The sequence below is a fragment of the Oncorhynchus clarkii genome, chromosome 29 (genome assembly GCF_045791955.1).
Source record: "Oncorhynchus clarkii lewisi isolate Uvic-CL-2024 chromosome 29, UVic_Ocla_1.0, whole genome shotgun sequence".
Taxonomy (NCBI): domain Eukaryota; kingdom Metazoa; phylum Chordata; class Actinopteri; order Salmoniformes; family Salmonidae; genus Oncorhynchus; species Oncorhynchus clarkii.
The window spans coordinates 1,281,190-1,414,686 of NC_092175.1; the positions used below are offsets into that span (position 1 = coordinate 1,281,190).

General features: G+C 42.4%; 2 protein-coding genes across 2 annotated transcripts in view; one reads left to right on the plus strand and one right to left on the minus strand.

Moving 5' to 3' along the window:
• The window catches only part of LOC139388136 (mitogen-activated protein kinase kinase kinase 1-like), a 157,385-nt gene extending 150,197 nt beyond the window's left edge, over positions 1–7,188 (minus strand). The window contains exon 1 of the mRNA XM_071134719.1: positions 6,698–7,188. Within this exon, the coding sequence (XP_070990820.1) occupies positions 6,698–7,188 (491 nt within the window). The remainder of the gene's footprint in view (positions 1–6,697) is intronic.
• A 47,303-nt stretch (positions 7,189–54,491) lies between these two features.
• Positions 54,492–108,837, plus strand: LOC139388805 (interleukin-6 receptor subunit beta-like). The gene is made up of 16 exons (XM_071135737.1): positions 54,492–54,750; positions 64,416–64,490; positions 64,791–65,084; positions 75,421–75,562; positions 75,748–75,902; positions 76,018–76,172; positions 76,585–76,744; positions 76,931–77,013; positions 81,946–82,183; positions 88,681–88,881; positions 89,072–89,173; positions 90,460–90,603; positions 90,844–90,984; positions 96,668–96,764; positions 97,040–97,121; positions 105,795–108,837. The coding sequence occupies exons 1-16, from the start codon at positions 54,723–54,725 to the stop codon at positions 106,428–106,430; spliced, it is 2,733 nt and encodes a 910-aa protein (XP_070991838.1). The 5' UTR covers positions 54,492–54,722; the 3' UTR covers positions 106,431–108,837.
• The last annotated feature ends 24,660 nt before the right edge of the window (positions 108,838–133,497 follow it).

A 133,497-nucleotide genomic window follows, 5' to 3' on the forward strand; every position in this document is an offset into this window, starting at 1 on the left:
ACAGTTACAGAAGTCAACAAATGAGAGTGCCTGGGGACACACAGGGCCTGGGTTAACCTCTACATTACCAGAGGAACAGAGGAGGAGGAGGATGAGGGTACGGTTAAAGGCTATAAGAACTGGTCGTCTAGTGTGTTGGGAACAGAGAATAAAAAGTGCAGATTTCTGGGAGTGGTAGGATAGATTCAGGGCATAATGTAAAGACAAGGGTATGGTAGGGTGCGAGTACAGTGGAGTACAGTGGAGGTAAACCTAGGCATTGAGTGAAGATGAGAGAGGTTGCATTTCTGGAAGCACCAGTTAAGCTAGGTGAGGTCTCTGCGTGTGTGGGGGGTGGGACAAAAGAGCTATCTAAGGCATGTTGAGCGGGACTAGGGGCTCCGCAGTAAAATAAAACAATGAGAGCTAACCGAAACAACAGTATACAAGGCATATTGACATTAGAGATAGGCATAAAGCAATCACAGGTGTTGATTGGGAGAGCTAAAACAGAAAGGGGTAAGACAACAACGGATAAACAGCTAAGACAATGGGCAGGGAGGGTCAGTTAGCTACACACAGGGCCTGAGTTCGAAGCTGGGGCCGACAGATAAACAAAATGAAGTACCGTGTTAATGAACAGCCCAGCAGGCATCAGCTGTGTAGCCAAGTGATCATAGGGTCCAATGAGCAGCAATAGATGAAACAGGGAGCTGTTCGTTAGTCGTTACTACGCTAGGCAAGCGGGAGACACAGCATTCAGAAAGCTAGCGGGCCGGAGCAAGCAGATGGGTCTTCACTGACATCCATGACACAGAGATTCTGGTTGAGAGCACATCAGCAGAATGTCAGCAGACCGGGTCGTGATGGAGGGTCAATTGAAGTGGACTGTTAGAGGCGCATGACCAGAAAGCTAGCTACAGTTTGTTTTCCTCCTGTATTGAACACAGACCATCCCGTCTTCAATTTTATCGATTATTTACGTTAAAAAAATACCTAACGTTGTATTACAAAAGTAGTTTGGAATGTTTAGGCAAAGTTTACAGGTAACTTTTTAGTTATTTTGTAGTCACGTTGCGCAAGTTAGAACCAATGTTTTTCTCGATCAAACGCCAAATAAATGGACATATTGGATATATATCGACGGGATTAAATCGAACAGAAGGACCATTTGTGATGTTTATGGGACATATTGGAGTGCCAACAAAAGAAGCTCATCAAAGGTAAGGCATGAATTATATTTTTATTCCTGCTTTTCTCTCTTTGTTTACGGAGGTGCTATCCTCAGATAATAGCATCGTTTGCTTTAGCCGAAAAGCCTTTTTGAAATTTGACATGTTGGCTGGATTCACAACAAGTGCAGCTTTAATTTGCTATCTTGCATGTGTGATTTAATGAAAGTTAGATTTTTATAGTAATTTATTTGAATTTGGCGCTCTGCATTTTCCCTGGCTTTTGGCCAGGTCCCACATATCCCAGAGAGGTTAACACTTTTTTGGTTACTCCATGATTCCATATGTGTTATTTCATAGTTCTGATGTCTTCAGTATTATTTTACAATGTAGAAAATAGTTTTAAAAAATTAAGAAAAACCCTTGAATGAGTAGGTGTTCTAAAACTTTTGAACAGAGTATAAAAATAGGGTCTACCTTTTTTGTTGTAATGCATTCGATCTTCAGCAGAACTGAGGCCTAACCTCCACAACATTTCATGACTTTGGAACATCTAGAGCTTTGAATAATCAATGGCCTTGTCCATGCTCCTTGACTTACAGCACAGGTTAATGAAAGAAGGGAACCTATTCATGAATTTTAAAAACAAGAAAAAAGACAATGAATATCCATTTGAGCATGGTGAAGTTATGAATTACACTTTGATGGTGTACCAATACACCCAGTCACTACAAATATACAGGCGTCTTTCCTAACTCAGTTCGCTGAGAGGAAGGAAACAACTCAGGGATTTCACCATGAGGCCAATGGTGACTTTAAATCAGTTACAGACTTTAATAGTTGTGATAGGAGAAAACTGAGGTGGATCAACATTGTAGTTACTCCACAATACTAACCTAATTGACAGAGTGAAAAGAAGGGAACCTCTTATTAGAATGCAAAACATGAAATCTAAAGCAATAATGCAAAACATTTGACAAAACAATAAACTTTTTGTCCTGAATGTAAAGTGTTATGTTTATGTACAACACATTACTGAGTACCACTCTCTATATTTCCAAGCATAATGGTGACTGCATCATGTCATGGGTATGTTTCTACCGTCGTGGTCAAAAGTTTTGAGAATGACACAAATGTTAATTTCCACAAAGTTTGCTGCTTCAGTGTCTTTAGATATTTGTCAGATGTTACTGTGGAATACTGAAGTATAATTACAAGCATTTCATAAGTGTCAAAGGCTTTTATTGACAATTACATGAAGTTGATGCAAAGAGTCAATATTTGCAGTGTTGACCCTTCTTTTTCAAGACCTCTGTAATCCGCCCTGGCATGCTGTCAATTAACTTCTGGGCCACATCCTGACTGATGGCAGCCCATTCATGCATAATCAATGCTTGGAGTTGGTCAGAATTTGTGGGGTTTTATTGGTCCATCCGCCCAAGTATCCTGGCCATGGACTCAAAATATCGATGTTTTGTTCCCCGAGCCAGTTAGTTATCACTTTTGCCTTATGGCAAGGTGCTCCATCATGCTGGAAGAGGCACTGTTCGTCACCAAACTGTTCCTGGATGGTTGGGAGAAGTTGCTCTCGGAGGATGTGTTGGTACCATTCTTTATTCATGGCTGTGTTCTTAGGCAAAATTGTGAGTGAGCCCACTCCCTTGGCTGAGAAGCAACCCCACACATGAATGGTCTCAGGATGCTTTACTGTTGGCATGGCACAGGATTGATGGTAGCGCTCACCTTGTCTTCTCCGGACAAGCTTTTTTCCGGATGCCCCAAACAATCGGAAAGGGGATTCATCAGAGAAAATGACTTTACCCCAGTCCTCAGCAGTCCAATCCCTGTACCTTTTGCAGAATATCAGTCTGTCCCTGATGTTTTTCCTGGAGACAAGTGCTGCCCTTCTTGACACCAGGCCATCCTCCAGAAGTCTTCGCCTCACTGTGCGTACAGATGCACTCACACCTGCCTGCTGCCATTCCTGAGCAAGCTCTGTACTAGTGGTGCACCGATCCCGCAGCTGAATCAACTTTAGGAGATGGTCCTGGCACTTGCTGGACTTTCTTGGGTGCCCTGAAGCCTTCTTCACAACAATTGAACCGCTCTCCTTGAAGTTCTTGATGATCCGATAAATGGTTGATTTAGGTGCAATCTTACTGGCAGCAATATCCTTGCCTGTGAAGCCCTTTTTGTGCAAAGCAATGATGACGGCATGCATTTCCTTGCAGGTAACCATGGTTGACAGAGGAAGAACAATGATTCCAAGCACCACCCTCCTGTTGAAGCTTCCAGTCTGTTATTCGAACTCAATCAGCATGACAGAGTGATCTCCAGCCTTGTCCTCGTCAACACTCACACCTGTGTTAACAAGAGAATTACTGACATGATGTCAGCTGGTCCTTTTGTGACAGGACTCAAATGCAGTGGAAATGTTTTTGGGGGGATTCAGAGGGACTTTGCAATTAATTTGATCACTACTAAATATTACGAAGGTGATCTTCATATTTTGTACACTCACTGTAAATGCTATGCACAATTTCAACATTTTATTGAGTTACAGTTCATTTAAGGAAATCAGTCAATTGAAATGAATTCATTAGAACTGAATCTATGTATTTCACATGACTGGGCAAAGGCGCCAATCAGAATGAGTTTTTCCCCACAAAAGCGCTTTATTACAGACAGAAATACTCTTTGGTTTTATCAGCTGTCCAGGTGGCATATATCAGATAATTCTGCAGGTGAAGAAGTCAGATGTGGAGGTCCTGGGCTGGCGTGGTTACACACATAAATCATGCGGTTGTGAGGCCGGTTTGACGTACTGCCAAATTCTCAAAAAAATGACGTTGGAGGCGGCTTATGGTAGTGAAATTAACATTCAATTCTCTGGCAACAGAGAATGCCAATTGCACTCCTCAAAACTTGAGACATCTGCGGCATTGTGACAAAACAGCACATTTTAGAGTGGTCTTTTGTCCCCAGCACAAGGTGCACCTGTGTAATAACCATGCTGTTTAAGCAGCTTCTGGATATGCTACACCTGTCAGGTGGATGGATTATCTTGGCAAAAGGAGAAATTCTCACTAACAGGGATGTAAACAAATTTTTGCACAAAATTTGAGAAAAAGCTTTTTAGGGCACGTATGGAACATTTCTGGTATGTTTTATTTCTGCTCATGAAACATGGGACCAACACTTTACATGTTGCGATTATATTTTTGTATGTGTTGGGCTTTAAATGAGATTATTCTTTACAGAGTCAAGTATATTTGTCCTGGGCTCAATCTATGATTGATTGAGAGATTCAAGGAGCCACCAACGTTAAGTAAAGTAGTAGAAGCAAAGCATTGAATATTTACATTCATGCACTTCAAAATTAATAGTCTAATTTTGTACCAGAAGCATTTAACAGCTGTGCACTCCTTGGGCTGTTACAATCCAGGTGTGCAAAGCGCTTAAGAGACTTAGACAGAAAGACTCACAGATGTAATCACTACCAAAGGTGATTCTAACGTGTATTGACTCAGGGGTGTGAATACTTAGGTAAATGAGACATTTCTGTATTTCATTTTCATTTTTTTTTTGCTAAAATCAAAAAAAATATGTCTTTACTTCGTCATTATTGGGTATTATTATGTGTAGCAATGGGTGAGAAATGTCATCCATTTTGAATTCAGGCTGTAAACAACAAAAAGTAGAATAAGTAAAGGGTATTATTACTTTCTAGAGGCATTTGTCAAATGGCAGTAAAGCATCGGTCATCATATCACCAGAACAAGACCCTCGATATTTATTGGAAAGGAGCATCAAGCTCATCACAATGCACTTTCACCACCCTGTGAAGTTCATCGTAACTTATTTAATTTGTTGCCTAATAAACTGCATGGTTCCCGAGTTGTAGGGGGAGGACCACACACCATATCGTCGGGTGACTCCAAATTTACTTCGATATGATGTAAATGATGTCAATATTTGCACACAGAGGCGTTTCCACCACCATCACATAAATCATTTTACAGACAAAAAGATCCCACCTTGTCGAACGAACAAATGATCTGTCAGCATTAATAAAGTTGTAGCGAATCTTCCTGTTTCCATCACAGCTGCTGTTGTTTTTTTATACAGCATGACTTAACTCACATAAAAACTGTGGATGGAAACGTGGTTAGTGAAATGACCAACATTTCTGTATGCTGCTTACAATTATGAACGCTGTTGTGTTAATATGTAATAATACAGAAATGTCTAAATGTTCTGTATATTTCATTGTGTTGTTTCTAAAGGATCAGCGGAGAAAGGACTAAAGGTCAACCTGGAAACGATTGTGTCAGAAAAGGTTTAGGCCTCTGAGGTCCAGTAGTGGGTCTCGGTGAATGGGGTTCAGTTGTTTGTTGGAATTCTACATCTGTGCGGTGAGGGGAAACGCCACAATGGAATCCAGCTCTCTTTCCATCCATTTCTTTAGCTTTCAACATCCTATTCATATTTTATTATATGCACAGTTCCAAAAGCCAACGTCTCATGTTGCAACAAATTGTCGTCTCACAATCTTTCTTTTCTAAAAAGCTGTAATTCATCCAAGGCGACTCTTGTCTTTTCTCATGTGATTATGTTCAATGATCTATGCACTATATATCACTCATTAACCGAGGCTCTTCATTCTGTAAAGGTACACAGAATTTACATTTTCAGTGAGCCTAAGCACCTGCATGCCCTGTAAATTAACCGGGAACCATAACTGACACTAAGACGTTGATTGTTAAACACTACTCACAGAAATAAACACCTAGAAGCTGACTCATTTTTTATGAAAACCATTACAAAACAAGGAGTAAATTAGTAACATTATTATGACAGGTCACATTGTTTTTGAGAGATATATTGCAGTGTGTGTGTACATTTATTTGAATGGTATAACATTGCATAGCAAAGGATCAACAGTAGAATTGGAATACCGGCTTGAAGCACCTGACCTGCTATAAATCTGAGTTTGACATACATAAATTATTTCAATCCAAAATGTTTATAAATAAAACAATTGTATTTACATATTGTTTGCTTTTCACCGACGTTCTCAGTATAATGACATTTAAATATCTTACTCCCAGACAACCAATTGCTAGTGCAACCTAATGCTGCTATGGCACATCTGTAAATAGGCAGTGAAAAGTATCACTTTTTCCTTTATAGTTTACACAAAAAGTTATACTGGGTTAGAGACGGAGCATTTCAGACCTTAAATGATCCTGTCTTGGAATTGGGATATGCGTTTGAATAATTAGAATATATAAATAGCCTACATAAGAAGCATAATCATTATTAATTAATAATTTATAAACCAATAAAACGTTTACTGTCACGCTTTACAGTAAAGACGCACTTGAATTCAATAAATCGAAGTTAAGATGAGGAAATCTCACAAATCAATGTAAAATTGTGCAACAAATTACAAGCTGTTATGTCTGCAACTGACAGAATGCAACCAACAAAGTATTAATGATCATCAAAAATCCATGCACAAGAGCCAATCTTATAAACCTTACCTATTTTGTGTTGCGCTCACTTCTACTGAAGTTCGGGTAGCACCATTATCGGGACTGAGATGGTCGCTGCTGATTGGTAAATAAGTGTTCAATAATTCCTGAGCGTCTGTAGACAAACTAGTACTTGTTTTATCTGAGACACGGTGATCGGTTAGTGAGTTGCTCTGCTGAATGTAGTGAGTTTGCTCTAATAAAGTAGCCTGCACCGCACCAGGCGAGGACATAGACAAGTGCAGTTGCACTGATATCGGGACCGTCCCAGTCTCGGGAGACAGGAGCAGCGACTCAGGCTTATCCAGATCCACACTTCGGACTTTCAGTAGCTCTTTGCGTCTCCATTGCGAGGTTTCCCCGGCACTACTCTTCGCCTTACCGGGACAGCTTGGAAGACCAGGAGTGCTTGAGTTTCCCTGAGGACTACTTCCAACGTTTGTGCCGTTATTCGACTCATACATTCCCGACGACGAGGTCCGGCTCCCCGCCGTCGCCATTTCCTGTCCTGGAGTTGATCACTTATTAGGTTCTATGGAAGAGGGGAAGTAGGTAATTGGGGGAGGGTCAGGTGGGAGGAGCGATAGAACATTGACATTTCGCCTATGTAAAATGCGCATAAATTGGCGTATTTTGAGTAATTTTAGGCAATGACTGAATTTCATCTAAAAAGTTGATCTGTTTTTTTACATGCTCATAAATGGTTGGTGTCGCCACCTATGATTGGTTATTATTGATGTATGTTTACTGTTTTGGGTGGATAACTTTTTAGCTTAAATACATATTCATCCTTCCATCCTTGCAATGTAATTACTTAGGCCTACATGTAATCCAAATTTCTAACATAAATAAATGAAATATCCGACAACAATATAGCTAATATATTTATATAGATGTTACTGTGATGTTGTGTCCCATGTTAAAGCCTACAATTGGTCTTGTCTGTAATATTGTTCTCACCAAACAAATTCCAAATGTGTTAATTGTCTATTAAGTGTGAATAAAATGTTAGACATATTGTAGACTACACGTCAGTTATGTTGGGGGATTTCTACACTGGCCATTTTAGAAGCTTAATTTGTGTGTAGGAAACCGGCCCTTGACTGAGTAATTACCCCAGACACCAGTCGTGGGGTTAATACCAAGTGCATTTGACTGCTTGGTTGGCATATTTGTTTACCCGGTAACTTATGTGAACTGATGTACATGTATAATCTAATACTTTTCTTATTGTTTACCCAGTAACATACAGTGCTTTTGTAAAGTATTCAAAACTCTTGCATTGTTTTTGTAAATAAGGTATTTCTGTTTTTAAATGTCTGAAAAACAGTTTTTGCTTCGTCATTATGCAGGGTAAGGTTGTAACGTAATAAAATATGGAAAAAGTCAAGGGGTCTGAATACTTACCGAATGCACTGTATATAGTCGAATCCTTTTCTGTACAATGAGTGTTTTGTCCTTCATGTGATTAAATTGACATGCTTGACATTCTTACTGACAAAAGCAACATGCACATTGAGCATTAAAGAAATATACAATCAATTACCACACAGTAAGAATATTTAACCATTTAATCACATCTGTTACAATTCCATGTTGAACAATCACAAATAATAATGAGGAAGAGCATATCCAATATGCCGCAAAAAACTCCTACAGTATATGTTCACATTCTAGTAGCCTATGCACTCACCACCTGGTTATGTTTTGTATTTACAGCTGAAGTCGGAAGTTTACATACACCTTAGCCAAATACATTTGTCGTGTCTTTGGCATCATTAAACTGAAGTTTAGTCTTTATCACTACAAACATCTCTGAAACTGGAAACACTTATCTCCCTCACTAGCTTTAAGCACCAGCTGTCAGAGCAGCTCACAGATTACTGCACCTGTACATAACCCATCTATAATTTAGCCCAAACAACTCCCTCTTCCCCTACTGTATTTATTTATTTTTGCTCCTTTGCACCCCACCCCATTATTGACTGTGTTTGTTTTACTTCATGTGTAACTCTGGGTTGTTGTGTGTGTCGAACTGCTTTGCTTTATCTTGGCCAGGTGGCAATTGTAAATGAGAACTTGTTCTCAACTTTCCTACCTGGTGAAATAAAATAAAAAAATCTCTGTAATTAGTCTTTTTTTTTCTATCTATCTATCTATCTATCTATCTATCTATATATATATATATATATATATATATATATATATATACTGTATTAGAAAGATCTTGGGCTGGTATCTAATTTCCTTATCAGGATATTCATTCCTTGGGCCATGTTGATTAAGTTCAGTTTAGTGTAGGAAAAGCGGAATTTCGATAGCATCCACTTCATCGACAATAACAAAGGCGAATGCCATGTCTGCCATTGTCGGGTTTCCTAGAATTATCAGAAGTTATCCGAATTGCTGTCAGTGCATACAGTATGTACCTCCCCCAACTTTACCTGTCGACTTCCGTCTACAGTCGGCTCAGTTTGACTCTCAAACTCAAGCCCAATCAACCTACAGACTGGAACATCTCAACGATTATCAATGGAAACTAGATGCACCTGAGCTCAGAGCAAAGGGTCTGGATAGTTATGTAAATAAGGTATATATATATATATTTTGACTGAAGGCACGGTATATAACACTGTCCCCAACAAACCCACCACCCCTTCCCACTACTTTGACCCGAACAGTTCGTACACCAGGCAACATGGCCACTCCCAGTTCCTGAGGTTCAAGGACAAGGTAGCTGTTCTGGACAGAGCCAAGAGCTTGAGAGGAACCTATATCTTCCTTAACAAGGACGATCCTGAAGCTGTGCACCAGAAGAAAAAAGAACATCCCAGCCATGAAAGCTGCCACAGCGTGTGGGGACATTGTTTACATCATCTATGAAAGGCTAAATGTCCGACCTCCCTCCCAGAAGCCTGGAAGAGATGAGAGAGCCAAGCCTATGGGTTCATAGCTTCAACCCCGCTGCACACACACACACACACACACACACACACACACACACACACACACACACACACACACACACACACACACACACACACACACACAGATTAATGGAATATATATTTTTTTCTCTTGTTTTGTTTTCTCTTTTCCATATTATGTTTATCTTTAATAAGCTACACAGAAAATGGCTAAAAATAGCTCATATTAATATATGTAGCCTTAGAAATAAAGTTCATGAAATCAATAACTTGCTAACATCAGATAATGTTCATATGTTAGCCATTTCTAAGTCCCACTTAGATAATTCATTTGATGATACAAGGATATAACATTTATAGAAGAACTTTGTTCTAAAGCTGTATCCATACCCATTGGAGGCAGTGATCACAATACGGTGGCTATATCCAGGAAAGCCAAAGTTCCTACAGCTGGGTCTAAAATAGTGTATAAATCAAATCGAATGTTATTTGTCACATGCGCCTATAACAACAGTGAAATACTTACAAGCCCTGAACCAACAATACAGTTAAAAAAATACATTAAAAAAGTAAGAAATAAAAGTAAGAAATAATTAAAGAGCCACACTAAAAAAGCAATAGTGAGGCTATATACAATCGTGGCCAAAGGTTTTGAGAATTACTCAAATATTAATTTTCACAAAGTCTGCTGCCTCAGTTTGTATGATGGCAATTTGCATATACTCCAGAATGTTATGAAGAGTGATCAGAGGAATTGCAAATATTTGCAAAGTCCCTCTTTGCCATGCAAATGAACTGAACCACAAAAAAAAAATTCCTCTGCATTTCAGCCCTGCCACAAAAGGACCAGCTGACATCATGTCAGTGATTCTCTCATTAACACAGGTGTGAGTGTTGACGAGGTCAAGGCGATCACTCTATCATGCTGATTGAGTTCGAAATAACGGACTGGAAGCTTCAAAAGGAGGGTGGTGCTTGGATTCATGGTTCTTCCTACTGTCAACCATGGTTACCTGCAAGGAAACACATGCCATCATCATTGCTTTGCACAAAAATGGCTACACAGGCAAGGATATTGCTGCCAGTAAGATTGCACCTAAATCAACCATTTATCGGATCATCAAGAACTTCAAGGAGAGCGGTTCAATTGTTGTGAAGAAGGCTTCAGGGCACCCAAGTAAGTCCAGCAAGCGCCAGAACCGTCTTCTAAAGTCAGTGGCGTGCCGTGGGCCTGGGGCCTGGGCCTTCAGTGAGGTCCTACACAGTCCCACCCGAATTAATCCACCTCTTATTATCATCATTATGATGCCATGGCTCTGGACACTATACATTTAGACAGAAACGCAGTATAACCAGGCGTTGGATCGCACCCAAAGCAGTTTCACCATGATTCACTGAAAATAAAAGAAAGAAAACAAATCATTTGCAACATAGGCTATTTGCCATTTTATTATGTTAATATATAGGCTATTTAATATTAACAAAATAAAATGCGAAACATACATACACATTTAATAAAAAATAAAATGCATTGTATGCCTACTCACCAAAGACTGATTATTTGAACACAAAATCCATCCTCCTTTCTTTCTATAAGAAGACTTCCATGACTCTGTTGTACAGTCTATCTGTGCGTTTTAGTTCCACCAATAAGTCCTTTTTTATCGACATGGAGGCTAATGCTGAAAGCCGAGTCTGTCCAGTAGCATTTCTGGAATACGTTTTGATTCGCTTTATGGCCGAGAATGACCGCTCGACAGAAGCCGTGGACACAGGGAGAGTCACTGTCACACATGCCAATGTGTAAAGTTGCCCCATGTCCTCATTCAGATTTTTCTGCTTAAGGAAATCAAGGAGATCAGAGGGACGTTTCCCTTCAGGACGTTTCCCTTCAAAATTACAGTCAGTTCTGTTTTTAGCTTGGATAGGTCGAACAGTGTTCCGTGACTCTCTGTTATGCTGGAGAAGGCTGTTTGCGGGATTTTTTTCCGGTAGGTCTGAAAGTGCTGGGGGTCCAGGAGGGAGAGAAACATTCATTTTTCGTGGTCTTGAAATCTGTTTCGTATCTGGCAAAGAATGTTGTCCAGAATATTGCTGTGGAGTTGTTGGTAGTATGTGCGAGGGTCTCCTTGTGCTGGGTCTCTGCGTGCGCTGGGTGAACTTGAGATGCGCGCTGTGTCATCGTAGATTAGACTGAACCCGCGCCTCTCGCTCAATTGTAATAATAGGCATTCCCAGAAGTGCAGTTTGCAGTGCTTCTCAGAGCCTGTGAGCCATTGATAGCGCTCGTAGTTGGAACTTTGAAAGTGGCGAACGAGTGTTTAGGCCAGCAGAGAAGTCCTTGCTGGCCCTGATGGCCCACCACTGCCTAAAGTTGATTCAGCTGCGGGACCGGTGCACCACCAGTACAGAGCTTGCTCAGCAATGGCAGCAGGCAGGTGTGAGTGCATCTGCATGCTCAGTGAGGCAAAGACTTCTGGAGGATGGCCTGGTGTCAAGAAGGGAAGCAAAGAAGCCACTTCTCTCCAGGAAAAACATCAGGGACAGACTGATATTCGGCAAAAGGTACAGGGATTGGACTGCTGAGGACTGGGGTAAAGTCATTTCCTCTGATGAATCCCCTTTCCGATTGTTTGGGGCATCCGGAAAAAAGCTTGTCCGGAGAAGACAAAGTGAGCACTACCATCAGTCCTGTGTCATGCCAACAGTAAAGCATCCTGAGACTATTTATGTCTGGGGTTGCTTCTCAGCCAAGGGAGTTGGCTCACTCACAATTTTGCCTAAGAACACAGCCATGAATAAAGAATGGTACCAACACATCCTCCGAGAGCAACTTCTCCCAACCATCCAGGAACAGTTTGGTGACAAACAATGCCTCTTCCAGCATGATGGAGCACCTTGCCATAAGGCAAAAGTGATAACTAAGTGGCTCAGGGAACAAAACATCGATATTTTGGGTCCATGGCCAGGAAACTCCCCAGACCTTAATCCCATTGAGAACTTGTGGTCAATCCTCAAGAGGCGGGTGGACAAACAAAAACCCACACATTTTGACAAACTCTAAGCATTGATTAGGCAAGCATGGGCTGCCATCAGTCAGGATGTGACCCAGAAGTTAATTGACAGCATGCCAGGGCGGATTGCAGAGGTCTTGTAAAAGAAGGGTCACAATGCAAATACACTGAAGGAGCAAACTTTGTGGAAATTAATAATTGTGTCATTCTCAACACTTTTGGCCACAACTGTACATGGGGTACCGGTACAGAGTCAATGTGCGGGGGCACCAGTTAGTCAAGGTAATTGAGGTAACATGTGCATGTAGGTAGAGTTATTAAAGTGACTGCATAGATAACAGGGAAAAGCAGCAGCTTAGAGAGAGGGGGGGGGGCAATGCAAACAGTCTGGATAGCCATTTGATTAGATGTTCATGAGTCTTATGGCTTGGGTGTAGAAGTTTTTTTAGAAGCATCTTGGGCATATAGGGCCTTCCTCTAACTCTGCCTGGTACAGAGGTCCTGGATGGCAGGAACCTTGGCCCCAGTGATGTACTGGTCTGAGGTGGTCAGAGGCCAAACAGTTGCCATACCAGGCAGTGATGCAACCAGTCAGGATGCTCTCGATGGTGTAGCTGTAGACCCTTTTGAGGATCTGAGGACCTATGCCAAATCTTTTCAGTCTCCTGAGGGGGAATAGGTTTTTGTCATGCCCTCTTCACGACTGTCTTGGTGTGCTTGGACCATGTTAGTTTGTTGGTGATGTGGACACCAAGGAACTTTTAGATCTCAACCTGCTCCACTACAGCCCCGTAGATGAGAATGGGGGCGTGCTCGGTCCTCCATTTCCTGTAGTCCATAAACATCTCCTTTGTCTTGATCACGTTGAGGGAGAGGTTGTTGTCCTGGCATCACATGGCCAGGTATCTCACCTCCTCCCTATAGGCTGTCTTATCGTTGTCAGGCATACCACTGTTGTGTCATCGACAAACTTAATGATGGTGTTGGAGTCGTTTCGGGCCATGCAGTCATGCATGAAAAGGGAGTACAGGAGGAGACTGAGCATGCACCCTGCGGGGGCCCCATGTTGAGGATCAACGTGGCAGATGAGTTGTTACCTACCCTTACCAGCTGCGGAAGCCCGCCAGGAATCCAGGATCCAGTTGCAGAGGGAGGTGTGTTTGTCCCAGGGTCCTTAGCTTAGTGATGAGCTTTGAGGGCACTATGGTGTTGAACACTGAGCTGTAGTCAATGAATAGCATTCTCACATAGCTGTTTATTTTGTCCATGTGGGAAAGGGCAGTGTGGAGTGCAATAGAGATTGCATCATCTGTGGATCTTTTGGGGCGGTATGCAAACTGGAGTGGGTCTAGGGTTTCTTGGATAATGGTGTTGATGTGAGCCATGACCAGTCTTTCAAAGCACTTTAAGGCTACCGACGTGAGTGCTACGGAGCGGTAGTCATTTCGGCAGGTTACCTTCACTTTGTTGGGCACAGGGACTATGGTGGCCTGCTTGAAACATGTAGGTATTACAGACTCAGTAAGGGACAGGTTGAAAACGTCAGTAAAGACACTTGCCATTTGGTCAGCGCATGCTCAGAGTACACGTCCTGTGGCCTTGTGAATGTTGACTTGTTTAAAGGTCTTACTCACATTGGCTATGGAAAGCGTGATGACACAGTCGTCCGGAACAGCTGATGCTCTCATGCATGTTTTAGTGTTACCTGCCTCAAAGCACGCATAGAAGTAATTTAGCTCATCTGGTACGCTCATGTCACTGGGCAGCTCGTGACTATGCTTCCCATTGTAGTCTGTAATAGTTTGAAAGACCTGCCACATTCGACGAGCGTCGGAGCCGGTGTAGTACAATTCAATCTTATTACTGTATTGATGGTTCGTCGGAGGGCATAGCGGGATTTCTTATATAAACTTCCGGGTTAGAGTCCCGCTCCTTGAAAGCGGCAGCTCAACCCTTTAGCTCAATGCGGATGTTGCCATGGCTTCTGGTTGGGGTATATACGTACGGTCACTGTCGGGACGACGTCATCGATGCGCTCATTGATGAAGCCAGTGACTGATGTGTTGTACTCCTCAATGCCATAGGAAGAATCCCGGAACATATTCCAGTCTGTGCTAGCAAAACAGTCCTGTAGCTTAGCATCTACTTCATCTGACAATTTTTTTATTGACCGTGTCACTGGTGCTTCCTGCTTTAGTTTTTGCCTGTAAGCACTAATCAGGAGGGTAGAATTATGGTCAGATTTGCCAAATGGAGGGCGAGGGAGAGCTTCGTACGCGTCTCTGCGTGTGGAGTAAAGGTAGATTTGTTTTCCTTCTGGTTGCACATTTTACATGCTGGTAGAAATTAGGTAAAATGGATATAATTTTCCCTGCATTAAAGTCCCCTGCCAATATACATATATCAGCTCATTGAGTGCAGTCTTAGTGCCAGCATCGGTTTGTGGTAGTAAATAGACAAATACGAAGAATATAGACTAAAAATCTCTTGTTAAATAGTGTGGTCTACAGCTTATCATGATATACTCTACCTTCGGCTAGCAAAACCGTGAGACTTTCTTCGATTTTGTGCACCAGCTGTTGTTTACAAATATGCATAGACCGCCACCTCTGGTCTTACCAAAGGCTACTGTTCTATCCTGCCGAAAAAACCCTCCAGCTGTATGTTTTTCATGTCGTTGTTCAGCCACACCTCGGTGAAACATAAGATATCACAGTTTTTAATGTCCCGTTGGTAGGATTTACACTACCGTTCAAAGGTTTGGGGTGACTTAGAAATGTCCTTGTTTTTGAAATAAATTTCCATTAAAATAACATAAATTGATCAGAAATACAGTGTAGACATTGTTAATGTTGTAAATGACTATTGTAGATGAAAATGGCAGATTTTTTATGGAATTTCTTAATAGGCGTACAGAGGCCCATTATCAGCATCATCACTCCTGTGTTCGAATGGCACGTTGTGTTAGCTAATCCAAGTTTATTTTAAAAGGCTAATTGATCATTAGAAAACCCTTTTGCAATTATGTTAGCACAGCTGAAAACCTGATTAAAGAAGCAATAAAACTGGCCTTCACAAGACTAGTTGAGTATCTGGAGCATCAGCATTTGTGGGTTCGAATACAGGCTCAAAATGGGCAGAAACACTTGGCCAAGCACTTTCATCTGAAACTCTTCAGTCTATTCCTGTTCTGAGAAATGAAGGCTATTCCATTCAAGAAATTGCCAAGAAACTAAAGATCTCGTACAGCGCTGTGTACTACTCCCTTCACAGAGCACCGCAAACTGTCTCTAACCAGAATAGAAAGAGTGGGAGGGCCCGGTGCACAACTGAGCAAGAGGACAAGTACATTAGAGTGTCTAGTTTGAGAAACAGACGCCTCACAAGTATTCAACTGGCAGCTTCATAGTACCCGCAAAACACCAGTCTCAACGTCAACAGTGAAGAGACGACTCTGGGATGGGCAGACTTCCTCTGTCCAGTGTCTGTGTTATTTTTCCCATCTTAATCTTTTCTATTTATTGACCAGTCTGAGATATAGCTTTTTCTTTGCAACTCTGCCTAGAAGGCCAGCATCCCAGCGTCGCCTCTTCACTGTTGCCATTGAGACTGGTGGCATACCCTCTCATACCGCCCAAATTAGATTATTGGTTTTAACTTAACAGCCCTTCACTGACACAGAGGTAGGCTATTTAAAGAGTGCATGGTAGGTGGAGGAATTGACTTACAAATCGATGGATTTAGCAGCCTTTAGCCTAATTCCTTCTGTCAAACAGGTAGGCCTACCTCATCTTTCATAAAATAGGAAGAAATAGGCTCCAACACAATACCCTCTTTTTGTTCATAAAATTTCTAATTAAAGTTAAGACCATTTAAATGAATTATGCCTACTTGAATTTGCCTACTTTCAACACCATGAGCTGTCCATTTCCGATTGATTGTGCCGCTTTTGTTGCTTCAAGTTTTAGCACCACAATGTAAGTTATTTGAATCGAGTTAATTGTGAGGTCAATAAAATCAATTATAGTAGTATCAAACTATCAAAGTTGACCTTCAGTCCTCATCTTTGCGCTCTCCTTCTCAAACCGAACAGAACATTGGCTAAAGGCTAGTCCGCCTGCAAGATAGTAAATACTTTGGACTAGGCCGAATTCAAAAATAATTTTTGGAAGAAACCTTTCTTTGACCCTCCTCCTGAACTCTGACCGTAGCCCTACACAGCAGGTTAAGCAGCACACCAAAAAAACTTTTTGATCAGGAAGAGCAGAGCAGGCAGGGGCTCAGGGTTGGAATTTCCATTGCAGTGTGTAATGCAGCCCCGTTTTATTTAAATCCCAGCAGCTATCTTAGAAATGTAATTTTGCTCTGTGCTTCTCCCAGCATGCACTTCGTAGGCTATAGCTTATGGATCATTTGGTTAAAAGCACACTAAATATCCTATAGGTGCAATTGATATTGCGCACCCAGCGGAGAATCAGAGATAAGTGGCAGCATCGGGCACACATTGATAAATAGCCTAATAAGCAACTAATTCTTAAACACTGAGAAATATTGACTTTTCATCAATTACAAATGACATGAGACTCCCCTGGACTAAACACTCCCCTTAACTGAAATTTAAAAAGCATGACCATCCCCCATTTTCCTGCAGGTAACCATTCTGTACATTTTGATCTGTCCCTAATTGTTGCAATTGAGATCAGCTGTGTGGGTCAATTTAGTGCTTATTGATGGCTTAACGAGACATCAACTGGCGATAATCTAGTGCCGTCGATGGTTGCAATAGGCCCCTTGTTATTTAATTATATTCCAATAGGCTACATTCGGTAGGCTACCCGTTAGCCTATCCATTGTCACATAATGAAAGGTGTGAAAACTAATAATAGTCTACTATGTTTCCCTGGCTGATTTGATCTGATTTATGCCATATGTTGATTGACAGATGTAGGCCTATTGAAGAACAATAAACTGTACTCCAGTGTGGATGCTCATCCACGTTTTATAGTTAGGCTAGGTATAATTTGTCAATATACTGTGGTTGTGTTTTTTGGTGTGCAATGAAAGCCTGTATTGTGTGGCTTTAATATTTAATTTCATAAAGCTGTCAAGATTTTTATGCATTTAGGCCTGGACTACAGGAGAAAGAGGGAAGAGCACGCCCCCATCCACATCAACAGTGCTGTAGTGGAGTGGGTCGAGAGCTTCAAGTTCCTTGGCATCCACATCACTAAGGGCTTTACATGGTCCACACACACCCGCACAGATGTGAAGAGGGCACAACAGTGCCTCTTCCCCCTCAGGAGGCTGAAAAGATTTGGCATGAGCCCTCAAATCTTCAAAATGTTCTACAGCTGCACCATTGAGAGGATCTTGACTGGCTGCATCACTACTTGGTATGGCAAATGCCTGTAACGCGTATGCTAATAATCGGGAAGCAAGTACAATAAGTACATTTAATAAATAAACGAACATGGCACACAACAAGAAACATGAGTAGCGTACTGATATGAAACATATCAATAGAAACAATAACTCCTGAGGAAAGAACCAAAGGTAGTGACAGATATAGGGGAGGTCATCAGGAAGGTGATGTAGTCCAGTTGTCTCATTGGGTGCAGGTGTGTGTAACGATGGTGACAGGTGTGCGTAATAATGAGTAAACTGGCGACAACGAACACCAGAGAGGAGGAGCAGACGTGACACCGCCCTGGACTGCAAAGCGCTACATAGGTTGGTGCGGATGGCCCAGTACATCACAGGGGCCGAGCTCCCTGCCATCCAGGATCTCTATATCAAGTGGTGTCAGAGGAAGGACCTAAAAATTGCCAAAGACTTCAGCCACCCATGCCACAGACTGTTCACTCTGCTAAGGTCCGGGAAAACGGTACCGGAGCATCAGCTCTCAGACCGACGGGCTCTGAGACAGCTTTTAGCCCCAAGCCACAAGACCACTGAATAGCCATAATACTGCTAAATAGTTCATTAAATGGTGACAGAGACAATCTGCATTGACCTTATCTTGCACTGATTATATACACACTCAAGACTGTACACTGAGTTCACAAACATTAGGAACACCTTCCTAAAACTGAGCTGCACGCCCCCCTTTTGCCCTCAGAACGACTTCAATTCGTCAGGGCATGGACTCTACAAGGTGTCGAAAGCATTCCACAGTGGTGTTAAGTTGGATGGATGACCTTTGAGTGGTTGACCATTCTTGATACACACGGAAACTGTTGACTGTGAAATACCCAGCAGCGTTGAGACACAATCCATGTCTCAATTGTCTTAAGGCTTAAAAATCCTTCTTTAACCTGTCTCCTCCCCTTCATCTACACCAATTGAAGGTAACATCAATAAGGGATCATAGCTTTCACCTGGTCAGTCTGTCATGGAAAGAGCAAGTGTTCAGAAAGATAGAGGAAATATTTTGTACACTCTGTGTATACAATCACTGGTTCTTCCTTTAAAAGTTGTGTCATACTGCAGCCCAGCTTGCGGAGTGTCACAGAATTCTATAGAATGTTATTTATTAAGTGTCAGCCATTGTTGCCAGAATGGCGTAATATACCACAATCTGCCACCATCTACCACAAATGGTCGCGGCATAAACTAAAAACTTTTAAAGAAAGAACCACTGTACATACTCACTCATACACACTACGCTGACACTCTCACACAAAACCCACACATATTCATATACACTACAAACGCACACAAACAACACACATTGACACAACACACACACAGACGCACACACTTTCACACTCATCCTATGCTGTTGCCACTCCGTTCTTTATCATTACTTGTATTATTATCTATTATGAAAGGACTACGTTGTTCCGATTACAATACCAACCAGAGGGCGAACATACTGTTACTTGAAAGACACCGTAGAGATAGATAGAGGACTCGTTTTTTTATCTGTACCTTTATAGCGTCTGTGATAGCATGGGCAGCTCCACTGAGGCTCTCTCTATTTTGAAGTAGTCCATGTGCTCTACCCAGGACCTAAAAATGATACCTGTTGCACCACGTGGGCGCAAGCCCTTACATGAGCTATGCCTGGACGTGGATTCTACGCCTGGTAGGGAGCAGATGTAGGGTGTTAAATTGGGACTATTTTCTTTCATGATATGCACAGAAAATAATCTACATTTTCAATAGGATGTGAGTCTCGGGTTCATATTTCACAACCTCCGTGTGCTTTCGAGTTGCCTATATACACACACGAGTCAATAGCAAAATAATACACTTGATTTATGCTACATGCTAAATGTGCATTCTCAATATGTCTGATCAGATATTACGTATTTGCCCAGCCAGAGATCAAATGACCATATATACAGAAGGAGATTTGATTAAACAAAATTGATTGATTATCAGCCAATGACTTTTATTCGGGATATAGCCGAGGCTACTACGCAAGTGAAGAGCAAAATAATCCACCTGTTATACTAGGCTAGCTACATAACATGCTAGCAAAATGTTCTGATAACACTGTTAGACGAGCAAACTAGACAATCAATTATTTTCATGAAAACGAAATTGAGGCGAGTTAACATTTTCCAAGCCTAATTGTAACCAAATATCCAAACGGAGTTTCCGTGAAAACAAAAATCGGACATTAATTTATTTATCGAGACGAGTCCCCACGATAACGCTGTCCCAATCATAACAGTGCTGAAATTCTAGTTGACCACACTATTGCTTTAACGTATTTAAACGGCCGGATGACTTTGGGAGTTTCAGTGAGCAACAATATGATAAATACCTTCAAGGGTATTGCCTATTATTCCAATATGTTTGGAATTCAGTGATATTCAATCCCACAGTCATTATTGATTGATCCCCCGGTTGTGGTTAAGAAAGCCTGCATGCATAGTGGTGGGCTTTGCAAAGTGATGGGACATGCCTCACAAAGTTTAGAACTGCCAAATCTGAACGAAATCATAGACGTCTATGTTTCACAAGTTTGGACAGCACAGTACAGTGGAGTATAGAAAATAAAAAGTAGAGTAGAGTAGAGTAGAGTAAAGAAAAGTATATTAATGAAAGTTAGACTAGAGTACAGTACAGTACAATAAAGTAGAGTATAGTACAGTAGAATAGAGTGGAGTAGAGTATAGTACAGTAGTATAGAGTGGAGTAGAGTATAGTACAGTACAGTACAATAAAGTAGAGTATAGTACAGTAGTAGAGTATAGTACAGTAGAATAGAGTGGAGTAGAGTATAGTACAGTAGTATAGAGTGGAGTAGAGTATAGTACAGTAGTATAGAGTGGAGTAGAGTATAGTACAGTAGTATAGAGTGGAGTAGAGTATAGTACAGTAGTATAGAGTGGAGTAGAGTATAGTACAGTAGTATAGAGTGGAGTAGAGTATAGTACAGTAGAATAGAGTGGAGTAGAGTATAGTACAGTAGTATAGAGTGGAGTAGAGTATAGTACAGTAGTATAGAGTGGAGTAGAGTATAGTACAGTACAGTAAAGAAAAGTAGAGTATAGTACAGTAGTATAGAGTGGAGTAGAGTATAGTACAGTAGTATAGAGTGGAGTAGAGTATAGTACAGTAGTATAGAGTGGAGTAGAGTATAGTACAGTACAGTAAAGAAAAGTAGAGTATAGTACAGTAGTATAGAGTGGAGTAGAGTATAGTACAGTAGTATAGAGTGGAGTAGAGTATAGTACAGTACAATAAAGAAAAGTAGAGTATAGTACAGTAGTATAGAGTGGAGTAGAGTATAGTACAGTAGTATAGAGTGGAGTAGAGTATAGTACAGTAGTATAGAGTGGAGTAGAGTATAGTACAGTACAATAAAGAAAAGTAGAGTATAGTACAGTAGAATAGAGTGGAGTAGAGTATAGTACAGTAGTATAGAGTGGAGTAGAGTATAGTACAGTAGTATAGAGTGGAGTAGAGTATAGTACAGTAGTATAGAGTGGAGTAGAGTATAGTACAGTAGTATAGAGTGGAGTAGAGTATAGTACAGTAGAATAGAGTGGAGTAGAGTATAGTACAGTAGTATAGAGTGGAGTAGAGTATAGTACAGTAGTATAGAGTGGAGTAGAGTATAGTACAGTAGTATAGAGTGGAGTAGAGTATAGTACAGTAGTATAGAGTGGAGTAGAGTATAGTACAGTAGTATAGAGTGGAGTAGAGTATAGTACAGTAGTATAGAGTGGAGTAGAGTATAGTACAGTAGTATAGAGTGGAGTAGAGTATAGTACAGTACAGTAAAGAAAAGTAGAGTATAGTACAGTAGTATAGAGTGGAGTAGAGTATAGTACAGTAGTATAGAGTGGAGTAGAGTATAGTACAGTAGTATAGAGTGGAGTAGAGTATAGTACAGTAGTATAGAGTGGAGTAGAGTACAGTACAGTAGTATAGAGTGGAGTAGAGTATAGTACAGTAGTATAGAGTGGAGTAGAGTATAGTACAGTATGAATAGTCAGTGGAGTAGAGTATAGTACAGTGGTATAGAGTGGAGTAGAGTATAGTACAGTAGTATAGAGTGGAGTAGAGTACAGTACAGTACAATAAAGAAAAGTAGAGTATAGTACAGTAGAATAGAGTGGAGTAGAGTATAGTACAGTAGTATAGAGTGGAGTAGAGTATAGTACAGTAGTATAGAGTGGAGTAGAGTATAGTACAGTAGAATAGAGTGGAGTAGAGTATAGTACAGTAGTATAGAGTGGAGTAGAGTATAGTACAGTAGAATAGAGTGGAGTAGAGTATAGTACAGTAGTATAGAGTGGAGTAGAGTATAGTACAGTAGTATAGAGTGGAGTAGAGTATAGTACAGTAGTATAGAGTGGAGTAGAGTCAGTACATAGTGTAGTATAGAGTGGAGTAGAGTATAGTACAGTAGAATAGAGTGGAGTAGAGTATAGTACAGTAGTATAGAGTGGAGTAGAGTATAGTACAGTAGTATAGAGTGGAGTAGAGTATAGTACAGTAGTATAGAGTGGAGTAGAGTATAGTACAGTAGTATAGAGTGGAGTAGAGTATAGTACAGTAGTATAGAGTGGAGTAGAGTATAGTACAGTAGTATAGAGTGGAGTAGAGTATAGTACAGTAGTATAGAGTGGAGTAGAGTATAGTACAGTAGTATACAGTGGAGTAGAGTATAGTACAGTAGAATAGAGTGGAGTAGAGTATAGTACAGTAGTATAGAGTGGAGTAGAGTATAGTACAGTAGTATAGAGTGGAGTAGAGTATAGTACAGTAGAATAGAGTGGAGTAGAGTATAGTACAGTAGTATAGAGTGGAGTAGAGTATAGTACAGTAGTATAGAGTGGAGTAGAGTACAGTACAGTACAATAAAGAAAAGTAGAGTATAGTACAGTAGAATAGAGTGGAGTAGAGTATAGTACAGTAGTATAGAGTGGAGTAGAGTATAGTACAGTAGTATAGAGTGGAGTAGAGTATTTACAGTACAATAAAGGGGTAGAGTATAGTACAGTAGTATAGAGTGGAGTAGAGTATAGTACAGTAGTATAGAGTGGAGTAGAGTATAGTACAGTAGTATAGAGTGGAGTAGAGTATAGTACAGTAGTATAGAGTGGAGTAGAGTATAGTACAGTAGTATAGAGTGGAGTAGAGTATAGTACAGTAGTATAGAGTGGAGTAGAGTATAGTACAGTAGATAAAGAAAAGTAGAGTATAGTACAGTAGAATAGAGTGGAGTAGAGTATAGTACAGTAGTATAGAGTGGAGTAGAGTATAGTACAGTAGAATAGAGTGGAGTAGAGTATAGTACAGTAGTATAGAGTGGAGTAGAGTATAGTACAGTAGTATAGAGTGGAGTAGAGTATAGTACAGTAGTATAGAGTGGAGTATAGTATAGTACAGTAGTATAGAGTGGAGTAGAGTATAGTACAGTAGTATAGAGTGGAGTAGAGTATAGTACAGTAGTATAGAGTGGAGTAGAGTATAGTACAGTAGTATAGAGTGGAGTAGAGTATAGTACAGTAGTATAGAGTGGAGTAGAGTATAGTACAGTAGAATAGAGTGGAGTAGAGTATAGTACAGTAGAATAGAGTGGAGTAGAGTATAGTACAGTAGTATAGAGTGGAGTAGAGTATAGTACAGTAGTATAGAGTGGAGTAGAGTATAGTACAGTAGAATAGAGTGGAGTAGAGTATAGTACAGTAGTATAGAGTGGAGTAGAGTATAGTACAGTAGTATAGAGTGGAGTAGAGTACAGTACAGTACAATAAAGAAAAGTAGAGTATAGTACAGTAGAATAGAGTGGAGTAGAGTATAGTACAGTAGTATAGAGTGGAGTAGAGTATAGTACAGTAGTATAGAGTGGAGTAGAGTACAGTACAGTACAATAAAGAAAAGTAGAGTATAGTACAGTAGTATAGAGTGGAGTAGAGTATAGTACAGTAGTATAGAGTGGAGTAGAGTATAGTACAGTAGTATAGAGTGGAGTAGAGTATAGTACAGTACAGTAAAGAAAAGTAGAGTATAGTACAGTAGTATAGAGTGGAGTAGAGTATAGTACAGTAGTATAGAGTGGAGTAGAGTATAGTACAGTACAATAAAGAAAAGTAGAGTATAGTACAGTAGTATAGAGTGGAGTAGAGTATAGTACAGTAGTATAGAGTGGAGTAGAGTAGAGTACAGTACAGTACAATAAAGAAAAGTAGAGTATAGTACAGTAGAATAGAGTGGAGTAGAGTATAGTACAGTAGTATAGAGTGGAGTAGAGTATAGTACAGTAGTATAGAGTGGAGTAGAGTACAGTACAGTACAATAAAGAAAAGTAGAGTATAGTACAGTAGTATAGAGTGGAGTAGAGTATAGTACAGTAGTATAGAGTGGAGTAGAGTATAGTACAGTAGTATAGAGTGGAGTAGAGTATAGTACAGTACAGTAAAGAAAAGTAGAGTATAGTACAGTAGTATAGAGTGGAGTAGAGTATAGTACAGTAGTATAGAGTGGAGTAGAGTATAGTACAGTACAATAAAGAAAAGTAGAGTATAGTACAGTAGTATAGAGTGGAGTAGAGTATAGTACAGTAGTATAGAGTGGAGTAGAGTAGAGTACAGTACAGTACAATAAAGAAAAGTAGAGTATAGTACAGTAGAATAGAGTGGAGTAGAGTATAGTACAGTAGTATAGAGTGGAGTAGAGTATAGTACAGTAGTATAGAGTGGAGTAGAGTACAGTACAGTACAATAAAGAAAAGTAGAGTATAGTACAGTAGTATAGAGTGGAGTAGAGTATAGTACAGTAGTATAGAGTGGAGTAGAGTATAGTACAGTAGTATAGAGTGGAGTAGAGTATAGTACAGTACAGTAAAGAAAAGTAGAGTATAGTACAGTGGTATAGAGTGGAGTAGAGTATAGTACAGTAGTATAGAGTGGAGTAGAGTATAGTACAGTACAATAAAGAAAAGTAGAGTATAGTACAGTAGTATAGAGTGGAGTAGAGTATAGTACAGTAGTATAGAGTGGAGTAGAGTATAGTACAGTACAATAAAGAAAAGTAGAGTATAGTACAGTAGTATAGAGTGGAGTAGAGTATAGTACAGTAGTATAGAGTGGAGTAGAGTATAGTACAGTAGAATAGAGTGGAGTAGAGTATAGTACAGTAGTATAGAGTGGAGTAGAGTATAGTACAGTAGTATAGAGTGGAGTAGAGTATAGTACAGTAGTATAGAGTGGAGTAGAGTATAGTACAGTAGTATAGAGTGGAGTAGAGTATAGTACAGTACAATAAAGAAAAGTAGAGTATAGTACAGTAGTATAGAGTGGAGTAGAGTATAGTACAGTAGTATAGAGTGGAGTAGAGTATAGTACAGTAGTATAGAGTGGAGTAGAGTATAGTACAGTACAGTAAAGAAAAGTAGAGTATAGTACAGTAGTATAGAGTGGAGTAGAGTATAGTACAGTAGTATAGAGTGGAGTAGAGTATAGTACAGTAGTATAGAGTGGAGTAGAGTATAGTACAGTAGTATAGAGTGGAGTAGAGTATAGTACAGTAGTATAGAGTGGAGTAGAGTATAGTACAGTAGTATAGAGTGGAGTAGAGTATAGTACAGTAGTATAGAGTGGAGTAGAGTACAGTACAGTACAATAAAGAAAAGTAGAGTATAGTACAGTAGTATACATACTACATTTATTATCAGGAGTACAATTTATGTCAACAACAAAAAGTGATTTTCTTTTCGCTGTTGCATTTACCCATATGTATGGCTTGGGGTTATGAATAAGTTAATGTAATAATGGGAATAATTTATGTACAGTTCCAGTCAAAAGTTTGGACACACTGACTCATTCAAGGGTTTTCTATTATTGTCGAATAATAGTGAAGAGTCACAAAACTATGACATAACATATTTGGAATCATGTAGTCACCAAAAAAGTGTTAAACAAATTAAAATATGTTTTAGATTTTAGATTCTTCAAAGGAGCCACCCTTTGCCTTGATGACAGCTTTGCACACTCTTGGCATTCTATCAACCAGCTTCACCTGGAATGCTTTTCCAAAGGTCTTGAAGGAGTTCCAACATATGCTGAGAGATTGTTGGCTGATTTTTCTTCACTCTGCAGTGCAACTCATCCCAAACCATCTCAACTGGGTTGAGGTCAGGTGATTGTTTAAAAAAAATGTATTTCACATTTATTTAACCAGGTAAGCTAGTTGAGAACAAGTTATCATTTACAACTAAGACCTGGCCAAGATAAAGGAAAACAGTGCGACACAAACAACACAGAGTTACACATGGAATAAACAAGCGTACAGTAAATAACACAATAGAAAAAAAAGAAAGTCTATATACAGTGTGTGCAAATGGCGTGAGGAGGTAGGCAATAAATAGGCCATAGTGGCGAAGTAGTTACAATTTAGCAGATTAACTGAGAATAAATAAATGAGCAGATGATGTGCAAGTAGAGATACTGGTGTGCAAAAGAGCAGAAAAGTAAATAAAAACAATATAGGGATGAGGTAGGTAGATTGGGTGGGCTATTTACAGATAGACTATGTACAGCTGCAGGGATCGGTTAGCTGCTCAGATAGCTGATGGTTAAAGTTAGTGAGGGAAATATAAGTCTACAGCTTCAGCGATTTCTGCCATTCGTTCCAGTCACTGGCAGCAGAGAACCGGAAGGAAAGGCAGCCAAAGGAGGTGTTGGCTTTGGGGATGACCAGTGAGATATACCCGCTGGAGCGGGTGCTACGGGTGGGTGTTGTTATCATGACCAGTGAGCTAAGATAAGGCAGAGCTTTACCTAGCATAGAGTTATTGATGGCCTGGGTCTGGCGACGAATATGTAGCGAGGGCCAGTCAACTAGAGCATACAGGTCGCAGTGGTGGATGGTATAAGGGGCTTTGGTAACAAAACGGATGGCACAGTTTGGCGGTGTGAGTGAAGGAGGCTTTGTTGCGAAATAGAAAGCCAATTCTAGATTTGATTTTGGATTGGAGATGTTTAACTTCTTGGTGACTGGGGGGCAGTATTGAGTAGCTTGGATGAAAAAGGTGCAAAGAGTAAACTTCCTGCTACTCAGCCATAAAAGCTAGAATAAAATGTGTATATTTGGATAGAAAACACTGAAGTTTCTAAAACTTCCAGGAAGTGGGAAATCTGAGGTTGGTCGTTTATCAACTCATTCCCTGTTGAAGAAACAGTGGGATATTGGTCATGTTGCACTTCCTAAGGCTTCCACTTGATGGCAACAGTCTTTAGAACCTTGTTTGATGCTTCTACTGTGAAGTGGGGCCGAATGAGAGGGGATTTTGCCAGGTGTCTGGCAGATTGCCACGAGCTCCTGACGCGCGGTCGTGAGAAAGTTAGCTTGCGTTCCATTACTTTTCTACAGACAAAGGAATTCTCCGGTTGGAACATTATTAATTAAAGATTCATGTTAAAAACATCCTAAAGATTGATTCTACACTTAGTTTGACATGTTTCTACGACCTATAATATAACTTTTTGGACTTTTCGTCCAACCTTTCAGCTGGACTTGCACGCACGTTTGGATTGTTTACCAAACGCCCTAACAAAGGAAGGTATTTGGACATAAATTATGAACTTTATCAAACAAATAAAACATTTATTGTGGAACTGGGATTCCTGGGAGTGCATTCTGATGAAGATCATCAAAGGTAAGTGAATATTTATAATGCTATTTCTGACTAATGTTGACTACACAACATGGCGGATATCTCTTTGGCTGTTTTGGTCTCTGAGTGCCGTACTCAGATTATTGCATGGTGTAGTTTTTCCGTAAAGTTTTTTTGAAATCTGACACAGCGGTTGCATTAAGGAGAAGTTTATCTAAAGTTCCATGTACAATAGTTGTATCTTTACTACGCTAGCACGCGGGAGACACAGCGTTTAAAGTTAACAGGCCGGGGTAAGGAGAACCGTCTGCTCCGACATCCGGCAACGGCCGGTTGAGGGCAGAGCTGATGGAATTACGTCTGCGGACCAGTCGTGGTGGTACGACAGGGCGTCGTGTCGACAAAGGGTCCGGGCCAGATGGCGAAAGAGGTATTGTGGTTGTAGAAATTTTGTTTGTTAGCCGGGAGATGCGCCTGGCTCGCGGCTAACTGGTGATGGCTTCGGGGCAGGGGCATTAGCCACTATAGCCACTCGGTAGCAGCTAGCTGGCAGCGATGATCCGCAGCAAAGGTCCAGAGCTTATAGCAAGTATCCGGTGGAGTAGTGGATTCTAGCTGTGTCCGGGAGGCATCGGCTGGGTATCCAGGTTATCACAGAGCAGGCCGGGAGGTGGGCCTGGCTCAGGGCTAGCGTCAGGGCTGGGTCACTCGGTGGCAGCAAGCTAGCTGTGATGATCAGGAGTAATGGTCCAGGGTTTGCGGCAGGAATCTGGCGTTGTAGTGGAGAAAAACTGTCCGAGGCTTATCCAGGCTAAAAAAAAAACGGTTGGTGCCTGTGCAGAAGGTAAAGTCCGCTAGCAGTGTCTAACAATGACTAAATAGCTAGTAGCTAATTAGCTGGTTAGCTTCTGATGGCTAGCTCCTGATAGAGGTTCTGGCTATAAGGTCTAAAAAATAAAAATAGCGGATCCGTGTCACATTGAGTGAGGCGGGTTACCGGAAGGTATATTTAATAAAAAAATATAAAAAAAGAGATTGAAAATAAATTAAAATATACAAAAAAAGACAAAAAGTAAACGAGAGGACGACAAACCACATCTGCACTGCTACGCCATCTTGGATAATGATGTAGGCCAGGTCATCTGATGAAGCACTCCATCACCTTCTTGGTCAAATAGCCCTTATACAGCCTGGGGGTGTGTTGGGTCATTGTCCTGTTGAAAAACAAATTATAATCCCACTAAGAGCAAACCAGATGGGATGGCGTATCGCTGCAGAATGCTGTGGTAGCAATGCTGGTTAAGTGTGCCTTGAATTTTAAATAAATCACAGACAGTGTCACCAGCAAAATCACCCGCACACCATCACATGCTTCACAGTGGGAACCACACATGCGGAGATCATCAGTTCACCTACTTTACGTCTCACAAAGAGACAGTGGTTGGAACCCAACAAAAATCCCACCAGACTAAAGTCCATTGCTCGTGTTTCTTGGCCAAGCAAGTCTCTTCTTCTTATTGGTGTCATTTAGTAGTGGTTTCTTTGCAGCAATTCAACCATGAAGGCCTGATTCACACAGTCTCCTCTGAACAGTTGATGTTGAGATGTGTATGTTACTTTCAAGTTTCTTGAAATGTTCCACATGAAGACATGAAGGTCAGTCAAAGTAATGGACTGTTGTTTCTCTTTGCTTTTTTGAGCTGTTTTGCCATAATAAGGACTTGTAATAGGGATATCCTCTGTTTACCCCCCCCCCCCCTAACTTGTCACAACACAACTGATTGGCTCAAAAACATTAAGAAGGAAAGAAATTCCACAAATTAACTTTTAACAAGGCACACCTGTTCATTGAAATACATTCCAGGTCACGAAGCTGGGTGAGAGAATGCCAAGAGTGTGCAAAGCTGTCAAAGGCAAAGGGACACTACTTTGAAGAATCTCAAATATAAAATATATTTTGATTTGTTTAACACTTTTTTGGTTACTACGTGATTCCACGTGTTATTTCCTAGTTGTGATGTCTTCACTATTATTCTACAATGTAGAAAATAATACAAATAAAGAAAAACCCTGGAATAAATGTGTGTCCAAACTATTGACTGGTCCTGTTAGGTCCCCTTTGATTAAAGGGTTACCGCAAACTCTTACAAGTTTAAGAAGGCATCCAACACAATACTGCGTCTGTGATATGTGAGGGTGAAAAACAACAAGATTTGAAAACTGAAATGTTGCTTTGGGTGACTTAAAACCTGACAGAAACAGCTACACTTGTAAACAATTAATTCTAGAACTCAAACAACCAAGTCAATTCAGATATCAACCCAGAAAGATACAGAGAGGCCCACCCTAGTCGTTTATGGCAATTTTGGCTACTTTTACACAAGCCACTCCCTCTGACATTAGACCCCGCAAGAAAACAGGACAGTGTCTTAAAATCCAAGAGGGACAATAGACTTTTTGGGTTGTAAAATCAAAAATGCTTATTTGTTTTGGCAAATACTAGGTAAATAGCATCTGAAATAGGGTTATAAAATGAAGTGTTATGGAAAACTTCTCGAACTGATCCAAGTTTGGCTCAGCAGAGATGACTTGTGGGTTACCACAGATACAACAGAGAATCATAACTAGAATTATAATACAATAACCAAATGATACACTAGATAACAATGCCATCTGTGGTAGTACCCGGCACTGGGCTCAAGCTTTTAGTGTTAACATTTGGGATGATACTGGATTATGTTGGTGGTCTAGAGTTTTTTTCCCCCCTCAGTACTGTGATAAAAGACACGATGCGTGGTGTTTGATGGAGTAGTGGAGCACACAAGCTCAGCAGTTGAAGAGTTAAATGTTAAAATAATTATTGTGGTTGCTCTGCACAGAGACTTTAACATGAGGTGTTAACATGCTCAGAAATGTGTTACAACTGTCATCTCACAATGTGTGCGACAGGCACTCATGTTACGTGAGTTGGTTTGAGAAGCACTTCTATCTTAAGAGGGAAGATGAACATTCATGTTGTCTCCCATCTTGATCGCACCATGACTTTGTTTTGAAAAGTATGCCATGTGAACCTCCATTTGACGTTTGGGTGTGTTGGACAAATGGCAGACAAGCCAAAGCTTATGTGTGTTAGACAAAGAGGGCAAAGAAGCTGAAATGAGTGGCATTGTACTTGCCCTTACTGGCAGTCAGGAAAAGTGAAGAGCTTATATCGAGGAACACACACATCCAAATAACTTCATTTGCACATGTAGTTCATCACTGACACACGGCCGCAAGTGGATCATCAAGTAAGACAATAACCCTAAGCAATAATCAAAATCCACAAAGAAATTGTTAATTTGCCATAAAATCAACATTTTGCAATGGCCATCTCAGTCTCCGGACTTGAACCCCATTGAAAACCTGTATTTTGAATTGAAGAGGGCAGTCCATAAGAGCAGACGAAGGATATCAAGGATCTGCAAAGATGCTGTATTTTAAAATCTCTATGAAAGTGAAGTAATACAATAAGCTTTGTCTCCATCAAAACAATGAAATAACACATATGGAATCATGTAGTAACCAAAAAAAAGTGTTAAACAAATACAAATATATTTTAGACTTTAGATTCTTCAAAGTAGCCACTATTCGCCTTGACAGCTTTTGGTTACTACATGATTCCATATGTGTTATTTCATTGTTTTGATGTCTTTACTATTATCTACACTGTAAAAAAAAGTAAAAAGAAAGAAAAACCCTTAAATGAGTAGGTGTCCAAAATATAGAATATACTTGCAGTGAAGCCGCTCAACAACTACATCACATTAGTCATCTAACAGACTCCCATCCAGAGAGACACACAGAAGCAACCAGGGTCAACGCCCTGCTCAAGGGCACATCGACAGATCTCCCACAAAGTCAAAAACGGGGACCTGAACCAGCGATCCATCAGCCACCAACTCAACCGCCAGCCCTCCAAGATCCCCCACCCACAGTTCCCCAAGAGCTGCACCTCAACCATCCAAGACCCCCCCCCCCCCCCCCCCCCACAGTCCCTTCCTCAAGAAAATTGATAAATTATAATAATTTTAACAGATTATTCCAACCCCACCCCAACAATGCACCAACAACAAAGAGAAAAAAAGAGAAAGACAAAAGGAAAACAGAAAACAAAAATGCAAAAAACAACAAAGACATTCAAGGACAACAAAAATCATAACAGCAAGAGCAACTGAATATGTTTGAGTTAATATATGGCAGGTACTATTTACCTGTGTGTGTGTCCTTGTATGTGCACATGTGTGCATTTGAATGAGAGTGTGTGTTTATGCATGTGTACAAACACCTGCACGGCATCAGCCTCAGGCTGTAAGGTTCTGTATTTATTGTATTAGTCAACCTTGTGTTCTGTTTCGTTGTGTTCTTGAACGTAGCCCGGTTTCTTCGTGTTCTTGAACACTAGCCCTGTCTTTCAATTTTGTTCATTGATTTCACCTGTGTTAGTTACTCACCTGGTCTCATTAGCTTCTTATTTAGTTCAGTTCATTCTGTTTGTGCCTTTGTTCGTTTTGACTCTACTAAGCCTTTTCCAAGCTCGTTTGTGAGAACCAGTTAAAGCCTTCAGTCCTAGTTTTGATTCACCTGCCTGTTTGCCTATCTGTGTATGACCATTGACTGCCTGTGACCACGATTCCTGCCTTCTGAGAAGGCGAAATAAACACCTGCCGTGCTCTGCGCGTGAATCTACACCTTTTTCTCCCTGAGTATTCATTACACAGGCAAACCGCCATTAGCTGTAAGAAAAGACTTTCCTATATATTCCTATATATGCTATTTTTTATTCCTCTGCCAGCTTTGATCCTTTATATTGGGCATACAGACCAGTTCCCTACCTCCTCCTGCTGCCACCTGCCACCATTTTGGGGGTAATGCTGTAATCAATTGGTTGTACTCTTGGATTGAGCTGATCTTCCTGTACAATTCTGAGAACTCCATGAAAGAAATAACTCTACCATTCCAATTTACAATATAATTTAAGAACAAAATACCCTTTTCAAACATCTTTCCCATAAAGACAGGTATTTTATCAACGAGTACATTTGCATTCAGCCATAATATTTGTGTGTTCTATATTTTCAGGGGAAAGAAATTGTAGCCAGCTCTGCAATTTTTGTTTGAAAAAAAGTATAATTTTCAATGAATCAAAAATGAGACATGGCAATCGGTAACAAGGCCATTTTTTAAACAATGGATGAACCTTTCTTAGTAATCTACTTGTGAACCAATTAGGGTTCAAGTAAATAAGTGAAGCTTTTAAAGAGGTTTATTGCTTTTATATTTAATAATCTCAACCCACCTGTTATGGGGAGAGAGATTCGGACCAAAATGCAGCGTGGTATTCTTTATACATGTTTAATGACGATGAAAAAACGAACAACATTTTTAACAACTTTAATAAAGATAATGACGAACAAAAACAACAAACGTAACGTGAAAACCTAAACAGCCTATCTGGTGACAACAAACACAGAGACAGGGACAATCACCCACGAAACACTCAAAGAATATGGCTGCCTAAATATGGTTCCCAATCAGAGACAACGATAAACACCTGCCTCTGATTGAGAACCACTCCAGACAGCCATAGACTATGCTAGAAAACCCCACTAAGCCACAATCCCAATACGTACGAAAAACCCCAAGACAAAACGCACCACATAAAAAACCCATGTCACACCCTGGCCTGACCAAATTAATAAAGAAAATACTAAGACCAGGGCGTGACAGAACCCCCCCCCCCAAGGTGCGGACTCCCGGCCGCACACCTAAACCCATAGGGGAGGGTCCGGGTGGGCGTCTGTCCACGGTGGCGGCTCCGGCTCGGGACGTGGACCCCACTCCAACAAAGTCTTAGTCCCCTTGTAACGCGTCCTTTGATTGGTGACCCTCGCCGCCGAACTTGGCCTAGTAACCCTCACCAAGGACCCCACTGGACTGAGGGGCAGCTCGGGACTGAGGGGCAGCTCGGGACTGAGGGGCAGCTCAGTACCGAGGGGCAGCTCAGTACCGAGGGGCAGCTCAGTACCGAGGGGCAGCTCAGTACCGAGGGGCAGCTCAGTACCGAGAGGAAGCTCAGTACCGAGAGGAAGCTCAGTACCGAGAGGAAGCTCAGTACAGAGAGGAAGCTCAGGCAGGTAGTTGGCTCTGGCAGATCCTGGCTGGCTGGTGGTTGGCTCTGGCAGATCCTGGCTGACTGGCGGTTCCGGCAGATCCTGGCTGACTGGCGGTTCCGGCAGATCCTGGCTGACTGGCGGTTCCGGCAGATCCTGGCTGACTGGCGGTTCCGGCAGATCCTGGCTGACTGGCGGCTCCGGCTGCTCCATGCAGACTGGCAGCTCCGGCTGCTCCATGCAAACTGGCACCTCCGGCTGCTCCATGCAGACTGGCAGTTCCGGCTGCTCCATGCAGACTGGAAGCTCCGGCTGCTCCATGCAGACTGGCAGCTCCGGCTGCTCCATGCAGACTGGCAGCTCCTTGCAGACTGGCAGCTCTGGCAGCTCCTTGCAGACTGGCAGCTCTGGCAGCTCCTTGCAGACTGGCAGCTCTGGCAGCTCCTTGCAGACTGGCAGCTCTGGCAGCTCCTTGCAGACTGGCAGCTCTGTCAGCTCCATGCAGACTGGCAGCTCCATGCAGACTAGCAGCTCTGGCAGCTCCATGCAGACTAGCAGCTCTGGCTGCGCTGAACAGGCAGGAGACTCCGGCAGCGCTGGAGAGGAGGAAGGCTCTGGTAGGGCTAAACAGGCGGGAGACTCCGGCAGCGCTAAACAGGCGGGAGACTCCGGCAGCGCTGGAGAGGAGAAAGGCTCTGACAGCGCTGGACAGGCGGGAAACTCCGGCAGCGCTGGAGAGGAGAAAGGCACAGGAAGCCTGGTGCGGGGAGCTGCCACCGGAGGACTGGTGTGTGGAGGTGGCACAGGATGGACCGGACCGTGAAGGCGTACTGGAGAGCTTGAGAGCAGGGCTGGCACAGGACGTGCAAGGCTAGGGAGGTGCACAGGAGGCCTGGTGCGTGAGGCTGGCACAATCTTCACCAGCCGACTAACACGCACCTCAGGACGAGTATGGAGCGCTGACCCAGGTGCCATCAAATCCCCGACTCGCTTCGTCGGGTGAATTCCGTGCCTAAAGCACCAACACAGCAACTCCCTCCTCCAATTTCCCCAATAACTCCTTCACAGTCTCTGCTTCGCTCACCTCCAACACCGGCTCTGGTATCCTCCTTGGCACCTCACGATAAACAGGGGGAGTTGGCTCAGGTCTGACTCCTGATTCTGCCACACTCTCCCTGAGCCCCCCCCCAAATACATTTTTGGGGCTGACTCTCGCGCTTCCTTCCGCGCCGCCGTGCTTGTCTCTCCAACTCCATTCTCCTATAACCCTCTTCGCACTGCTCCAGCGAATCCCAGGCGGGCTCCGGCACTCTCCCTGGGTCGACCGCCCACCTGTCTATTTCCGCCCAAGTCGTATAATCCAACCTTTGTTGCTGCCGCTGCCTGTCACCACGCCGCTTGGGTGGGTGATTCTGTTATGGTTTTCTTGCGGTGAAGGAGAGTCGGACCAAAATGCAGCGTGGTATTCTTGATACATGTTTAATGACGATGAAAAAACGAACAATACAAAAACAACAAATGTAACGTGAAAACCTAACAGCCTCTCTGGTGACAACAAACACAGAGACAGGAACAATCACCCACCAAACACTCAAAGAATATGGCTGCCTAAATATGGTTCCCAATCAGAGACAACGATAATCACCTGCCTCTGATTGAGAACCACTCCAGACAGCCATAGACCATGCTAGAAAACCCCACTAAGCCACAATCCCAATACGTACGAAAAACCCCAAGACAAAACGCACCACATAAAAAACCCATGTCACACCCTGGCCTGACCAAATTAATAAAGAAAATACAAAATACTAAGACCAGGGCGTGACACCACCCCATTCATTTTATAGATAGGCATGCTAAAAATGTTTTGTCTGGTTTAGCGCCCCCGATAAAGCAAAATATATTTTGCTCTTATGATTTGAAAAAAAAAAAAAAATCAGGAGTAGGCAGTGCCATAAGTGAGTGAGTAAACAGGAGTTAATCAGGGCAATTTTTCCATAAATAGACAGGTATTTACCTCTCCATGGTTGCAGGATCTTGTCTATTTTTACAAGTTTTCTATTGACATTCATTGTGGAGAGCTCATTTATATATTTTGTGATATGAATACCAAGTGTCTGCTTCACCATCAGCCCATTTTATAGGTAAACTGCAGGGTAATGTAAAAGTTGCATTTTTTTTAAATCCAATATGTAATATTGTACACATCATAATTAGGTTTTAGTCCAGAGAGTCCAGAAAAGTGATTGAGATCTTCAATGAGACATTTCAGGGATCTAGCTTGCGGACTTAATATAAAACTTGAGTCATCGGCATACATGTGTAATGAACACGAGGGGAGACAGAGAGCTGGTTTCAAGCACAGGGTGTAGCATGGGGTTTATTGCAAAGGACTACAGGAGGAGGCAGGTAGGTGGGTCCAGGGGAAGGCAGAGGGTCATACACAGGGGGTCAAAAAGGGCAACAGTACAGGCAGGGAAAAGGCTAGTAACGTAGTCCGGGAGATCAGGCAATAGGTAACAGGAAATCTGATAGGCTAAAGTACAGGCAGGAAATAGACAAAAAGGCATCATTAGTGAGGCAGGCAAAAACTATCATACACCACAGGAGTAAATCATGGGAACAGAAAGATGTGTCACAACACAAACAATACCTCACAGTGATGGGGCGCAAAGAACTGAACTAAATAGTGTGTGATAATGACATACAGGTGTGCAAACAGGTGATTAGAATTCAGGTGATTGGGATCTGGAGAGTGAGCTGCGTTTAGGGGATCTAGGTGTTTGAGGGTGCGAGTCTGTGAAGCAGACGTTACAACATGGACACCTTTTAAGCCTTGGATTTCTAATCCTCTGTTGTTGTTAGTTGATCTGATTTTAATAGCTAGCATTTCAATGGCCATAACGAATAGATAGGGTGACAGCGGACACCCTTGTTTAACTCCTCTTGACAATCCAATACTCTCTGAGAAGTAGCCACTATTTACTATTTTACACCTGTGGTTGTTATACATTACTTTTAGCCATTTTTTAAGAGAATCACCAAATTTTTAAAAAATCCAGGCATTTATAAATAAAAGCCAGTCTTACTTTATCAAAGGCCTTTACAAAATCTGCTATACATACCAGGCCTGGCTTCTGAGATGTTTCATGATGTTCTAGTAGTTGTCGTATATTATCTCCAATGTATCAACCATGTAATAAAAAAACCTGTCTGATCAGGATGAACAATACCTGGTAAAACCCTTTTAATTCTGAGTGCTATGCATTTCGCTAGTATTTTTGCATCACAACACTGAAGTGGAAGAGGCCTCGAGTTCTTTAGATTGACTGGCTCTTTATATTTGCCATCTTGGTCTTGTTTTAATAATATTGAAATCAGATCTTCCTGCTGAGTACCTGACAGACTACCATTTCTGTAGAAGTAGTTAAAACAAGCTAGCAATGGAGCTTTGAGTATATAAAAAAAGGCTTGATATACATCTACTGGTATGCCAACCCTGGGGTTTTTCCAGACTGAAAGGATTTAATAGCCTCAAAAAGTTATTCCTCTGTAATTTGGCCTTCACACTGATCTTTCTGTACATTTGTTAATTTTCCATTTGTTTTATTGTTTGGAAATAATTCCTTACAATCGTCATTGAGTGGGTGAGGATGAAAAGGAAGAGAACATCTGCATAAAATATTTAGCTTCCTCGTGTAAAATATAATTCAGAGAATCATAGATGACTACGTCTTTAGTAACGAGTTTCTGCAAATTATTTTTGTTAGCGTTCCTGTATTGGAGATTCAGGAAGAATTTGGTGCATTTTTCTCCATATTCCATCCAGTTTGCTTTATTTTTGTAATATATTATATTAGATCGTTCTTGAATAAGTTAGTTATTTTTGTTTTTCCTCTAACTTATTTTGTATCTCTGTAGTATCGGTTTTATTGTCATCTACCTGTACTATTAGTTAATGTATTTCCCTTGTTAGTCTTGTCTCTTTAGCCAGAAACTCTTTTTATTATTGATTAATATTTAATTGAATGACCTCTGAAGGTACTTTTAAAGGTATCCCAAACAATAAGGGGACTTGCTGAAACTATAATATACTTTTAACTTCTTATGGGCAGGTGGGACGGTAGCATCACACCTGGCCAACATCCGGTGAAATTGCAGAGCGCGAAATTCAATCTACAGAATTATAAATATGTAACTTTCATAAAATCACAAGTGTAATACATAAAAATAAAGCTTAACTTCTTGTTAATTCAGCCGCTGTGTCAGATTTCAAAAATACTTTACGGCGAAAGCACACCATGCGATTATCGGAGGACAGCGCCCCACATACAAAAGCATGAAAAACATACTCAATCAGGCAGGTGCGCCACGAAAGTCAGAAATAGCGATATAATAAATGCCTTACCTTTGATGACCTTCTGTTGGCACTCCAAAAGGTCTGATACATCACAAATGGTCCTTTTTGTTCGATAATGTCCTTATATCCATAAAAACTCAGTTTAGCTGGCTCGCTTCTGTCAATAATCCACCCAGTTTCCCTCCATCAAAATGCATACAAAATGAATCCCAAACGGTACTAATAAACTTTTCCAAACAAGTCAAACAACGTTTATAATCAAACCTTATGTACCCTAATACGTAAATAAATGATACAATTTGATGCACCTCTACACACCTACACCTGCTTGGGTGGTTGTTGTCCTTGATGATCTTTATGGCCTTCCTGTAATATCGGGTGGTGTAAGTGTCCTGGAGGACTTGCTTGCTGTTTGGGGATTTAGGCTGAGTTTCTGTACAGCACTTTGTGACATCTGCTGATGTAAAGGCTTTATCAATACATTTGATTGACTTCATATCAGGGTTTTAGTCATAAAGTTTCACATTGAAAAAAAAATGTCAATTATTTTTTGAGAGTGGTCCACTACTGCTAGATGAACATAGGGGAAACTGCAATGTCCAATATGAATATAGTGTTATTCCGTTTCAGGTTCATATTATAATTTATTTGGTTGATCATTTTATTTCAGTTACCATATGGTAATTATTTCTGGCATCATTCAGGGTTTGCAATAATCTTCTACATATGAAACCACCTAAGACAGGGTTGAAAGCTTCTACACTACATTTTTTTAAATCTCACTATTAATTATGTTACTAGTATGCAAATCAAATCAGACACCATGCAGCAAGGAAATAAACATCAAGGTAGGTATTTAGGTAAGAATTATGGAAGACTGCATTTACACAGGCAACCCAATTCTGATTGGGTTTCACTAATTGGACTTCTGAACAGATCTTTTTCATATTTTCTGATTGATGTGATTGGTCAAGACCAATTAGTGGAACAAATATCAGCATTGGGCTGCCTGTGTAAACACAGCCTTTGTATCCAAAAGCTTCTAAGTACATGTACATTACATAACCATATATTGTAGATAACATAAGAGACTCACACATTTGAGCCGCCATGCAGTGATCATGCATTAGTTCTGATTTTTGTTTCCCATGTAGGAAACCACAGTGCCACCACCTGGCACATATTCTGACATGTGAGATCCAAAAATAGTCTGCAATGAGGAAGTGTCTGGTTGGACAGATCAGTAGGCCTACACAATATTCTAATGTGTGGTCAGAGTTATTTATTGTCAGCTTGGTAAATTCAATACGTTACTGTGACTGCAATTATTCACACCAGTAACCTCATTTCCATCCACGTAAGTAAGTAAAGTCATACCGTCAAAATAATTAATCACGACAGCGGTGATGGAAATGGGAAGTTTTGGTTAAATTTTATAAAAATGACGACATATAATTTATTGGTTCGTGGCGGTGTCACGCCCTGGTCGAAGTATTTTGTGTTTATCTTTATTTATTTGGTCAGGCCAGGGTGTGGCATGGGTTTTTGTATGTGGTGTGTATGTATGGGGTTTGTAGCTAGTGGGGTGTTCTAGTTAAGTCTATGGCTGTCTGAAGTGGTTCTCAATCAGAGGCAGGTGTTTATCGTTGTCTCTGATTGGGAACCATATTTAGGCAGCCATATTCTTTGAGTTTGTCGTGGGTGATTGTCCTTTGTGTCCTTATTCTGTGTTAGTTTACACAAGTATAGGCTGTTTCGGTTTTCGTTCATGACGTTATTTTGTTTTGTAGGGTTTGTGTTAATTCATTTTAACGTTGTTCATTAAACATGGATCGCAATCTACACGCTGCATTTTGGTCTGACTCTCCTTCTCACCAAGAAAACCGTTACAGAATCACCCACCCCAAAAGGACCAAGCGGTGTGTCAACAGGCAGCAGCAGCAGGAGAAGGAACAGATGCAGGAGCAGCAGCAGCAGTGGGAGAGGCTGCATTACTTGGAGAAGTGGACTTGGGAGGACGATTTGGACGGTAAAGGACCCTGGGCACAGCCTGGAGAATATCGCCGCCCCAAAGAGGAACTGGAGGCGGCGAAAGCGGAGAGGCGCTGGTATGAGGAGGCAGCACGGCGACGCGGATGGAAGCCTGAGAGTCAGCCCCAAAAATGTCTTGGGGGGGGGGGGCTAACAGGGAGTATGGCTATGTCAGGTAGGAGACCTGCGCAAACTCCCTGTGCTTACCGGGGGGCTAGAGAGACCGGACAGGCACCGTGTTATGCAGTGGTGCGCACGGTGTCTCCAGTGCGGGTGCATAGCCCGGTGCGGTATATTCCAGCTCTGCGTGTCGGCCGGGATAGATTGAGCGTCGAGCGTAATGCCATGAAGCCGGCTCTACGCATCTGGTCTCCAGTGCGTCTCCTTGGGCCGGCTTACATGGCACCAGCCTTGCGCTCGGTGTCTCCGGTTCGCCTGCATAGCCCAGTGCGGGCTATTCCACCTCGCCGCACTGGCAGGGCGACCGTGAGCATTCAACCAGGTAAGGTTGGGCAGGCTCGGTGCTCAAGAGCTCCAGTGCGCCTGCACGGTCCGGTCTTTCCAGTACCACCTCCACACCCCAGCCCTCCGGTAGCAGCTCCCCGCACCAGGCTTCCTGTGCGTGTCCTCGGCCCAGTACCACCAGTGCCAGCACCACGCATCAGGCCTACAGTGCGCCTCGCCTGTCCAGCGCTGCCGGAGCCTTCCTCCTCTTCAGCGCTGTCGGAGTCTCCCGCCTGTTTAGCGTTGCCAGAGCTTTCCGCCTCTACAGCGCTGCCGGAGTCTCCCGCCTGTTCAGAACTGCCAGTCTGCAAGGAGCTGCCAGTCTGCAAGGAGCTGCCAGTCTGCAAGGAGCTGCCAGTCTGCAAGGAGCTGCCAGACCGCAAGGAGCTGCCAGTCTGCATAGAGCTGCCAGTCCGCAAGGAGCTGCCAGTCTGCAAGGAGCCGCCAGAGCTGCCAGTCTGCAGGATGCCGCCAAAGCTGCCAGTCTGCAAGGAGCCGCCAGAGCCGCCAGTTAGCATGGAGCAGCCAGAGCCGCCAGTTAGCATGGAGCAGCCAGAGCCGCCAGTTAGCATGGAGCAGCCAGGGCCGCCAGTCAGCATGGAGCAGCCAAAGCCGCCAGTCAGCATGGAGCAGCCAGAGCAGCCAGTCAGCATGGAGCAGCCAGAGCAGCCAGTCTGCATGGAGCAGCCAGTCAGCATGGAGCAGCCAGAGCAGCCAGTCTGCATGGAGCATCCAGTCAGCATGGAGCAGCCAGAGCTGCCAGTCAGCATGGAGCAGCCAGTCAGCATGGAGCAGCCAGAGCAGCCAGTCAGCATGGAGCAGCCAGAACTGCCAGTCAGCCAGACTCTTCCAGATCTGCCAGTCAGCCAGACTCTTCCAGATCTGCCAGTCAGCCAGACTCTTCCAGATCTGCCAGTCAGCCAGACTCTTCCAGATCTGCCAGTCAGCCAGACTCTTCCAGATCTGCCAGTCAGCCAGACTCTTCCAGATCTGCCAGTCAGCCAGACTCTTCCAGATCTGCCAGTCAGCCAGACTCTTCCAGATCTGCCAGTCAGCCAGACTCTTCCAGATCTGCCAGTCAGCCAGACTCTTCCAGATCTGCCAGTCAGCCAGACTCTTCCAGATCTGCCAGTCAGCCAGACTCTTCCAGATCTGCCAGTCGACCAGACTCTTCCAGATCTGCCAGTCGACCAGACTCTTCCAGATCTGCCAGTCGACCAGACTCTTCCAGATCTGCCAGTCGACCAGACTCTTCCAGATCTGCCAGTCGACCAGACTCTTCCAGATCTGCCAGTCGGCCAGGATCCGCCAGATCCGCCAGTCAGCCAGGATCTGCCAGTCAGCCAGGATCTGCTAGTCAGCCAGGATCTGTCGAAACCACCAGCCAGCCAGGATCTGGTAGATTCATCAACCTGCCTGAGCTTCCTCTCACTCCTGAGCTTCCTCTCACTCCTGAGCTTCCTCTCACTCCTGAGCTTCCCCTCAGTCCTGAGCTTCCCCTCAGTCCCGAGCTGCCCTTCAGTCCCGATCTGCTCCTCAGTCCAGTGGGGTTCTGGGTGAGGACTACTAGGCCATGGTCGGCGGCGAGGGTGGACTATCCAAGGACGCGAGGAGAAGGGACTAAGACATTGATTGAGTGGGATCCACGTCCCGCGCCGGAGGCGCCACCATGGACAGACGCCCACCCGGACTCCCTATTGTTTTGAGGTGCGTTCGGGAGTCCGCACCTTAGGGGGGGGGGGGGGGGGGTTCTGTCAAGCCCTGGTCGAAGTATTTTGTGTTTATCTTTATTTATTTGGTCAGGCCAGGGTGTGGCATGGGTTTCTGTATGTGGTGTGTATGTATGGGGTTTGTAGCTAGTGGGGTGTTTTAGTTAAGTCTATGGCTGTCTGAAGTGGTTCTCAATCAGAGTTTATCGTTGTCTCTGATTGGGAACCATATTTAGGCAGCCATATTCTTTGAGTTTGTCGCGGGTGATTGTTCTTTGTGTCCTTAGTGTCTTGATGTCCTTATTATGTGTTAGTTTACACAAGTATAGGCTGTTTCGGTTTTCGTTCATTACGTTCTTTTGTTTTGTAGTGTTTGTGTTAATTCGTGTTTACGTTGTTCATTAAACATGGATCGCAATCTACACGCTGCATTTTGGTCCGACTCTCCTTCTCACCAAGAAAACCGTTACAGGCGGGATCTTTTTGTGCCGATAAAATGTATTATCCTGTCTAGGACTGCCTCGCCAACAGCCAATGAAATTGCAGGGCGCCAAATAAATCAAATTTCTCAAACCGACAAGTACTAAGCACCATTTTAAAAGATAAAATTCTCATTAATCCAGCCACAAATGCTTAACCTCTCTGATCTCCCCATCCCGGATCCGGTATCAGGAATACAGACTCAAGCTCATTACCATAACGCAACGTTAACTATTCATGAAAATCGCAAATGAAATGAAATAAATATGCCATCTCTCAAGCTTAGCCTTTTGTAAACACTGTCATCTCAGATTTTCAAAATATGCTTCTCAACCATAGGAAAACAATTATTTGTGTAAAAGTGGCTAGCTAGCGTAGCATTTAGCGTTAGCATTAGCGTTAGCATCCAGCACGCAACATTTCAACAAAAACATAAAAGCCTTCAAATAAAATAATTTACCTTTGAAGAACTTCGGATGTTTTCAATGAGGAGACTCAGTTAGATAGCAGATGCTCAGTTTTTCCAAAAATATTCTTTGTGTATTAGAAATAGCTCCGTTTTGTACATCACATTTGGCTACCAAAAAAAAAACGCAAATTCAGTCCTCAAAACGCGAACTTTTTTCCAAATTAACTCCATAATATCGACTGAAAACATGGCAAACGTTGTTTAGAATCAATCCTCAAGGTGTTTTTCACATATCTCTTCAATGATATATCGTTCGTGGATGCATGGTTTCTCCCCTCAATCAAATGGAAAAGTACTAGCAGCTGGCGTTTGCGCACCGATTTCCACGCAGGACACCAGGCGGACACTTGGAAAATGTAGTCTCTTATGGTCAATCTTCCAATGATATGCCTACAAATACGTCACAATGCTGCAAACACCTTGGGGAAACGACAGAAAGTGTAGGCTCATTCCTTGCGCAATCACAGCCATATAAGGAGACAATGGAAAACAGAGCTTCAGAGATTCTGCTCATTTCCTGCTTGACGTATCATCTTGGTTTCGCCTGTAGAATGAGTTCTGGGGCACTTACAGACAATATCTTTGCAGATTCTGAAACTTCAGAGTGTTTCCTTTCCAAAACGGTCAATAATATGCATAGTCGAGCATCTTTTCGAGACAAAATATTGCGCTTAAAACGGGAACGTTTTTTATCCAAAAATGAAATAGCGCCCCTAGAGATCCAACTGGTTAAACCTCTCTGAACCACCCATCCCAGATCCGGGATAATTGTCTTCAGCAATGCTGAATAGCATAGCACAACAGTCAAATAATATTACTAGAAAATATTCATATTCATGAAATCACAAGTGCAATATTTTGAAACACAGCTTAGCCTTTTGTTAATCACCCTGTCGTCTCAGATTTTGAAATTATGCTTTACAGCGAAAGCAATCCAAGCGTTTGTGTAAGTTTATCGATAGCTAGCATAGCATTATGTACACTTAGCATCAGGAAGCTTGGTCACGAAAATCAGAAAAGCAATCAAATTAACCGTTTAACTTTGATGATCTTCGGATGTTTTCACTCACGAGACTCCCAGTTACACAGCAAATCTTCCTTTTGTTCCATAAAGATTATTTTTGTTTGTTTGTCGCGTTATGTTCAGAAATCCACAGGAAAGAGCGGTCACGACAACGCAGACGGAAATTCCAAATAGCCTTCATAATGTCCACAGAAACATGCCAAGCGTTTTTTATAATCATTCCTCAAAGTTTTTAAAGTGTATATTCGATAATATATCAACCGAGTGTGTAGCTTTTTCCATAACAGCGGGAGGAACACCAACTCACTCTGAGAGCCCCCACCTATCCACTTATGCAATGTGATCTTTCGCGCTCATTTTTCAAAATAAAAGCCTGAAACTATGTCTAAAGACTGTTGACACCTTAGGGAAGCCACAGAAAAAGGAATCTGGTTGATATCCCTTTAAATGAAGGACAGGCACGCATAGGAACACAGAAGTTTCAAATAAGAGGCACTTCCTGATTGGATTTTCCCTCAGGCTTTTGCCTGCAATATCAGTTCTGTTATACTCACAGACAATATGTTTACAATTTTGGAAACTTTAGAGTGTTTTCTATCCTAATCTGTCAATTATATGCATATTCTAGCATCTGGTCATGAGAAATAGGCCGTTTACTTTGGGAACGTTATTTTTCCAAACATAAAAATAGTGCCCCCTAGCGTCGAGGTTTACAGCGAAAGCTCCACAAAAGATTGTTAGGTCACCACCAACTCCCAGAAAAACCCAGCCATTTTTCCAGCCAAAGAGAGGAGTCACAAAAAGCACAAAGAGATACAATTAAATCACTAACCTTTGATGATCTTCATCAGATGACACTCATAGGACTTCATGTTACACAATACATGTATGTTTTGTTCGGTAAAGTTCATATTTATATCCAAAAATCTTATTTTACATTGGTGTATTATGTTCAGTAGTTGCAAAAGAATGCAGGGATATTGCAGAGGGCCACATGAATTCACAGAAATACTCCAACTTAAGTTGGAACATAGGGAGGAGAAAATTCAAGTGATATGCATGATACACTTCTCCTTAATGCAACCGCTGTGTCAGATTTTAAAAAAAACTTTACGGAAAAAGCATAATCTGAGAACGGCGCTCAGAGCCCAAACCAGCCACAAGAAATATCTGCCATGTTGCGCAGTCAACATTAGTCATAAATAGCATTATAAATATTCACTTACCTTTGATGATCTTCATCAGAATGCACTCCCAGGAATCACAGTTCCACAATAAATGTTTGTTTTGTTCGATAATGTCCATAATTTATGTCCAAATAGCTTCTTTTGTTAAGCCGTTTGGTAAACAAATCCAAAAGCGCGTCCAGTCGGACGAAAAGTTCAAAAAGTTATATTACAGGTCGAAGAAACTTGTCAAACTAAGTATAGAATCAATCTTTAGGATGTTTTTATCATAAATGTTCAATAATGTTCCGACCGGAGAATTCTATTGTCTGTAGAAAAGCAATGGAACGAGAGATACCTCTCATGTGAAATGCGCGTGACTAAGAACGAGGCTGCTGGCAGAGCCCTTAGTCAAACAGCTACCATCCGGCCCCCTTTCACACGGGAAGCCTTAAACAATGTTCTAAAAGATGGTTGACATCTAGTGGAAGCCTTAGGAAGTGCAACATATTCACAGTGGGTTATGGATTTCGATAGGGGCCGAGTTCAAAAACTACCAACCTCAGATTTCCCACTTCCTGTTTGGATTTCTTCTCTGATTTTTGCCTGCCATATGAGTTCTGTTATACTCACAGACATCATTCAAACAGTTTTAGAAACTTCAGAGTGTTTTCTATCCAATACTCATATGCATATATTTGCATCTAGGACTTAGTAGGAGGCAGTTCACTCTGGGCACGCTATTCATCCAAAAGTGAAAATGCTGCCCCTATCCCAAAGAAGATTTATGCGAGAAATGGCGGTGAAATGCTGTATTAGCAAATATTGATAGAATAGCCATCATATCGAAGTAAAATTGGAGTCACACGATGATATGGTGGGTGGTCCTCCCACTACGACTCAGGAAACTATGCAGTTAATTAGACTACATTAGAAAATGTTTTTAATGATTAACTTCACAGGGTGGTGAAAGTGCCCGGTGATGATCATAATGCTTTCCCAGACATTTACCAAGAAAGACTCTTTGGAAAGTATTCATACCCATTGTCTTATTCCACATTTTGTTGTGTTACAGCCTGAATTCAAAATGGATTAAGTAAATAAAACATCTCACCCATCTACACACAATACCCCATTATGAGAGTGAGATTTTTTATTTATTTAAATTGTGGCAAATTTATTTTATTTAAAATAAAATATAGAAAGATGTAATTTACGTAAATATTCATACACCGGAGTCAAAACTTTGTAGAAGCATCTTTGGCAGCGATTACAGCTGTGAGTCTTTCTGGGGAAGTCTAAGAGCTTTCCACACCTGGATTATGCAACATGTTCCCATTATTCTTTTCAAAATGCTTCAAGCTCAAATTGTTCGTTGATCATTGCTAGACAACCATTTTCAGGTCTTGCCAAGTAGATTTAAGTAAAAACTAACTTGGCCACTCAGGAACATTCACTATCTTCTTGGTAATGAACTCCAGTGTAGATTTGGAAGGATTTTTAATTCTTGAGACAATTCAGACATGGATTGTTTGTGTGTGCCATTCAGAGTGTGAATGGACAAGACAAAATATTTAAGTGCCTTGGAACAGGGTATGGTAGTAGGTGCCCGGCGCACTGGTTTGAGTATGTCAAGAACTGCAGCGCTGCTGGGTTTTTCACACGCAACAGTTTCCCGTGTGTACCCAAAGGACATCCAGCCAACTTGACACAACTGTGGGAAGCATTGGAGTCAACATGGGCCAGCATCCCTGTGGAACACTTTCAACACACAAATTGTAGAGACCATGCCATGAGAAATTGAGGCTGTTGTGAGGGCAAAAGGGGTGCAACTCAATATTAGGAAGATGTTCTTAATCTTTCCCATGCATTGATATTGACATTGATATTGCTTCAAATGTTTTTGTGGAAATGGAGTTGGTGGAATTGCCCTTTAATTGATGGCAACTTTCGCAGATTCCAATAATAATATTTTAGTATTATACATTTTATACTAAACCGTAGGCAGAACTTAACCGCAATCACGACTAGGTCGGTTGGTGGAAATAAAAGTAGAGGCTTTGTCGCCGGCATTGCCTTTCATATAAAGAAAAGTCAGCAAAAGGTTTCACAGGAGTATAAGTGTTATTAATTTAGAAAACCGATATGCAAATGCATTGAATAACTGCACTAATCATGGTAAGATGATCTACTGTATATAAGAAGATCTGTTCATCAACCAGGATCCCTCTTGGAGGCTCCTCAGAGGAGGAAGGGGAGGACCATCCTCCAAGGTGAATTTCATAATGTAAATTGTAAAACATTTAAGAAGTTATCCCTTTTAGATGAAACTATACTAAATATAATCACGTCACCAAATACCTGATTAAAACACACTATTTTGCAAAGAAGGTCTACAGTAGCTTCAGTAGCACTCTGTAGGGTAGCACCATGGTGTAGCCGGAGGAAAGCTAGCTTCCGTCCTCCTCTGGGTACATTGACTTCAATACAAAACTTAGGAGGATCATGGTTCTCACCCCCTTCCATAAATTTATGACAAATTCTGGAGGACGTCCTCCAGCCTATCAGAGCTCTTGCAGCATGAACCCACCCAATCAAAGGATCAGAGAATGAATCTAGTACTGAAAGCATTAAGCTACAGCTAACTAGCACTGCAGTGTATAAAATGTGGTGAGTAGCTGACTCAAAGAAAGAGAAAGACAATAGTTGTACAGTTTTGAACAAATTAATTTCTTCCAAAATAAAGGTGATTCAAGAGAGTGCCCTATTTTTTCACTTTTAGTTTCACTTATTTAGCTAGCAAATGCAGCTAGCAAGTTCAGTCTACTGAAACACCCTGCTCAAACAGAGGGATGCTATGTTAGCTAGCTGGCTATGACTATCCAACATAACACCTGAACTCTTCCAAGTCAAGGTAAGCTTTTGGTATTACTCATTTATTGCCACCGGGGCCCCCCGGTGTAACTGCTAACTGACTGTACATTAACGTTACTGCATGAATTAAGTGGATTTACTAACGCATTAGTTATATTAGCTATGCTATGACGGTACTTTAGCTAATATGGTGACAATGATGTAGGCTGGAATGGTATTCTTTGCCTGGTAACATACAGCTGATTTGTTGTGCATTGAAGTCCACAAGCAAAGGGAAAAGAAGGAGTACAATGCGACTGTTATGAGTTTATGCATAATCAGGGGTGTATTCATTCCACCGATTCTATTTAAATACGTTTCTTAAATGGAAGCAAACAGAACAAAACGGGGATAAACATACCTGAATGTGTCCAATAGAAACTTGTTTGCAACTGTTGGACTAATGATTACACCCTATATCAGCTAGATGCAGGCAAGAGTGTACAAGGCGGCATTGAATGTCACCGTCTGTCGCCTCAAATTTGTCTCTCGACCTGTGTGCACCTACATTGTAAACTTTAATTCATAGCCTAGGTTGTAGCAACATCATGATGGGTATAGGGAAAATTTGAGTATCATGTTAGTAGATTAAACCTATCGCTGTTACATTGAACTGGGTGAATGGAATATGAATGAGAGTCATCCAATATGCTGTAATAGAAAAAATGATCCAACATCTTAAACCGGCACTGACTGCCACTGCTCCTCATTGGGCGCCAGCAGCAGGGAAGGAGGACTGTGTCCAGGCCTTACTGCAGCTAGGGGTGGAGCCTTGACCTAGGGCTATCAATGAGAACACACCTCTCACATATGCAATGTACTGTGGCCACACTGCCAGCATCAATCTCAGCTGACAACAGGTTGGTTAACACTGCATTTTGTATGCATTTCTTATTTCACCTTTATTTAACCAGGTAGGCTAGTTGAGAACAAGTTCTCATTTGCAACTGCGACTTGGCCAAGATAAAGCAAACAGTGTGACACAGACAACAACACAGAGTTACACATGGAGTAAACAATAAACAAGCCAATAACAAACAAGTCAATGACACAGAAGAAAAAAATAAAGTCTATATACAGTGTGTGCAAAAGGCATGAGGTGGTAGGCAATAAATAGGCCATAGTGGCGAAGTAGTTACAATTTAGCAGATTAACACTGGAGTGATAAATGAGCAGATGATGATGTGCAAGTAGAGATGGTGTGCAAATGAGCAGAAAAGTAAATCAAATTAAAACAGTATGGGAATGAGGTAGGTAGATTGGGTGGGCTATTTACAGATGGACTATGTACAGATGCAGCGATCGGTTAGCTGCTCAGATAGTTGATGTTTAAAGTTAGTGAGGGAAATATAAGTCTCCAACTTCAGTGATTTTTGCAATTCGTTCCAGTCACTGGCAGCAGAGAACTGGAAGGAAAGGCAGCCACATGAGGTGTTGGCTTTGGGGATGATAAGTGAGATATACCTGCTGGAACGTGTGCTACGGGTGGGTGTTGTTATCGTGACCAGTGAACTGAGATAAGGCGGAGCTTTACCTAGCATAGACTTATAGTTGACCTGGAGCCAGTTGGTCTGGCGACAAATATGTAGCGAGGGTCAGCCGACTAGAGCATACAGGTCGCAGTGGTGGGTGGTATAAGGTGATTTGGTAACAAAACGGATGGCACTGTGATAAACTGCATCCAGTTTGCTGAGTAGAGTATTGGAAGCTATTTTGTAGATGACATCGCCGAAGTCGAGGATCGGTAGGATAGTGAGTTTTACGAGGGTACGTTTGGCGGCGTGAGTGAAGGAGGCTTTGTTGCGAAATAGAAAGCCGATTCTAGATTTGATTTTGGATTGGAGATGTTTAATATGAGTCTGGAAGGAGAGTTCACAGTCTAGCCAGACATCTAGGTATTTATAGTTGTCCACATATTCTAGGTCGGAACCGTCCAGGGTGGTGATGCTAGTCGGGCGGGCGGTTGCGGGCAGCGAACGGTTGAAAAGCATGCATTTGGTTTTACTAGCATTTAAGAGCAGTTGGAGGCCACGGAAGGAGTGTTGTATGGCATTGAAGCTTGTGTGTGTGTGTAGTTACTATTCATTTTAAGTGGAAATGGCCATGCAATAATTCTGTGTGCAATCGGACATGTTGATTATTTTTCGATTAGTAAAAGACAAAAATAATTGTAAAAAAGAAAATGCTTGCCATCCGTCTTAAACCACAGAGTTGTGAATAAGACTACATGGTCACATTGATTGATTCTCCACAGATCTGACTCAGTCAGACAGATGCCTTCCCAGGGGAGTGACCAGTCCCAGAAGAAGGAGGGCAAGTTCTGCATGCACAACCAGATCTTCTCTTGCAAGAGGAAGAAAGAGCACCACGCTGCAGGCCACAGAGAGCTGGGCCGCGGCGGACATCTGAGGGAGGAGACTGCTTGGCGGACTCCTCCTCGGCCAAGGAGCCGGGAGACGAAGGACCCAAAGTCAGAAAACGGCCTTCGGTGGAAACGGGGCAGAAAATCAATCCATTCGAAATCTGCACAGCGAAGGACTGCCTCACATATGGATGCAAAGTCTTCCGCCCATCAATCTGGGCACATCTTTGTTGGTCAGCTCCCAGAGTGCCGTTCAGCAGAGTCGAGCCACAGGGCCGATGGTCAACCACTTTGTCCACCGCTCTCGGAAAAGCAGGAGCGAGCATGACTTGTTTGATAGTAGGCCGAAGGGACAATCGTTGGTCAGTCAGTCATTTCTGTACAGAACTTTGTGACATCAGCTAATGTGAGAAGGGCTTTATAAATACATTTGATTGATTGATCATGCCTAGAAGATCAAGTCCAATCAGTCTATTTTGGCCCACAAATCCTATTTTGGCCCACACCCCCTTTAGAAAGGCTATTATACAATGGATGTCCTCTGCCCACACCAAGCCCCATACATACAGAAGAATGAACAAGGTAGGATGAGTTGAGTCTTAAATCGTAAACATATAAACTTGTGGGGCATTCACATGATGTATCAAGTGAGTCATCTAACAGTCCTTTCACCAGAGCAAAGCACCAGGTAGCGATAAAGCCACATCCTGCTAAGATAGCTACACTTGGCTTCACAATTCACACCTTGAGTCCGCTTCAATTCAAAACCTGTAGGCCTAAAACATTATTTTGCAAGGGAGTGCTGCAAGAGAAAATGTGTGAACTTCTATGCAGTTTAGTTTAGATAACGAGGGAACATAACATTCGATTTTTTCCAGTTTTAAAATGTATGCCGAACAAAAAACATTGATTTCAAAGTAAAACAAACATACAACTCTATTGACAAGGATTTCTTCAAAAAATGTCCACAGAAAATGTTACAATACTAAGGAACAGTGCAGATGGAAAGTTTCGTAAAAGAATGGCAGTAAAATCTCCCTCACTTTATGTGACCAAGTTTTTCAAAAAGTCTTAAATATCTAGTCTGAATGGAGGCCTCCTGAGTGGTGCAGCGGTCTAAGGCACTGCATCGCAGTGTTGAGGTGTCACTACAGCCTGGGGTTCGATCCCAGGCTGTTTCACAGCCGGCCGTGACTGCGAGTCCCATACGGCAGTGCACAATTGGCCCAGCATCGTCCGGGTTAGAGGAGGGTTTTGCCGGGGGCTTTCCTTGGCTGATTGCGCTCTAGCGACTCCTTATGGTGGGCCTGGCGCCTGCAAGTTGACATCAGTTGAACAGTGTTTCCTCTGCCACACTGGTGAGGCTGGCTTCCGGGTTAAGCGAGCAGTATACAAAAAATATACAAATTGGCTCTGAGTGTATAAATTATTAATTAAATTATGCCTCTGCGTATTGGACACAAAATGTACACTACATGACCAAAAGTATGTGGACACCTGCTTGTCGAACATCTCATTCCAAAATAATAGGCATGGAGTTGGTCCCCCCTTTGCTGCTATAACAGCTTCCACTCTTCTGGGAAGTCTTTCCACTAAATGTTGGACCATTGCTGCAGGGAGTTGCTTCCAATCAGCCACAAAAGCAATGAGGTCGGGCGATTAGGCCTGGCTCGCAGTCGACATTCCAATTCATCCCAAAGGTGTTCAATGGGGTGGAGGTCAGGGATCTGTGCAGGCCAGTCAAGTTCCTCCACACCGATCTCAACAAATAATTTATGTATTGACCTCGGTTTGTGCACGGGGGGGCATTGTCATGCTGAAACAGGAAAGGCCCTTCCCCAAAAGTTGGAAGCACAGAATTGTCTAGAATGTAATTGTATGCTGTAGCATTAAGATTTGGAAGTAAGGGGCCTAACCCAAATCATGAAAAACTGCTGTTCCTCCTCCACCAAACTGTACTGTTGGCATGATGCATTGGGGCAGGTAGTGTTCTCCTGGCATCCGCCAAACCCAGAATTGTCCAGATGGTGAAGCATTATTCATCACTCTAGAGAACGCTTTTCCACTCCTCCAGAGTTCAATGGCGGTGAGCTTTACACCACTCCAGCTGACGCTTGGCATTGTGCATGGTGATCTTAGGCTTGTGTGCGTCTGTTCGGCCATGGAAACCAATTTCATGAAGCTCCCGACAAACAGTTATTGTGCTGATGTTGCTTCCAGAGGCAGTTTGGAACTCGATAGTGAGTGTTGCAACCGAGGACAGATTATTTTTACGCGCTTCAGCGGTCCCATTCGGTGAGTTTGTGTGGCCTACCACTTCACGGCTGAGCCGTTGTCGCTCCGAAATGTTTTCACTTCACAATAACAGCACTTACAGTTGACAATGGCAGCTCTAGCAGGGTAGAAATTTAACGAACTGACTTGTTGGAAAGGTGTCATCCTAATATGGTGCCACGTTGAAAGTCACTGAGTTCTCAGTAAGGCCATTCTACTGCCAATGTTTGTCTATGGAGATTGCGTGGCTGTGTGCTCAAGTTTATACACCTGTCAGTAAGGGGTGTGGCTGAAATAGCTGAATTCACTCATTTGAAGTAGTGTCCAAACTTTTGTATATATAGTATATATTTGCTGTCAGACAAAACCCAGGCTGTAGTGAAACCTCAACATGACTAAACTCAAAAAGGGACTCTGTATGCCACAGTAAATTGCTCCTGACTTTGCAAACATTTGCTAATAAACAGCATCCTATTTGTACACATTTATACTGTACTTGGTGGTGGAAACTCTACAATTCAACGCATGCACTGTGTACTGTTTGATTTTCATGCACTTTTGAAATTGAGACTGTCATGTGACTGTTTTGCAAAAATGAATAAAATATGAAATTTGTATTATTTTTGGCTGCGTTCTGATATTTTTCAGTTGTCAGGGAGAGGAAACAGAAGTTGGTCTATGCTTGATCAACTTAATTATCCTGAACATCATAAACATTTATGATTCAACATTATTACTATTCTGACTGCACCCCTTTTCTCTTAAAGACATCCTGGCAGAGAGCATTTTTTTTGTACAATTAAAAGCAAGCATGTTCATTGTGGTAGTGTGACATTGGTGACCGGTGTGATATACTTACTAGAATTGGGTAACTGTCCTTACCTGAGACCTGAAGACTTGTGTTAGCTCCCCCAAGCAAGCTCATACCCAAAGGCTTTAACTCAGTGAGTTGTTACAGTCTAGTGGTTAGAGTCATCACCTCAACATGCAGGGCATTTGTCACACATGAAGGAGAGACAGGGTAGCACTGTCTTGCCATTAACCCACTTCATTTATACCATTTTCCATAGCTTACTCTGTTTTTGGTTCGGATATTTATTAAACAACGCATCAAACAGTGCTTGTTGTTGAGCTTGTTGCGTCAGGTACATAATGATTCAGCAGCAGACAAAGCATTCAAACCAAGCTCCGTCATGGCCTGGCACACATTGGAGCATTTCGGGCAAGTGGGTGCAGATTTACTGGAAAACAGTCATGCGAAACAATCTGGCGTCTTGATTGGTTAGTAGTTGTGTGACAGACGATTCTCCTGGCAAATCAAAAGAACAGCAATTCTGCGCAGATCTCTAAACAAGTCGTTGACAAACTAGACAGATACTTAGATCAGTCGTTATGTTTGTAGCTAATTTATATTTGTACTGCAAGGGGAAGTATTGGAACTCGTGGTTATGCAATATACTGGAATTGGGAAAGAGAAGACAGACCCAGACGTGCAATTTTATAGTTTAAGCTGAGTGATGTGAAATCTACATGTCTTTACGCAGCTAACGTTAACTAGCTAGAAAACATGAACCCAACAAGTAAAGATATGAAAGGTGAGTGTTTTTGTTGTCATAACATGTCGGGCCCTGTTTAACAGGCTGTTACGGACGTGTTTTCCTGGTTTTGTTGAATATAGTCGACTAGGGGTACTGCAAATACGACATTCCCGTGTTGTTTGTGTTTCCCGGAATTAGAAATTAATCAATCATTTTTTTTCCTCCAAAAATGTCCGTGCTAGCTACAGTAGCTAGCTATTTAAAATTATCAGCAATACTTATTTTATAGCTCTTTATCACTCTGATGGAGGTAACGTTATATAGCAAGCGTCAGACCACGAGATAAGATTGTCTTTCTTTTGAAGTAGCTAGTCATTTTTTTTGTTGGTTTTATTGGGATTCTCAATACTAAATGGCATTAGCCAGCAGATAGTCTTAGGCTGGACACATGACATTTAATCTTATAAAAACTAGGTTTATCGCTTCAGCCATGGAGCCCAGCTCCCAAATAATATTACCTATTGGCCCAGCTGCTTGCCGTAGTTTTTAAATAATCGCGAAATAACAGGCCTTATTTTAGGGTGGTGCCAACTCCTACTAGTTATATTGATTATGGTGGCACGAACTCACTTTCCCATAATTACATTTCCCGGTATGTTGGCAATGAGACCAGCCCTGGTTAAAATAATAGGCTTACCTCGGGTAATTTATTATTAACAAGGTTACGGCTACTTGGCGAGCTCATTGTTTGTCTGTGTATATGCATTGTTAGCGATGGCTGGGGTATGCCCATCAGACGTTAAACATGTTCTGGTCATGGTTAACCAGATTTCTCTTCAGAAAAAGGTGTAAAACCTAAACAAAATGCATGTTCCTGTCCTCTTTTTCAAGATGTGGCAGATTTAAAAAGCCAGAATGCATTTTTTAATCAAGAAATAACCTTTTTATAACGATTTTTTGTTTGAAATTACTGCTGGGTAATTTAATATGCGTCAATCTAAAATCGTAGGGAGTGAATACTGCACAGATTCACTGAGTTGCAAACGAAGTTAATTGATTTGTGGATCTGACGCAGTTGCTACCTCAGATTATGAGTCGAGCAAGTGTCTCGAATGAGGTATGTAGTACACACAAAGCCACAGGCAAGGAGCAAAAGAGCTATAAACCATACTATTTTTTGCCTTATAAACCCCTAAACCTAACAGTCAATCAAATGTATTTATAAAGCCCTTTTTACATCAGCAGATGTCACAAGGTGCTATACAGAAAATGTAACCCTACATATAACCTATTATCCTTAATCCTAATTATAGGGTAGGGTAGCCTATAATACTTTTAGAAAATATTTTAGTAATAATATTATAATAATAAATACCATATAGTACTAAATAGCATTTTGATTATTTTGTTAATCAAAACCTGTCTAAGCATTTTGCTGTTTTTTGTTGTTAGTTTTTAAAATATTTCTTATTGCAAGGCAGAAGACTTGATAAACAAACCACATTTTATGTTTTATTTTTCAAATGCAGTTTGAACTGGGTGACCTAGTAACCTCTGTGGAAGTCCAGGAATTGGTATGGGGCAGGTTTGAGACTGATCTAAGGAATTAACATCACAAATACACTATTTCTCAGTTGCCTCACCAATGTCTTTATGTGAATTAATGACTTGCTAAATATTTCCCATAGACTGCAACATAAGACCACAAAGAATCAGTTATAGGTTACAAGCAACCCTATAATTCATATGAAATAGCATGCAACCAAAGACTATATGTCTCATATTTTTCTAAAATGGTCACTCATTACTTTACAGTTCGCTATATATTGTGTATTAGGCCTGTGTTGCTTTTGGGAGAGCAAGTAAACAGTGACCATAGCAGGTATTGAACCCCGGCCAAATATTCAGTAGCCAATGCGCTAACCTCAACCCTAGTACACAAACATTATAAAAATCATCTTAATATCTCTTATTGAGAGTAAACAGCCTCGGAATAGAGAAGACATGTGCATCTTTAAGCCTGCCAATAAATGCATCATGCAACCCTCGCGAGAAGGCAGTGTTCCCTGACGCCACAAGCTTTTTGGCGGAGCTTGTTGAGTTGGCTACTTGTTCGAGAAGGCAGTGTTCGCTGACGCCACAAGCTTTTTGGCGGAGCTTGTTGAGTTGGCTACTTGTTCGAGAAGGCAGTGTTCGCTGACGCCACAAGCTTTTTGGCGGAGCTTGTTGAGTTGGCTACTTGTTCGAGAAGGCAGTGTTCCCTGAACGCCACAAGCTTTTTGGCGGAGCTTGTTGAGTTGGCTACTTGTTCGAGAAGGCAGTGTTCCCTGAACGCCACAAGCTTTTTGGCGGAGCTTGTTGAGTTGGCTACTTGTTCGAGAAGGCAGTGTTCCCTGAACGCCACAAGCTTTTTGGCGGAGCTTGTTGAGTTGGCTACTTGTTCGAGAAGGCAGTGTTCCCTGAACGCCACAAGCTTTTTGGCGGAGCTTGTTGAGTTGGCTACTTGTTCGAGAAGGCAGTGTTCCCTGACGCCACAAGCTTTTTGGCGGAGCTTGTTGAGTTGGCTACTTGTTCGAGAAGGCAGTGTTCCCTGAACGCCACAAGCTTTTTGGCGGAGCTTGTTGAGTTGGCTACTTGTTCGAGAAGGCAGTGTTCCCTGAACGCCACAAGCTTTTTGGCGGAGCTTGTTGAGTTGGCTACTTGTTCGAGAAGGCAGTGTTCCCTGACGCCACAAGCTTTTTGGCGGAGCTTGTTGAGTTGGCTACTTGTTCGAGAAGGCAGTGTTCCCTGACGCCACAAGCTTTTTGGCGGAGCTTGTTGAGTTGGCTACTTGTTCGAGAAGGCAGTGTTCCCTGACGCCACAAGCTTTTTGGCGGAGCTTGTTGAGTTGGCTACTTGTTCGAGAAGGCAGTGTTCCCTGACGCCACAAGCTTTTTGGCGGAGCTTGTTGAGTTGGCTACTTGTTCGAGAAGGCAGTGTTCCCTGACGCCACAAGCTTTTTGGCGGAGCTTGTTGAGTTGGCTACTTGTTCGAGAAGGCAGTGTTCCCTGACGCCACAAGCTTTTTGGCGGAGCTTGTTGAGTTGGCTACTTGTTCGAGAAGGCAGTGTTCCCTGAACGCCACAAGCTTTTTGGCGGAGCTTGTTGAGTTGGCTACTTGTTCGAGAAGGCAGTGTTCCCTGAACGCCACAAGCTTTTTGGCGGAGCTTGTTGAGTTGGCTACTTGTTCGAGAAGGCAGTGTTCCCTGACGCCACAAGCTTTTTGGCGGAGCTTGTTGAGTTGGCTCCTTGTTCGAGAAGGCAGTGTTCCCTGACGCCACAAGCTTTTTGGCGGAGCTTGTTGAGTTGGCTACTTGTTCGAGAAGGCAGTGTTCCCTGAACGCCACAAGCTTTTTGGCGGAGCTTGTTGAGTTGGCTACTTGTTCGAGAAGGCAGTGTTCCCTGAACGCCACAAGCTTTTTGGCGGAGCTTGTTGAGTTGGCTACTTGTTCGAGAAGGCAGTGTTCCCTGACGCCACAAGCTTTTTGGCGGAGCTTGTTGAGTTGGCTACTTGTTCGAGAAGGCAGTGTTCCCTGACGCCACAAGCTTTTTGGCGGAGCTTGTTGAGTTGGCTACTTGTTCGAGAAGGCAGTGTTCCCTGAACGCCACAAGCTTTTTGGCGGAGCTTGTTGAGTTGGCTACTTGTTCGAGAAGGCAGTGTTCCCTGAACGCCACAAGCTTTTTGGCGGAGCTTGTTGAGTTGGCTACTTGTTCGAGAAGGCAGTGTTCCCTGACGCCACAAGCTTTTTGGCGGAGCTTGTTGAGTTGGCTACTTGTTCGAGAAGGCAGTGTTCCCTGACGCCACAAGCTTTTTGGCGGAGCTTGTTGAGTTGGCTACTTGTTCGAGAAGGCAGTGTTCCCTGAACGCCACAAGCTTTTTGGCGGAGCTTGTTGAGTTGGCTACTTGTTCGAGAAGGCAGTGTTCCCTGAACGCCACAAGCTTTTTGGCGGAGCTTGTTGAGTTGGCTACTTGTTCGAGAAGGCAGTGTTCCCTGACGCCACAAGCTTTTTGGCGGAGCTTGTTGAGTTGGCTACTTGTTCGAGAAGGCAGTGTTCCCTGACGCCACAAGCTTTTTGGCGGAGCTTGTTGAGTTGGCTACTTGTTCGAGAAGGCAGTGTTCCCTGACGCCACAAGCTTTTTGGCGGAGCTTGTTGAGTTGGCTACTTGTTCGAGAAGGCAGTGTTCCCTGAACGCCACAAGCTTTTTGGCGGAGCTTGTTGAGTTGGCTACTTGTTCGAGAAGGCAGTGTTCCCTGACGCCACAAGCTTTTTGGCGGAGCTTGTTGAGTTGGCTACTTGTTCGAGAAGGCAGTGTTCCCTGAACGCCACAAGCTTTTTGGCGGAGCTTGTTGAGTTGGCTACTTGTTCGAGAAGGCAGTGTTCCCTGAACGCCACAAGCTTTTTGGCGGAGCTTGTTGAGTTGGCTACTTGTTCGAGAAGGCAGTGTTCCCTGACGCCACAAGCTTTTTGGCGGAGCTTGTTGAGTTGGCTACTTGTTCGAGAAGGCAGTGTTCCCTGAACGCCACAAGCTTTTTGGCGGAGCTTGTTGAGTTGGCTACTTGTTCGAGAAGGCAGTGTTCCCTGAACGCCACAAGCTTTTTGGCGGAGCTTGTTGAGTTGGCTACTTGTTCGAGAAGGCAGAGCGGGTCGACGCTGGTTGATGAATTTTAAAATACATTTTTTGTCGACCAGAGGTGACTGAATTAATGTTCAGGCTTATTGATAAGTTATAGTAATATGAAGTATAATATCAAAACATGAGCATAAAAACAGTTAATAATAAACATGAATTATCATATTACTTCACAGTAATCTGGGACATAAAAAGCGCGCAGGGGAGTGGTGAATTCAGGGAGAGAACTAATCTTCTGGAATTTAATTTGTGGTCTTATGCTGCCGTTTATTGGAATTATTTAGCAACTGCAGTAGTGCTGAATAAAGTGTATATCCAAACTAAAGTAGTAATTACTCAGAATTGCAAAATATAAAATGTTCTAGTTTATTTGATCACTTACAACCATAAAATAACAATTTATAGCATAACAAACAATTAAACTGACACAAACCAGAAACACCTACATTTAGTTAATTATACAAATATTTGTAGATGGCTGACATTATCTGCCAAAGTAACACCCCATTTAACATATAAACACAGACACTGAAAATGAGCTTTTAATAAAAATCTGGTATCTCTCAATAGAGTCTTTGCTGAGCAGTTTGTTTTCAGGAGTGGTCTGCCTGCCTTGTCATCAGAGGAGGAGATCTGTGAATAATGAAAGGTTCATAAGTTATTGCCACGCTTTCACATAAACTAGGCCTCTATGTTTACATTTCAGTCATTTAACAGACTTTCTTAGCTAGCTACTGTTTGTTCATAACATAACTAGCAATGCATAGTTTGTGTTTTATAACTAACTTAGCTCTCTAGTAGTAGCTTTATCATTGGTTCCATTTCCTATATTTCCTACTAGTGGGAGTAGTCAGTGAGGCCCTCATAAAACTAAACAGTTAAGTTACTACTTATTGGTAAAGTACTGAATACAAAATAAAATCTGGTGAACCCCTGTGCCAGTGATATGGGTGCATGCCTACCCAATGAATTACACAACACAAATAGGCTACACAGCTGTTGTTGTTTTACAGTAGTTAGTGATGCACCGATATTACATTTTTGGCCGATACCGATATTTTCCTTGCCAAAAGACCTGATTCTCGATTTTTATTTTATTTAAAAAATGTTTTTAAGCATTCTAGTACAGTTAAATAGTTAACACACACACATATGTGGACACAGCAGTGTCACTACAGTTCCGGGTTCGAATCCAGGCTGTATCACATCTGGCCGTGATTGAGAGTCCCATAGGGCGGCGCACAATTAGCCCAGCGTCGTCCGTGTTTGGCTGTAGTAGGCCGTCATTGTAAATAAGAACTTGTTCTTAACTGACTTGCCTTGTTAAAGGTTACACACACGCACACCATACTGACCAAAAAGTTATTCAGTTGGCATTTACATATGTCCCCATTTCCAGTAAAACATAATCAAAACCTATTTCTTTCACTTACTTGCTGTGCTGTTTCATTTGTTCAGTTATTTCATTCTCAACCAGGACTTCTATTGAACACAGTTTGGGTCTTTGCATGTCAAAAAAGACATGTCAAATAAGTTTGTTGACCAATCAGGACCTGAATATGACTTCACATAATAATTTAACGTGTTCATACATTTTTTACGTAGTTATTACATATTGATTACACTATCACACGTAAAAAAAAAAAGATGGCTCATGGATGCAAGCAATGTTCTTCCCCCAAAACATAGCAAAATGACAATCTGTTTCAGTAGATAATAGTTGGCTAGCTAACTATAAGTGTCATCTGAAATGACCTTCATTTATAAGACAGTTCTTATTGATTAATGGTGGTCGGACCCATCTATGCAAAGCTAATCATGATAATAATTAGCCACAATAGTGGAATTTGCGGTTAGCCTTCAAAATAAAAGTATGTAATTGACAGTGATGCAAATTAATACAAATAGTAGACTTATGCCGTAATTGAATAGATCATGCTAAACGAGGTTGGAATATTATATAAAATCAACGTAAGACAATAAATTGTTAATTTGACAAATCTGTTGAAATCACACTGGCTGTATTATACTTTAGAATTGCATTGGGGGCATACTTATTTCACTGTACAGCCTTACCTATGGATTGTGGCTCAATAACATGGGGTATCAGTCTACTCAGTGACACCCAGAGAATATTAGCGTAGTAGCTCTTATTGCGGGACTCTGAAACATCTGAATTGAGCCACATTTATTGTCAACCTATGTGTATTGAACACTTTCCCTAGGAAAACAAAACTGTGTGGATATTTTGGAGTCTGAAAACTCTGAGGAGGATGTTGGGAAAAATTGAGTAGACTGATACTCCATTTCATTGATCCCCAATCCTTAGGTAAAGTTGTACAGTGCAATATGAATGTCTGTACACACAATAGGCTGACTGGGGAGGGGATTTCACACAGTAACAGTCTCGTGATGAGAGCTTCAACGCTAATATTTGTGTAAACTCTTCACAGTTGTGTTCTGTGGGTAGACTGATACCCCATTTTGTTGCTTCACATTCCAACCTTGTTTAACATTATCTAGTCTAAATATGGCATGATTCCACTAATTGTAACCTTCTGTGTCACTTTCAAATAGGTGCTTTTTATTTTGAAGGCAAACCGCAAATTCCACTATTGTGCCTAACCCTTATTGTGGCTAGCTTCACAACACATTACATGGTCCGGTTGAGCATCACTAGCCAGATGAAGCTAGCTGATTGCTTTATAACGTTAGTTTTGGGCAACAGCTGCCTAGCTATTTATTTTCATGAACTGAAGTTAAATTTCAATAGACGAACAACAAGTGGCTACCTAGCTAATAGTTACTCACAAGGATTGCTAAGAATAATGAAAATGACTGCAGTTTCTACTAGTCATTGCTTTCAGGCTAGTTGTATTGGTCCTAGCTAGGTACAAAGCTAAAGCTAGCTACCCCAGAAGTTGAGGTCAAACAAATAATGCTTCATTACTAACACGGTATTTCAAACACGTCATTTGTGGCCGGTGTATGCTTCTTTGCAGACTTCTTTGTACAGCTTTGACAGTGCTACTGATAGTAGTGGTGGCGCTTGGCTTGCATGCTTAAATTCAGAACACACAACATTCTATAATACAACTGTTATTTGACGTGTCAAATTAAAATCTTATTTAATGCGTCAAATAGTGTTATTGTCAAATAGTGTTATTGTCAATTAGTGTTTTTTGACGTGTATCTTTTTTGACACGCAATGACCCAAGCGGCGTTCGTGAAGCTAATAGCAGTGACGCTACTACTGTGTAACTCCGGTAGGGCAACATCTGAAAAATAGCGCAGTTGGTAGTGTGTATCGGTGCTCCCACGACAGAGAATGGTTGATTGTCGAGGGCAATGAATTCCATTATCTTGGCATTAATGGGTTTCACCTTTGAGTTGTCGCTGAAATTGTTTTACTCTTTCAAATGACTGCTCGACTTGTTGACTGCTCGATGCAGACATTGTGGGCTAGGTTAGGAATGCTGTGTTGCACTTGTAGCGCAAACATTTTACATGGCCATGTACCTACGTTATATAGGTATGCACGTTAGCTTTGACATCGTTTTTCCACATCGGCATTAAAATAGACATCAGGGCCGATAACTGATGCTGGCATTTTTAGCTATTTTCGGCCGATTCCGATATATCGTGCATCCCAAACTGTAGCAGCTATGGTGTTATGACAGTGTTCCTCCAAAGCTTTATTTATTGTAGTTTGAAAATAAGCTGCATAATAATATTCTGTAGTGATATGACTAGCTTTGCTGACACATAGCTACGAAAAGTCCTACATGCAAGAGGACTGTCCTTGAGGAAATGAGATGTTCACAAAGTTTTGTAGCTACCTACCTTCAGTCAGCAATTAAGTGTTGGGGAAGCTGCTCTGAAAGTTACCAATTACTTCACACTAGAAGAAGTTAAGCTACACCTAAAGCTACTCTTAAGAAAAATATAGTTTACTTAAAGCTGCAATATGCAACTTTTTGAGCAACCTGAACAAATTCACATAGAATTGTGTATTATAGATCTGTCATTCTCTTTGAAAGCAAGCCTAAGAAGCGGTATATCTGTTCTATGTGTGCTATTTCTAAACATCCGGTTCTTAAGTTTTGTTTTTGCGTCTTTTAGTTTTGTACACTAGCTTCAAACAGCTGAAAATGCAATGTTTTGTGTTATTGAAAGTATATTTCTGTGGTTTAGATGGTAAAGTGATTCTCTACACTATACGTGCTTGGTTTGTCACATAAACTGAAATTCAGTGACCTATTTGAATTTTAACAACCAGGAAATGGCGGAGTGATTTTGGCATAGTGCATCTTTTAAAGTAGATCACTACATCCAAACTACTTTGATACATTTTGGTGTCTAAATCTGAAATGTCATCGACCACAAATTGAAAGACTGATCACTCTGGAGTCAGATGTTAACAGAATTTGTAATTTAGTCTATTAAATCCCAAAACTATGTTTCAAGTTAGAATTTGGCAGGTCTGATGCCTACTTCACCCATATTTTCTGTTGCACTTAGCTACACCATTACCTGGCAAAAAACACTGAAAACACTGCAAATGTTATTTCGTTTAAAGGGATACTGAGGGATTTTGGCAAAGAGTCCCTTTACTTCCCCAGAGATGAACTCGTGGATAAAATGTTTGTCTATGCTTGCGGTTTCAAGGAAGTTGCTATTTAGCGCTGGCGCAATTGCTAACTTGCATTAACGAAATGATTGGATGTCTATGAGTATATGCTAGCAGATACCCATAGACTTCAAGTCATTATGCTAACCCTGGTTAGGGGTTCGTGAAACTACCTCTAACCTTCTGCATACTGGACAGAGAGACATAAAAATGGTATCCACATGTTAATCTGACTGGGGTAGTAGATCTCAAAGTATCTCTTTAACTACCACCACGCTACTGCAAAATGTAGCTAACTACATGTAGTTCCACTAGTAATTTAATTGCTCTCCAACACTAGCAATTAATTGGGTGGGAAATGGTTTGCGATAAAATGTAGGCTAGGCTTGGCGAGTCTGTGAATTTGTGAATCTTCCCTCAGGCATCATGGACAAGTCATCATACCGTTTGCTGCAGCTTCTGTCCTTGGCATGGCTGGCCTGTAGGCCCACCTGTAGTAAGTGTACCACTACATTTAAATAACAATTTTTGTTATTAAGTGCTGCTTAGCAGGCGCTCTTTTCCACAGCCACAGACAGTCTGATATGTTTTGATTCAACCTCTCTGCACATTAACCCTAGAATGAGCTGTCTTCTTCCTTTAAGTTGCTGTGCTTTAATGATAGTGAGCTTTGTACTGACCCTAGTGATATGTTTCCAAATAACTATGAAAACAACCACATATGGACTTTTCCCTCTGTGTAAAATTCACCATGCATTTCCTAGTAGCATTGACTTGATGCATGGGTTTTCTCTAGGTTCTATCACCACCTATGGAACAATAATCCCACAATCTCCATCGGTGGAAATTGGGAAGGAATTCACCGCCACATGTGTACTCTACACAGCTGCTAAAGCCACAGCGGAGGACATCTACTGGAAGTTGAAAAACGTCACAGTGCCCAAAGAGCAGTACACCAAGATAAATGACTCGGCTGTTAGCGTGACCATCACCATCACCAATGAAACGGCCAACTGGTTACTTTGTGAGAAGAAAGGGTCTCCCTTAAACCGAAATCAAGTAATCCATGGGATTCTATTGACCAAAGGGTGTAAGTATGCCTCTAATGATTTCACATCAACTTTAGGTTATTTCATATCAAAAGAAAACAAAATGTCCACGCAAGTATTTCTCTAATATCTCCATTTAAATTTCATTTCTGAGTAATTCATTTGGATACAAGTGCAAAAATGTCATACAGAAATACAGTGAAAATGTATCCAAAGGACATGCTTTTGTACTGATATTCACGAAAATGTAACGTACACATTCATAACTTTTATTTTTACGTGCACTAGTACAGTGAAATGTCTTGCTTGCTCTTTCCCAAAAATACAGTAGTACTATTAAAAAGTAGAACAAAAGAGTAATAGAAATAAGAAGAACAATAAAGTAAGGAAGCTGTATAAAGGGTCAGTGCCAATACCATTTTTACTAGGGGTGTGCTGACATGGCCATACTCATGTTCGTTATCGTATCTGTAAATTGACAGTTGACAATCGGATCACATGATACTCGTGATTGGAAAAAGAAACTGAAGTGTTTTAATATTCCTAAGTATATGTTCGTAAAATACCTCCCTGGGGCCAAGCTTCCTGCTGTCCAAATCAAATGTCTTTATATAGCCCTTCTTACATAAGCTGATATCTCAAAGTGCTCTACAGAAACCCAGCCTAAAACCCCAAACAGCAAGCAATGCAGGTGTAGAAGCACGGTGGCTAGGAAAACTCCCTAGAAAGGCCAAAACCTATGAAGAAACCTAGAGAGGAACCAGGCTATGTGGGGTGGCCAGTCCTCTTCTGGCTGTGCTGGGTAGAGATTATAACAGAACATGGCCAAGATGTTCAAATGTTCATAAATGACCAGCATGGTCAAATAATAGTCACAGTGAACAGGTCAGGTTTCCATGGCCACAGGCAGAACAGTTGAAACTGGAGCAGCAGCACGCCCAGGTGGACTGGGGACAACAAGGAGTCATCATGCCAGGTAGTCCTGAGGCATGGTCGTAGGGCTCAGGTTCTTCTTCGAGAGAAGGGAGAATTAGAGAGAGCATACTTAAATTCACACAGGACACCGGATAATACAGGAGAAATCCAGATATAACAGACTGACCCAGCCTCCGACACATAAAGTACTGGAGGCTGAGACAGGAGGGGTCAGGAGACACTGCGTCCCCATCCAATGATACCCCCGGACAGGGCCAAACAGGCAGGATATAACTCCACCCAATTTGCCAAAGCACAGCCCCCACACAACTAGAGGGATATCTTCAACCACCAACTTACCATCCTGAGACAAGGTCGAGTATAGCCCACAAAGAACTCCGCCATGGCACAACCCAAGGGGGGGCGCCAACCCAGACAGGAAGATCACATCAGTGACACAACCCACTCAAGTGACACACCCCTCCTAGGGATGGCATGGAAGAGCACCAGTAAGCCAGTGACTCAGCCCCTGTAATAGGGTTAGAGGCAGAGAATCCCAGTGGAAAGAGGGGAACCGGCCAGGCAGAGACAGCAAGGGCGGTTTGTTGCTCCAGTGCCTTTCCGTTCACCTTCACACTCCTGGGCCAGACTACACTCAATCATAGGACCTACTGAAGAGATTAATCTTCAATCAAGACTTAAAGGTTGAGACTGAGTCTGCGTCTCTCACATGGGTAGGCCGACCATTCCATAAAAATTGAGCTCTATAGGAGAAAGCCCTGCCTCCAGCTGTTTGCCTAGGGACAATTAGGAGGCCTGCCTCTTGTGGCCGTAGCGTACGTGTAGGTATGTATTGCACGACCAAATCGGAAAGATAGGTAGGAGCAAGCCCATGTAATGCTGTCACGTAAATTTTCTATCCCAATGATAATAACTGACAATCAATAGCTCTGACCAATCCCCGAGGTTTGTAAGACCCTGGGTATAATAATAATTAATCAAAGACTCAGCTTATGCAAAAGGTTAGTACAGTTTATTCAGAGAACGTTCTAAAGTCAAGAATACAAAACAATTAATTTTATAGCGACTTCTCACACACACACATTCACCCAACCATACGCACACACATTCACACAAACATACGAACACAATGTCCTGCTACGCACACACTGTCTCACTACCCAGCCGACAGAGATTAGGGAGACCTTGAGCCGTACTCCCTGTTCTCTCCCAAGTCTCTAGTCAGGTCGGCGCCGAATTTTGCTCAGACAGTCTGTCTTTAAAATACCATAAAGACCAACATTAGCTATATTGTTTTACCATAATTCTGACTAGAACTACACATTTATTGATTATAATTTTATACATTCTAATGAGTTCCATACAATTATATGGTTTCAGGGTGGAATATTCTAATCATTCAATAAACCGATAAATCCCATTAACAAATACTTTGTAGGTTAACAGTAAAACCTTGAAATCAGCCCTTGCCTTAACAGGAAGCCAGTGTAGGGAGGCTAGCACTGGAGTAATATGATCACATTTTTTGGTTCTAGTCAGGATTCTAGCAGCCGTATTTAGCACTAACTGAAGTTTATTTAGTGCTTTATCCGGGTAGCCGGAAAGTAGCGCATTGCAGTAGTTTAACCTAGAAGTAACAAAAGCATGGATTCATTTTTCTGCATTATTTTTGGACAGAACATTTCGGATTTTTGCAACCTTACGTAAATGGAAAAAAACTGTCCTTGAAACAGTCTTGATATGTTCGTCAAAAGAGAGATCAGGGTCCAGAGTAACGCCGAGGTCCTTCACAGTTTTATTTGAGACGACTGTACAACCATTAAGATTAATTGTCAGATTCAACAGAAGATCTCTTTGTTTTTTGGGACCTAAAACAAGCATCTCTGTTTTGTCCGAGTTTAAAAGTAGATATTTTGCAGCCGTCCACTTCCTTATGTCTGAAACACAGGCTTCCAGCGAGGGCAATTTTGGGGCTTCACCATGTTTCATTGAAATGTACAGCTGTGTGTAATCCGCATAGCAGTGAAAGTTAACATTATGTTTTCGAATGACATCCCCAAGAAGTAAAATATATAGTGAAAACAAAAAGTGATCCTAAAACGGAACCTTGAGGACCACCGAAATTTACAGTTGATTTGTCAGAGGACAAACCATTCACAGAGACAAACTGATATCTTTCCGACAGATAAGATCTAAACCAGGCCAGAACTTGTCCGTGTAGACCAATTTGGGTTTCCAATATCTCCAAAAGAATGTGGTGATCGATGGTATCAAAAGCAGCACTAAGGTCTAGGAGCACGAGGACAGGTGCAGAGCCTCGGTCTGACGCCATTAAAAGGTAATTTACCACCTTCACAAGTGCAGTCTCAGTGCTATGATGGGGTCTAAAACCAGCCCGAAGCATTTCGTATACATTGTTTGTCTTCAAGAAGGCGGTGAGTTGCAGCGCAACAGCTTTTTCTAAAATCCAGGACCTGTGTCAGAGGAAGGCCCTAAAAATGGTCAAAGACTCCAGCCACCCTTGTCAGAACCTGTTCTCTCCACTACCGCACGGCATGCGCTACCGTAGCGCCAAGTCTAGGTCCTAAAGGCTTCTCAGCAGCTTCTTCAGCTACTGGAGTGGTAGGATTAGATATGTATAGGGGTAGATGTCTAGGCATCAGGACATATGATAGAGTAGCAGCAGTGTATATGATGATTGTGTGTAGAGTCAGTATGAATATGTGTGTGTGTGTGTGTGTGTGTGCAGTAGGCTTGGGTAGTATACTGTATCCCGGGGTATTTTGAAATACCCTCAGTATGATTTTCCAATTTTGTCTATCATTTACAAAAATAAATATATTTGAATATTAGTACTTTTTAAATAAATACCTGCAGTCAACTTGTGCACTAGGTGATAGATAAAGCAGATTTATTTTATAATTGAAATTGTCACTTCTCTTGCATTCATTGCATGCAGAGTCAGGGTATATGCAACAGTTTTATAATTAAGTCTATGATTTGATAGAGCAGTCTGACTGAGCGGTGGTAGGCAGTGCTTATGAGCCTGCTATTCATTCAAACAGCACTTTACTGCGTTTGCCAGCAGCTCTTTGCAATGCTTCAAGCATTGCGCCGTTTATGACTTCAAGCCTATCAACTCCCGAGATTAGGTGGCAATACTAAAGTACCGATTAGAACATCCAATAGTCAAAGGTATATGAAATACAAATGGTATAGAGAGAATAGTTCTATAATAACTACAACCTAAAACCACCAGCTTTCATATGTCCTCATGTTCTGAACAAGGAACTTAAACGTTAGCTTTTTTACATGGCACATATTGCACTTTTACTTTCTTCTCCAACACTTTGTTTTTGCATTTATTTAAACCAAAATTGAACATGTTTCATTATTAATTTGAGACTAAATTTATTTTATTGATGTAATTATATTAAGTTAAAATAAGTGTTCATTGTTCATTCAGTATTGTTGTAATTGTCATTTATTTTTTATTTTTTATACATATCTATGGGTCTCTACGGTTTTATATATATATATATATATATATATATCGTCCGATTTAATCAGTATCGGCTTTTTTTGGTCCTCCAATAATCAGTATCGTTGAAAAATCATAATCGGTCGACCTCTAGTTGTGTTGGTCTTTTTCTCAAATGCAAACAGTTTCTCTTAACCATCACGTGCCACTCATTTCCCTGAGGCCATTTCACTGAGGAAAATCACAGCTCCCAGTATTGTTGAGGTCCTGGTGAAATTATTTTCAATGTTTGGACTTCCACGGGTAGTGCAATCACACCGAGGTTCAAAGTTCATGTCAAAGGTCTTCCAGCTAGTGCTACAACAGTTGGGTGTAACCCACTGCCCCTCTGGAGCCTCCCACCCAGAATCTCAAGGTGCTCTTGACGAGATTTCATCAGACTTTCTATGTTGAGTTTACAGCTTTGTGTTTGAGAGACTGAGATGAAGGGTTCCCTCTTCTGCTGTTTGAAGCAAGTTTTAGTCCGAATGAGCTCGTGTTTGGACATCATGTCAGAGGTCCTTTTGAGCTTACTGAGAGAGAGGTTGTTGAAGGGCAACACCTTAAACACAAAAACAAATCTGTTTGAGCTCGTTAGCGCTTTTTGATACAGATTGCACCACACCAGTGAGAATCTGGAGAAGGCACAAATTAAAGTTTGGTTTGATTGAAAGACCCGAAACTGCATTTGAGGTGGGTGACCAAGTCCTGGTTTTGTTGCCCTTTCTGGGTTTTAAAGTTTCAAGCTTCCTTTTCAAGCCATTACCCCATTGTAATTTTTTTTTACTATCTGGAGTACATCGTCACACCGGAGCGCAGGAAAAAAACCCTGGCTGTCATGTCAACATGTTGAAACCATACTTCACCCGCTACGATCGGGCAGAGAAGTCGATGGAAACCGGTAGTGATGTTCTTCCTATAGCCACTGCTGTCACCCTTGACTATAGTCTTCCTCAATAGCATGAGGAAAGCCCAATACACCATGTGCCTGTTGGACGGTTGAGTAACTCAGAGATTCTAGAAGACTTGTCTCCAGAGGAAAAAGGCAACATTGTTGCAGTACTTTTAGAAAATCAGGGTTTATTCTCAGATGACCCTATTCAAACAATTGTACTAGAGCATGACATTGACGTTGGGGACTCTGCCCCAATCAAAGAACATGCCTATCGAGTGAACCCTGAAAAGAGAGAAAGTCTGCAGTGAGGCAGAGTTAATGTTTGAGAACGACATTACAAAACATCGCAACAGCCCGTGGAGTTCGCCCTGTATATTAGTACCTAAGTTGGATGGGTCTCTACGGTTTTGTTCAGATTTTCACAAATCTAATGCCATCGGACTCGTACCCTGGCCAGGGTCGACAATTGTATGGACCGTGTTGGCGCTGCTAACTATTTTAGCAAGTTCTATCTGCTGAAGGGAAATTGGCTGATCCCTCTAACTGAGCGCGCCAAAGAGTTGTCTGCTTTCATTACTCCTGACGGTTTGTTTTCCTATCTTTTTATGTTCCGTTTGGGTTACCCTCCTACAGAAAGACGATAACACTGTTGAGCACCCTGTGGAATGCTTTTAATAGAAATTGGACACATATCAAAGAAACAACTCGACTATCGAAGAAGAGACGCTCACTTTGGAACTGGCAATTCAGCACTTCGATCATAACCCTCTCATTTTCCTGCAAAAGACTAACTCTTTTGCTGGAGTCTCGTATTGTGGGAGTTTCCCCATGAAATCAGACATGGCCGTGCTAAGGACAACTTGCTTGCTGATTTGTCTTTCAAGGGTCTAAGTTTTGTTAAGCCAGTGTGTAGCCCTGGCTCACAATTGATTTGAGTTTTGTTTTTGATCGTCTCATTCCAAGGGAATGAGAGTTATAGGAACGTATAGAAATTGTACCTATTTCTCAAAAATGTAAGCGATTTAGGCAACAAAAATAATAAAAAACACACTACAAAAGTATGTGGACATTAAACTGAGTGGATTCAACTATTTCAGCTGAATTGAATGGCCAACTACAAGCAGGCCTAATCGCCCATCATCAGTGCATGACCTCACTAATGCTCTTGTGGCTGAATGGAAGCAAGTCCCTGCAGCAATGTTCCAAAATTTAGTGAAAAGCCTTCACAGAAGAGTGGAAGCTCTTATAGCAGCAAATCGGGGACCAACTCCATATTAATGCCCATGATTTTGGAATGAGATGTTCGACGAGCAGCTGTCCACATACTTGTGTATGTGTGTGCACACAGTACCAGTCAAAGGTTGGGACACACCTACTCATTCAAGGGTTTTTCTTCATTTTTACCATTTTCTACATTGTTGAATAATAGTGAAGACTTAAACTATGAAATAACACACATGGAATCATGTAGTCACTAAAAAAGTGTTCAATATCAATGTTCTATATTTGAGATTCTTCAAAGTAGCCACCCTTTGCCTTGACATCTTTGCACACTCTTGTCATTCTCTCAACCAGCTTCATGAGGTAGTCACCTGGAATGCATTTCAATTAACTTGTGTGCCTTGTTAAGTTCATTTGTGGACTTTCGTTCCTTCTTAATGCGTTTGAGCCTATCAGTTATGTTGTGACAAGGTAGGGGTGGTATACAGAAGATAGCCCTATTTGGTAAAATACCATATTATGGCTAGAACAGCTCAAATATGCAAAGAGAAACGACAATCCATTACTTTAAGACATGAAGGGAAGTCAATGTGGGAACATTTTCAAGCACTTAGAAAGTTTCTTCAAGTGCAGCTGCAAAAATCATCAATGAGGACCCAGACAGGAAAGGAAGAGTTTTCTCTGCTGCAGAGGAGAAGTTCATTAGATTTATCAGCCTCAGAAATTGCGGCCCAAATAAATGCTTCATAGAGTTCAAGTAACAGACACATCTTAACATGAACTGTTCAGAGGAGAGTGTGTGAATCAGGCCTTCATGGTCGAATTGCTGCAAAGAATCCACTACTAAAGGACACCAATAATAAGAAGAGACTTGCTTGGACCAGTAAACACGAGCAATGGACATTAGATCGGTGGAAATCTGTCCTTTCTGTCTGATGAGTCCAGATTTGAGATTGTTGGTTCCAACTGACATGTCTTTGTGAGACGCAGAGTAGGTGAACGGATGCTCTCCGCGTGTGTGGTTCCCACCGTGAACGTGATGTTGTGGGGGTACTTTGCTGGTGACACTGTCTGTGATTTATTTAGAATTCAAGTCACACTTAACCAGCATGGCTACCACAGCATTCTGCATCTGGTTTGGGCTTAGTGAGACTATCATTTGTTTTTCAACAGGACAATGACCCAAAACACACCTCCAATCCATGGAAGGGCTATTTAACCAAGAAGGAGAGTGATGGAGTGCTGCATCAGATTACCTGGCCTCCACTGTCACCCAACCTCAACCCAATTTAGATGGTTTGGGATGAGTTGGACCGCAGAGTGAAGGAAAAGCAGCCAACAAGTGCTCAGCATATGTGGGAACACCTTCAAGCTGTCATCAAGGAAAAGGGTGGCTACTTTGACAAATATCAAATATATTTTTATTTAACACTTTTTTTGGTTACTACATGATTCCATATGTGTTATTTCATAATGTTGAAGTCTTCACTATTATTCTACAATGTAGAAAAGTCAAAATAAAGAAACCTGTGTGTTCAAACTTTTGACTGGTACTGTATATTATTTAGTGTATGTTCTGTAAATACGAGATTAAATCATTAATATTCTGATGGGTGACAAAATTAGCCTATCACTTGTGAATGATGCCCAGCATAAGGCCAGAAACAATGCATACCTTTTTTTGTAGGCCTATGTAGCCCATAGGCCTACATGTTTTGATGAGGGTTATTTAGACTAAAGTGGCCAAATAATTTTCTTAACATGAAGCACATTAATCTGCTTTCCAATGGGTGTAGAGCATAAGTGGCATTCATATGCAGCCCGTGAGTTTCAAGTCTGGGGAAGATAATTTTCACCATAAAAAAACACCTTTATAATGAAACCATTACATGCATTATTGCATTTCCGGTCACTTTTGATATTTGTGTTTTCCTGCTAATGGAACATTTAAGCTGCTGAGTTTATAATGTGAAGAAATAGCCTAATAGTTTATCAACATTTTAAATGTTCTGTTGCATCAGCCTCATTGATTAAAACAGGTGTTTTGATGCCAGTGGTTGTATTAATTTGGTGATTCTATCGCATCCCACAACTGTCCCAGACTATTTTAGGAATATTACTTTGCATAGAATAGGTCAACTTTTGTACTATCGGGGATAGTAGATTGACATAGGCTAGTGCTTTTGCTGTTTGTTAGTCCTAATCATCTTGTTGGCTGACAAAAAGTAAATGTGGACAGTTCTTCCAGTATATTCAATATGCACCTCGGAATTGGATAAGGACGCATGCAGTTGTGTCCCCAGTGTATCTATCTTCACTTGTAGCCTGTGAGAAATACCCGACCCCTTGACGGATAGCCATGTGAGTGAGAGGTGCTTCGGAGCGTGCAGGGAGAAGGGAATAATAATTATTACATTCAGCCTAAGGGCACAAATGGCCACTGACTGCAAAAGGCCTGGATTTTTGAGGGGGCATTACTGCCACACAAAGGGGATACCGCCGGGATATTCGAGGCATTATCAAGTGCTTGTCAAATTGTGAATGAGAGACTGAAGAAGCGTGTACAGCCTGCACTAAAAACTAAGCAGAGCTCATGCCTTTCATGCAAATTTTTTCAAATCCTCATTTGAGTCGCATCATGCAGCATACTATATTAAAAATGAAAACATAGAGCCCAACATATGTATCACAACTAAAGTTAAAGAAATAATTCTAAATTAAGCATATAGAAGTACTTGTTTCTTTAACCACTCAACACAGAATAGCCGCATGAGCGCCCTACTTCAAATCATTTGTAGAAAATATAATTTATATTTTATTCAGCTATGTTCAATTGTATTCTTCATACTGTTAAATTCTAAGAAAATCTTGTCTAATAAATTAACTATTGTAGCCCACAGCCATATGGCATAGCCGGATCAGGACCTAACATAAAGACAACTCAGAGGATGCTATTCTGTTCTTCTGAAAATAGACTACATTTTCTTCATATCACATTCTTTAGACCTGTCTAAAATAAATAATGGATTTATTGTGAAGTTGTAGACTATATTATATGGATTTATTAGACTTAAAATATAGATGTTCCAAAGGTGTGCATCAGTGGCTTTTGTGCTATGTGTGAAAGCCAGGAGATGTTAAATGGGTTTATGTTTTATTAATGATCAATTACCGTGAGATCAGCAGTTATTTGCTTGACAATCACCAGCTGACTATTTTGTTAGCTACCTATTGCACCCTCTACAACCACTGTGATTATTATTTGACCCTGCTGGTTATCTATGAACATTTGAACATCTTGAAGAACAATCTGTACTTAATGGCCATGCACTCTTACAATCTCCACCCGGCACAGCCAGAAGAGGACTGGCCCGGTTTCTTCCTAGGTTCCTGCCTTTCAATGGAGTTTTTCCTAGCCACTGTGCTTCTACATCTGCATTGCTTGCTGTTTGTGGTTTTAGGCTCAGTTTCTGTACAGCACTTTGACATCTGCTGATGTAAAAAAGGGCTTTATAAATACATTTGATTTGATGTTCAGGTACCACTTGCCATGTGGAAGCAGAGAGAACAGTCTGTGGCTGGAGTCTAACAATTTTCCGGTCTTTCATGTTCACACTGAATGACCCTAAAGCTTTCTCAGTGTCAGGTTTGGGTTCAATTCAGTTTTCAATTGAGGAAGTGAATTTCAATTGACTTCCTGAATCGAAATGAGTTTTGACCCCATCCTGCTCAGTGCAGTAGGTACATAGCCGTTGGTATGTTTTTCTGACATGAAATAATGGCAGCTGTTTGGTTTATTGGTCAGATCCCCCTGAGAAGCCTGTGAACCTGTCCTGCATGGCTGTCCAGTCTGGCCGAAAGATTTCCTCCAACGTCACGTGCACATGGCAGCCTGGGACAAGAGACGAGATTCTGAAAACCACTTATACCTTGTTTGGCAGTCTAATGTGAGTGTCACACATAAGGTTAGATACATGGTGAATACCAACATTATTTTTTAAATCGGTGAATGGAAAACCTGGCTTCAGTTCTGAGAACCCCTAAATATCAAGGTTCTTAGATAGTGTATGTGATTTGTTAATTACTGATTTCTGATCGATTAACAATGTAGATCATTGTTGTGTTTATTCAGTGTCTCAAATAAGAGCAGCAAAGCTCACAGAAGCAGTGGATACATCGACTTCGGCACCTTTCCAAGCTTCATGCAACTTGCTATGTGGGTAGAAGTTGAAAACAAGTTGGGGAAGGTTCGATCTGACATTCTGGATATTTATGCTGCTGATTTGGGTAGGTGGAGTGAAATGTATGATTGAGGTGGAGTGAAATGTATGATTTCTGATTGAGGTTTTTACAATGATTATCACCTCCCCCATATAGTTTAATGGTTTGTCCTGTTTTGCAGTGAAAACGAATCCCCCATCAGATGTCAATATTCTTTCCGAGAATAACTTTTCCAGGACACTCTTAGTGAGTTGGAAGCACCCTATCCATGTAACCTATGTAACGCTGAAATACAACATCAGGTTCTGTACTGTGGGCTCTGGAGACTGGACTGAGGTAAATAGCTCACAATACATGTTAAAAGGATGTTCTTTAGACCTCAGAACTAGACTAATGTTGATATGTCCCGTGCCATTTGTTGTCACCTCAATCCCAAAATGAAAGGATAAGCATCATATCATTTCCTGGTGAAGGGATATGGTATGATCTACACAACTAATGGCATTGGGTGTGTATGGCATGGGCTTGACGTTGGACTTGTTATAAGGTGTGTAAACATCTGGCAAATGTTGGAGTGAAATCTCTCTTTAATGTTAAAAGCCATCTATCCTATCCTTATTCTGTGTTATCAACAGTGAATCAAACATTCTACTTGTATTGTTGGTGTTGCAAATTCACTGTAATATGGCACATTGTTGCCCTCTCGACTTCATTTGTCATTATATCCATTTAATTGACTCTCTTTTAGGTACCCCCAAATGACACTGAAAGCTACAAGGAGTCTTTCCGTCTTCAGTACCTCAAGCCGGACACAGAGTATGTAGTGCAGGTGCGATGCATTCATCATATGGGCTATGGCTATTGGAGTGACTGGAGCGCTAACTCTACCGCCAGGACCCCAGAGGACAGTGAGTAGCCTTGACAACAAGCATATATCATTCTATTGTGTTTCATTTAGCATGTTAAGCTGTAGAACTCATATGTGAAGTCAGTGTATGAGTGATTGTGATCCAGGTAGCTAGTCTATGGATCGCTCAGTTTGTCATATCCCAGATGGCTGAGTTATATCGATTTTGGCTCTGTTCTTTGCCCAGAGCCTACAAGTAAGCCAGACCTATGGAGAGTCATCATTCCCAGCCAAGTCAAAAGTGAGCGGAGAGTGCAAGTGATGTGTAAGGTAATGAAGGCCATACTGAAAATAGAGTGCCACAGTGATGTCTTCATAATACCCATAAAACCTAGTGGTCAAACACGGAAATGGTTGCAATAGTTTTTTTTTCCACCATCATTTGTTGTGTAGACCTCACCGTGAAATACTGACTTACAAGCTCTCACTGTGCGTTCCTATGAATGGAACAGTCCTCCACATGTTGGCAAGTATTCGGCCAGCAACCTTCACCTGTCAGCGGCAACCGCTTTCACGGGCTCCTCATTTGTACAAATACAGAAGGTAAACCACTCCATTATTTTGATGACCCAACTGTGAAACATAATTTATGTAAACTGACATTTGTTGCTTATTTCCTACTTTTTAGATGTGAAATAGAACTGTAAACTCAGCGTTCAGGTTGGTTCCACCAGGCTTATCATAATCGTGTGTGTGACCAGTATCTTTGAGGGGCCAGGCGCTGATCTACGCTGCTTTCCCCATCAATGGGGCTCTGGCAAAGACCTCATTTCTTGCCTTCTCACCAACGGTTGTCAATGGGGAGAACAGAATTTGGTATGTTTAGGCTGGCCTGGTAACTTCAGCATAGTATCTGTTTATGTCAGATATCACCTATTCTAACTACCATTAGAAATAGAACAGTGACTGTATGTGTGTTCAAAGATACCTGTATGGAGCAAGACTTGCAAGATGATGTGATGGAATCCGGTGGGCTTGATGCTGATGTCTGAAATGGAGACACCTTGCCCTCAGCAATGAAATGTAACTTTTTATTTTTATTGTCTTTTGATATTTATTGAATCGAATGGTACTATCAATGGACCTGTGTATTCTTCAAACATATCAGGGAACTCCTTTCTTAGGCTACACGGTGTCCTGTACACCATATAGGAAGGTTTGACGACTGACATGTTTGGCAAGGTAGCCCCTGCCCCACCAGACGAATATCTGTATTGGCGATGAATGACAATTGGATGAAAAACAAGTGTAATATTCGCAGAAAATAATTTAAACAGTTATGTGAAAGATGGTTTATTCTGTGGAACTGTTACACTTGGAAGTTATCAAAACACTGATCTCACATCTGTAGTTATTGAACTTTAGCTGGACCCATGAGGCGTACTGTCATACCCAGGATGGAGTGTCATGCACTCCACATTTGCTGCCACCTGACTGCACATGTCCTTAACCTGTAATGCATTATATAGATGGAAGGGACTCCCCCACTGGAGAGTAGAAGACATAACCTCATCCAGAGAGTTAGACAGCCACATCCTTAGATTTGGGCAAGTAATACCACAGAAATGCCATTCTGGTCAGACAGCTGAAGTTGTACTCCAGACACAACTGATTTTGATTAGTTAGGTAAAGTGTAGGCATAGTCTTTATAAGCACAATATATTTACAGCAGAAAATGTTTTGTATTTGTAACATAAACATGTCCAATATTTTATATTTTTTAGGTGATGTATTTACTCTCAAGGTGGGCGACGTTTGTGCAATGTCCACATGTAGCCCACACCTGTAGGCGTATTAGTTCTGGGATTTTGTCTCCCGGGAAAGATAAACAGCGGACATAAGGACAGACGAGACAAAACTAGCCAGTTTTAGAATTGTGTTGTAGGACAGCTGAGCTGATTTTAAACTAGCAGTAGTTGATATTGTTTCCACAGTAACATGTATTTATATTTTGGTATTTGGTATTTTTTTTAGGATCCCCATTAGTAGCTGCTCTTCCTGGGGTCCACATGAAACATGACATAATACAGAACATTAATAGACATACAGTTGAAGTAGGACGTTTACATACGCTTAGGTTGGATTCTTTTAAAACTCGTTTTTCAACCACTCCACAAATTTCTTGTTAACAAACTATAGTTTTGGCAAGTCAGTTAGGACATCTACTTTGTGCATGACACAAGTCATTTTTCCAACAATTGTTTACAGACCAATTATTTCACTTATAATTCACTGTATCACAATTCCAGTGGGTCAGAAGTTTACATACACTAAGTTGACTGTGCATTTAAACAGCTTGGAAAATTCCAGAAAATTATGTCATGGCTTTAGAAGCTTCTGCTAATTGACATCATTTGAGTCAATTGGAGTTGTACCTGTGGATGTATTTCAAGGCCTACCTTCAAACTCAGTGCCTATTTGCTTGACATCATGAGAAAATCAAAAGAAATCAGCCAAGACCTCAGAAAAAAATTGTAGACCACATGTCTGGTTCATCCTTGAAAGAAATTTCCAAATGCCTGAAGGTACCATGTTCATCTGTACAAACAAGAGTATGCAAGTATAAACACCATGGGACCACGCAGCTGTCATTCCGCTCAGAAAGGAGACGTGTTTTGTCTCCTAGAGATGAACGTACTTTGATGCGAAAAGTGAAAATCAATCCCAGAACAACAGCAAAAGACCTTGTGAAGATGCTGGAGAAACAGGTACAATCTGTATTGGCCACCCATTCTATATCACAGTAAAAACAAGGAATATATCGATATAACCTGAAAGGCCGCTCAGCAAAGAAGAAGCCACTGCTCCAAAACTGCCTTAAAAAAGCCAGACTATGGTTTGCAATTGCACATGGGGACAACACCATCCCAACCATGAAGAACGGGGGTGGCAGCATCATGTTGTGGGGGTGCTTTGCTGCAGGAGGGACTGGTACACTTCACAAAATAATTGGCATCATGAGGCAGGAAAATTATGTGGATATATTGAAGCAACATCTCAAGACGTCAGGAAGTTACACCTTGGACGCAGATGGGTCCAAATGGACAATGACCCCAAGCATACTTCCAAAGTTGTGGAAAAATGGCTTAAGGACAACAAAGTCAAGGTATTGGAGTGTCCATCACAAAGCCCTGACCTCAATCCTACAGACAATTTGTGGGCAGAACTGAAAAGGAATGTGCGAGCAAGGAGGCCTACAAACCTGACTCAGTTACACCAGCTCTGTCATATGCCTTTTATACATAACACCTGACTTGAAGTAAAGAATCAATTATGTATTAATCAATGCCACAAAACTGGGACATTGAAAATAAACCATAATTACATTGTGAGAGCACACAGATTTTTCTGCTTTTCCATTATACAAATTGGACCAGCACAAATGACACAATGTAAACAGCATATTGTGATTTTTGGTGGGTGAGTTACAAACGAGTGATTCCTCACAAAACCCAGACATTAAAGGACTGGTTTTCACAAAATGTAATCCAAAACCCAGACATTAAAGGACTGGTTTTCACAAAATGTAATCCAAAACCCAGACATTAAAGGACTGGTTTTCACAAAATGTAATCCAAAACCCAGACATTAAAGGACTGGTTTTCACAAAATGTAATCCATTGAAGAAGTGTCCTTTTGGAGGAAGGATTGTTGACGTATACTGAACAAAAAGCCCTAATATATGGATTTCACATGACTGGAAATAAAGACATGTATCTGTTGGTCACAGATACCATTAAAAACAAAAGTACATTTGTGGATCAGAAAACCAGTCAGCATTTGGTATGACCACCATTTGCCTCATGCAGCGCGGCACTTCTCCTTCGTATAGAGTTGATCAGGCTGTTGATTGTGGAATGTTGTCCCACTCCTCTTCAAAGGCTATGTGAAGTTTCTGGAGATTGGTTGGAACTGGAACATGCTGTTGTACACGTCTGGTGAGTATGCAGGCCCTGGAAGAAATGGGACATTTTCAGCTACCAGGATTCATGTACAGATCCTTGGGACATGGGGACTTGCGTTATCATGCTGAAACATGAGATGATGGCGGCGGATGAATGGCACGACAATGGGCCTCAGTATCTCATCACGGTATCTCTATGCATTCAAATTGCTATCAATACAATGCAATTGTGTTTGTTGTCCGTAGCTTATGCCTGCCCATACCATAACCCCACCGCCACCTTGGGGTGGCTCTCTGTTCACAACGTTGACATCAGCAAACCGCTTGCCCACACAAGTCTTTCTCTAAAATGACGTTGGAGGCGGCTCATGGTAGAGAAATGAACATTAAATTATCTTGCAACTGCTCTTGTGGACATTCCTGCAGTCAGCATGCCAATTGCATTCTCTCTCAACTTGAGACATCTGTGGCATTGTGTTGTGATACAATTGCACATTTTAGATTTGCACTTTTAGGTGCACCAGTGTAATAATCATGCTGTTTAATCAGCTTATTTATATGCCACACTTGTCAGGTGGATAGATTGTCTTGATAAAGGAGATATGCTCACTTGTTTTTGTGCACAAAATCTGAGAGAAATTAACTTTTTTTTCAGCTCAATGAACATGGGACCAACACTTTACATGTTGCGTTTTTGTATCTACAAATTGGCATAAAATATGACATTTTGGCCTTACACAGCACTCTTTTAAGACTCCATTGTGTTTCATCTGTAGGTGCTGCAAAGCAAACATTGGTGTCATATGAAGCTTTGTCGCTTGTTCTGTAATATGAGTAGTATTTTGGTTTAAACTTTTTTTTGTACATTTAATTTATGAATATAAAAAATGAACATGAATATTGAATAATATTTGTAAAACTAACAGAGATCCCACTCTGGAACTTTGATATGCCCATTAAGTATATTATGTTCAACAATGTATTGAAATAAATCATTTTTTTAGGCCATATACAGGTGAATATATTCATTAAAGTCACCATGTCTGAGAGAGATTTACATGGTTCTCAATACGTCACGCTAGGGTAACCCTATATGAAAAGGTTATAAAATCCCACATTTTAAAGTGTATGGTTAAAAAATTATTGAAACCATTTCCGTGTGTGACCGCTAAGTTTTATGGGTATTACTGTATGACTCACACTGTGGTACTCTATACTACTGATGTATTATCAGCTCCATCTATGACTTGAATAATAACAGGTGATTGGTTGTTGCCTCCTTCTTTTCCCTGCTACAGGATCCAGTGGAGTCCAATGGAAGGATACAGGGCTACAGCATCAAGATCCAAGATGGAAACTGGGAGACGGTGGCGGTCAATGACTCTGACCTGGATTCTAGGTCGCAAGAGAGGAAAATTATCCCCCTTTACCAGATTCCCTGGTCTGACAAGAGAAGAGGCCTCATTGAATTGAAGGCCTGGAATTCTGTTGGCGAGTCTCCCCAAGCGTCTTTGGTCATCCCAAAATTGACACAAGGTATGTTGACCTTGTCAGCTATACACTATGGTGTTACTTCATTGGTAAGATTGAGAAGGAAGTATGAGTAAGATATACTGAACAAAAATATAAATGCAACAATTTCAAAGATTACAGTTACAGTTCATCAGTCAATTTAAATAAATGTATTAGGCCCTAATCTATGTATTTCACATGACTGGGAATACAGATATGCATCTGTTGGTATGGGCATGGATCAAAAAACATTCCGTATCTGGTGTGACCACCATTTGCCTCATGCAGCGCAATACATCTCCTTCGCACAGATTTGATCAGGCTGTTGATTGTGGACTGTGGAATGTTGTCTTACTGCTGTGCGATGTTGCTGGATATTGAGGGGGAACTGGAACACACTGTTGTACACGTCGATCCAGAGCATCCCAAACATGCTCAATGGGTGACATGTCTGAGTATGCAGAAAGTGGAAGAATTGGGACATTTTTAGCTTCCAGGAACTGTGTACAGATTCTTGCGACATTCGGGCCTTGCGTTATTTATTTTTATTTCACCTTTATTTAACCAGGTAGGCCAGTTGAGAACACCTTTATTTAACCAGGTAGGCCAGTTGAGAACACCTTTATTTAACCAGGTAGGCCAGTTGAGAACAAGTTCTCATTTGCAACTGCGACCTGGCCAAGATAGAGCAAAGCAGTGCGACACAAACACAGGGTTACACATGGGATAAACAAACATTACAGTCAATAACACAATAGAAACGTCTACATACAGTGTGTGAAAATGTAGTAAGATTCGGGAGGTAAGGCATTATATAGGCCATAGTGGCGAAATAATTACAATTTAGCAATTAAACACTGGAGTGATAGATGTGCAGAAGATGAATGTACAAGTAGAGATACTGGGGTGCAAAGGAGCAAAAAAATAAATAACAGTATGGGGATGAGGTAGTTGGGTGGGCTATTTACAAATGGGGATGAGGTAGTTGGGTGGGTTATTTACAGATGGGCTATGTACAGGTGCAATGATTAGTAAGCTGCTCTGACAGCTGATGCTTAAAGTTAGTGAGGGAGATCTAAGTCTCCGTGTTACGAATCCCTTTTGGCCCGACAGTCTAGGGGGGATGGTAATGAGACCCGTAACATAACTCATGCAATTTATAATAGTGACAAAGTAAAAGTGTAAACGAAATAACCACGACAACTGAAATCTACCGTCAAACTCAGGGTTTATTAATAAACACACAGTAATGGGGGGAGCAGGAAAAGGGGCTGAGCTGGACCCAAGGAAAGAAACAATAAGTATTCAAAAACACCCCTAAGCTAGACTAGCCTACTTTAACAACAGCTAACTAACCAAAAATACAGTGGGTGGTCCGCCCAGTTCTAACTAGTGTATTTAACAAAGTTCACCTACGGGTAGTGTATGCCCATGGGCGACTTGTCTTGGTTCCCCCTTTTCCCACCAGCAAACACCATAACCAAAAACAATACTCACAGGTGATGACAAAGTGCTATGGAGCTGCTCAAACAAAAGAGAGGTCAATACACAAAGAGAGAGTGAAACAGAGCGACCTACAGACATGGCATTTACAGAGAGATTGAGCTCCACAGCAAACAACTGACAGGGTTTTTAAACAAAGGGAAAGGAACGGTGATTGGGTAGGAAACAGGAGGAGGTGTGTCTTCTGATTGATGATTGGTGACTGATTGGGGAGTGATGATTTTCACCTGTGAGGGGAGAAGGAGAGAAAAGAAACACACACACAGGATACACACACAGGATACTTGTATCCGTAACACTCCGGCTTCAGTGATTTTTGTCAATTCGTTCCAGTCAGTGGCAGCAGAGAACTGGAAGGAAAGGTGTCCAAATGAGGAATTGTCTTTGGGGGTGACCAGTGAAACATACCTGCTGGAGAGTGTGCTACGGGTGGGTGTTGCTATGGTTACCAGTGAGCTGAGATAAGGCGGGGCTTTACCTAGCAAAGACTTATAGATCACCTGGAGCCAGTGGGTTTGGTGACGAATATGAAGTGAGGGCCAGCCAACAAGAGCATACAGGTCGCAGTGGTGAGTAGTATATGGGGCTTTGGTGACAAAACGGATGGCACTGTGATAGACTACATCCAATTTGCTGAGTATAGTGTTGGAGGCTATTTTGTAAAGGACATCACCGAAGTCAAGGATAGTCCGTTTTACGAGGGTATGTTTGGCAGCATGGAAGGATGCTTTGTTGCAAAATAGGAAGCCGATTCTAGATTTAATGCTGAAACATGAGGTGATGGCGGCGGATGAATGGCACGACAATGGGCCTCAGGATCTCGTCACGGTATCTCTGTAAGCTTTTCGTTTATATGGAAAATTTATGGGATCTTTTATTTCAGCTCATGAAACATGGGATCAACACTTTACATGTTGCGTTTATGTTTGTTCAGTGTATATCGTCGCTCTCTGATGGAAATATCTCCAAAAAGGCAATTTTTCAGGAAGAGAGAAAGTTATTTCAACATTGATGGACACAGCATCACATACCGCATTCTGGGTTAGATATTCACACCTCATAAAACAATTGCTGTTTTACAACAACAACAAAATGATTGGGAGTTACGAGTTTGATGCATATTATATGTGGTGAACATGTTGCCATTTTTGCTTTAATTTTCCAAGATTGTTTTATCATGTGAATAATTTATAGGCTGTTCTGATGAACTGTACTTTATAATGGTTGCAATTGCGATTTTATATAATAACTCACTTCCTACCGTCAAGGCACACACACAGGGCTGTAGCCAAAGGCAACCACCCCCAAAATTCCCAATCCAACCAACAATATTTAACTTTATACAATGCATTCGGAAAGTATTCAGACCCCTCGACTATTTACACATTTTGTTACATTACAACCTTCTAAAATGTATTATATTGTTTTTTTCCCTCATCAAACTACACACTTCCTCATAATGACTAAGCAAATGTATAAAATAAAATAAACTATCACATTTACATAAGTATTCAGACCCTTTACTCAGTACTTTGCTGAAGCAATTTTGGCTCCGCTCCTCATTCCCTAGATCCTGACTAGTCTCCCAGTTCCTGCCGCTGAAAAACATTTTCACAGAATGATACTGCCACCACCATGCTTCACCATAGGGATGGTGCCAGGTTTCCTCCAAACATGATGCTTGGCATTCAGGCCAAAGAGTTCAATCTTGGTTTCATCAGACCAGAGAATCTGGTTTCTCATGGTCTGAGAGTCTTTAGGTGCCTTTTGGCAAACTCCATGCGGGCTGTCATGTACCTTTTACAGAGGAGTGGCTTCCGTCTGGCCACTCTACCATAACGGCCTGATTTGTGGAGTGCTGCAGTGATAGTTGTCCTTCTGGAAGGCTCCCCCATCTCCACAGAGGAACTCTCGAGCTCTGTCATGAATTGACATGTTGTCCACTTGATCAAAGGATCAGAGAATGAATATAGTACTGAAAGCATAAGCTACAGCTAGGTAGCACTGCAGTGCATAAAATGTGGTGAGTAGTTGACTATGTATAAACTCACCAAAAAAAGAAACGTCCTCTCACTGTCAACTGCGTTTATTTTCAGCAAACTTAACGTGGAAATATTTGTATGAACATAAGATTCAACAACTGAGACATAAACTGAACAAGTCCCACAGACATGTGACTAACAGAAAATTAGTAATTTGTCCCTGAACGGGGGGGGGGTCAAAATCGAAAGTAACAGTCAATATATGGTGTGGCCACCAGCTGCATTAACTACTGCAGTGCATCTCCTCATGGACTGCACCAAATTTGCCAGTTCTTGCTGTGAGATGTTACTCCACTCTTCCACCAAGGCACCTGCAAGTTCCCGGACATTTCTGGGTGGAATGGCCCTAGCCCTCACCCTCCAATCCAACAGATCCCAGATGTGCTCAATGGGATGGAGATCCGGGCTCTTCGCTGGCCTTGACAGAGCACTGACATTCCTGTCTTGCAGGAAATCACGCACAGAACGAGCAGTATGGGTGGTGACATTGTCATGCTGGAGGGTCATGTCAGGATGAACCTGCAGGAAGGGTACCACATGAGGGAGGGGGATGTCTTCCCTGTAACGCACAGTGTTGAGATTGCCTGCAGTGACTACAAACTCAGTCCGATGATGCTGTGACACCCAGACCATGACTGACCCTCCACCTCTATATCTATCCCGCTCCAGAGTACAGGCCTCGGTGTAACGCTCATTCCTTCGACGATAAACGCAAATCCGACCATCACCCCTGGTGAGACAAAACCGCAACTCGTCAGTCAAGAGCACTTTTTTCCAGTCCTGTCTGGTCCAGTGACGGTGGGTTTGTGCCCATAGGCACAAACCCACCATCCTTGCTGGTGATGTCTGGTGAGGACCTGCCTTACAAATGGCCTACAAGCCCTTAGTCCAGCCTCTCTCAGCCTATTTCGGAGAGTTTGAGCACTGATGGAGGGATTGTGCATTTCTGGTGTAACTCGGGCAGTTGTTGTTGCCATCCTGTACCTGTCCCACAGGTGTGATGTTTGGATGTACCGATCCTGGGCTGTGCCGATCCTGGGTGAACGGATAGTCTCTGCATGTGTGTTTCCAACCGTAAAGCATGGAGGATTAGGTGTTCTGGTGTGGGGGTGCTTTGCTGGTGACACTGTCTGTGATTTATTTAGAATTCAAGGCATACTTAACCAGCATGGCTACCACAGCATTCTGCAGCGATATGCCATCCCATCTGGTTTGGGCTTAGTGGGGCTATCATTTGTTTTTCAACAGGACAATGACCCAAAATACCTCCAGGCTGTGTAAGGGCTATTTGACCAAGGAGAGTGATTCATCAGATGACCTGGCCTCCACAATCACTTCAATCACTTGACCTCAACCCAATTGAGATGGTTTGGGATGAGTCGGACCACAAAGTGAAGGAAAAGCAGCCAACAAGTGCTCAGAATATTTGGAAACTCCTTCAAGACTGTTGGAAAAGCATTCCAGTTGAAGCTTGTTGAGAGAATGTCAAGAGTCTGCAAATCTGTCATCAAAGGGTGGCTATTTGAAGAATATCAAAATATAAAGTATATTTTGATTTTGTTAACACTTTTTTTGGTTACTACATGTTTCCATATGTTATTTCATAGTTTTGATATTTTCACCATTATTCTACAAATTCAGAAAAAATATATATTTTTAAGAAAAACCCTTGAATGAGTAGGTGTTCTAAAACTTTTTTAACTGGCAGTGTATATCTACTCAAATTTCAACCCTATGTCCTGCTCAATAAATTAATACTGACCGAGTCTACACTCTCCTTGTACGCGAGAGACAGAAATAGTACGTTTGGCCCAATGCCCTATATCTTTAATTTCGATAATTGGCTGGATTGTGTACTAGCACTCGAAATGTAATCACTAAGCCTGGAAATTGAATAACTAATCCTACACCGACTATGTCAGAATAACAACAAGAATGCAACCTCCATATCTTGTTCAAAACCCTCATGGTGTATAACATAATCTGGGTGTATAATTTAAACTGCTTTTCAGTTTCATATTGGCTGAATGCAACATGAAGGCCTCGTTCTATCTTAGATTCCTTGCACGATGCATCAATATGTTGTGACGTTGGTACCATTAAATGCGATGAAAATTATTTTAACAAATCAATTCACTATGCTTAATTATTACAATGATTAAATTGCTCATGTAACAATTGTCCAACCGGACAATTCCTTTGTCTGTACAAATGAAGTGGAACGTAGCTACCTTTCACATGAGCGCGCCAGACCGAGGCTGTGGCACTCTGCCAGACCACTCACTCAAAGAGCCCTTATGAGCCCCTCCTTTAGAGTAGAATCCTCAAAACAGATTCTAAATACTGTTGACATCAAGTGGAAGCCTTGGGAAGTCAAACATAAGTAATATCACCCTGTATCTTCAATGGGGGCCGAGTTGAAAAACTACAAACCCCAGATTTCCTACTTCCTGGTTGGATTTTTCTCCGGTTTCTGCCTGCCATATGCGTCCTGTTATACTCACAGACATCATTCAAACAGTTTTAGAAACGTCAGAGTCTTTTCTATCCAATACTACTACTAATAATATGCATATATTAACATCTGGGACAGAGTAGGAGGTAGTTCCCTCTGGGCACGCTATTCATCCAAAAGTGAAAATGCTGCCCCCTATCCCAAAAGAGTTAAGATAATATTTACCAAATAATCTAATGTAAAGAATAATAAAAAGTAACGTACCGAGTCAATGTGCGGGATCTAGGTTTCTGGGTTTAGAAACGGTGATATTGTATTTATCTTATCCATCTAGCTAGCTTGGTTTAGCTCTGTTCATATATTTATACGAATGTGTGTCAGGAGAGACTACAGTATATTGATGTAAACAGTTCACTGATGTCATGTGTTCTGCATATTTGTGTTCTTAAAGCGTTGTAGTTTGGCATTGAGATGCTCATATCATGGTGTCACGTTGTATTTGGGTGTGCTGTGTATTTCAGAGCCCCCTTCGGTGGAATGGCTCAGCTGGTTTACCCAGCAGGGGAGGCTGTGGGTGAAATGGCAGCCCCCCAATGTGACGGCCACAGGGGAGCCCTACAGGTCCGAGGTGACGGAGTACATACTGGAGTGGGTGTCTGTCAGTGATGGCGCTATGGACTGGCAGAGAGAACGTAGGCATACTAGGACGGCAGCCATTAAAGGTAAGAAAGAGACACATATGCTATGTTTTTACTGAGTATTGTCTTGTAGTTTGGCTATAAACTCTTTGGTTGTCTTTCTGCTGGTTTTGATGACTCATCCCTAATGTTGACTATATTGGTAAACAGGTCACAGGGATCAAATAAATCCAAACGTTATTGTACTGTCTTATGTCTAATGTTCCCAATCAAGGTAACCTTCAGAAGTTCAATCGCTACAATATATCTGTGTATCCCATGTACTCTGGTTGGACTGGGAAGCCATTGACCATAGCAGCCTTTCTGGAACAAGGAGGTAAGAAATAGTACTAGTCACTGAACTACAGTAAAGTATACACAGTATTTTCTGTGTAATATACCTATAGTGGTGGTTTCCCAGACACAGCTTAAGACTATTCCTGGACCTATTTTTTTTATTTTTTTTATTTGACCTTTATTTAACTAGACGAGTCAGTTAAGAACAAATTCTTATTTTCAATGACGACTTAGGAACAGTGGGTTAACTATACCTATAGTGGCCTTGTTCAGGGGCAGAACAACAGATTTTTACCTTGTCAGCTCGGGGATTTAATCTTGCAAACTTTCGGTTACTAGTCCAACGCTTTAACCACTAGGCTGCCTAAAAGAATGCTCAATAGAGAATCTCCACTGAAATAGCTTGTTTTACTAGGCTACTAGACATTGGTTTATTAATATCATGATATTTGCTACAGTAGCTGGTAAAGAAAAATATGTTTTATTTAGTTAATTTATTTCACCTTTATTTAACCAGGTAGGCTAGTTGAGAACAAGTTCTCATTTACAACTGCGACCTAGCCAAGATAAAGCAAAACAGTGCGACACAAACAACCACACAGAGTTACACATGGAATAAACAAACATACAGTCAATAACACAGTAGAAAAATGTACAGTGTGTGCAAATGAGGTAAGATAAGGGAGGTAAGGCAATAAAATAGGCCATAGTGGTGAGGTAATTACGATATAACAATTAAACACTGGGGTGAAGAAGATGAAGGTGCAAGTGGAGATACTGGGGGTGCAAAGGAGCAAAATAAATAAATACAGTATGGGGATGAGGTAGATTGGATGGGCTATTTACAGATGGGTTATGTACAGGTGCAATGATCTGTGAGCTGCTCTGACAGCTGGTGCTTGAAGTTAGTGAGGGAGATCCAAGTCTCCAGCTTCAGTGATTTTTGCAGTTCATTCCAGTCATTGGCAACAGAGAACTGGAAGGAAAGGCGGCCAAAGTAGGAATTGGCTTTGGGGATGACCAGTGAAATATACCTGCTGGAGCGCGTGCTGCGGGTGGGTGCTGCTATGATGACCAGTGAACTGAGATAAGGCAGTGCTTTACCTAGCAAAGACTTGTAGATGACCTGGAGCCAGTGGGTTCGGCAACGAGTATGAAGCGAGGGCCAGCCATCGAGAGTGTACAGGTTGCAGTGGTGGGTAGTATATGGGGCTTTGGTGACAGACTGCATCCAATTTGTTGAGTAGAGTGTTGGAGGCTATTTTGTAAATGACATCACCGAATAATGTTAATAACATATTTGTTCACCTTTTCTGGTTGATGCAGCTCCGCTGGAGGGTCCCTCTGTGAAAGTGAGGCGGACGGGGAAAAACGACGCTGTGCTAGAGTGGATGGAGATTCCACTGGACAAACGGCGAGGGTTTATCACCAACTACACCATCTTCTTCATCACAGGGGGCAAGGAACACTGTAAGGAACCACACCTTGTAGACATTACTGCACAATCATACCTCTTTATGAATGTGTTTCTTTGGCTATAGTTGGACCTTTACTGCTATTTGAAAATACCAGTAAGTATTTGCAAGTATTGGTATTTGTAAGTGCAGTACTTGTAGGTACTGATATTTGTAAGTACAGTATATGTTTTTTGTTGTTGTCCAAACTAATAAAAATAAAAAAATGGTACAAATTTATTTTGTTTTTTCTCAGCAATAGTTGTCTCTACCGACACCTACTCTTACACTGTGAAGCGCATGGCCAGCAACAGCAAGTATGTGGTGCGGGTCATGGCATCTACAGTACAAGGCTCTACAAACAGCTCGGACCTGTCATTCAATACTCTGATGTATGGTGAGTGAAGCATTGTTAACTGGACACTTCATGATATAAGGTATACAGTATGTATAGAGTGTGTATATGGTGCATTCTGAAATTATTCAGACCCCTTGACTTTTTCCACATTTTGTTACATTAGACTTATTCTAAAATGTATTACATTTATGTTTTTCCCTCAACAATCTACACACAATACCCCATAATGACAAAGCAAAAACTGAAATTTGTGCAAGTTTACTACAAATAAAAACCTATTACATTTACATAAGTATTCAGACCCTTTACTCAGTACTTTATTGAAGAGGCGGCAGCCTAGTGGTTAGAGCGTTGGACTAAGTAACCAGAAGGTTGCTAGATCGAATCCCCTGAGCTGACAAGGTAAAAATCTGTCGTTCTGCCCCTGAACAAGGCAGTTAACCCACTGTTCCTAGGCCGTCATTGTAAATAAGAATTTGTTCTTAACGGACTTTCCTAGTTAAATAAAAAAAGCACCTTTGGCAGTGATTACAACCTCCAGTCTTCTTGGGTGTGATGCTACAAGCATGGCATGCCTGTATTTGGGGAGTTTCTCACATTATTCTCTGCAGATCCTCTTAACCTGTTGCGACGACCAAACCCGGATCCGGGATTCTATTTATAGACCTAAGCTCATTACCATAACGCAACGTTAACTATTCATGAAAATCGCAAATGAAATGAAATAAATATGCTATCTCTCAAGCTTAGCCTTTTGTTAACAACACTGTCATCTCAGATTTTCAAAATATGCTTTTCAACCATAGGAAAACAATCATTTGTGTAACAGTAGCTAGCTAGCGTAGCATTTAGCGTTAGCATTAGCGTTGGCATTTAGCAGGCAACTATCACAAAAACAAGTAAAGCCTTCAAATAAAATAACTTACCTTTGAAGAACTTCTGATGTTTTCAATGAGGAGACTCTCAGTTAGATAGCAGATGCTCAGTTTTTCCAAAAAGATTCTTTGTGTATTAGAAATAGCTCCGTTTTGTACATCACATTTGGCTACCAAAAAAAAAAAAAAAAAAAAACGAAAATTCAGCCCTCAAAACGCGAACTTTTTTCCAAATTAACTCCATAATATCGACTGAAACATGGCAAACGTGGTTTAGAATCAATCCTCAAGGTGTTTTTCCACATATCTCTTCAATGATATATCCTTCCTGGAAGCCTGGTTTCTCCTTGCTCTCAAATGGAAAAATAATTGCACCTGGCTTTACGCTCCAATTTCGACGCAGGGACACCAGGCGGACACTTGGAAAATGTAGTCTCTTATGGTCAATCTTCCAATGATATGCCTACAAATACGTCACAATGCTGCTAACGCCTTGGGAGAACGACAGAAAGTGTAGGCTCATTCCTTGCGCAATCACAGCCATATAAGGAGACAATGGAAAACAGAGCTTCAGAAATCTGCTCATTTCCTGGTTGACGCATCATCTTGGTTTCGCCTGTAGAATGAGTTCTGGGGCACTTACAGACAATATCTTTGCAGATTCTGAAACTTCAGAGTGTTTTCTTTCAAAAACTGTCAAGAATATGCATAGTCGAGCATCTTTTCGTGACAAAATATCGCGCTTAAAACGGGAACGTTTTTTATCCAAAAATGAAATAGCGCCCCTAGAGATCAAAGAGGTTAAACTCTGTCGGTTTGGATGGGGAGCGTCGATGCACAGCTAATTTCAGGTCTCTCCAGTGATGTTAGATCGGGTTAAAGTCCAGGCTCTGGCTGGTCCATTCAAGGACAGTCAGAGACTTGTCCCGAAGCCACTCCTGTGTTGTTTTGGCTGTGTGCTTAGGGTTGTTGTCCTGTTGGAAGGTGATCCTTCGCCCCAGTCTGAGGTCCTGAGTGCTCTGGAGCAGGTTTTCATCAAGGATCTCTCTGTACTTTGCTCCGTTCATCTTTCCCTCAATCCTGACTAGTCTTCCAGTTCCTGCTGCTGAAAAGCATTACAACAGCATGATGCTGCCACCATGCTTCACCGTAGGGATGGTGCCAGGTTTCCTCCTGACGTGACACTTGGCATTCAATCTTGGTTTCTCATGGTCTGAGAGTCTTTAGGCGCCTGTTGTCAAACTCCAAGTGGGATGCCTTTTGCTGAGGACCTGTGCCTCGACACGATCCTGTCTCGGAGCTCTATGGACAATTCCTTTGACCTCATGGCTTGGTTTTTGCTCTGACATGCACTTTCAACTGTGGGACCTTGTATAGACAGGTGTGTGCCTTTCCAATTCATGTCCAACCAATTGAATTTACCACAGGTGGACACCAATCAAGTTGGAGAAACATCTCAAGGATGATCAATGGAAACAGGATGCAACTGAGCTCAATTTCAGTCTCATAGGAAAGGGTCTGAATACGTTTGTAAATAACATCTGTAAAAACCTGTTTTCACTTTGTCATTGTAGGATATTGATGAGGAAAAAATCTATGTAATTCATATTAGAAAAATGCTGTAATGTAACAAAATGTGGAAAAAGTCTAGGAGTCTGAATACTTTCCGAATGCACTGTGTGTATACAGTACCAGTCAAAGGGTTTAACACATATGGAATCATGTAGTAACCAAAAAAGTGTTAAACAAATCAAAATATGTTATTTTAGATTCTTCAAATGAGCCACTCTTTGCCTTGATGACAGCTTTGCACACTCTTGGCATTCTCTCACCCAGCTTCACCTGGAATGCTTTTCCAACAGTCTTGAAGGAGTTCCTACATATGCTGAGCACTTGTTGGCTGCTTTTCCTTCACTCTGCAGTCAAACTCATCCCAAACCATCTAAACTGGGTTGAGGTCAGGTGATTGTGGAAGCCAGGTCATCTGAAGCAGCACTCCATCACTCTCCTTCTTGGTCAAATATCCCTTACACAGCCTGGAAGTGTGTTGTGTCATTACTGCAGAATGCTGTGGTAGCCTTGCTGGTTAAGTGTGCCTTGAATTCCAAATAAATCACAGACAGTGTCACCAGCAAAACACTCCCACACCATCGCACATCCTTCATGCTTCACGGTGTGAACCACATATGTGGAGATCAGCCCTTCACCCTATCTGGGTCTCACAAAGACACGGCGGTAGGAATCAGAAATCTCAGATTTGGACTGATCATACCAAAGGAAAGATTTCCACCGATCTAATGTTCATTGCTCGTGTTTCTTGCACCAAGAAAGTATCTTCTTATTATCGATGTGATTTAGTAGTGGTTTATTTGCAGCAATTCGACCATGAACGCTGATTCACGCAGTCTCCTCTGAACAGTTAATGTTGAGATTTTGAACTTGAACTCTCTGAAGCATTTATTTGGGCTGCAATTTCTGATGCTGGTAACTCTAATGAGCTTTTCCTCTGCAGCAGAGGTAACTCTGGGTCTTCCTCTCCTGTGGCAGACCTCATGAGTGCCAGTTTCATCATAGCGCTTAATTGTTTTTTGTGACTGCACAGAGTTCTTGAAATGTTCCACAATGACATACCTTCACATCTTAAAGTAATGATGGACTGTAGTTTCTCTTTGGTTATTTGAGCTGTTCTTTCCACAAATGAACTTTTAACAAGTTACACAAGTTAATTGAAATACATTCCAGGTGACTACTTCATGAAGCTGGTTGAGAGAATGCCAAGAGTATGCAAAGCTGTCATCAAGGCAAAGGGTGGCTACTTTGAACAATCTCAAATATAAAATATATTTTGATGTGTTAAACACTTTTTTTTGGTTACTACATGATTCCATATGTTATTTCATAGTGTTGATGTCTTCACTATTATTCTACATTGTAGAAATGTGTAAAAATAAAGAAAAGCCTTTGAATGAGCAGGTGTGTCAACTTTTGACTGGTACTGTACCTCAAGACATAGCACCATAACTACCTTTTGACTGGTACTGTACATATATATATATACATACAGTATGTTCCATCCTAGAACTTTTCAATGTATTTCCCGGATTTTTTATGAATTTATTTGCAAATTATGGTGGAAAATAAGTATTTGGTCAATAACAAAAGTTTATCTCAATACTTTGTTATATACCCTTTGTTGGCAAGTCTTCACAAGGTTTTCACACACTGTTGCTGGTATTTTGGCCCATTCCTCCATGCAGATCTCCTCTAGAGCAGTGATGTTTTGGGGCTGTTGCTGGGCAACACGGACTTTCAACTCCCTCCAAAGATTTTCTATGGGGTTGAGATCTGGAGACTAGCTAGGCCACTCCAGGACCTTGAAATGCTTCTTACGAAGCCACTCCTTCGTTGCCCGGGTGGTGTGTTTGGGATCATTGTCATGCTGAAAGACCCAGCCACGTTTCATCTTCAATGCCCTTGCTGATGGAAGGAGGTTTTCACTCAAAATCTCTGGATACATGGCCCCATTTATTCTTTCCTTTACACGGATCAGTCGTCCTGGTCCCTTTGCAGAAAAACAGCCCCAAAGCATGATGTTTCCACCCCCATGCTTCACAGTAGGTATGGTGTTCTTTGGATGCAACTCAGCATTCTTTGTCCTCCAAACACGACGAGTTTAGTTTTTACCAAAAAGTTCTATTTTGGTTTTATCTGACCATATGACATTCTCCCAATCTTCTTCTGGATCATCCAAATGCATCCAAATGCTCTCTAGCAAACTTCAGACGGGCCTGGACATGTACTGGCTTAAGCAGGGGGACACGTCTGGCACTGCAGGATTTGAGTCCCTGGCGGCGTAGTGTGTTACTGATGGTAGGCTTTGTTACTTTGGTCCCAGCTCTGCAGGTCATTCATTAGTTCCCCCCGTGTGGTTCTGGGATTTTTGCTTTCCGTTCTTGTGATCATTTTGACCCCACGGGGTGAGATATTGCGTGGAGCCCCAGATCGAGGGAGATCATCAGTGGTCTTGTATGTCTTCCATTTCCTAATAATTGCTCCCACAGTTGATTTATTCTAACCAAGCTGCTTAACTATTGCAGATTCAGTCTTCCCAGCCTGGTGCAGGGCTACAATTTTGTTTCTGGTGTCCTTTGACAGCTCTTTGGTCTTGGCCATAGTGGAGTTTGGAGTGTGACTGTTTGAGGTTGTGGACAGGTGTCTTTTATACTGATAACAAGTTCAAACAGGTGCCATTAATACAGGTAACGAGTGGAGGACAGAGGAGCCTCTTAAAGAACAAGTTACAGGTCTGTGAGAGCCAGAAATCTTGCTTGTTTGTAGGTGACCAAATACTTATTTTCCACCATAATTTGCAAATAAATTCATAAAAAATCCTACAATGTGATTTTCTGGATTTTTTTTTCCATTTTGTCTGTCATAGTTGAAGTGTACCTATGATGAAAATTACAGGCCTCTCTCATCTTTTTAAGTGGGAGAACTTGCACAATTGGTGGCTGACTAAATACTTTTTTGCTCCACTGTATTTTGTATTCCAGTAATACATTTTCATGTTTTGTAATGTGTCCCAGTAAAGCTTTTTCAAAGTAGCAGTCCTGAACCCCCAATGCTCCAAATACACTTCGTAGTCGCTACTTCAACCTATTCATTGTGCCCTTCTGTCATTTCTCCTTTTAGTTGTAGTCAATTTTAGTTGTACTGTTACTGTACCTCCAACCCGTGTTTGTCCACAGTTTCTAGAAGGACATTTTTTTTCTGACCAACATGCTCAATTTTAAGGCATGTTCCTAGCTTCCCAATGTCCATTCTAGTTCTGTGTGTCTATCCCTCAGCTCCCGGGCAGATAGAAGCCATTGTGGTGTCTGTGTGCATCAGCTTCCTGTTTTCCGTAGTGCTGACCATGCTCTGCTGCATTTACAAAATGGACTCGTAAGTCTCAACTACACTCTTGAATTGTATGAAGTAGAATGTCTCTACATTTTACATTTGGATGTTTACAATGGCTGAAGTTGAAGATGTTCAATTGTAAGAGCATTTACTCAGATTTGAGTAACACAATTAGTATATATTATTATAAAATACTATAATTTACCAACATTTGACGACACAATATAGCTCAGTATTTAAATTATTTATTGTATACAGTCATTTTTGCTGATCTTTATCAAGGATGCCAATAATTTCCACTGTTGTTTTCTATGTAGGATAAAGAAGAAGATCTGGCCACCGGTACCTGACCCCTCCAACAGCACTATCGCTAAATGGTCTCCTGATTTCACATCCAAAGTAAGTTTAAGTGCCTCCTGTGCTAGTCAAAGAGGGTGTTTATGTAAGATAAGATGGTACTTTATTTCTAAAACTTTATAGTACAACTCACCTGCTGAGTCACTTGTCAATTAAGTTTATCTGTTTTGCTGAACTCTCCAAACATGTATTGCTCCTATCTGCTCTCCACTGACCGTAACATCCACATGGGTCATTCCACCACAAAAACGAGATTGACACCCACCATCTCAGATTGTTCTAAAATCGTTTCGGTTGTTAGAAACAGAAGATTATTTTGTTGAAATATAATTTGATCTCTGAGAAATTAAGCTAATTGATTGCATCCAAATTGGCCATTTATATGAATGGAATTCATATAATATTCAATACATATAGTACCTATCATCTAATTTGGACCATGTTTTTTCCTAACTATGAGTAAGACAAGTAGTATGGAGCTGCGCCTCGGAGTATTGTTGATTAATCCTATCCTTCATCCAAACTTGCAATGCCTCTCATTCATAATGCGATCTTTTATAAGTGTGTATGGCAGAGTCATCAGTTGGACTCATGGTATTTCTCCATTTGTCTACTTTGCCTTTAAAATATTCATTAAGGTAATTTGCAATGTCATGTCGTTTTGTAAAAAACATACCCTTTGATTCAAGAAAGGAGGCAAACATGTTTGAATACCTACCCATTATAACATTCAAACATGTTTGAATACCTACCCATTATAACATTCAAACATGTTTGAATACCTACCCATTATAACATTCAAACATTCTCCATATTTTTTTTCCGTCACCCTTGACTTCATATATTTTGTGCTGATAATATCCTTTCTTTTTACCTTGGTCTCAAGATTTCTTAAATGTACAATAACTTTGCTTACCCGACAGAGTGCCAGATCTATCTGCTTCCTTTTTGGCATCATTACGTTGAAGCATTACATTTCTCAGCTCATCATCAATCCATGGGGTACTGTTTGACATCACAGTGCGTTTTCTTAATGGGGCATGCTTATCAACAATACTCATAAATAATTTCACAAACACACTCAGTGCCATTTCAGGATCATCCTCACTACACACTTCCAGCCATTGCACATTCTTAACCTCATTCACAAATGAGTCCTGATTGAACCCCTTGTAGGAACTTTGGTATATTACTGTACCTTAGGGCCAGCCTTTTGGTATTTTGGTTTTTCTAGTGAGTGCCATTCAGCCACAAGAGCATTGGTGAGGTCGAGCACTGATTAGCGATTAGGCCTGGCTCGCAGTCGGCATTCCAATTCATCCCAAAGGTGATCGATGGGGTTGAGGTCAGGGTCCAAGCTTTACACCACTCCAGCCGGCTTGGCATTGCGCATGGTGATCTTAGGCTTGTGTGTGGCTGCATGGAAACCTATTTCATGAAGCTCCCGACTAACAGTTCTTGTGCTGGCATTTCTTCCAGAGGCAGTTTGGAACTTGGAAGTGAGTGTTGCTGATTTTTACACTCTTCGTGCTTTCCAATTCACAATAACGGCACTTACAGTTGACTGGGGCAGCCAGGCTGGCTTTGGCTGAAATAGCCGAATCCACTAATTTGAAGGGATGTCCACATACTTCTGTGAAATATATAGTGTACCTTATCCAACATTTCACAAATTACATCAAGCTATTTCATATCAGCATTAGACCTATAGCAGAAGCCAACTAGTATAGGTTTGAAATGTGGTAAATGCACCTGTACCCACAGAGCCTCTATTTCACTCAACATTAAGTCATTGCGTTGTTTGGCTGGAATATGACTCTGGACGTAAACTGTGACTCCATTTCCTTATCTATTCCTTTCCCTTCTGAACTAATGATGTCCCTAATATTTAGATCTCAGCATCCTCATATGAAAACTCCTAATGAGTCTGTTATTGCTAATACATGAATCTTATGACTGCACTAGAACGCATGTTTCATGAATCTTTATTCCTTAAACTGCATATATTCAAATTGGCAATCAACAGACATTTTCTTTGGTAAGTTTAGAGTAGGGATCATCAACTAGATCCAGCCACGGACCAATTATTTATTCAGCGTATGGTCAGGGGGCTGGAACATAATTTGTAGACTGCAAGTTGACCGCAAGAAGTCCAAACAGATCCTGACTAAAACATAATGAGCTTACATTTGTATACGATCACATATCTCTCTCCGTTATGGGATCACTTGGAGCTGGAGCTGATTTGCTGGTGTTTTTACGTTATGTCCAACAATTCACCCGCGTGCCACATTTCGGGCCGCTGGTTGCCAGTTGGGGATCCCTGGTTTAGAATATTTGATTGTCCAAGCATGAATCAGCAGTTGGAATCTGAGAGATACTCTCTGTGTGCGTGTTTGGGGGTGGGTCAGAACCTGGTAATATCAAGATGTAGGATGGGACATAAACCTAACAATTTCAATGACTAATTTCTATGAACTTGGAGGGAAAACATCACCAAATTCACAGAGAATACATTATATAGGATGAGAGTACTCTGAGCCGCTGCTCCATTCTACTTGTCTTACTCATTGTTCGAAAAAGTTTGGTCCAAATCGGATGTGGGGTACTATATTCAATATTATTTGAATTACAATAGGCAATTTGGTTGCAATCTATTAGCTTAATTTCTCAGAGATCCAATTATATTTCAACAAAATAATAATTTAGGAATGCTAATCTTATCTTTTACTAACTGCAGAATGGTCTTTGTTTCTGGCCATTTTGAGCCTGTAATCGAACCCACATATGCTGATGCTCAACTAATCTAAAGAAGGCCAGTTTTTTTTATTGCAGTTTTCAGCTGTGCTAACATAATTGCAAAAGGGTTTTCTAATGATCAGTTAGCGTTTTAAAATGATAAACTTGAATTAGCTAACATTGGAACACAGGAGTGATAGTTGCTGATAATGGGCCTCTGTACGCCTATGTAGATATTGAATTACAAATCTGCCGTTTCCAGCTACAGTAGTAATTTACAACATTAACAATGTCAACACTGTATTTGTGATCAATTTGATGTTTTTTAATGGACCATTTTTTTTTGTTGCATTTCTTTCAAAACCAAGGACATTTCTAAGTGACCCCAAACTTTTGAACAGTAGTGTGTGTATATATATTTCCTGAGCTTTCTTACATCTCCTAAATATAGGACCAATATATTCCACTTCTCAAATGCATTGTTTCAGTTTTCAAATTCAGTTCTCTAAATTCAGATTAGAAAAACCAGAGAGAACGTCCTGGTACTTTGCCAGCCAGGAAAGGTAGAAGAGAACAGATAGAATCAAACGCTCACTGTGGTAAACAGAAAGGTCCACTCATGGGGTTGGCATGATAAGCTTAGATCATCTGGTCACTCAATGTAGAGGGGATGAAGACGCGGTAATGGGTGCTGTGTGTTCCATCTCCTCTTGGAGTTTTTCGATACACTTTATCCTGAATTATGCTGAACTTCTCATTGAAGCGACTCTTCGAGTCTTCAGACAGACGCACCACAATTGATGATCATCACCATGATGGCGGCATCATTCTGCCGTGCTCTCCACACACTCATCATCCAGACACTTAGCGGTAGTGTAAGTGCGGCACAATGGAAGACAAACATTGACAGCCTCTGTAATCCAAGAAAAGGCTTCTGGTACAACATTCAGTTTTCCTTTGCGATACTCAATGATGAAGTCAAACCTCTGAAGTCTGATAGACCAGTGAATAAGATGGCCGTTGGTCTTGCCTGATGCCAGAACCCACTGCAGAGCAGCGTGGTCTGTGACAACTGTGAAGACCTTCGCCTCCAAGTAGTCCATTTCTCCAAAGCCTAGACCACAGCGACGCACTCCCTTTGTCGTTGAATAATCCCTCTCGGCTGAATTAAGGGTGTGACTTGCATAGGCAAGAAATTATTCTGTTCCAGGTCCTGTTTGATGAGCCAAGACTGCTCCAAGTCCTGTTTACTTGCATCCGTGTACATGATGAAGTGAGCATTCAGGTTAGGATGTCCAAGCACTGGAGGAGTGTTTGAATGTTTTAAATGCACTTTGGCATGCAGGGGTCCATTGGAATTTCAACCCCTTCTTACGGTGGTTGAGTGGTTCAGCAACCTTTGGGGGGGGGGGGGGGGTGTATGGCCTTAAGCAGGGTGATAGCCGGGTTCTCTGGCATCACTGTTGGAACTTGTTTTTGTCTGTCTTTTCTTTGTATTTTCTCTGTCCTTGTCTTCTACTTGAGCTAGCCAGGACTCTGAGTAAGGTAGCAGGAGCCAGCCTGAAATCAGTGCATTTCCAGGTTGAGATGGATGAGGCCGGGAATGCTCCAGGCCAAGGACCACAGCAAATGCAAGGAGGTTAATAATAACATGATGCAGCTTTATTTTCATATCAATCCAGCCCAAAGGAGTGGTAGGTTCTCCATTGGCCAAGTAGAATAGTCCTTCCTCCCAGGTTCTCCTCGTGAGGTAATGCCCTATTTCGCCACAGGGCTCCTACATCAAGGTGTAAGTTGCTCTTGTGTCGATTATGGCCTTCCATAACAGTCAGAGGATCCGATAGTTGTTGCGGAATTGGAATAAGAAAGCTAGTTGTGCTGGATTGTACAAGTTAGTTGTTGTAGTTGTGCTGTCGGTAATAGCCGGGTTCGCTGGCCATAGAGGGGGCAAGAACCTGGAGCATGTTGGACTTTACACCTCCAGCACATCACTGGACTTTGGTCTTGGATCTTGGGCACAAACGGCTAAGACGGTTTAGCCCCAGTAGAGCTGTTGGGATACCGGGATGAGGGAACAGGGTTTTCAGTTTGTAGGTAGTGCTTCCAGTCCTTCTCAAACTGAGTCCCACGACACCAGATCATCCACATTCTGTACACATTCCCGAAGTTGACTGACAAGGCGGGGTACCATGTTCTTAAGAATGAGAATGAATGATCATCTCCTGCTCAGTAATGTCAGCCTTCCATCTCCTACATATAACTCGATAGGAGAAGCCAAAGTCCCGGTTTGGCTCTGCTTCACCCTGGACTCCGACAAGTTCATGCTAATAGAGAGGGTTAGAATCGTTTATGAAACTCCTCCCAGGTTGACACATGTTCACCAGCTATCTCCCACCAGTCTCTTGCTGTACCATGGAGAACAATGTGGAGGGTAGCAAGAACCTCCAAGTCAGTAAGGGGCAGGATAGAAAGGAAGTCATTACACTCCGATAGGAGAAACAGTGGATCAACATCCTCTTCTGGGCTGCCAAAAGTGGGGAAAAGTAGTTTGATAGGGAGGGAGCGCTCTAGAGGAGGCATGACAGTGGCAAGGGGAGTTCTGTTGTTTAACAGTATCTTCAGAGGGTTTTTTGTAGTACTACCTGTTCCTATTCCCTTAATGGCAGAGCCTGAGGCAGAGGTAAACCCTGAGGGAGGTACAGAGGATTTGTCCAGAAGGGAAAAGCACTGCATTACCTCCTGGTGCAGCTCCTCCAGTTGAAGGTCTGTGGCTTTTTCCATCTCATTACAGGTCTCCTTTTGAGTCTGTTCAATCAAAAATAATAGTTCCCCTCAGAGAGTTCTTCATAACCTCTTTCAGATAAGAACACACTCCCTTCACAACAGAGGCTGACTCCTCTGCTCTCTGTTTTTGTTCCTCCTCAATGTAGATTATGACAAGATTGTTAGTTTCTATGAGTGTTTTGAAACTTTGCATTTTCCATTGAACATCCTGCTTCAGAGAATCTAGCAAATATTTCTTTCTCTGAGCAGTTTGTTGTTGGTTTTCCTCCATTTGACGGGGGAGGTGAGCCAACCTCGGCAGCACATCTTTCTGATCAGCCTCCACACTTTCACTGAGTTTGCGAATGGAATTCCCCTGCATTGTCAAACTATGATGGGTGTGTGTCCATTGTTGTTCCCTTTGTCCAGTGAGCACAGAGACACCTCTCCCAGTCTGTCTGGGCAAGGTAACAGGAAGAGGTTGAGGGGAAGGTAATGGCGGAGAAGTAATAGCTGAGCCTGAAGCCTAAGGATAAGGACCAGTGCTCTCCAACTCCATTACACCATCGAGTCCTTCCACAATGAAAGAAACCCAGTGTCCACATTGACACAGTATGGGGTTCCAACAAAAGACATGATTCAGCTTTGTGTGGGCGGTGTCATGGGTGTTTTTCTTTTCAAGCCCCTGTTTGGGCTCCAATTCTGTAGCGGTATTGTTAGAGGGGGGGTAAAAAGAGATTTTGTTCGGGCGCCAGGCAGGTATTAACCCTGTTGAAAGGAGAAGAGTAGGATAGATGGAGTACCACTACCAGACACACACATCAGCAGAAGAGACTGCCTAGAGTGTAGCCTGTTGGCCAGATAGCCAGTGGAGAGAAAAGATAAGACACACCATATAAAAACACACATCACAGCACAGGGGTAACCCCACCAATAATACCTCATACAATAATAATGGCAGAGCAATTTAACGGCAACTTCATAGAAACAATTGACAAGAAAGAATCCAGTCATCAACATTCGAGGACTTCCAGTGTAGTGTATTACCTATATAGTGAGGGGGGTATGAATGGGTGTGTGGGGGTGTGAGTTCATAGACAAAATAAAGGCCTTAAAATGTCACAAAAATCTTCTCGGCCAAATGTTAATAGTCCTACACAATATCAACTCTTACGCAAACTTCCTTTAACTAAAATGTCACACCAACTACAAAAAAAGTCTGCTGCAGTGAAAGACACTGGAGGGATAGAGGGGAAAAGGAGAGCGAGAGGGGGGGGGGGGGTCTTAGCTGTTGACTTCAGGCTTACAGTTGCACTGTCTGTCCATCTGATACACCTGATGGTTTGTTTTTCAAAGCTTGGCAACAATGTTGCTACTGCTAGGCCTCCTGAGTGGTGCAGTGGTCTAAGGCACTGCATCGCAGTGCTAGCTGTGCCACTAGAGATTCTGGGTTCGAGTCCAGACTCTGTCGCAGCCGGCCGCGACCGGGAGACCCATGGGGTTGTGCACAATTGGCCCAGCATCGTCCGGGTTAGGGGAGGGTTTGGCCGGCAGGGATATCCTTGTCCCATCGCGTACCTGCGTACACAGTGCAGTCACAGTGTTTTCTCTGACACATTGGTGCAGCTGGCTTCCGGGTTAAGTGGGCATTGTGTCAAGAAGCAGTGTGGCTTGGTTGGGTTGTGTTGCGTTTCTGAGGACGCGCAGCTCTCGACCTGCGCCTCTCCCGAGTCCGTATGGGAGATGCAGCGACGAGACAAGACTAACTACCAATTGGATACCACGGAATTTTGAGAAGAAAAGAGGTCAAACTAAAAAATACTCCATGTGAACAGAGACAGGAGCGGTCCCAAAAGATTACAACCATGACCTAGGGTGGTAACACTGCAGATTGACTTAAACACTTTACAACTAAGCACGCTGAAAATAAACAAGACTTCTGTAGCGTTACACACACTGTCCAACTGCCGTGCCAACCAGGAGCTCCACACAGAGAGCCTGAAGAGCTGTTTATTTATTTCCTCCTTCCTGACTGCTGATGAGCTCTTAAAGTGGCAGCGCATGGTGAAGGCTCCATGCAGGATTTCGCCACAAGTTGTATTGGTTCCATGATCTCTAAGTATGAGGTCAGAGGGGTGAAATGTAACCGAGATGGTTCGATGAATCAGGCTCTTTTGACGAGTAACCTTACCGGAGACGTGAAGACTTGTGTTAGCTTCCAGAACTGATCCATTTGGGCTTTAGCTAAGTGGGCTAACACAGTCTTGTGACATGCAGGAGACCTAGTTCGAAAGAGCAAGATTAAATCGGGAGTGGAACGTCTATCCTTATGTCTATGACAGGGCTAATCAACTGTATTTTTATGGTGGCCTATTTCTTGAATGGGATCATAACCGAAGCGGTTCAAACACTACAGCCAAATTCATAGGAAGAAAATAAATTCTACATGCCACATTTGCTTCAGAAACCGCCAGAAACTTCTGTTTACCACAGTGAGCATTTAATTGTATCCGGTTCTTCTCTACTTTTCTTAGCTGGCAAAGTCTCAGCATGTTGTCTCTGGTTTTGAATCTGAATTTGAAAACTGAATCGGAATGCATACACAGACAATGAATGTAATATCTACCATATTGAAACTGAATATATAAATATTGGATTTGAATATTCAATTAAATTTAAATACATTTTAAAACTGAATACAATATTCACTTAATTCAGTTTCAAATCATGAAATACAAGTTCAGTGTGTTAATTCAACGATTCAATTTGTGCATTACAAATTCAATATCCTAATACAAATTAAAAATAATGGAATACAAATACAATTTCTGTTGGCACTGTTCTATGTGCTCTATTTCTATGCTATTTCTAAGTTTTGTTTTTGTGTCTTACTTTCTGCTTTCTACACCAGTTGAAAATACAATATTTTGGAAAATATATTTCACAGTGGTTTAGATGGTACAATGATTCTCTACACTTGACTTGCATGTCATGGTACATGAACTGAAATTAGGCGAACTATTAGAATTTTAGCAACCAGGAAATGGCGGAGCCATTTCTGCATAGTACATCTTTAAGGAAACACTGTGGGCTTGTTACAATACATAAATCATGACGGATTTGACGAATATACACTTTGGTTCACCTTCACATAGATGTGACATGCACTTTAAAGAGAACTTGACTTGACTTAACCCTCCCTTTTTGTTCCAGGCTGACATTCCTAAGGAGAGCGCGCTGGGTGACGTGAGTATTGTAGAGGTGGACGTGTTTGACAGGAAGTCTCTGTGTGAGGAGGACAAGGCAGGCCTGCCGCTCAAAAAGGACAAATACCTGTCGGAGGAGCATAGCAGCGGCATCGGCGGCTCCTCTTGCCTGTCATCGCCTCACCAGAGCGTCTCAGACAGCGACGAGGGCGGCGACGAGGGCCAGACTACAGCCAGCACCGTCCAGTACTCGTCGGTGGTGGCATCCTGCGGCTACAAGGGCCAGACCCCCTGCCCTCTCCCCCAGTCCGGCTCGTCCCAGACGCCCAGCTTCACCCGCTCCGAGTCCACCCAACCCCTGCTGGACAGCGAGGAGCACCCGGAGGGCCCCGAGTCACAGCGCTACCTGCGGAACCCCTACTTCGGGCGCTTGCCTGGGGGGAACAATGGCGACAGCGGAGACCTGGAGGACTTGAACCAGATGGAGATGAAGAAGCAGGGGTTGGCTTTGCGCCGGTTCTGCCCCCTGGAGGAGGACTTTCAGCAGACCACACCCACAGAGGAGGGTCAGTCACCTGACGGACAGCCAGGCCCTGACCCTAGCTACATGCCTCAGCTCAGCGGCTACAGGCCTCAGTGTTAGGAGGACGTATGGTGACTTAGTTCGAGGTTGTCACACTTCATGCACAGTGACTCTTCCTCTGCGCCTTTGTTCATTTCACTTTTGTTCCAAACTTTGTCAGCCTATTATTTTTGCACTTACCCAAATGGCAATCATGAACTTCATGTGGGCATCTTGACGTGACTTGTTAAATCACTTTTAAGTGGATGATATAGTTTGCCTGTATGTCGAGGTTTTATTGTTTTAAGATCCTAAAAAGGAAATAGATGCCTACATGCAGACCCGTTTATTTTCAGTTAATTACTGACCTAGGTAGTTGGCGTCACCCATTGACCTCTTAAGAAAAGTCCATAGCCTAGATGTGGACCCCTATTCTCTATAAGCCGGCCAAGTTGAACTTTGAATGGACAAAGTGTGATGACGCATCATTCCAAGAAAGAAGACTTGAAGGAAGCGAAAAGGTGATGCTAGCCAATACAACAGGACCCTCTTGAAATGCAGTACCTTCAGAAAGTATTCATACCCCTTGACTTGTTCCACATTTTGTTACATCCTAAATTCTAAAAGGATTCAATATAAACATTCTCACCAATCTACACACAATACCCATAATGACAAGGTGAAAACATGTTTTTTGAAATTGTAGCAAATTTATTGAAAATGAAAAAGCGATATGATTTACATAAGTATTCACACCCCTGACTCAATACATGTTAGAATCATCTTTGACAGCTGTGAGTCTTTCTGGGTAAGTCTCCAAGAGCTACGTGCAGCTGGATTGTACAAGTTAGTTGTTGTCATTGCTCGACAGCCATTTTCAAGTCTTGCAACTAGTCTTGTAACTAGGCTACACAGGAACATTCAATGTCATCTTGGTAAGCAACTCCAGTGTATTTATGGACTTTTGTTTTAGGTTATTGTCCTGCTGAAAGCTGTATTTGTGTCCCAGTGTCTGTTGGAAAGCAGACTGAACCAGGTTTTCCTCTATTCCTCTGTGCTCTATTCCATTTATTTATTTATTTTCCCCAAAAAAACTGTAGTCCTTGCTGATGACAAGCATACCCATAACATGATGCAGCCACCACCATGCTTGAAAATATGAAGAGTGGTACTCAGTGATGTGTTGGATATGCCCCAAACATAACGCTTTGTATTCAGGACATAAATTACATTTCTTTGACACATATTTTGGTAGTTTTACTTTAGTGCTTTATTGCAAACAGGATGCATGTTTTGAATATTTGTATCCTGTACAGGCTTAGTTATTTTCACTCTGTCATTTAGGTTAGTTTTGTGGAGTAACTACAATGTTGTTGATTCATCCTCAGTCTTCTCCTATCACAGCCATTAAACTCTGGTAGAAAGGACGCCTTTAACTTTGTACTGACTGGGTGTATAGATCCACCATCCAAAGTGTAATGAATAACTTTGCTAAAAAGGATATTCAATGTCTGCTTCTTTTTTTTACCCATCTACCAATAGGTGCCCTTCTTTGTGAGGCACTGGAAAACCTCCTTGCTCAACTGAGGGACCTTACAAGTAATTGTATGTGTGGGGTACAGAGACGAGGTCGTCATTCAAAAATCATGTTAAATACTTATTGCACACAGTGCGTGCATGCATCTTGTGACTTGTTCAGCAAAGTTTTACTCCTGAACTTTAGGTTTGCCATAAAAGAGGTTGAATAATTGGCTCAACATTTCAGCTTTTCATTTTTTATTCATTTGTAAAAATGTCAAAAAAACATTGTTCCTCTTTGAGGACAAAGACTGTAACACAACATGTGGAAAAAGTCGAGGGGTGTGAATACTTTGGAGGCATTGTATGCTACACTAGTAGATGTATGGTTAATGACATATCTTTCCAGATAGAAAAAACTGTTTGACAAATGTGCATTTTGCCTTTTCACAATGCCTTATTGACTTTGCGTCATGAATGGAATGAAGAAATGCTATGCAATTTCCCTGCCCATCAAAACTTCAGGTTCGAGGTCAAATATAGAGATATTACTGTTGCATTACAAGTTTTTGTATAATTTGTTTCTGGGAAATGTTTTTCATATTCATTTTTGTGTTGTCGTGAATTTTCCGAAGACTGAAAAGTGCAGTATATTTTGTTAATTTGTTTGAGATTCTTTTGTTTGGACAATACATACAGATCTCAACAGGACAAACTCCAATATTTGTTCCTACTGAGAATATGCTCAGAAAGGGATGTTGCATGTACAGACCGTTTAAATATGGCTACATTGAGGGTTATAAAAAATATTCTTCCACCATCACTCAGTTAACACTACTTTTCCACATATACGGGAAACAAACATAGCCTAGTACTTCACTGCATGCCACCAGAATACATGTGGCCTTTTTGGAGCATGGTTTGTGAATGTGTGACATTATCCAATATGAAATAAACCAAATGTGTTATCCATGTGAACTAATAATTGACTACGCTTCTAAGTCAGCATATCTTTATAGAGCTTTATTTTCAGTGAGACTTTCAACATTAATAGAACAGAATATATTAGTCCATCGTACGGGGAGGAAGTAGGAGTTCACAATACAATATTGTTTTGGTGTGCTCGGAAAATAAAATGTTCTCTCCCCCTCTACCTTACCAAGTCAGTCCATTATTTAGGGTCAAGTGTTGATAAAAATATATCAACTCTATGGGGGTATATCAGCTTTTATATTGCAGATTGTGAATTCCATCATTTGTCTGCATCATTTCCAAAACCCCTTTTTTTCCCCTAAATATATAAAATATATATTTAATACATTTTCCTTTATTTTCCCCTGACAAGATCGGTTAGTTTTACATAATATGTCCCATATGTAACGCTCGTCGTAGGTGGAAGAAGAGGACCAATGCGCAGCGTGGTAAGTGTTCATATTTTTAATAACGTAATGAACACTGAACAAAATAAAACGACAAACGAACAGTCCTGTATGGTGCTGAAAAAACACTGAACAGAAAATAATCACCCACAACTCAAAGGTGAAACCAGGCTACCTAAGTATGGTTCTCAATCAGGGACAACGATTGACAGCTGCCTCTGATTGAGAACCATACCAGGCCAAACACCGAAATCCCAAATTATAGAAAAAAGAACATAGACTGCCCACCCCAACTCACGCACTGACCATACTAAAACAAAGACATAAAAAAGGAACTAAGGTCAGAACGTGACAACATACTTCAACTGTGGATCCCCAGGCTTTGTTTATTACGGCCACGGAAATTCTTTTTTTGTGCTGCTCACAGTCCCAACAGGCAGACCACAGACCTGGACTGATGAGTTTGTGTTCAATGAATATAATGTGAATTATATTTTTTCTAAAGAACAGCATAGGGTCAAAACAAGGATGAGCTTCACGTTTCTCTAGTCATTGCTTGCGTCCCAAAATGGCAGCCTATGCTTTATATAATAAACTACTTCTGACCTGAGCCCTACAAAAGTAGTGCACTGTAAATGTATTAAGGTGCCATTTGGGCTGCGCAGCCAGTGACTCAGAGACACTATTGTGCAAGATACTGAAGTAGATCCGTTTTTCAGTCAACACACTTGCTTTCTGTTCTCTAGAAGGGGTGTTCCAATACCCCAAACAAAACTGCATACTGGAAATGGACTGAAGGGGAATCTCCTTGTTATACCAACAACTGTCCTTCACATTGAGAAGAAACAAACATTTGAGGAGGCATATTCTACCACACACATACAGTATAAAGATGCATGTTTGAGTTTATATAAATAGATACATGTGAAAAAAGTCAGTTGAAAGAATCATCTTAATGCCAAACTGATATCCATCCAGTTTTACAATGTACAAATATAAACTTTTTTCAGGACCCTGTCTTTCAAAGAATTCTTAAAAATCCAAATAACATTCACTGATCTTCATTGTAAAGGGTTTAAACAGTTTCACATGCTTGTTCAATGAACCATTAACAATTAATGAACATGCACCTGTGGAATGGTCATTAAGACACTAACAGCTTACAGACGGTAGGAAATTAAGGTCACAGTTATGAAAACTGTTTCGCGGTTTTGTCTCACCAGGAGTGATGGTCGGATTTGCGTTTATCGTCGACAGAATGAGCGTTACACTGAGGCCTGTACTCTGGAGCGGGATCAATTTGGAGGTGGAGGGTCCGTCATGGTCTGGGGCGGTGTGTCACAGCATCATCGGACTGAGCTTGTTGTCATTGCAGGCAATCGTTACAGGGAAGACATCCTTCTCCTTCATGTGGTACCCTTCCTGCATGCTCATCCTGACATGACCCTCCAGCATGACAATGCCACCAGCCATACTGCTCGTTCTGTACGTGATTTCTTGCAAGACAGGAATTTCAGTGTTCTGCGATGGCCAGCGAAGAGCCCGGATCTCAATCCAATTGAGCATGTCTGAGACCTGTTGGATCGGAGGCTGAGGGCTAGGGCCATTCCCACCAGAAGGTGCCTTGGTGAAAGAGTGGGGTAACATCTCACAGCAAGAACTGGCAAATTTGGTGCAGTCCATGAGGAGGAGATGCACTGCAGAACTTAACGCAACTGGTGGCCACACCAGATACTGACTGTAACTTTTGATTTTGACCACCCCGCTCCTCCCCTTTGTTCAGGGACACATTATTCCATTTCTGTTAGTCACATGTCTGTGGAACTTGTTCAGTTTATGTCTCAGTTGTTGAATCTTGTTATACTCATACAAATATTTTCACGTTAAGTTTGCTGAAAATAAACGCAGTTGGCAGTGAGAGGGCGTTTATTTTTTTGCTGAGTTTACATACTGTACAAATTGTCATTCAAGTATAATTACAAAAGGTATATTTCAAAGTGCCCTTCACACATAAAATACAGCCTATATGAGACATTAGTGAATAAAGATACAGGAAAGACACCGAGAAGTCCAAGATGGATCCAAGATGGCGTAGCAGTCAGACGTCTTTGACCTTAGTCTTGTCGTGTCCCATGCATATATCGTTTTATATCTTTGTCTTCGCATATCTTTTAGATTTTTTTCTAAACCTCAACTTCAAAATACTCTCCTGCAACCCGCCTCACCCAATGTGTGGATCTGTCTTCTCTAAAGTATTTTTATTTACCTCGGAACCGGAATCCCCCATCAGATGCTAGCCAGCTCACTAGCTACAAGCTAGTAGTCAGCTAACCACTGCTAGAGGTCATCAGCTAACCTTTAGCTCGGAAAGCTCTCGCCAGTTTGTACAACGCGACTCAAACCAGAGCATACTGGACCTATTTTCTCTCTGCATCCCCAGATTCCTACCGCAAGCTCTGAACCTTTTCACCTGGATCATCGCAGCTAGCTAGCTGCTATCCGAGTGACTACTCCTGGCTAACATCTGTCCCAAAGCAAGCACCAATTAACCTGGAGCTAGCCCATGCTAGGCCCATTCTCCCGGCTAGCCCATCAGCCACTCCTGGGCTACAATACCCGGACCCCTTCTACTGCCGGTACGGGGCATGGAACCCCGCCGATCCTTCACGACTGGACTATGACGTAATCTGCTTGAGGGGGTAGCCACCTGTCCCCTACATCGCCACGTCTCCTAAATGCCCATCTGCTAGCCACGGCCCGCCAGCTGTCTAAAGCATATTGGACTGTTAGCTGAATAGATCCATCGGCCAATTTCTTGGGCCCCTCTGCTACTCGGAACCCTACTAATCCATCACGACTGGTCTATCGACGTCACCGCATGCGGAGGCTAAAACAGACTTTCCTCCATCGAGATGTCCCTCTAAGGTGCTTCTGCTAGCTTGCTAGCCCCGGCCTGCTAGCTGTCCGAATCGCTGTGTCTCCAGCCAGCCCAACCACTCACTGGACCCCTATGATCACCCGGCTATGCATGCCTCTCCCTAATATCAATATGCCTTGTCCATTACAGTCCTGGTTAGTGATTATTGCCTTATTTCACTGTAGAGCCTCTAGTCCTGCTCAATATGCCTTAGCCAACCATTTAGTTCCACCTCCCACATATGTGATGACATCACCTGGTGTAAACATCTCTAGTGACAATATCTCTCTCATCATTACTCAATGACTAGGTTTACCTTTAATGTACTCACATCCTACCATACCTTTGTCTGTACATTACGCCTTGAATCTATTCTATCGCGCCCAGAAACCTGCTCCTTTTACTCTCTGTTCCGAATGTACTAGACGACCAGTTCTGATAGCCTTTAGCCGTACCCTTATCCTACTCTGTTCCTCTGGTGATGTAGAGGTTAATCCAGGCCCTGCAGTGCCTAGCTCCACTCCTACTCCCAGGTGCTCTCATTTATTGACTTCTGTAACCGTACAAGCCTTGGTTTCATGCATGTTAACATTAGAAGCCTCCTCCCTAAGTTTGTTTATTTCAATGCTTTAGCACACTCTGCCAACCCGGATGTCATAGCCTTGTCTGAATCCTGGCTTATGAAGACCACCAAAAACCCTGAAATGTCCATCCCTAACTATAACATTTTCCGACAAGATAGAACTGCCAAAGGGGGACGGTTTTGCAATCTACTGCAGAGATAGCTTTCAGAGTTCTGTCTTACAATTTGAGCTTCTACTTTTAAAAATCCACCTTTCCAGAAACAAGTCTCACCGTTGCCACTTGCTATAGACCAAATCAAATCAAATCAAATTTATTTATATAGCCCTTCGTACATCAGCTGATATCTCAAAGTGCTGTACAGAAACCTAGCCTTAAACCCCAAACAGCAAGCAATGCAGGTGTAGAAGCACGGTGGCTAGGAAAAACTCCCTAGAAAGGCCAAAACCTAGGAAGAAACCTAGAGAGGAACCAGGCTATGTGGGGTGGCCAGTCCTCTTCTGGCTGTGCCGGGTGGAGATTATAACAAAACATGGTCAAGATGTTCAAATGTTCATAAATGACCAGCATGGTCGAATAATAATAAGGCAGAACAGTTGAAACTGGAGCAGCAGCACAGTCAGGTGGACTGGGGACAGCAAGGAGTCATCATGTCAGGTATTCCTGGGGCATGGTCCTAGGGCTCAGGTCCTCCGAGAGAGAGAAAGAAAGAGAGAATTAGAGAGAGCATATGTGGGATGGCCAGTCCTCTTCTGGCTGTGCCGGGTGGAGATTATAACAGAACATGGCCAAGATGTTCAAATGTTCATAAATGACCAGCATGGTCGAATAATATTAAGGCATAACAGTTGAAACTGGAGCAGCAGCACAGCCAGGTGGACTGGGGACAGCAAGGAGTCATCATGTCAGGTAGTCCTGGGGCATGGTCCTAGGGCTCAGGTCCTCCGAGAGAGAGAAAGAGAGAAGGAGAGAATTAGAGAACGCACACCTAGATTCACACGGGACACCGAATAGGACAGGAGAAGTACTCCAGATATAACAAACTGACCCTAGCCCCCCGACACATAAACTTCTACTGCAGCATAAATACTGGAGGCTGAGACAGGAGGGGTCAGGAGACACTGTGGCCCATTCCGAGGACACCCCCGGACAGGGCCAAACAGGAAGGATATAACCCCACCCACTTTGCCAAAGCACAGCCCCCACACCACTAGAGGGATATCTTCAACCACCAACTTACCATCCTGAGACAAGGCTGAGTATAGCCCACAAAGACCTCCGCCACGGCACAACCCAAGGGGGGGGGGCGCCAACCCAGACAGGATGACCACATCAGTGACTCAACCCACTCAGGTGACGCACCCCCTCCAGGGACGGCATGAGAGAGCCCCAGTAAGCCAGTGACTCAGCCCCTGTAATAGGGTTAGAGGCAGAGAATCCCAGTGGAAAGAGGGGAACCGGCCAGGCAGAGACAGCAAGGGCGGTTCGTTGCTCCAGAGCCTTTCCGTTCACCCTCCCACTCCTGGGCCAGACTACACTCAATCACATGACCCACTGAAGAGATGAGTCTTCAGTAGAGACTTAAAGGTTGAGACCGAGTTTGCGTCTCTGACATGACCACCCTCTGCCCCCAGCTGTGCCCTGGACAGCATATGTGAATTGATTGCCCCCCATCTATCTTCAGAGCTCGTGCTGCTAGGTGACCTAAACTGGGGCATGCTTAACATCCTGGCCGCCCTAAAATCTAAGCTTGATGCCCTCAATCTCACACAATTTATCAATGAACCCACCAGGTACACGGGCACCCTCATAGATATCATCCTAACCAACCTCCAAATACACCTCTGCTGTTTTCAACCAAGATCTCAGCGCTCACTGCCTCATTGCCTGCATCCGTAATGGGTCTGCAGTCAAACGACCACACCTCATCACTTTTAAACGCCCCCTAAAACACTTCAGCGAGCAGGGCTTTCTAATCGACCTGATCCGGGTATTCTGGAAGGATATTAACCTCATTCCGTCAGTAGAGGATGCCTGGTTATTCTTTAAAAGTGCCTTCCTCACCATCTTAAATAAGCATGCCCCATTCAAAAAATATTGAATCAGGAATAGATACAGCCCTTGGTTCTCTCCAGACCTGACTGCCATTGACCAGCACAAAAACATCCTGTGGCGTTCTGCATTAGCATCGAATAGCCCCCGTGATATGCAACCTTTCAGAGAAGTCAGGAACCAATATACACAGGCAGTGAGCAAAGCTAAGGCTAGCTCTTTCAAGCAGAAATTTGCATCCTGTAGCACAAACTAAAAAAAGTTCTGGGACACTGTATTGTTCATGGAGAATAAGAGCACCTCCTCCCAGCTGCCCACTGCACTGAGGCTAGGAAACACTGTCACCACTGATAAATCCACTATAATTGAGAATTTCAATAAGCTATTTTCTACGGCTGGCCATGCTTTCCACCTGGCTACCCCTACCCCGATCAACAGCCCTCCACCCCCCACAGCAACTCGTCCATACCCCCCCATTTCTCCTTCACCCAAATCCACCATGGCCTATTTATTGCCTTACCTCCCTTATCCTTTCTCAATTGCACATACTGTATATATACTTTTTCTACTGTATTATTGACTGTATGTTTGTTTATTCCATGTGTAACTCTGTGTTGTTTTATGTGTCTCACTGCTTTGCTTTATCTTGGCCAGGTCGCAGTTGCAAATTAGAATTTGTTCTCAACTAGCCTACCTGGTTAAATCAAGGTGAAATAAAATACATTTGAAAAAGTTCACTGGATTCAGGTGTGTGTTTATGGCCATTTACTTTTCATCACCTGCCCGCTTGTGTCCAAACGTACTGTATATGTGTTCATTCTATGCTGTGAGAGGGGCTGTGCTGTTAATCGGCTTTGTCTCCAACAGGCTCCTACGCTCATCTGTTGCGCCGACCTTACCTCGCCCCAACTCCAATAACAAGATGGCGCCAGAGAACAAGGCTGATGTTTTACGTATTCCTAACCAATTGTTTTTTTTTGGTTTGTTTCTTTGCCTTGTTTGTAAATAATTTTTTATATACTGTTGCTGCTTATGACCGAAAATAACTTCTGGGTATCAGAACTGCGATTAGTCACCACAGACTGGCAGAATCCTTTTATTCTTTTAACGAGTTTAACGAGCCCGATGTGAACGATATACTGCTTTTGCAGAAACAGGCCCAGATCCCCATCATTTGCATGAAGAGAAGGTGGAGAAGAGAAGAGAAGTGGGCCAGAGTGCAGGCTGCCTTCTGAGAATTTGTAGGCGATTGAATAAACCCCCATTTCCTTCCATTCTGCTAGCAAACGTGCAATCTTTGGAAAACAAAATCTCTGACCTACGCGGAAGATTAAAATACCAAAAGGACATTCAAAACTGTAATATCTTATGCTTCACAGAGTCCTGGCTGAACGTTGACATTATCGACATACAGCTGGCTGGTTATACGCTGTATCGGCTGGACAGAACAGCGGAGTCTGGTAAGACAAGAGGCAGCAAACTATACATTTTATAAATAACAGCTGGTGCACGATATATAAGGAAGTCTCAAGGTTTTGCTTGCCTGAGGTAGAGTATCTCATGATAAGCTGTAGACCACACTATTTACCTAGATAGTTTATCTGTATTTTTCGTAACTGTCTGCATACCACCACTGACTGATGCTGGCGCTAAGATCGCACTCAATGAGCTGTATTCCGCCATAAGCAAACCAGATGCTGCGCTCCTAGTGGCCGGGTTCTTTAATGCAGGGAAACTTAAATTTGTTTTATCATATTTCTATCAGCATGTTAAATTTGCAACCAGAGGGAAAAAAACTCTGGACCACCTTTACACACACAGAGAGACGCATACAAAGCTCTCCCTCACCCTCCATTTGGCAAATCTGACCATTCTTATATCCTCCTGATTCCTGCTTACAAACAAAAATAAAGCAGGGAGTTCTAGTGACTCGATCAATAAAAAAGTGGTCAGATTAAGCAGATGCTAATCTAGAGCACTGTTTTGCTAGCACAGACTGGAATATGTTCCGGAATTCCTCCGATGGTATTGAGGAGAACACCACATCAGTCATTGGCTTCATTAATAAGTGCATCGATGATATCGTCCCCACGGTGACCGTACGTACAAACTCCAACGAGCAGCCATGGATTACAGGCAACATCCGCATTGAGATAAAGGCTAGAGCTGCCGCTTTCAAGGAGCGGGACTCTAACCTGAGAGCTTATTAGAAATGTCCTCAGACGAACCATCAAATAGGCAAAGAGTCAATACAGGACTAAGATCAAATCGCACTACACCAGCTCTGATGCTCATTGGATGTGGCAGGGCTTGCAAACTATTACAGACTACAAAGGGATGCACAGCCGAGAGCTGCCCAGTGACACAAGCCTACCAGACAAGCTAAACTACTTCTATGCTCGCTTTGAGGCAAATAACACTGAAACATGCATGAGAGAATCAGCTGTTCCGGATGACTGTATGATCACGCTCTCCGTAGCCGATGTAAAATCAGTCAATTTACACAATGCTGCTGGGCCAGACGGATTACCAGGACGTGTGCTGCGAGCATGTGCTGACCAACTGTCAGGTGTCTTCACTGACATTTTCAACATGTCCCTGATTGAGTCTGTAATACAAACGTGTTTCAAGCAGACCACCATAGTCCCTGTGCCCAAGAACACAAAGGCAACCTGCCTAAATGACTACAGACCCGTAGCACTCACGACCGAAGCCATGAAGTGCTTTGAAAGGTTGGTCATGGCTCACATCAACTTCATTATCCCAGAAACCCTAGACCCACAACAATTTGCATACCGCCCAAAGAGATCCACCGATGATGCAATCTCTATTGCACTCCACATTGCCCTTTCCCACCTGTACAATAGGAACACTTATGTGAGAATGCTATTCATTGACTACAGCTCAGCGTTCAACACCATAGTACCCTCAAAGCTCATCAATAAGCTAAGGATCCTGGGACTAAACACCTCCCACTGCAACTGAATCCTGGCTCCCCAGAGGTGCGTGCTCAGTCCCCTCCTTTACTCCCTGTTCACCCACAACTGCATGGCCAGGCACGGCCCCAACAGCATCATTAAGTTTGCAGACGACACAACAGTGGTAGGCCTGATCACCGACAACGACAAGACAGCCTATAGGGAGGAGGTCTATCCCTCAATGTAACCAAGACTAAGGAGATGATTGTGGACTACAGGAAAAGGAGGACCGAGCATGCCCCCATTCTAATCGACGGGGCTGTAGTAGAGCAGGTTGAGAGCTTCAAGTTCCTTGGTGTCCACATCAACAACAAACTAGAATGGTCCAAGAACACCAAGACAGTCGTGAAGAGGGCACGACAAAGCCTATTCCCCCTCAGTAAACTAAAAAGATTTGGCATAGGTCCTGAGATCCTCAAAAGGTTCTACAGCTGCAACATCGAGGGCATTCTGACTGGTTGCATCACTGCCTGGTACGGCAATTGCTCGGTCTCTGACCGCAAGGCACTACAGAGGGTAGTGTGTATGGCCCAGTACATCACTGGGGCTAAGCTGTCTGCCACCCAGGACCGCTACACCAGGCGGTGTCAGAGGAAGGCCCTAAAAATTGTCAAAGATCCCAGCCAACCCAGTCATAAACTGTTCTCTCTACTATCGCATGACAAGCGGTACCGGAGTGCCAAGTCTAGGACAAAAAGGCTTCTCAACAGTTTTTACCCCCAAGCCATAAGACTCCTGAACAGTTAATCAAATGGCTACCCAGACTATTTGCATTGTGAGCCCCCCCCAACCCCTCTTTTACGCTGATGCTACTCTCTGTTTATCATATATGCACAGTCACTTTAACTATACATTTATGTACATACTACCTCAATTGGGCCGACCAACCAGTACTCCCGCACATTGGCTAACTAGGCTATCTGCATTGTGTCCCGCCACACACCACCCGCCAACCCCTCTTTTACGCTACTGCTACTCTCTGTTCATCATATATGCATAGTCACTTTAACCATATCTACATGTACATACCACCTCAATCAGCCTGACTAACCAGTATCTGTATGTAGCCTCACTACTTTTATAGCCTCGCTACTGTATATAGCCTGTATTTTTTACTGTACATAGCCTTTATTTCTTTACTTACCTATTGTTCACCTAATACCTTTTTTGCACTATTGGTTAGACCTGTTGTATTCGGCTCACGTGACAAATCATCTTTGATTTGATTTGACTTAGAACGCCTCCTCTCAAGTTGTCGCTTACCTCTTTAGTGCTAATACTCACAGGCACTCCTGTTATCACCCCTTTAATTAATCCACTGCTTCTCTGCTTGATCAGTCTAGCTGCTCGACACTACCTTACACCTTGAGAGCTTTTTCCCTCTGCGCCATGTCCTTACAGAACACCAACAAGCTCCCATCTTAACACTTTACAACTTCCCCAATCAACTCTTTTATCACAGCCGTCAACTTTATCGGACTCATCGCCCCCAACTCCCCCTTCCTCCCTAAACTTCAGAATCACGTTATGCTCCTCCTCACCTCCATGCTCCCCTCACAACTTATCTTGCCCTTCCTCTGCATTTTCTACCTCCGAACTGTCGCTAGCGTTGGAAACTATGTTGCTCTCCTCAAACGTCCATAGACCTCTCACTTCCCTTCAAACCCCTTATTCCCTTTCTCTCCCGCTTTCTTTTCATCCTTCTTACCCCCCCTCTTTATTTGTCCCACTATGCTCCATACTTGCTTCACTTTCTTCTCCATCACTATCTCCTACCATCTCTGACCCAGTCACAGCACAGCCATGCCGAAACGCCGCCACACCGAGTAAAGTTGGATTGTTTGTTTATCAACAATTGATCGCTAGCCACAGCTTTCAGCCTCTACCTCATCCCATGTACTCCTATAGTTCTCTAAGGCTGCTTTTACACAAGCAGCGAAATTCTGATATTTTTTCCACTAATTGCTCTTTTGAGCAATCAGATCAGATCTGGAAAAGATCTGATGTGATTGGTCAAAAGAGCAATTAAGTGAAAAAAATATCAGAATTGTCTTGCCTGTGGTAGCTTATTGGAGTTGGCCACCCCTGTGATAAGATCAATATTCATACAACAGAAAAACATTACAAAAGGAGAATGAGCGATGACCCAGCCATCTAACCATGCCATAGAAAATGACTGTACATTCTGTCCTTAATGCAGCAGTACTATCAAATATGACTTTACCTGGCCAGGAATGCATGACTTACTTTTAGAAATAGCTGGGAGCACAAGGACGATTGACAGGACTGTTGCATCCTTCTCTGGCTCTTGGCACAGACAAGAATGACATGCCATGTCTTTCTCAAGTTGTGTAAAGATTATACATTGTTGAGTTCCCTCTTCTGTAAGTGGGGAAAAACTATTTCACTATATCTAAACTAGGATATACATCTTAAATAAGAAACATGTCTTTCATTCAACAGCACAAATACTTAAATTGATAAAAATATCAATAAATCAAATGTCCCGGGGACGACTGTACTCTCTGTCGTGTCCGGAGACCAAGGCTATGGAAACTTACATTGAGGATTCCCTAGTTGCAAGGTGTATTCGTCCTTCTGCCTCCCCCGCTGCACCAGGCTAATCGACTACCAGGGCCTCAATGACATCATTGTGAAGAACCGCTACCAGCTACCACTCATTTCCTCAGCCTTCGAGACGCTCCAGGGGGCCACCGTTTTATTCAAGTTCGACCTGCGGAATGCCTACCATCTGGTGCGAATAGCGGTCACTATGAATATCTGGTCATGCCATTTGGCCTAACCAATGCCCCAGCTGTGTTCCAGGCCCTGGTTAATGATTTTCTCTGCGACATGTTGAACCAGTTTGTCTTCGCCTACATTGACGATATCCTCATTTTCTCCCACTCAGCCCAAGAACACGAGCTTCATATCTGACAGGTCCTCCAGTGCCTCCTGGAGAACCAGCTTTTTGTGAAAGCGGAGAAATGCGAATTCCATCGCTCCATCATCACCTTCCTTGGTTACATCATCTCTGCAGAGAATGTACAGATGGATCCCGGGAAGGTGAGAGCGGTGGTGGATTGGCCCCAGCCTACGTCCAGAGTGTAGTTTCGTGGTATTTGACAACTTTTATTGCCACTTTATCTGGGGTTACAACACCCTGGCTTCTCCCCTGTATGCACTCACCTCTCCCAAGGTTCCATTCATGTGATCCCCAGCTACTGACCGGGCGTTCAGGGACCTCAAACACTGCTTCCCCATAACTCCCATATTGGTTCATCCTGACCCATCCCGTCAGTTCATGGTAGAGGCCGACGCTTCGGGTATCGGAGTGGAGCGTTCAGCGTTCAGCCCTGGACCTCAAGTTACATCCATGCGCCTTCTCCCATCGCCTCAACGCCATGGGGGGAATTACAATGTTGGAATCGTGAGATCCTCGCGATGAAGACGGCATGGAGACTCTGGTTGGAGAGGGTGGAACATTCATTCATTGTGTGGATGATTCACAAAGAACCTGGAAAATCTCCGCACTGCCAAGCATCTCAAATCCAGGCAAGCTAGGTGGGCCCTGCTTTTCACACAGTTTAACTTCTCCCTCTGCTACAGGATCCAGTAATATCAAGCAGGATGCGCTGTCACGCCGCTTTAGCCCCGCGGCTACACTCTCGTACCCTGAGACCATCTTTTTCACCTTGTGCCTGGCGACAGCACTCAGTTGGGGAATAGGTCCGTGAGGCGCAGCGTTCCCAGCCGAACTCCGGGGGGGCTGATAACCGGATGTTTGTTCCTGACGCTGTCAACGCTTTTGGTGGCCTACCATGATTCTGGATGTCTCCTTGTTTGTCGCTGCCTGCACGATCATTGCACAGAACAAGACTCCTCAGCAAGTGCCTGTCCATCACCATCCCTGGTCTCACCTATCCCTGGACTTCTTCACGGGTCTCCCCCCCGTCTGATGGCAACACCGCCATCCTGACAGTAGTGGACTGGTTTTCCAAAGCCGCCCATTTCATTCCTCTCCCCAAGCTACCCTCTGCCAAAGAGATGGCCCAGCTCATGGTGCAGCACGTCTTCCGGATCATGGACTCCCAGTTGACATGGTCTCCGACCGGGGTCCTAGGTTCTCGTCCCGGTTCTGGAAGGTGTTCTGCACACTCATTGGGTCGTCGGCCAGCCTGTCCTACGGGTTCCACCCTCAGTCCAACAGCCAGTTGGAGCGAGCCAATGAAGATCTGTAGATGACTCTTTGCTGCCTTGTCTCCGCTAACCCCACCACCTGGAGCAGGCAAATCGTGTGGGTTCAATATGCCCGCAACACCCTCCCCTGCTCTGTCACGGGTCTCTCACCCTTTGAGTGTTCCCTGGGTTATCATCCCCCGCTCTTCCCATAGCAAGAGGAAGAGGTCGGCATACCCTCAGTCCAGATGTTTGTCCGCCGCTGTTGCCATACCTGAAAGAGAGCCCAGTTGGTTCTTCTCAAGACTACATCCAGGTATCAAAAAAAGTGGACTGCCACCAGACCATGGCTCCCCGGAATCGTCTTGGGCAGAGATATTCTCTGTCCACTCAAGATCGCCCCTCCGAGTGGAGTCCCATAAACTTTCCCCCCATTTTATCGGCCCTTTCCCCGTCTCCAAGATCATTAGCCCCTCTACTGTTCGTCTTCTGTTGCCCCATACCCTCCATATACATCCTACTTTTCATGTGTCTAGGATTAAACCTCACAGCCCTTTGTCTCCTCTTTCCAGGTCCACCCATCTCCCCTGTCTTATTGATGGCCAACCGGCGTACACGGTGAGGCCCCTCCTGAAGGTTATACCTTGGGGCAGTGGATTCCAGTACCTGGTTGACTGGGAGGGTTATGGTCCAGAGGAGAGGTGCTGGGTCCCTGCTAGGCACATCCTGGACCCAGACCTCATCGCTGAGTTCCAACGCTGGCACCCCGATCAACCATGTATGGGCCCAAGTAGGATGCCAAGTGGCACCCCTAGAGGGGGGGGGGGGGGGGGGGGGGTACTGTCACACCCTGATCTGTTTCACCTGTCTTTGTGCTTGTCTCCAACATCCTCCAGGTGGCATCCATCTTCCCCATTATCCCCAGTGTATTTTGTCTGTTGTGCCAGTTTGTTTTGTGTCATCAAGCCTACCAGTGTTTTTCCTGTGCTTCTGCCTTCCTCTAGTTCCTGTTTTGTCCATTCTGCCTGCCCTGACCCTGAGCCTGCCATTCTGTATCTTGTCACACCACCCTGGATTACTGACCTCTTCCTGCCCTGACCCTGAGCCTGCCTGCCGTTCTGTATCTTTCGGACTGCTAGAAGGCCAGTATCCCGGAGTCGCCTCTTCACTGTTGACATTGAGACAGGTGTTTTGCAGGTGCTATTTAATGAGGCTGCCAGTTGAAGACTTTTGACACGTCTGTTTCTCAAATTAGACACTCTACTGTACATGTCCTCTTGCTCAGTTGTGCACTGGGGCCTCCCACACCTATTTCTATTCTGGTTAGAGCCATCTTGTGCTATTCTGTGAAGAGAGTACACAGCATTGTATGAGATCTTCAGTTTCTTGGCAATATCTCGCATGGAATAGCCTTCATTTCTCAGAACAAGAAGTTTCAGTTTCAGAACAAAGGTCTTTGTTTCTGGCCATTTTGAGCCTGTAATCGAACCCACAAATGCTGATGCTCCAGATAGTCAACTAATATAAAGGTTTATTGCTCCTTTAATTAGAACAACAGTTTTCAGCTGTGCTAACATAATTGTAAAAGGGTTTTCTAATTATCAAGTAGCCTTTTAAAATTATAAACTTGGATTAGCTAACACAACGTGCCATTGGAACACAGGAGTGATGGTTGCTGATAATGGGCCTCTGTACGCCTATGTAGATATTTCATTACAAATCTGCCGTTTTCAGCTACAATAGTAATTGACAACATTAACAATGTCTACACTGTATTTCTGATCAATTTGATGTTTTTTAATGGACCATTTTTTTTGTTGCTTTTTTTTCAAAAACAAGGACATTTCTAAGTGACCCCAAACTTTTGAACAGTAGTGTGTATATATATTTCCTGAGCTTTCTTACATCTCCTAAATATAGGACCAATATATTCCACTTCTCAAATGCATTGTTTCAGTTTTCGAATTCAGTTCTCTAAATTCAGATTAGAAAAACCAGAGAGAACGTCCTGGTACTTTGCCAGCCAGGAAAGGTAGAAGAGAACAGATAGAATCAAACGCTCACTGTGGTAAACAGAAAGGTCCACTCATGGGGTTGCCATGATAAGCTTGTAGATATTCCATTTAAAAAATCTGCCTTATCAAGCTACAATAGTAATTTACAACATTAACAATGTCTACACTGTATTTCTCTTCGATTTCATGTTATTTTAATGGACAGAAAATGTGCTTTCCTTTCAAAAACAAGAACATTTCTAAGTGACCCCAATCTTTTGAACGGTAGTGTATGCCTGCCATTGAAGCGTTTCCTGGAAACAGCAGAAGTTGGCCGTCTTGCTGTCGGTGCATATGTACCTCATCCCGACTTTTCTCGTTGACTCCGTCTAAAGTCAGCTACTTTCGGCTTACCACTCAAACGTGCTCTCTTTCCATTTCCCTTGACAACCGGAACATCTGATTGTTGGAGACTCAGGAGAGGCGACTAGCTAGCTAATATTTTTACATTCCCAGTTTGTTTGTTATCCCATATAGGTGATACACTATTATTGTCTAGCTAGCAATTGACTTAGTATGGGGTGTATGCAAAATGTATTAGCTTTTTTGATAACATATGGCTCTCATCATAAAACCTAGATACGAACTCATGTAGCTACCCTTAAACCTGTCAAGTTGTAGCTATAGCTAATGTTAGCTATATTTCAAGCCTGTGAAATATAACCTAGCTAGTTTTCAGTAGGGTACTAACATTTTGCACAGACCCATGTTAACTAACGTTAGCTATCGTATGATAGAAACCTCAAGACAGTATTGTGTTTTAGCAGATATTTTGTTAGTTGTGTAACGTTATTTCCTTTTGACTGTAACGATGATCCGCACTCATCGGTCCCCAGCCCTTAAGGACTAATGTTACAGTTACTAGATCAATTTAGTTATTACTTCTACACTTACAGTACATTACTTAATTTTTCATTATCAAAGTACTAAACAAAATACTGCAGTTCAATAGCAATGAGCTGGTGTGTATGTAATCTAATTCAATTTATTGTTGTTAGAACAACATTGGGAATACAGGCCATATTGTTTGTCTGACACAAGTTAGTGACAAGACAAGATTGCCCTGTCATATGATACAATGGCATTTTGGCTACCAGTGTCACTGCTGAGCCTGGAGTATGTGCGTCTCCCGTTAAAATGAAAGGTACTTGAAATTTGATCCATTTGTGCATGTAACGGACCATTACATTTTTTTGGGCAAGTAACTTTGACCTTAGGGCAAGTAAAACATAAACTGTACTTGCTGTATGGGCAAGTTGCTTTGAGAGCTTAAAGTCATCCCCTGCCTTGCTCGGAACATAAGCTAGGAACACAAAACAGAGCTGTGAATTCACTCTTTCTTCTTGGAAGGGAGTGACATATGTTCTGTAACTTAGACTACAATAGTACACATAGTTGTATACATGCTCTCAAGCAGTTTCATGACAGTTATTTTCACATTGAATTATCTTACCCTCTAAGAAATTCTTTGATCTATGACTTTCTTCCATGTAATAGTAACCTGTAACACTAAATTACAAATTAGCCTATTTGCTGAACCGTATGATCCTTCCAAACCTTTACACATTCTTTAAAAATAGGTTTGGGTTAACTTCAAACGTTTTAAACACTCACATGGATAGCAACAAAGCTTTTCCTTGAGAATGCTCTCTTCAGGCTACATTTGCAGTATGGCCTATTTTTCCACAGTACACAATGTAAAGTACTCTATGCTATTGCTGATCACACCGTAGATAAGTTAATTGATTTGGTTTGTATTTTGACACACATATCCTAATTTCATTAGCAGGTCAGTATAATGTGGATTAGTCTATGATGGTGATACAGTGCGTTCGGAAAGGACGCCTTGACTATTTCCACATTTTGTTACCCTTCAGTCTTATTCTAAAATGAATTAAATTGTTGTTTTCCCTATTCAAACTACACATAATACCTCATAATGACAAAGCAAAAACAGGTTTTTAGATTATTGATTAAAACTGAAATATCACATGTACATAAGTATTCAGTGTGCAGCTGAACACTGCATGCTGGAAAACACTTGGTTTGTTATTTTTGATTTATAAAAACCCAATATTCATTAAATACGAATACAGAACTTGTTTCTGCGTGGATTCCGCAAAGCGGTTAGCTTTTAACAGCAAGGACCGCTATTTACTGTCCTGGAATCCCGCTTAAGACAGGTTTAAGCCTGCTTCACAGAGACACTAAGCTGCTAGCCAACAAGCTAACGAAGTTGGTACCAGATGAGTTTTGCAATGGAGCCCTCTTTGTCTGGAGAAATAAATACGGAGTTCCAATGTAGCAATTATTTACTTGCTGGGGATTATAGGGTGGAGGTGGCTTCATTGATCACACAGGTCGCCAGCCTACATAGGAAACTTGGGAAAGCGCACAGTGGAATGTTTACATTTTCTAAGCCGGTGGCTAGACAGCATTCACGCTTGTGGGATGCATCTCCACCTTGTTGTTTATCGTTATCCGACTGGCTGGTGTTTCCCGGAGCTCCCACATCTGATAGCGGAGTCGAAGGAGCACAGCAAGACAATCAATGATGGTCGCATGTCACGAGCCGTGGAATTCGAAGACTGCAACTTCCAGCAAACCAGTCTACACTCCAGCACTAAGCAGGTGTGCCCTAGGAGGAAGAATACTGTGAGCAGCTCACCCTACACGAACATAAATAACATGAACACATCTACTGGTGCTAAACTTCCCAGTAAAGTAATGAAAGCAAGTAAACATCCCAGAAGAAAAGTGCTCAAAATAGCCCACGTTAATACATGTAGCTTAATAAGAGACGAAGCTCATTAAATCAATAACCTGCTAGTAACAGATTACATTCATATTCTGACTATCTCTGAAACGCACTTAGATAATACGATACAGTGGTAGTAACAAGGTTACTTGTGGGGGGGGGGGGGGGGGGGTTGTACTGTCACGCCCTGAGGGGTGATAAAAGTACTTAAGATTGTCATGGTGTTTACTTAAATTGAAAGCAATTCATCAAGGGATAGATCAAGATGTGACGGGAAATTTTGTCCTGGTTTCTAGCCACACAGTTAATCATCAGTGTGTATGTACACTCAAAGTACGTGTGCATTTTTTATTTGAATTCATTTATGTTGAATAAAATCAATGCTTAACTTACTTCTACCCCCTCCTTTTTCGAACATTCTGTTAAAAATCGCACAACTTTTCAGCGTCCTGCTACTCATGCCAGGAATATAGTACATGCATATGATTAGTATGTGTGGATAGAAAACACTCTGAAGTTTATAAAACTGGTTAAATCACGGCTGTGACTATAACATATCGTGTGTTTCATTGAAAAACGCAAGAAAAACTGCTCTCTGAAAGCTAAAAATAATTTCCATAAGTCACTTCCACGAATTGTTAAAAGAGAACAGAATTTAATTTCGACCTGACTGCAATTCATACAAATTCCACACGATGTCGCCATTGTCGTCATTTTCAATTGAATTAATTGTTGGAAAATCCATCTATCTGGCATCCATTTTCCCAGTCTTCACCCGGATGTTGTTAATTAATGAAGACATTAGCAGCCATTGATTTGCAAGCGAAGACCTATTGAATATACATCGCCCTGTAATCATTTTGATAGATTATAAACGTTTACTAATACCTAAAGTTGGATTACAAAAGGATTTCGAAGTGTTTTGTGAAAGTTTATCGTTGACTTTTTTAATTTTAAAAAATGACGCAGCGTTTAAAAACGATGTTTTTTTCTGAATGACACAGCTTCCATACAAAGCTATTTTGGGTATATATGGACCGATTTAAACGAAAAAAAGACCCAATAGTGATGTTTATGGGGCATATAGGAGTGCCAAGAAAGAAGCTCGTCAAAGGTAATGAATGTTTTATATTTTATTTCTGCGTTTTGGGTAGCGCCGGCTACCGCAAAATCTGTTGTTTACGTGTCGTGCTGGCATTTTGGGGGGTGCATGCTATCAGATAATAGCTTCTCATGCTTTCGCCGAAAAGCATTTTAAAAATCTGACTTGCTGGCTAGGTTCACAACGAGTGTAGCTTTAATTCAATACCCTGCTTGTGAATTTTGATCAAGGATTGAGTTGTAACGAGTACATTTAGCGTTTAGCGTAGCGCATTTGCATTTCCAGGTGCATACTTGAGACGTCTGCGTCTCAAGTATGGTCAAGAAGTTAAAGGCAAACAGACGTTTGACCCCATATTGAAGACAACATATATAAATGGGGACAGAGAAACACACTGGTTCCAAAATATAACATTTCCACACTTTTCAAATTTCCACACCTCCTCGGGGACGACCCGGAGGACGAGGAGGACGAGGCGCAGGGCGATCCGGATGGAGGTGGTGAAATTCCTGCAGTAATGATGGATCTAGGAAGTCCTCCCCCGGCACCCAGCAACTCTCCTCCGGACCATACCCCTCCCACTCCACGAGGTGCTGAAGGCCTCTCGCCCGACGTCTTGAGTCCATGATGGCTCGCACAGTATACGCCGGGGCCCCCTCGATGTCCAGAGGGGGCGGAGGAACCTCCCGCACCTCAGACTGCTGGAGCGGACCAGCCACCACCGGAGGATCGGCTGATAACCTAGCACACACTGGAAAGGAGATAGGTTAGTGGAAGAGTGGCAAAGGGAATTTTGGGCCATCTCCGCCCAGGGGATGAAAACCGACCACTCCCCCGGCCGGTCCTGGCAATAGGACTGCAGAAACCTACCCACAACCTGGTTAATTCTCTCCACCTGCCCGTTACTCTTGGGGTGAAAACCTGAGCTGAGGCTAACCGAGACCCCCAGGCGCTCCATAAATGCCCTACTGACTTTAGATGTTAATTGGGGACCCCGATCAGAAACTATATCCTCAGGCACCCCGTAGTGCCGGAATACGTGGGTGAACAGGGCCTCCGCAGTCTGTAGAGCCATAGGGAGATCGGGCAAATGAAGGAGACGGCAGGACTTAGAAAACCGATCCACAATGACTAGGGTCGTGGAATTACCCCGTGACGGGGGAAGATGCGTCACGAAATCCACCGATAGGTGTGACCACGGTCGTTGTGGAACGGGAAGAGGCTGCAATTTCCCTCTGGGCAGGTGTCTAGGTGCCTTACATTGTGCGCACACCGAGCAGGAGGAAACACAAACCCTCACGTCCTTAGCTAAAGTGGGCCACCAGTACTTCCCAGCAAGACAGCGCACAGTCCGACCGATGCCAGGATGACCCGAGGAGGGTGACGTGTGGGCCCAACAGATCAAACGATCACGGACATCCAACGGAACGTACAGACGCCAAACTGGACACTGTGGCGGAGTGGGCTCTGTACGTGACGCCCGCTCGATGACCGCGTCCACCTCCCATACCTCCCACACCACCGGTGCCACCAGGCAAGAAGCAGGAATTATGGGAGTAGGCTCTGCGGACTGCTCCTCCGTGTCATTCATCATGGACAGTGCGTCTGCCTTAATGTTCTGGGAATCTGGTCTGTAGGTTAGAGTGAAAACAAAGCGGCTGAAAAACATGGCCCACCTCGCCTGGCGAGGGTTCAGTCTCCTAGCTGCCCGAATGTACTCCAGATGGCGGTGGTCAGATGGCGGTGGTCCAAATTAGGAAAGGGTGTCTAGCCCCCTCAAGCCAATGTCTCCACGCTTTCAGAGCCCAAACAACAGCTAACAGCTCCCGGTCCCCTACATCATAGTTTCGCTCCGCCGGGCTGAGCCTCTTCGAAAATAAAGTTTAGGTGGCTGAGAAAGCACAGCTAAAGAGGGATCAGGATGAGCCAACACGGGAGCAGAGGTAAACAGAGCCTTCAGTTGACAAAAAGCCCTGTCCGCTGACCACTGCAGTCACACCGGTCCCCCCTTCAGCAAGGAGCTAATGGGAGCCACTACCTGACCGTAGTAGTCGGCAAACCCTAAAAACCGCTGCACCTCCTTTACCGTGGTAAGAGTCGGCCAATTACACACTGCTGAAATGCGGTCATTCTCCATTTCCACCCCTGACTCGGACAAGCGGTACCCTAGGAAGGAGATGGACTGTTGGAAGAACAGGCATTTTTCAGCCTTGACATACAGGTCATGCTCCAACAGTCGGCCAAGCACCCATGCGCACTAGAGACAGATGCTCAGCGCGTATAGCGGTGTATATCAGAAACTCATCAATACACCACTACACCCTGCCCGTGCAGGTCCCTGAAAATCTAGTCTACAAAGGATTGAAAGACTGATTCATTAACCCGTACGGCATGACGAGATATTCATAGTGCCCAGAAGTAGTGCTAAATGCCGTCTTCAACTCATCTCCTCCCTTAATACGCACCAGGTTGTAAGCGCTCCTGAGGTCCAATTTTGTGAAGAAGCGCGCCCTGTGTATTGACTCTGAAATACTGGCTATGAGAGTGTGATGTCGTTGCCCTCTTTGAGTACAGCGAGCACCATCCCCCGCTCTCTGCTTCTACAACCAGACTGCTGTGGGCAGAGTGAGGTCGTAAATTCCTAAGGAAAAAGACCTCATGGACACACAGTTATAGAGAGTAGTTTTTCATGGAGACAAAGGAAATCCTTCCACCTCACAGAACTTGAGGTACGAACAAGTTTCATGTTCCGGAGAAAGTGTAAAAGATCGGTGACGAATCCAGCTACAAACTGGTGTGTTTGTCACAACTTGGGGAAGCTCAAGAGAGACGGTGTGGCCACATTACCATAACGCTGTTTACATAATAGCCTCAGATATGAGGTTTACATCTAATTGTTGTATAATATGAATGAGGATGATACTGTTTGTATAATGGTGTAATATGATTGTGGACTGTTTAATGAAGAAAAATACAATTCCCTTTTGATTTGAACTAAATCAGAGGACCGCCCCTGAGCCCAGTTAGTGTCAGACATCCTGGGACAGCCCTTTCTGCCATTTCGAATAAAAACCAACGTTGAGAAATTATCAGCAGACCATGTTTTTCTCCATTAGGAGAGTTAGTTTAACCATACCACGTGGTTAAACTCTTAGACTATCGATACCGACAGAATAAGAACAAGTCTTTGATATTGATTACTAGTCTGCAGCTAGGAATTCGGTATCATTGAATGCAAAGAACGACAACCGCCGAAACATCCATTCTATAACGAATGCCACTTTGAACTATCCCCTCTAACCAAGACAGAGAGAGCGAGGGAGAGAGACGGACAATTCTACAAAAGAAAGATTTTTCACCAGCGATCAAGACCACACACTGAGCGTAAATATATATATATTGATTGCAATTGTTCCCAAATGAGTGACCGTTCATGTGTAAGGATTAGCATTTAAATTGTTATAATTATTAACTCTGTCGTGACTTCTTAGTCGACCCCCACTCCCCTTTTGTCAAACAAGCCGCCATGCTGGTTCAGCCCACTAGGGCACATTCTATTATTTCATGTAGCCATATTTACGGTTTGTTTATGCATTTCTGTGAATTACTTAGTTAGTAATAAATAAATGATTTAAGACAATTGATGTATGGATGACTCATAGTGAATACTGGGTTCGTGCAGATAACCAACAATTTATGAAGTTTGGAATGAGACTAACGTGAGGTAAAATAAATAAATAATTAATAAGAAGACTATTGATCAGATATGAAAATATCTGAAAGGTTATATTGGGAAATTATAACTTTGTAATCTGAATACTTTACTTGGTGCCCCAACTTCCTAGTTCATTATAGTTACATGATTATTCAGTTTAATCGAGTAACTAATTACAGAGAATCTTTGATAAAAACGATGTCTTCAGTTTAATGATAGTAAAGACACAACAAGAGGTAGTGGGTAACTGTATTTTATAGTGATCTGATTCAAACCTCGATAGTCAATACACGGGTGCAAACCTCCATCCTTCTTCTTCACAAAAAAGAAACTCGAGGAGACAGGTGAAATGGAAGGCCGAATGTGTCCCTGTCCCAGAGATTCGGTGACATATGTTTCCATGCCAAATTGGCATATTCAGGAGGAATGTGCATGGTGGATACCTGGTTTGGACTCTCCGCCGTGGTGGCACCTAAGGAAACACCTACACACCTCCCTGAACATTGATGAGACCTTCCCTTGAGAGCCCTCTGTTGCCACGAAATAATAGGATCATGAGAGGCCAACCAGGGAAAGCCAAACACAACAGGAAACGCAGGAGAATCGATCAAAAAGAGGCTAATTATCTCCTCATGTTTCTCCTGCATTATCATACGTAGTGGAGCTGTGACCTCCCTGATTATCCCTGAACCCAATGGACGACCATCTAAGGCATGTACAGGGAAGAGGACATCAACAGGAACAATAGGATTCCCTAAACTAAGTGCAAAGGTACGGTCAATAAAGTTCCCAGCTGCACCTGAATCTACTAGCGCCTTATGCTGGGAATGCTGGGACAATTTAGGAAAGGCAACATTCAACCACGTGTGCAACAGGGAGCTCTGGGTGAGGTGTGTGCCTAATCACCTGAGATGATTCACCAGTGCTCCGCTACCACCTCGATTACCTGAAGAACCTCCCCAGCACCGACCAACTCCCTGCGAACGTCCTCGCGTAAACTACACCTGTAGTGGTCGATCAGGGCCTGCTCATTCCATCCTGTGCCAGCGGCCAGAGTTCTAAAGTCCAGAGCGAACTCTTGTGCGCTCCTCATCCCTTGTCTTAAATGGAACAAGCGTTCCCCTGCCGCTCTCCCCTCCGTTGGATAATCGAAAACCGCCCGGAAGCGGCGGGCGTAATTGTCCAACGTCAGTCCTTCTTCTCTCCAGATAGCGTTGGCCCAGACTAGTGTTTTTCCAGTCAGATAAGAGATGAGGGCTCTCACTCTCTCGCGTCCTGAAGGGGCTGGCTGAACAGCTGCCAGGTAGAGCTCTAGCTGGAGAAGGAAACCCTGGCACCCGGGAGCCGTTCCGTCATATGCTCCCGGGAACGAGAGTCGAATCCCACTTTATTCTAATGATGTAGGAAGTGTAGATCTCTGGGTCGGTTGTTGTGGGAGCTGGGAGTGTGCTGAAGGGGGGAGTGGAAAACCCTCTCTCCCATCGGTCCATGGTTTGCAGCAGGCGATCCATGGCTGTACCAAGACTCTGTAACATGGTCGCGTGCTGCTGAACACGCTCCTCCATTGGGAGAGGAGGGCTGGCTGTACCTGCTGACTCCATAATATTGGTGCATTACTCTGTGAGGCCGTTGGTAAAATTGAATAAATGCAGAGTCAGGTGCAGGACACAGTTCTGAGTAATAATCCAAGATTTACTCAATAAATGATTCCAACAAGGAACATATACAATAAACTAAAGCACGAACAACGAGAACCCACATGACAAACAATGACGCACAAAACAGAGAAGGAAATCAGAGGGTTAAATAATGAACATAATTAATGGAATGGAAACCAGGTGTGTAAATAATCAAGACAAAACTAACATGAAACATGGATCGGTGGTGTCTAGAAAGCCGGTGACGTCAACCGCT

Coding starts and splice junctions, on each gene's coding strand:
- LOC139388805 (XM_071135737.1), top strand. CDS start 54,723: ATGAACCCAACAAGTAAAGATATGAAAG. Junction 75,903..76,017: donor TATTTATGCTGCTGATTTGG/GTAGGTGGAGTG, acceptor CCTGTTTTGCAG/TGAAAACGAATCCCCCATCA. Junction 89,174..90,459: donor AGCCTTTCTGGAACAAGGAG/GTAAGAAATAGT, acceptor TGGTTGATGCAG/CTCCGCTGGAGGGTCCCTCT.